Below are 144179 nucleotides of genomic sequence, written 5' to 3'. Positions count from 1 at the left end.
GAACGCGCTCCCGGCGGCGCGCACGTGCACTCCGACGGATGAAAAGTCGCGATTACTCCGCTGGGAGCCGAGGAGCCGGGCAGGTAGACGCCGCGTGGGAATCTTGCAGCACCGTCGATGTGCACCTTGGCCCAGGAGCAGCAGCGAGATTTTCTACGCGGCACCACACCGGCAACTCGCAACCACACCCTCCCCGCATTCCACGCACACCTTACACGTACGAGGAAGCTGCCCCGCTCACACCGCGGCCGTTTCGTCAGAATAGGTCAATTGCGTCACCGATGGAGAGTCCGATCAGGTGATATGTTGCGGGACGTCTGTATAAGCGTGTTAAGGGGTCGCGCTGCACGTGCTCTGAATACCCTTGGCCACGACCTCGTGTACACCTCGACTCGCACACCGCACTGAACTTGACGCACACACTCCTGCAGGCCCCTCATATCATTGTTCACGGATCTGCCCCCTGTTGGTTCCGCATTCCTAGCTCCCTCGGAAGACCTCGGAAGTGCGGTTTGCGCGTGCGGTCTCTGACACTCTCCGACCTCATGTGAAACACACCGCAAGCACAATGCTGCCCTCACCTGTTCACGAACACCTTTTGAATAACTTTTGGCACATTAATATAATGACTTTTCCAAGTTCCAAAGTTGCGCATCAAGTACTTCCAAGGTCAGAGTTCTGGGGTAAAGGGGGAAAGTGTAATGACCCCGTCACTCCGACCCGTAATAACACAAAATAAGGTAAATAAAGTATTGTACTTGTATGTACATTATAATACTCCCCCACCCCCCTCCGTCTATCCCGACCAAGCTCATAACGATGATGATGATGATTATTATTATTATTGTAACTCGCACGTTTATTTACCGTGTTATTTTTTGAATATTTATGACGTATGATAAAACGGCTCTTTCCGATTGGATGGATGTTATGACGTCATTTGCGTTTCGCGCGTACGAGTATCCGTTGGGTATTTATGATGGGAAATGGTTTATGTTTTGGTCCGGAGGAGAGATGTTGCGCCGCCCCCCCCCCCTCCCCCACCCCCCTGAGTGCCAAGCCCGGTTCGATTCCGACCAAACCTTAAATTGCCAATGTGGTGTTTCGCAGGTAACTCGTGATGGCATCGTTGAACTATTTGTAGAACTTTGTGAGTATTTTATGCTAAGATTGTGATTATCGGACGATGAAGTATTGATGATACAAGTATACAAGTACTCGATACAAGTACTGATGGATAAACAAAACAAGAAGACGTCATGCAGGGCACGATACTTACCCCCCCCTTCCCCCCCCCCAAAAAAAAATACACCCCCCACCCCAAAAAACGTTGTCATGGACACATCAAATTGTCCATTTCATTCATTTGAAATTGACGATCTTTGAAGCTTGGGTCAATTGCATTCAAACTGATGATTTTTCAGATGAAAATGGTTCTTTTTTTTGTTTACAAGATCGAGGCTCGTGTAAGAGCTAACATTAATCATACAAAGAACGGACACACAAAACATACAATAAAGGGAGCGGGAGACAAGATGAGGAGAGAGGGGGAAGCACACAAGTACAACAGCAGAGAACAGGGACATCGGTTTAGAAGATTTACCCTGAGTTGAACTTTGACATTTTGACCTCAAAAATTGTTGATTTCCCAATTCAGTGAATCACTATGCAATTGCTGTTTAATTTCCAAGTCAATCGGATGAAAATGGATGATTTTTCATATGGAAATAGATTATTTTGGAAGTTTGACCTTGAGTTGACCTTTGACTTTTGGACCTCAAAAATAGTTGGTTTCCCAATTTAGCGATGCACTATATAATTGCTGTTTAATTTTCAAGTTAATCGGATGAAAAATGACAATTTTAGAAATCTGACCTCAAGATGACCTTTAACCTTTACCCTCAAAATCAAGAGCTTTCTTCCTTATGACCAACTCCACCATCTGGTGAAGATTCGTGAAGATCGGTTTAAAATTGTGACCTGTAGGTGATTGACAGACAAACAAACAAACAAACAGACAGACAGACAGACAGAATAACGCTCAACACCAACCAATATACTTGAAAAATCCTCGATTTTGCAAGTAATGAAGTTTGGTGATAAAACTTGCAGATGTTCCAAGTCCGTGCAGGTACATATCCTCGATGGTTCCCACCTTCTCGTATGATCGTTGTGACCAAAAGGTTTTTGACCCGGGTCTTTCACGAACCGACTGGTCAGGCTTGACGTTCATCTGACTTTCAAATGACAGGGTAGGAGTTTGGAATTTGTTCAAGGTGCGTATGGTATTCCCATCAGGAATTTGATAACACTTGTTTTCTCAAGTCTTTACGAAAGACACCATTCCCGACATGCAGTCTTTATTGTTTACCAGATAATCTTGGCAGTACAGAGGTGCCCCGTTTAAATTCCATCCAAGTAGTCTAGTAGGAAGACTAGGTCCCCCTGCACCCCCCGGAGATATACTTCTAATCAGTGTTTCTAGATTGGAAGAAATGTGTAGAAAATGACTAGCTATGGCCCCAAGCTGAAAAAATGTCCCACATACCATTTTTATGCAAATTACTGCTGCCATTATCAAAAAAACGATTTTTGACATATCTCAGCCAATATTGCAGATAATTGAAAAATGAAGGTGTCTAGACCCATGTTTTGAAGGGCATAGATCATGATAGAACTATTCATAACATGATTACATGTGTCTATGGTATACTAGTATGCATATTAATGCTGTAATTACAAAATAATCAGTTTTACAAATGATAAGGATACGTTAATACTGCAGATAACTTAACATGGTACATAAGGGGTCTAAACCCAGGTATTTTCAAGGTTAAATGTCAACAAGATGCTCCTGAGTCTTGCATAGGGGCGGGACATTGGCAGTAACATTGGTACCACTCAACTTTTCTTCCCACCATTGACTTTGTATTGCGAGAGATTTTCACTTGCTTATTTAAAGGTTTCTCACCCAGCCCACGTAAAATCTACCAACTCCTGCTGTTAACTCCCAAACATATTTTTTTATGTTATCCAATCACAGTGCAGAAATGACAGACTAGAGATCCAAATTAGTGCTGCTATAGCTGCCATTTTACATTTCCATCCATGTAACATGCGCGCTCGCGCGCTCGTATCAATTGGTAATGTCGCGCGCTCGTATCAATTGGTAACGTTGATGTTATTGAATACCTCAGTTGAAAGTTCAGTCTTCCATTCCATCTGTGTGTTGTTCTTGGTATTCATCCTCCAATCTAGCCAGGTAAGATGCTAACTATAATGTTACTCACACTCTTGACTTCAGTTTCTGCATGAAATCATAAACAGGCAGAATAACAGCTGAGCCAGCTAGCACCATGTTAGCTAACGTTAAAGCTAGCCTCATCTATGTACAGTATGTTCCTAATGTCGGTGTAACTTAAACTTTTGTTAATGCCAAACATGAGACATATCTGTTGACTTCTGTATATGAATTGAACCAGAAAGAGGCACGACAGCTGAGCTAGCTACAGTAACGTAGCACAATGTTTCATTGGCCTAGATAGCTAACGTTAGTGTGGAAGAATTTAGATGTTTTAGCTATTAGCACTTTTGATGCCACTAAACATGGTTTAGTCAGCTAAAAAGTACCCTAGTGTAGAACATGACTCAGAACCTCTGTTACCTCACTGAAAACTCAGAGCCTCCTTTCACAGGCACTTTTAACATCATTCGTGATTTCTTATTTGTCATTTAACAGTGATGGTAGACATCGACAGCAAGCATGCCCAAAAGAAAACGGAGTGTAGAACCTGCAGCCCAAAGCTCTCCTCCTACATGCATCCTTCATGTACCATCCATGTCTGATCATGGGGATTTCACGCCCCTCCGTAAAATTAAAGGATCTGCTTCAGAAAAACTGCAACTGCTTCAAAAGATCCGGGATAGACGTCTCAACCAACCGCATGACTCCCCATGTCGTATGCAATCAGTATGTGATCAGATCCCGGCAACTCTTCCTGATGACCTAGAAAGAGTAGGATATCACAGCAAGTGTTATAAGCACTTTGTCCGCCACTTTCATCGTCTGGGAGATGATACTGTTGCGAATATGGAATTTGGCCTCCATATCCGCTTGTAAATATTTCCCTATTTTCTCCAATACTCCCCAACTTTCCCCGATCCCCCATTCCCTAGTCCCATTGCATGTAAATAACAATCAGTAGAGCCGACCTTCCCCTTATTCCCCCATTAAATGTCGTGCCCAGGTCCACCGCACCACACGTAGACAACTTTCGGACATCTTCCTAGTTATTCTTATTCTATGTCAGTTAAGGCCTCGTCTCCATTAATTATGACTCTTCGTTGCACCAGAATGTGATTATATGGCATCAGTAGTGAGTTTAGGACCTTTCCCATACCTCCTTCCATCTTCTTCCCCAACAATTACAACAACAACAGAGGAGATGGCGGCGGAGCGGGGGAGGATGCGTCCTCACACCGGCTCGATTAGCGCCATAGACCATGCGCTCCACGGGGTTACCACGAAGGGGCTCCTTGTCAGCTCCTCGTCAAGGGCGGAGCCTGGTAAACCCCCCCGCACGCACCCAATGAGAAGCAACGTGCCGATTCCACGAGGCGGAGCTAACGAGCCGAGGGCGTGTCACTCCCCGCCGGATATAGGCGGCCCCGCGCCGGATGTGACGAGAGATGCGCACCCAGCTTGGAGAAGGAAAGCCACCTGCGAGCGCTGAGTCAGATGCGCCCCCAGCTTGAGCAGACAAGACGCCATCCGAGCGCTGCGACCTCCCCGCATCTCTGGACCGGACCGAGTCGATTCTGACCTTTGAGCCCAGGTGCACCTGGAGCCATCGCTACCTGCCTTTCCTTGCCATCAATCCCCGTGTGAGTCAGCATTTTGTCCCGTTTATCTGTCGTCTGTTGGGGTTAATATAAGTGTGTTTAAGTGCCCACCTTCCTATGTTTCCCTCTTGTCCCTGTAATCTAAACCTTCCGCATTATTGTAATAACAACCTTTGAGAACCGTATCCCTGGTGTCGTGTCGTATTAATTCCAGCCGTGTGTCTTCTTTTTCCTTCATTGGTCTAGCATAGCGCGATTAGTCAACGTTCGGGCACAATCGGGTAACTTGTGCAGACGTGGTCATACCATAAAACCGCTCGGTAAATAACATCCAAGCCACGTCTGTAACAATACAGAACCAGGGCCATCAACCTCATCATGGCATCACTCTCCTCGTAAACCAGGAGGTTCTGCTGAACCCATCTTCCCGCCAGAGTGTATATTTTGTGAGAAAGTTGAGACCAAAGATGCTCATCGCAATACTGAGAGGCCTACAACCTTCCCATCCTTTAAAAACAAAGAAAATGCATGGGAGCAAATCGAAACACGGGCTGAGAAAATGGGTCTCTATCGACTCCATCGAAAGGTGAAAAACAAAGACCTCTTTGCATGTGAGGCCAAACACCATCCGTCATGTTTTAAAGCTTTCCGCACAGCATTCTACAACTATGAGCGTGCGATTCACAGAGCCGAAGCACCAAAGGAGCAGGCTTGCATGTCAGCCGCCCATGAAAAGGCATTCAACTCAGTACTGGAACACATTCAAACCCAGGTCATCCAGCAGAATAAAGTTCTACAGCTTTCTTCCTTGCGCTTGCTCTATGTCGAGGAACTGAAACTGAATGGATATGAGAACTCAAATTATCGGTCAGAGAAACTACTGAAACGCCTACAGAATGACCCAATCAAGGAGCATATCCACTTCACGAAGGTTGATCATGACAAATGTGATGTCATTTCTTTCTGGCTTGTGCACAGCTCAAACATAACAGTTTCCAATGCTCTCGCACGAGCATTCACACTCGGAAGCACAAACAAGAACCAAAATGTTGCCCTCCAACTTCGCCAGGGTATTCTACAGGCTTTCAGAGAGTGTAAAGACCAACCATGGCCACCAACAGCTGAAGACATGGAGCTCAATCCTGAAGACATCCTACCTCCAGACCTTGTCCGCTTTCTCAGCGTGCTAATGACTGGCAAGGAGGGCATCGAGACAGAAAAGGTGAAGCGTCTGGTCTTCTCCATTGGACAAGATCTGTGCCGTGCAGTGTCAGATGGAAAATGGAAGTTACCAAAGCACATTCTCCTCTGTGTGACTGTAAGGCACCTGTTCCGAAGCAAACAGCTCACCACAATACTACACAGGCTTGGACACTCTGAGAGCTACGATTTCGCCTTGGAGTTGGAAACTGCTCTCGCCAAGGTCCTGGATGAAGTCTCAACTTATCGTACACCACAAATTGTGACAGGAGAGGGCAACCTTGTATTCCACTGTGAGTGGGACAACTTGAATAAAACCACTACCAGTGTGCACGGCAGCAACATTGTAAACAGTGCTGGAGGAATCATGGTGCAGGAGGTCAAGCCCGGGTTCGAGAGCAGCAAGGACCGAATGCTACCTACCATCAATAGGTCACAACAGCGTAGCCTGAAGGTCGACACACCAAAAACTCTCCCACCCTTGCACTTTACTCGCGTTGGCCCGAAGTTCCCTGAAGGCTCATCATTCACACCGCCAGCAGAGAATGACACAGTCTATGCCACTACGATGCAAGAGTACTACATCTGGCTCTTCATCAGATACATCGGAAGCTGTGGCCTGCAGCCTGTGCCTGGGCTAGGGGGTTTCACCTCTGCAACTGGTTCTCCCCCACCCAGCAAATCAACAGTCGACTACTGCACGCCTATCCACCAACCGATCACAGACAACGCAGTTGTTCGTGAGCTACTGAAGCGTTCCGAGGCAGCAACTGCTGAGGTGGGTCAGAGATGGGTCCTGAATACATTTGATCTGGGTGTCTGCATGAAAGCCCTTCCCATCATCTGGCGCTGGCCAAATGAATTTGCTAGTCATGTAGTAACGATTGGACCCTTCCACACATCCATGAACTACATCGGGATGCTCACTGGACACAAGATGCGTGGTTCTGGATATGCAGAGATTCTCTTTGAGGCACAACTAGTAACAAGTGGATCTCTCAAAGGTGTTCTCAGTGGAAAGGCCTACGCAAAGTCCCTCTTTTGCCTCAAAACAGTGTGTGAGGCAATGGAGAGGCTGTTGATGGAGAGATTCACTGAGGAGGAGAACATCAAGGCAAGGTAAAATTGAAAGCCCTTCGTGAATGGCGATTCAATTTGTAATTTTTCCTGAAAAAAAGGTGATTACCTGTGATGTTTGTCTAGATCTGAAACTGGCAGTGACTGGTGATTGAAATGCGGTGCCTTTTTGTGTTTCAGGTCGAGGTACGTGAACTCCCCACGATCTACAGCAACCAGGAAGAGACTGATACCAGGGTGGTTCTGTACCTCCATCATGCTGCTACCATCGGATACAAGAACGCTGTAGTCAGAACACCGGACACAGACATCCTCCTGATCCTGCTCCACCATGCCCACAACATCAAGCTGACGGTGTACCTGGATACAGGGTCAGGGAAGCATCGCCAACTTGTCATCGTCTCTGAGCTGGCAGAATCCCTGGGAGAGGACTACTGTGCCACTCTCCTGGGGTACTATGTGTTCAGCGGAGAAGACTGCACCAGTGCCTTCAAAGGGAAGGGAAAAGTCGGGCCCTTGAAAAAGCTGGAGAAGAATCCCAGGTTTCACAGGGCATTCGGTGAACTGGGTGACAACTGGGATGCCAACCCTGAGGTGGAGAGGCAGTTAGAAAAATTCACCTGTGTGATGTACGGCCAGAGTCGCGAGTCATCAGTGGACATTGTCCGTGCCAAGCTGCTACGAAAAATGGTGGGAGAGGACAAGACCCTCACATCCAAGTCCAAGGTTGATCTGGCTCGCCTTCCTCCATGCCAGTCTGCCCTGAAGCCGCACATCCAGCGTGTGAACCACCGCGTAGCATTGTACAAAAGAGCCGATCAACCTATCATCGAAAAGCCAAAACCTTATGAGGAGCAAGGATGGATAAGGACTGATGAAGGACTGTTGAAACCAATGTGGTCCAGTGGTCCCATCCTACCAACCTCACTGGTGGATCTTCTGAACACAGGAGAGCACGAAGAGGAGGAGGAAGAGGAAGGAGAAGAAGAGTTTGACTCTGACGATTTCGATGAAAATGATGATGACTGACTCAGTGTAGAATCACTAATGCTAATGATGTTTATCTAAAACAAGCAAGAGAAGAGTGGTCACATTGAGTGCTAGGACTATTTTGACAGTTGTAATATTTAGAAAAATAAAACTTTGTGTTAACGTCTGTGTAGACGGACCTTAATATGAGTCTATTATTTCGTAAAACTGTGATTATTTTGTAAATAAAGCACTAATTAGCATACTAGTATACCATAGACACATGTAATCATGTTATGAATAGTTCTATCATGATCTATGCCCTTCAAAACATGGGTCTAGACACCTTCATTTTTCAATTATCTGCAATATTGGCTGAGATATGTCAAAAATCGTTTTTTTGATAATGGCAGCAGTAATTTGCATAAAAATGGTATGTGGGACATTTTTTCAGCTTGGGGCCATAGCTAGTCATTTTCTACACATTTTTTCCAATCTAGAAACACTGATTAGAAGTATATCTCCGGGGGGTGCAGGGTGACCTAGTCTTCCTACTAGACTAAAGGGACGGCATGCAATTAGTGATGCAACACCCATCGTGGGAAGCACATATCCGATAGTTTACAATAGACAACTTTTTTTAAATGGTGAGGTACTTGGTACAGATATTAATTCGATCATTAAAGACACATGGAAATGATGAGACAAAGGTGATAGAAAATCCCTGTTCTCTCCTGTTGTGCTTGTGTGCTTCCACCTCTCTCCCCCTCTTGTCACCCGCTCCCTTTATAATATGTTTTATGTGTCCGTTTATGTTTTTAGTGTTTACTGTGTTAGCTCTTACATGAGCCTTGACTTTGTATACAAATTTGAATTTAAATCCCTTGAGCTGTTTTCAAGTATCACATTTTCACCAGCCATGACAGGTTTCACATCGATCGGTGAAGCGGTTTCAGAGAAGGGATTTTTTTTTTTAATATCAGCTTTCAAGCTAATATGGCTGCCATACCACATGACATATGACCTTAAAAATGTACACTCTGCATATGTATGAGTAGGGGGATCATGTTTGTGAAGTTTCGTATTGATCGGATGAGGTTCGTTTTTGTATCCAAGATGGCTGCCAAACCACGTGACCTACGACATCATCATTTTCAAACTATATGCAACAATGGTGTTCGATGATACTTGTAAAATTTTGCATCGCTAGGGTGAGCAGTTTCAGATATATAATTATTTAATATTTTCTTTCAATCCAATATGGCTGCCACACCATGTGACCAATGATGTTTTTGTGATTATCATTTAATCACCATGCCTATTCAATGACACACGTAGTTTCGAGTCAATTGATTTGGTGGTTTGGGAGAAGATGTTTTTTTAAAGGTTTTAGGTTAAATCCAATATGGCTGCCAAACCATGTGACCTATGATGTCATAAATTTAATATTTCAATACAAATGGTTCATAGATTATGTGCATGCAATTTCAGATTTTTAGGATAAGGAATTTGATTAAAACATTTTTGGCTGGTATACCACTTCACCTATGATGTCATCATTAGCATGCTTTTGTTCCTCATTGGTAGTATTGACAATGTGTCAAGTTTCACATTTTTCCATTCAGCGGTTTCCGAGAAATATATTTTTAATTACTTGCTTTTAATCCAAGATGGCTGCCATAACCACATGACCTATGACGTCACAATAATCATAAAAGCATTCTGTATGGGTGCCACTCCTACCCTGAAAGTTTCGTCTCAATCAGACATATGGTTCCTGAGAAAAACGAGGTTTAGGCCGTACGTACGGACGGACGGACAATCCGAAAGCATAATGCCTCCGGCGACTTCGTAGGCGGCGGCATAAACATGTAGGGATGGAATCCCCCCAAAAAATCCCGGATGACGCGTGCTGAAAGGGAGTACAGTACTCAGTTTTCACTCTGGTTTCTTTCTTTCTTGGTTGTTTGTTTTCTTGTTTGTCCGGCCGATATCTCACCCATTCGTTGAGCTAGGAAGCTGAAATTTGGGCACAATAGTTAGCACGTGCTTTGGCAAAAAAAGTTATGTTTTATTTTTTTATTAATCAATTAATTGATTAATTAGTGAATTACTATCAATTTATTCAGTACTTATTTAATTCTTTTCTCATCTGGGCATTATCTCAGGCACCTTTTGAGTTAGGATGCTGATATTTGGACATGACAGTGACCAAGCGATTTGCCTGTAAAGGGTATTTTTGATTTATGGATTAATCAATTAATCGATTAATTATTTAATATTTTGATTAATTACCTGGTTAATTAATTTTCTAAAAAGTTGCAGATTCAGATGAAACGTTGGTATTAAAATGAATGTTACCATTATTATTTATTTATTTTAATTCATCAATTCATCAATCAATTTATTGCACACGGCTCCCTCCAAATTACATCTCCATGTGTTGGAAGGCGGCATCGCTGGCCTCCGAAGGCACCCCGACAATGTCGCCTGCTGGAGGACATGGTACTGTATTTGTTAATTTGGCATGGGGGCGGTGTACTTTGAACGTATCTCTACTTGTCTTAACTTATTTCCACTAAGTTACTTTAGCCAGAAATGCCAGTGAAGTGAGTGAAGTTAACTGCTAATTTAATGTGTTAACACATCTACAATGAGTTCATGTGTGTCAAATGGTAGTTAGAGTATGAGTATGAAATTGACTGCAATTGAAAAAATACCTCCAGACAGGTACACTATTTGATTGACTGTACTCTACAGAGCATTGGTGCTGCCAAAGCATTTTCTTGGCAATGGTTATACTGGGTGGTTTGCCATTACCTTTCCAGCGTTGCTTGTCCATCAGCGTTACGTTAAAGTGGTGCCCGGAACCATTTTACACTCTCGGTGTCAGGATTGCTGGTCTTACTTTCTGTCTTACTCAAACTAAGGCTATCGGGCTAGCTTCAATCTCTCTTCCTCGCAAACAAAACATCACAACTCATTTTCACTCCTCAGATTTACATACTCTCTCTTTTATTTCTCTTTCCTCACATTTATCAATGCAGTTATTGTCCCCGTCGCACAGCGGAGCGAAAGGGGGACTATGGTTTTCCCCTCCGTCCGTGTGTCCGTCCGTCCGTCCGTGCGTGCGTGCGTGCGTGCGTGTGTGCGTGCGGGCGTGCGTGTTTGCGTGCGGGCGTGCGTGCGTGCGGGCGTGCGTGCGTGCGTAAGCGAAGGACCGCATTCGAATTTGGTGTGCGGGTGCAACCCACGTCAAAATCCAAGATGGCCGCCGCCATGTATGTCTGATGCCATGTATGTCTGAACCTTGTGAGATGAATATCTTGACAAATAAGCGAAGTACCAACTTCTAATCTGGTGTGTGGGTGTATCTAGGCACAAGCAAGAAGGCTATTGAAAATTGGGTCGCCACGTCAAAATCCAAGATGGCCGCCGCCATGTATGTCTGATGCCATGTATGTCTGAACCTTGTGAGATGAATATCTTGACAAATAAGCGAAGTACCAACTTCTAATCTGGTGTGTGGGTGTATCTAGGCACAAGCAAGAAGGCTATTGAAAATTGGGTCGCCACGTCAAAATCCAAGATGGCCGCCGCCATGTATGTCTGAATCTTGTGAGGTGAATATCTTGAAAAATAAGCGAAGTAGTAACAAACTAACTTCTAATTTGGTGTGTGGGTGTATCTCGTCATAAGGAAGAAAGCTATTGAAAATTGGGTCGCCACGTCAAAATCCAAGATGGCCGCCACCATATATATGTCTGAACCTTGTGAGTGAAATATCTTGAAAAATAAGCGAAGTACCAACTTCTAATTAGGTGTGTGGGTGTGCCTCGGCATAAGGAAGAACGCTATTGGAAATTGGGTCGCCACGTCAAAATCCAAGATGGCCGCCACCATATATATGTCTGAACCTTGTGAGTGAAATATCTTGAAAAATAAGCGAAGTACCAACTTCTAATCTGGTGTGTGGGTTAGGGTGGTCCAAAAAACATCGATCTCTCCGATTTTGATGCTCTACTGGATTATTGTTAGAAATGGTCTAAAACATTCACCCACCAAATATTTTTGCTCAATTCCATCTAGAAACTCATACACACTTCAATTGAAATATGGCGTTTTTCACCAAATTTGGCTAAATGAGAACAATCCAATAGCAACCTAGGTGGAAAAAGTACATGCACTTTAGTACAAAAAGTACATGTACTAAGCCATTTTGTGGTTCATGACTTTTTGCATGTGCTTGCGCCTGTGAGTGTGAAATCATCATGGTCGAAACATGTTTGACAATGCTTGAAACATGTTTGAAACATGTTCATACATGTCTGACTCATGTTTCGACCATGAGGACTTCACAGGGGTATGCACCATCAATGACATTATTTAGGAAAAAAATATTTCTAAAGTCTTTGTAAGTCATTAAAATTGACCAAAATTACAAATTTATATGTTGAGTGTGTATGAGTTTATAGATGACTCAGATGCAAAATATTTTTTGGGTGAATGATTTAGACCATTTCTAACAATAATCCAATAGAGCATCAAAATCCAGATAAAAACGTGATTTTTTTGCATTTTTGGACCACCCTAGTGTGGGTGTATCTAGGCACAAGCAAGAAGGCTGTTTAAAATTGGGTCGTCACGTCAAATTCCAAGATGGCCGCCGCCATGTATGTCTGAACCTTGTGAGATGAATATCTTGAAAAATAAGCGAAGTACCAACTTCTAATCTGGTGTGTGGGTGTATCTAGGCATAAGGAAGACCGCTATTGTAAATTGGGTCGCCACGTCAAACTCCAAGATGGCCGCCACCATATATATGTCTGAACCTTGTGAGTGAAATATCTTTGAAAATAAGCATAGTACCAACTTCTAATCTGGTGTTTGGGTGTATCTAGGCACAAGGAAGAACGCTATTGAAAATTGGGTCGCCACGTCAAAATCCAAGATGGCCGCCTCCATGTATGTCTGAACCTTGTGAGCGAAATATCATATCATAGCATGTTTTCTGCGTCTTCCACTTTGTCAACTCACATCACTTCCCCGACGGGGGACCTAGGCGTAACGCTTGTTTTATTTAAGATCTGGCCTAGATGGGGACTACATAGTCCGAGACTGTAGCTTTCAACATAAAAAGAAAAAGAAAAAAGGAAGCATCACATACCATTTTTAAAATCTTTGGTATGACTTGGACAGGGTTTGAACCACAATAAAGAGAGTGATAATATACCCAAGAGAGAATATCACTTCCTTCCATTGGGATCTTTTTAATTGCTGCAGCCATTATTGTGCTAGGCAGGATGACATTTATCAACAAATCTGTGAATGAACAAATCAGCGATTTTGCAATCCCTCGCTGCAGTACTTTAACAATGTATTTTTCTGCCATGTTTCATTCCTATTTGTTACGAAAATATTTGAGAATAAAAAGTGTGGCCCATCATCAGCTCAGGATGGTGGGGGTCACCACTTATGATATGCTTATGATTTCACTCTATAGTAGTTTATAAGCATATCATTTTGTACAGATTTGAATGGACGGCCACTTTTTTCCTGTGCCATACATACATAGGGTACTACCGTACTCCATGATACTGGAAACAGCCCTGGGGGGAGGTTGGAGGGGATAGTTGGAGAAGTAGGACAAATCTATTTTTACATGGAAAGTGGGGGGTGGAGAGGTGGGGAACCCATAGGTAGATTGTTGTAAGAATCATATGGTCCGTGTGGTTCACATAGCGTAGATTTGCTCTTATAGGGAAATCTACATGGAAAACAAGGAAAATGTCAGAGCAAGTCATAGAATGTGATGCTCAGGAGGCAACGGATGTAGTGGTTCTTGAATTTGCACCATACTGCCTTCAACGCCCCTCGTTTGCACCGCTCGCTTGCACTTGTTCCGTTTTGCATGTCCCATCCGCCTTCCTCCCTGTGCTCCTTATAAATAAACTGTTTACAAAGGTAAGAAACGTTTTCCATCATTCTGCCTCCCGCTACGTGTTTTGCTTTTAGTTGGGTTTTGGCTTTTGATAGGGGTAACCCTTGGGGAACAGTAAGTTTTGATTATGAAACACAGTTTATTTAGGAACCTTTCAGCCATTCATGGGATCAAAATATCCTGGCGGCAAGGCATATCGCATTTACGAGTTTCCGGCATGACATTTGGTGTCAGAAGTGGGATATTAAGCCATTTAATTTCCCCAAGGAATTTAAAAAATCAAATTGGAGCACAATTGAGCGTTGAGAGATTTTATTCTCATAGCGAGCATGCAGGGAATGTGGACAAGATGGCGGTCGCCACATAATGTTGGATGGTGTGGAACATGCTCAGAGTAAAATCAAGGGTAGGGGGCGAGTGGGGAGGAGAATAGGCTAGGAATCTGCCTTGCACCTGATGCTGCTCAAATCCTCTCTCATACAGGTGTGAGTTGGGGTCAGGAGTTTAGCACAACGTTTACTCCAGATTTGGAATGAGAGACATAAAGAGGGAAAAATAGGGGCACTACCCCTTGGCACTCACCTGGTAGAATAAAGCAGTATACTACACTGACTAAAGGCATTTTAAACAGTATCACAATATATTAAACCAATTTCAATGGTTACTAGGAGATAGGGCAGCATGTAGAACCATACTAACGTAATCATAAGACTTTAAACAAACAAACAAACCAAAAAAATGCCTCTTTTGGGGGCAGTGTTTCCCAACTTTTTTTCGCTATGTGGCCCAACTGACTTTTGACCTGACATGCCATGGCCCAGTGGGGATTATAGCAATTTTTAGAAACCAAAGAAATGTCAATAAGAACCACAACTTAATTCAATTTAGACTTTTAGAGTATTTAATGGAATAATATTTCTCATTTGAACAATTTCTTTGTGAAATGAATTAATAGTCCGGCAGCGAAGCTAAATATAGCATAACAATTGTGCATTTTGTGAGGAAAGCACCAAATTTGGCACACTAGTAGACTATCATATTATGAAAAGATCTGGATATTGGGCCATCTCAGATTCAGAGATTTGATTTTTGCAAGATTTGCAGATTTTGCAGATTTGCAAGCTGAGATTGCAACGCCAGGGACGGCCGACTCCTTCCTGCGAGCTGCCCACGTCACCCGCACAAGAAGAGCTCATCAAATCACTGCAGTGGCACTGCACATCCTGCAACACCGTGCGTATGAACGCCACTGTATGACATATGCTGATGATGCAGAAGACCTGCCTGAGTTCGAAGACTGGTGTCACCAGAGAGGAGAAGACATTCCCAACTTTCAGTACTGGGCAATTGTGCTGGAACTAGAGATGTTGGTACTGGTCTACGTGCGTTCTCTGCGGCAGGCTTCATTCACGATGTACCTTGATGCCCTGACGGAACTGGTCCCATGGTTCCATGCCTTAGACCACACACACTGTGCCAGGTGGGTCCCTGTTCACCTGAGGGACATGGGTGCACTCCCAATGAAGCACCCAGATGTAGCCAGATAATTCAGGGCTGGCAACTTCACTGTACAGAAGACGAAGAAGGTGTTCTCTTCGATCCCAATCGAATCGAAATCTTGCAAAAATCAAACCTCTGAATCTGAGATGGCCCAATATCCAGATCTTTTCATAATATGATAGTCTACTAGTGTACCAAATTTGGTGCTTTCCTCACAAAATGCACAATTGTTATGCTAAGTTGCCCCACTATAATGCGAGTGAAGTAAAGCAAATTTATTTGTGACAAAGGGTCTTGAGAGAAATTTTTAGAACAGAACATCAAGAAAATCAATTGAAAAGGCAAACTAACACTTCAGACTTCAAGGCTTTTCCATAAAAAAACAAATATTTATTTTAAATTAAGAAATGAAACTCTATTAACACATTGCAATAATAACAAGGAAAATAAAAAATATTTGAAAACTCATCTCCAGGGTGCTTTGCTTGTGGGCTGTAACACAAAACATTGCAGTATCTGCCAATTGAAAAAAAAAACTCAAACCAGTTTAACCTAAAGCTACTTTAATGAGAGATGTTCTCCTGAATTTTCTGCCCCAGTTTCCAAATCCTAGGTTCTGTTGTAGAAAGCGCACATCTAAGATCTGCCTCACATTCAAGGCAGTTCCGAGCCTTTGTCTTCAGCTGCACCAACGTTGAGAAGCCTGATTCACAAAGATAAGTTGTTGCAAAGGGCAGGAGCTTCCGAAGGCATTCTTTTGCAATGTTGGGGTAGCTTCCCATCATTTTTGGCCAAAACTCAGAAATAGAGGAAGCTTCAAAGACATCTCTGCATCCAGAATCATTTTGAAATTCAATCAGTTCATCTTGCAGGTCATCCTGGATGTCACTGACTTTAACAAGAAAAGGATTCCTCATGAGCGCCAGTCCTTCTCTCCCAATCTCTGGAAAGTACTACAGATATTCTTCTCAGAGACAGCTGAGGTGTGTCACAACATCCTTTGCAACGCCAGGATCCAACGGCTCATTAATAGCGACTTCTGAAAGAGATTCGAACATGGCAAGGTTCCCTTCCTCAGCCTTTCGTTTCCAGTTTTCAAGCTACTGTATAAATGCACTGAGAGTGTCAATGAACTGAGTGATAGTTGTTCCCTTTCCTTACAGCTTTAGATTCAGTCTGTTCAGTTGATCAAAAATATCCACAAGGTATGCGAGGCGAAAGACCCACAGCTTTTCATGGAAGGAAGCTTCAAGTTTGTGCTTTTCTTGCATCTGTAGGAAACTCTGCATCTCTTCTCGGAGTTCAAACACTCGTGCCACAACATTTCCTTTTGATAGCCAACGCACCTTGGTGTAGTAAAGCAGGTTCTTATGCTTTGAATCCATTTCTGTGCACAATTTATTGAGCAGTCGGGAATTCAAAGCACTGCTTTTCACAACAACAAACAACAACATGCATTTTAAGGCCATTTTCCCTGCTAGAGCGGGGGTTAGCCTTGCGGTCCCCATGACAATCTTCTCCACCCTGCCCCATTTTCTGCATCTCCCCCCGTCAACCACCCTGCCCGCACCTCTTCCTCCACCATCTTTAGCCAAGTCCCTCTCGGTCTTCCCCATCCTCCACCTCCCTCCAAACTCACCTCCATCACTCTTCTCAACCAGCCACCCCCATCCCTCCTCAACACATGACCAAACCATCTCAACCTGCTTCTCTTCACAGCATCAACCACAGGCTCTATTCCCATCATCCCTCGCAATCCATCATTTGTCTTCCTCCCTCTCAACGACACTCCACACATCCACCGAACCACTCGCATCTCCACCCCCTCCAGCCCTCGCAGACGCTCCATGCCCACTACCCATGTCTCGCTCCCACAAATCATAACACGTCTCACACATGCAACACACACCCCTCCCTTCAGCCTCAACGACACCCCCCCCCCCCCCTCATCAGCACGGCACTCAGTTCCCGAAACTTCCTCCATGCACATCCCACTCCAGCAACCGCCGCCGAGTCTGATCCACCCTCTCCACCCAGCACGCGCCCAAGGCAGCAAAATGTTTTCACACCCTCCAGCCCCACGCCGTCTCCAAGACCCAGCCCAAAACCTCCTCCATCTGCAGCTCCCTCTGTGCACACCCTACATTTGAATGTAGCTGCCACAATGACCCTCTCAGACCACTACACTTTTGATGAACCCACTCAGCGCACCGAATGGAGCTCACTCTGCACACAGCAGATGGCCACTCCCCAGCTCACTCCACCCCACCACATGCTTTACCACTTGCCATCACCTTCGTCTTTCTGATATTCACCCTCAGACCCTTTGTCTGCATACATTCCCTCCACCCGTTCATCCTTTCCTTCAGTCCATCCATACCCTCCGCAATCAACACCAGATCATCTGCATACAACAACTCCCACAGTAAACCCTCCCCTACGTTCCGAGCCAGTAACTCCATCACAGCCACAAATAGCAGTGGACTTAGCACCGACCCCCGATGCACTCCCACCCCCACCCCAAACCCACCACCGCACCCATCCCTCGTCCCCACAGCTGCATGCGCTCTCCCGTACACCGCCATCACCACTCTGACCAGCCATTCCTCAACTCCCAAACCCCTCAATGCCCACGCCACCACTTCGCGCGGAACCCCATTGAATGCCCTCTCCAGACCAACAAACCCAAGAAACAACGTCCTCCTCCTCTCCATGCACTTCCCCCACAACCACCCCAAAATAAAAAGCGCGTCCGTCATTCCTCCCCCCGGCACAAACCCAAACTGCATCACGTCGATCCAACCAAGTTGTTAGGGTTGTTAGGGTTAGGGAACATCCTCCCACACGCCTCCCACGCCCCCACTACCTCTTTCTTTGCAGCCTTCCTGGCTGCCCTATAACTTTCATGCTCTGCCTCCTCTGCCCCCGTGCCCTTCGCCTTCTGCCACTCCTTGAACTTCTTCCTCTTCTCGTCAATCCTCCCTCCAACCCCATCATCCCACCACCATGTTCCCGAGTGCCTCGGTGGTCCTTTTGTCCATCCACACACCTCACCAACGGCTCCCAACAGACCATCCCTCACTGACATACAACCACTTTCAAGCTCAACCACATCATCCTCCACCCCACTCAGCCTCTCTTTCAATGCCTCCCCCACTGTCACCCCCCTCAACCTCCATACCCTCACCCTCGGTCCGCACTTCACCCGCCGAGCTCTCCTTGCACCCTTCACCCCTATGTCGCAGACAACCAAGTGGTGCCGTGAAACAGCCTCCTCCCCCGGGATCACCCCTGCGTCCCTGAGGTGCCCCCTATCTCGCCCACGCACCATCAGGTAGTCAACGGTTGTCGTCGACCCACCCAACGTGTATGTAACAAGCTTATTATCCTCTTTCTGGAACTGAGTATTACAAATCAACAAATCAGCTCCATCAGCAAACTCCAAAATCCTTTCACCTTCTCCATTTCTCACACCATATCCGTAACCCCCATGAACTCCCCCAAAACCGTCCACACTCCCCCCCCACATGTCCATCCAGGTCCCCCCCCACCCCCCCCACCACAACAACCTCCCCATCCCTCACACCCTCCATCAGCCTCTCCATCGCACACCAGAACCCGTCCTTCTCTCTATCGCTCCGACCAACCCGCGGAGCACATCCCGAGATGACGCTCACCAAGAGCCTCCCAAGAGCCTACGCTTTTCACTTAGTTCACAATTTTGATGACATGTTCAAGAACATCCTGAAGATGAGATGGAAGGGTTTTTGAAGCAAGAGCTTGCCGATGAATCAGACAACGAACAGAAATGATGCCTGGAGATAGATTTCGAACATGCACTTGGAAGCCACCTTTTGCTTCTGGCATAGCTGGGGCGCCATCGGTGCACACTCCACAGAGATTGTGCCAGTTCAGTTCCTCATGGTCAAAGAACTCTGTTACTTTTTCCATCACATCCACAGCTCTGGTATTTCTTTCGAGAGAATGGCAGAATAAGAATTCTTCCTTGATGGAATAACCCTTCACATACCGAACGAAGACAAGAAGCTGGGAACAGGATGAAACATCTGTGGATTCATCCAACTGAATTGAGAATAATCCAAATGCAGCGTCTTTGATTTCAGCAATCACCTGTTCTTTTATGTCGCTAGACAAGTCAGCAATCCTCCTTTGAACCGCATTATTTGACAGAGCAATTTTGTTGAACTTTTTTCAACTTCTTCTCCAAGCAGAATCCTAGCCATCTTCAGAGCACGTGGCTTGATCAGAGTCTCCGGCTGTGTGAGGTTTCTGCTGTTGCGCAATGAGGAGGTTGACGGCATAAGAAGCCTCCGTAAGACACTCGTTTTGCTGAAATAATGTTCCACTTTGAACCAAGCGCTGGCACTTCACGTTCTCTTCCATTCGCTTGAAGAAGTCCACATCCTTATGTGGATGAATCTTCTCCAAATGGAGCTTCAACTTCGATGGCCGCAAAGATTGATTTCCAAGAACTTTCTGGCACAGGACGCATTGTCCCTTTAATTCTCCACGATCATGTAAGGATGTAAATCCAAACTTTATGTATGGCTCATCATATCCTCGTTTTGTCATTTCAGAAGGGTTTCTGGAAAAAAAAAAAAATGAAAAATATAAAAAAACAAGACTAAAAAATATATGCGGGGAATAGTGGGTGGCTACGACTGGCCACCACCAACACACACAGAAAAAAACTCTTGTTTTCGGCCTTGTGCGTGAAAAGATTATATTATTTGGGCAAATATTGGGCAGTCTCTGTGGCCCACCTGGAAAACATGCTGTGGCCCACCAGTGGGCCATGGCCCAATGACAAGGAACCCATGCCCTAGGCCTAAGGCCTAGACCCCAATTTTTCTAATGCCGTGAACAAACTTTGGTAAATCGCGGGTGATGAAGGTTGTGGACAACTTTCATGGAAATTGTGTGTGTAGTTTCTGAGAAGAAAGCAAATACGTATTTTGGGAGGGTTAGGGGGTTCAAACCTGAGCCCACGTTGACCCCCAGTAGACTCCCTTAGACCCCCATTTTCTCATGCTCTGAACAAGCTTTGGTACATCACGGTGATGAAGATTGTGTTTAAGTTTCATCGAAATTGTGTGTGTTGTTTAAGAGAATAAAGCAAATATTAAAAAAAAATTGTGGGGGGAGGGGAGAGGTGGGAGGGGTAGGTAAAACCTGGACCCACTTTGACTCCCAGTAGACCTCCTTAGACCCCGATTATTTTACTGCATGAACAAACTTGAGTTGCAACATACCAAACATCATTTTAGCCAAGTTTGGTCACAATCCCATCAGCAGTTTCAGAGAACAGGTTGCAAGTGTTTATGGACTGACGGACAGTCTGACGGAATCACGGACTGACAGACTCACAGATTGACGGAATGATGGACGGACTCACGGACTCACGGAACTGACAGACTCATGGACTCACGGACTGACGGACAGATTGACAGACTCACGGACTGACGGACAGACTGACGGACTCACGGACTGATGGACTCACAGACTGACGGACAGACTGACGGACTCATGGACTGACGGACAGACTGACGGACTCACAGACTGGCAGATGGACTGACGGACTCGTGGACTGACGGACTCAGACTGATGGACAGACCCACAGACTGACTGATGGACTCACGGACTGACAGACAGACTGACGGACTCACAGACTGATGGACAGACTGATGGACTCGTGGACTGACGGACAAACTGATGGACAGACTGATGGACTCACGGACTGACTGACGGACTCATGGACGGACTCACGGACTGACGGACGGACTGATGGACTCACGGACTGATGGACAGACTGACGGACTCATGGACAGACTGACTGACTCACGGGCTGATGGACGGACAGACTGGCGGACTCACGGACAGACTGACAGACTCACGGACTGACGGACAGACTGATGGACTCACGGACTCGCAGACTGACGGACTCATGGACTGACGGACAGACTGACGGACTCACAGACTGATGGACGGACTCACGGATTGACGGACAGACTGACGGACTCACGGACTGATGGACTGACGGCGCGCCATCCTTTAAGCTCCCTGGAACCACGTTACAGGTGAGCTAATAAACAAGCTGGAAGAAAAATAGATGCGCATGGCGCGAAAATGAGGGGGAAAATGAAAGAAGATAAAGATGATTTGGGAGAGCAATTGAGAGAAATGAACAGAAACAACGAGGTTTTGTGGGCACAGATAAAAAGGGGAATTTCTGGTTGGTTTCGGGAGATAACGGGAAAGAAAATTCTACAGAGACATGTTTGGTAAATGACCTGGCAGGGGTTCTTCTGGCACTCGTTTAGACCCGGCAGGATTCTTCTAGCCCATGACAAACATGGTGCGAGCCGATGCCAGCTCTAGTGGACCTGCAAGCATCAGAGCCGAAGCCAGTGAGCCAGGTTTCTGAGTGTGCGACATGTGGTTCGGTGGGCAAACCTGCCCAGTGTGGGAGCGAGGTCCGACTTCCTGTGAGCGGGTCTGAACCTACGCCGGTGAGTGAGGGTACGCGCATCGAGGTGTGCGAGCTGGTATTGAGGGTCATACCGGGAACCGGGATGCTCGAAGGGGACCCTGTGGGGACAAATTGGCGCCCGGTGTCGTCGAATCGCTATGCCTGGTGTGTGCATTAGCGAACGCGAGGTGAGGGTTAAAAAAATACAGAAGAAGGAAAAGAGGCAGAGATATTAGAAAAAGACAGGACAATTTGGGACGGTGTCGGTTTGAGCCCCAATTGGTTTTAAAATGTTTTTTTTGTGGGGAAGTAGGAGTGGTGAATCATAAGAAGCTGGTGGCCCATGACAATTGGGAAAGGTTGGAAGAGCAGAAGATTGAAGACCAGAAGCAGCTACAGGGAGTGACAGCAAGGCCTGGTATTAATGGGGCTATTGCATGTAGCTATATTTGTAAACACAGAGCTAGGAATTTCAAATTTAAATGAGCTAGTACACCCGTTAACTACAGGAGGGGCAGAAAGGGTCATTCTTGTTCAGGGTACATAGATTACAGTCGATCTATGGTCGGGTCTCAAGAACATTGGGTGTGGTGTGTTCATTTACCAAGTTTCTTGTGTGAGATCGCTAAGTGGTTTAAGCATTCGAGCAAGCACTCCATTCAAAACCGTTAAGGAACGGCTAGCTTGGCAAGCGCTAGCTAGCTGCTTGGTAAATGAGCACAACCCGAGCTTCTCCCTTTCAGTTTCATGTGAAACAGAAGGAGCGAATTTCAAAAGTTCACTACGAAAAACGCCATGTTAGCGCCAGGAAGGGTCATGTTATTAACCCTACACTTATGGGGTACCAAGAGTACAGTAGATCTTCGCTCAGTTCTGTAAGTAAAACGTACCTCACGCATGTCAGGATTCTTACAAATTTCTTCATTTAGTGTTATAAACAGCATTAGCGACTGTTAAAAAAGCTAATCATACGTGTGTGTGGTTCATAATATGCATTAATGTTCATTAGGCTGGTTAATTTTTTTTTCCTGTTTATCATCGCCGCCGGCCCCATAAAAGTCGTCCGCCCCTAAAAAAAAAATTTCCTTTTTTTTGCTCGTGAAGTCAGTAAAATCCGTTCCCGCTCAGTGGAACAGGTTCGAATTTTGTATGTGCTCGCGTACTGTCTGAGCCAAGTTACAAGTGCTCGAACTTCGCCGATCTGCAGGAGACCAATGAGGCAAACGTCTTCAATAATGTCTACGCCAAAGCCAATCTCACGTGCAACGATGCGACAGAGAAGCCATACTACACGGCTGGCTATGAAGATGTGTGCTATTTATGTGGCTGTGTTGAGGAGCTGAGTACCACAGATGAGTCATATCCTATATGCAGTACCTGCAGTAAGAGTCGTACTGCCGAGAAGAGGCCCACTCGGAAGTTCAAGAAGTAGTTGGTATTCTGAAGGAGAACCCAAATATCATCGGCAAACGGGAGAGCCTCACGTGATAATTATTGCTGTGGATTTCTAGTAAAAAATTAAACGAGCGATACACTACATGTAGCAGTAGCTGCTGATAGATAGATACATCTATGAGTGCTATAATAGCAGTAGCTGCTGATAGTGAAGGAGCTGCGCTCCAACGCGAGTCGAAAGAAGTGACGCGACCAAAGACGGAATTCGTCCGAGTTGCTTTATTGAAACAAAACAGCTCAGGTATTCTGGCAAAAGCCCGTTTATCGGGCAGCAATATATATACACATTTATGTCGGGAAGTTTGCCCGGCAAAAGCTATACCGGGCATGCCCGGGTGTCAAGGGCGAGCCTTGGAAAGGCGAGTCTGGACCTGCCCGGGCGTGTTTGGCTGTGGCCTGGCAAGTCGAGGCTGGGCGTGCCCGGGCGCTCTGGACGAGCACTGGAAAGGCGAGAGCGGGCATGCCCGGACGCTCTGGGCGAGCCCTGGAAAGGCGATAGCGGGCATGCCCGGACGCTCTGGGCGAGCCCTGGAAAGGCGATAGCGGGCATGCCCGGACGCTCTGGGCGAGCCCTGGAAAGGCGAGAGCGGGCATGCCCGGGAAAGACGAGACCGGGCGTGCCCGGGAGGTTCGGGCGTGCCCGGGAACAGTGAGTCCGGGCATGCCCGGGAGAGGCGCGTCTGGCCGTGTTCTGGCCGGTGCAAGGCGATTGTGTGCATCCAGCGGTAACCGCTACACACGCCCCTCCAGAATCGACCTGCACCGGCAGGGTCAATTTAAGGGGGGTCCGGATGACCCGGCCGAAGCGACCCCTGGAGGGTCGTGGGGAGGGGTCCGACGTGGTGGTGGGTGGTCGAGCGGGGGGAACTGTGGACGGGGGGCGGCCTCACCGCGGAGGAAGGGCCAACCGTGGTGGTCGGTCGACGTCCATGTGCGCCGGTTTGAGGCGGTCCACAGAGATCCGGTCCGACCGGCCGCCAACGTCGACGACAAAGGGCTTGTCGCCCCGTCGCAGGACCCGGAAGGGCCCGTCGTACGGGGGCCGGAGTGGCCCCCGTTGCACGTCATGACGCACAAAGACGTACTCCGCTGTGCGAAGCGCCGGGGGGACGTAGGACTGGGGGCCACCGTGGCGGGACGTTGGCACGGGGGCAAATCGGCGGGTGGCCTCCTGGAGGTCCGAGCGCTGGTGTGCGGCGGACTAGGGACTGGTAGCGTCGGGCACGAACTCGCCCGGGATGCGGAGCGGCTGGCCGTAGACGAGCTCGGCGGCGGACGCCCGGAGGTCCTCCTTGGGGGCCGTGCGGAGGCCCAAAAGGACCCACGGCAGCCGGTCGGTCCAACCGTCGTCCTGAAGGCCGGCCATGAGTGCGGCCTTCATGGAGCGGTGAAACCGCTCGCACAACCTGTTGGCTTGGGGGTGGTAGGCCGTGGTGCGGTGCAGCGTGACCCCCAACGAGCGGGCGACCGCGCCCCAAAGTTCGGACGTGAACTGTGGGCCGCGGTCGGACGAGATGTCCGCCGGTGCGCCGAAGCGCGCGACCCAGGTGGCGATGAACGCCTGCGCCACGTCGGCGGTGGGGGTGGAGGTGAGGGGCACGGCCTCCGGCCACCTGGTGGTCCTGTCCACCATGGTGAGCAGGTGGGTGAACCCCCGCGATGGGGGCAGGGGACCCACCAGGTCCACGTGGACGTGGTCGAAATGCCGTGCAGGCACGGTGAAAGGTGCCAGCGGGGCCTGGGTGTGGCGGTGGACCTTGGCCCGCTGGCAGGCCGTGCAGGTGTTGGCCCAGTCGCGGACGTTCCGTCGAAGGCCGTGCCAGACGAAACGCGCCGACACCAGCTTCTGAGAAGCTTTCCAGCCCGGGTGAGAAAGGCCGTGGATGGAGGCGAAGATGCGGCGTTGCCAGGAAACGGGCACGATGGGGCGAGGCTGGCCCTGGGAGACGTCGCAGAGCAGGACGGTGCCCGCGAAGGGGATGTCGGCCAGGCGGAGGGCCGTGTCCGCCGCCTGGAGGGCCTGCACCGAGGTGTCGGTGGTCTGGTCGGCCGCCATGAGCGCGAAGTCCACGCCGAGGTGGACCGCGTTCGCGCTGGCCCGAGAAAGACAGTCGGCCACAGCGTTGTCTTTGCTGGCGACGTGCCGGATGTCCGTGGTGAATTCCGACACGGCGGAGAGGTGGCGCTGCTGGCGGGCCGACCACGGCTCCGTGACTTTGGCCATTGCGTAGACCAACGGCTTGTGGTCGACGAAAGCCGTGAACGGGCGGCCCTCCAGGAGGTGTCGGAAATGGCGAACGGCCAGGAATAGACCGAGCAGCTCGCTGTCGAACGTGCTGTATTTTAACTCGTTCGGCCGGAGGTGCCGGCTGAAAAAAGCGAGTGGCTGCCAAACCCCGTCCACCCATTGTTCATGGACGGCGCCCACCGCGTAGTTGGAGGCGTCCGTAGTGAGGGCGATGGGCGCGTTGAGCACCGGGTGAGCCAGCAGCATTGCTTTGGCGAGGGCCCGTTTTGCGCTCGCGAAGGCCGCGTCCATGGCCGCGGACCAAACGATGTCATGCTTGGCCGGCTTGCCCCGGAGGGCCTCGTAAAGGGGCCGCATGAGCTGAGCAGCGCGGGGCATGAATCGGTGATAAAAATTCACCATGCCGAGGAACTCTTGTAGGGCCTTGATGGAACGGGGACGCGGGAACGTGGTGATGGCCTCGACCTTGGCCGGCAGCGGCACCGCCCCGGTCTTGGTGATGCGGTGGCCCAAAAAGTCAACGGTCGTCGTGCCGAAGTGGCATTTGGCCGGGTTGACAATTAAGCCGTGCTCGCTGAGGCGACCGAACAGTGTTCGGAGGTGGAGGAGGTGCTCGGCGCGGGATGTGCTGGCGACGAGGATGTCGTCAAGATAGACGAAAAGAAATGGCAGGTCGCGCAGCACGCCGTCCATTAAGCGCTGGAACGCCTGGGCCGCATTCTTGAGGCCAAACGGCATCCTCAAAAATTCGAACAGGCCGAACGGCGTGATGACGGCCATCTTCGGGACGTCGGCCGCCCGGACAGGTACCTGGTGGTATCCCCGTATCAGGTCAATTTTGGAAAATATGACCCGTCCCGCCAAACGGGCGGAAAAGTCCTGGATGTGCGGGATCGGGTACCTGTCGGGGGTGGTAGCGTCGTTGAGGCGGCGGTAGTCGCCACACGGGCGCCATCCGCCCCCCGGCTTTGGCACGATGTGCAGTGGTGAGGCCCACGTGCTATTGGAGCGCCGCACGATGCCGAGGTGCTCCAACGCGTCAAACTCGGCCTTTGCCACGGCGAGCTTGGCCGGGTCGAGGCGGCGGGCCCTGGCGTAGACCGGCGGGCCCGTAGTGGGTATGTGGTGCTCGATCCCATGCTGTACTGCGACGGCCGAAAACGTCGGCCGTGTGAGGGCCGGGAATTCCGCGAGCAGGCGAGCGAACTCGTTCGCCGTCGGGAGGGCGCACGCCAGTTCGGTCGGTGCGGAGCTGCTCATCGTGCACGCCAGGGAGCTGAAGGTCTCGGCGTTGACAAGGCGACGACGTTTGACGTCGACCAGCAGCCCGTGCGCGCAGAGCAAGTCGGCGCCCAGCAAAGCCATGGGGACGCAGGCGGTCACAAAGGTCCACTGAAAGCACTGGCTGCCGAAGCAGAGGGTGACGTTGCGCGGGCCGAAAGTGCGTATGGCCGAGCCATTAGCAGCGACCAAAGAGGGGCCACAGACGGCGTCCCGCCTGTCCTGCTCGGAGGCGGGTATGACGCTCAGTTGGGCGCCGGTGTCACAAAGGAAACGCCGCCCGGACGCTTTGTCCCGAATAAAAAGCAAGTTGCCCGAGTGGCCGGCGCTCATGGCTGGGAATGAACGCCGGCCCGGCCATTTCCCGACTTGCCGAAAGTGCACGGGGGTCGGCACGTCCGTGCCTTGTGTCCGAACCTGGCGTGGTAATAACACCATGCCTGGTCAGGTGGAGGCCCCGGCCGTCGTGTCGGAAGCGGTCGGTGCGGCGTGGCGGCCGCCAGTTTCACCGGCAGTTCGGCCTCCAACCGCGCAGGGCGCTCGGGCGTCGCCTCGGACGGCGGCAGGCTCCAGGTAGCCGCGCCGATGTGTTGGCCCGCCGAGGAGATCTTATCGGCTTCCCTGGCGAGGGCGCGGGGATCGGTGATCGACGTGCCAGCCAGGGCGAGGCGTACCGGGTGAGGCAGCTGGCGAAGGAACAACTCGCGGAACAGAAAATCCGGAGAGTGCTCACCGAGCAACGAGAGAATATAGTCCATGCGCTCGGACGAGCGCGTGTCGCCGAGCTCGGGCAGGTCGAGCAGGTGCCGTGCGCGTGCCGCCGGTGAGAGGGCGAAAGCGCCGAGGAGGAGCGTCTTCAGCGCGTCATACTTGTCGGCAGCCGGCGGGTGCTTGAGGAGGCTCAGGGCGCGGGCCGCGGTGGCGGAACCGAGCGCTGCCACGACGTGGTGGAAGCGGGTGTCGTCCGCGGTGATGCCTCGTAGGGCGAACTGGGAGTCCGCCTGGGCGAACCAAACAGCCGCGTGAGCCTCCCAGAAGGTAGGCAGTTTAAGAGTCACTGCCGTGTCCATGTCGGTAGGTCACCAGTGAAGGAGCTGCGCTCCAACGCGAGTCAAAAGAAGTGACGCGACCAAAGACGGAATTCGTCCGAGTTGCTTTATTGAAACAAAACAGCTCAGGTATTCTGACAAAAGCCCGTTTATCGGGCAGCAATATATATACACATTTATGTCGGGAAGTTTGCCCGGCAAAAGCTATACCGGGCATGCCCGGGTGTCAAGGGCGAGCCTTGGAAAGGCGAGTCTGGACCTGCCCGGGCGTGTTTGGCTGCGGCCTGGCAAGTCGAGGCTGGGCGTGCCCGGGCGCTCTGGACGAGCACTGGAAAGGCGAGAGCGGGCATGCCCGGACGCTCTGGGCGAGCCCTGGAAAGGCGATAGCGGGCATGCCCGGACACTCTGGGCGAGCCCTGGAAAGGCGATAGCGGGCATGCCCGGATGCTCTGGGCGAGCCCTGGAAAGGCGATAGCGGGCATGCCCGGACGCTCTGGGCGAGCCCTGGAAAGGCGAGAGCGGGCATGCCCGGGAAAGACGAGACCGGGCGTGCCCGGGAGGTTCGGGCGTGCCCGGGAACAGTGAGTCCGGGCATGCCCGGGAGAGGCGCGTCTGGCCGTGTTCTGGCCGGTGCAAGGCGATTGTGTGCATCCAGCGGTAACCGCTACAATAGATAGATACATCGATGAGTGCTATAATAGCAGTAGCTGCTGATAGATAGATACATCGATGAGTGCTATAATAGCAGTAGCTGCTGATAGATAGATACATCTATGAGTGCTATAATAGCAGTAGCTGCTGATAGATAGATACATCTATGAGTGCTATAATAGCAGTAGCTGCTGATAGATAGATACATCTATGAGTGCTATAATAGCAGTAGCTGCTGATAGATAGATACATCTATGAGTGCTATAATAGCAGTAGCTGCTGATAGATAGATACATCTATGAGTGCTATAATAGCAGTAGCTGCTGATAGATAGATACATCTATGAGTGCTATAATAGCAGTAGCTGCTGATAGATAGATACATCTATGAGTGCTATAATAGCAGTAGCTGCTGATAGATAGATACATCTATGAGTGCTATAATAGCAGTAGCTGCTGATATATAGATACATCTATGAGTGCTGTAATAGCAGTAGCTGCTGATAGATAGATACATCTATGAGTGCTATAATAGCAGTAGCTGCTGAAAGATAGATACATCTATGAGTGCTATAATAGCAGTAGCTGCTGATAGATAGATACATCTATGAGTGCTATAATAGCAGTAGCTGCTGATAGATAGATACATCTATGAGTGCTATAATAGCAGTAGCTGCTGATAGATAGATACATCTATGAGTGCTATAATAGCAGTAGCTGCTGATAGATAGATACATCTATGAGTGCTATAATAGCAGTAGCTGCTGATAGATAGATACATCTATGAGTGCTACAATAGCAGTAGCTGCTGATATATAGATACATCTATGAGTGCTATAATAGCAGTAGCTGCTGATAGATAGATACATCTATGAGTGCTATAATAGCAGTAGCTGCTGATAGAAAGATACATCTATGAGTGCTACAATAGCAGTAGCTGCTGATATATAGATACATCTATGAGTGCTATAATAGCAGTAGCTGCTGATAGATAGATACATCTATGAGTGCTATAATAGCAGTAGCTGCTGATAGATAGATACATCTATGAGTGCTACAATAGCAGTAGCTGCTGATATATAGATACATCTATGAGTGCTATAATAGCAGTAGCTGCTGATAGATAGATACATCTATGAGTGCTATAATAGCAGTAGCTGCTGATAGAAAGATACATCTATGAGTGCTACAATAGCAGTAGCTGCTGATAGATAGATACATCTATGAGTGCTATAATAGCTGTAGCTGCTGATAGATAGATACATCTATGAGTGCTATAATAGCAGTAGCTGCTGATAGAAAGATACATCTATGAGTGCTACAATAGCAGTAGCTGCTGATATATAGATACATCTATGAGTGCTATAATAGCAGTAGCTGCTGATAGATAGATACATCTATGAGTGCTATAATAGCAGTAGCTGCTGATAGATAGATGTATAAATGCGACCCAGACATTCTTTTGATGTGGTTTATGTCCTCTTCCATGTCTGCCAAACTGCTCAATATGCATGTACCGGTACCATGAAGTGATATTTCGTGGCGAGGAATTCTAGTCAAATATGTATGAATGTGATGGCAATAGCTGCTGATAGATACATGTTTGGCAACCGGACATTATTCTTAAAAGCGGAAGTTTTGGTCCACCATTGTTATATGTATCAGCAAATATTAAAAGTAAACAGAACTCAATGTGACAGAGGTTTCTTTATTTTCTTTATTTGAATCATATCAGTGCGTACTTACGAAGGTTTACTAGTTTAGAAATCATAACATGATTCATCATGTCTGTCCGATCAAGTATATTTAAGAAAAAAATATATTGTGCGTTGAATAATCCATTAAAATTTCACTCTGAAAAAAAAACAAACAAAAAAAACTCTCCCTCCCGACCCACTTTTTTGAAAAAAGTGATGATAAACAGGAAAAATTTTTAACCAGCCTTACTTCTGGTGAAGGCCGTTGCTCCCACGCAAACGCCATGATAAGCTATTTATACACGTTGACTCGCCGGAAAAACCCCTTGAGGAGGTGTGATATTATTAGTATTAATATTGTTTTGTAATAACATTAATATTACGCTATTATCGTTAGTTTGGTTATTCGAAGCGGCCTTGGGAAAACGCCATGATAAAGCTAGCTTAATATGGATATACACCTCAACACGCAACCCATTGACGGCAGTGGTGGGGAAAACCCGCTCGGGGGAGAAAACCCCCTTGGGGAGGGGGCAAATGAATGCGCTACAACCTTCATTATGTAACCCTTGGTCATCCTGTCAAGTTTGGTTGAGAATGGATAAGTAACGACAGAATGTATTGGCGTCAAAATTTAAGCAGACAGACACAAATGGCGTATTTTAGTATGATTATAAAGAGGAGTTGGTCTTAGAGGGAGTCGGTCCCCGGGCTGCAGGATTCGGAATAGGTGGGGTTAATGGGACTGACCTCCTGGGAGACGCCCCATTGTGAAATTGGGTTGTGCCAGGCAGCTACAGTCATGTGAAAAAGTAAGTACACCCCATGTAAAGTTATGACTTTTTCAACATATTTAAACATACAGCTACTTGATCTTCATTTCAACAATATTGATAGATAAAGGTGAAAGAATATAACAAATATCATTCATATTTACATTTTGTAGTCCATTGTATATTTAAAAAAAACATAAATGCAAATTTCACATGTGGAAAAAGTAAGTACACCCCTACATTTATCACTACTTCAAATACCTAAAATTAGAATCATATGCACCAGCTCAGGTGCAAATGATTAGATCATTAGAACATCGTCAGAGAGGATCTTGGAGGAACCTGTCTTATTTAAACCTCAGACATTTAGTTTGGTTTGCTCTTTGTTGTTGAAGTGTGCGGCATCACCATGCCTAGATCAAAAGAGGTCTCTGAGGCCTTCAGAGAAGATGGTTATAGATGCCTACGAGTCTGGGAAGTGATTTTAAAAAATCTCCAAACAATTTGAAATCAATCATTCGACTGTCCAGAAGATTATCTACAAGTGGAGAAGCTTCCAAACAACTGCCAACTTGTTCAGGCCAGGCCGCCCCAGCAAGTTCAGCCCGAGAGCAGACCGCAAGATGCTGAAATAACTCTCTAAGAACCCCAGAATGTCATCACGGGACCTACAGGTAGCTCTTGCCACTGTTGATGTCAAAGTGCACGAGTCTACCATTAGAAAGAGGCTGCACGAATTTGATCTACATGGAAGGTGTGTGAGGAGGAAACCGTTGCTATCCAGAAAGAACATCAGGGCAAGACTAAAGTTTGCCAATGAACACCCAGGCAAAGACCAGCACTTCTGGAACAATGTGCTCTGGACAGATGAGTCAAAGGTAGAGCTATTTGGCCACAGTACCAGAAGACATGTTTGGCGAAAACCAAAGACAGCATTTGACCACAAGAACCTGATACCAACTGCAAAGCATGGTGGTGGAAATATTATGGTTTGGGGCAGCTTTGCTGCATCAGGGCCTGGGCAGCTCACCATCATAGAATCCACTATGAATTCTTCATTGTACCAGAGGGTGCTTGAGGATAATGTGAGGCCATCTGTCAGAGAGTTGAAGCTCAACCGAAGGTGGACCTTGCAACATGACAATGACCCTAAACATACCAGTATATCCACCAAGGAATGGCTGAAAAGAAAGAAATGGAGGGCTCTGGAATGGCCAAGTCAAAGCCCGGATCTAAATCCCATCGAGATGTTGTGGGGGGATTTGAAACGAGCTGTGCATGCAAGAAACCCCTCAAACATCGCACAGCTGAAAGAATTCTGCATGGAGGAGTGGGCAAAAATTTCTCCCAGTCGATGTCAGAGACTGGTAGACAGTCATAAGAAATGCCTACCTGAGGTTGTTTCTGTCCAAGGGGGCAATACCACCTATTAGACCCAAGGGTGTACTTACTTTTTCCACATGTGAAATTTGCATTCATGTTTATTTAAATTATACAATGGACTACAAAATGTAAATGTTTCATGATATTTGTTATATTATATCACCTTTATCTATCAATATTGTTGAAATGAAGATCAAATATCTGTATGTTGAAATATGTTGAAAAAGTCAAAGCTTTACATGGGGTGTACTTACTTTTTCACATGACTAGAGAGCTGGCCTGGCGACATGCGAATGTGGGGTTCAACCACAGGTGGTGTGGCACTAACCAGGCCCCACATGCTGCGACATTCCCAACACCACAGGAAGTCTTTTGGGATGGGGTGTGTACATCACTGTGTCATCCAAGTGAGTGCCTCAGGATCGTGGGGGTCACCAAATCCTAAACGGGGTTGAGACCTCAGGGGGTCCGAGATGGCTCCTCCTGGACACCTGTCATCATGCACCGTGAGGCCACTAGGGAATGTGTTTTGGGCCACGCCTTGGTGGCGGCACCACTGAGGGCTTGTAAAGGCCTGAGGAGGTGACTGTCTGGGCATGTAGCCGAGCAGCCTCTCTCGGAGATTCTGGAACAGCCAGCTTGAGGAGACCTGCCAAGCGGGCTGGTCTATGGACGTGGGTCGCAAGCTGCATGGACGGAGTTTGAAAACTGCCCACCAGACAACCACGGGAACATCTGTGGAAAGTTATGGACTGATTGTGAAAGGCCTGGAGCGGCCTGCATATCTTTCCACAGACAGTCCCCATGATTAATGGACTCTGAGTTTGGGAAGAGAGCCCTGGGTTTTAATTGGCATGGGCTAAATGAGAAGATTGACTGAAGCAGATGATTCTGGTATTGAACGGGCTCCCCAGTGATGAATTCGATTATTAAATTTACCTTTCCATACTGACACAACTCACCATGCTTTGCTTTTTGGGGATATGCAGGTGATTTGGGGAATTGGCAAAAGCTGGGGAGGGATCATTGCATGTAAGTCGTTTGGTGGGGAAGTTGTGTATATTCGTAGGTTGTTCAGGCTCTCAAGGAGAGCGAGCCATGGCATTCCAAGCCCCCCCCCCTGGTAATCCAGCAAGTGACTAGGAATTGGAAAACCCACCAGGAGGAGAGTCAGTATAGGTCACTAAGGAGTGGAAGACCCCTAGTGACCATGGAAGGCCAAGGAGTGCCAATTGGATGACCACCTCCAGTGGGTTGTGCAGCGATTGGAGCTGTTGTGGTGCTGGGGAGCGATGTAGGTGGAGAATGCCGGATTTCCCTCGAGATGGGACTTTGTTGTTGCGCTGCCGATACCACATACTGCTACATTCCCAACACTACATTTTAGGACCTCTCCACTGCCGAGTTGAGGCCACACCTGCAGGTAATTGTGATACCATGGCCTTGCAGGGAATTTAATGGTAATTGTTGTTGTGTGTAAGAGAATGCTCTGCTCAGTCCCGTGCAACTTGATACGTGCTATGGAAGGCAGGTAGCATATCAGGTCACTGAATTCAACCACCAGTTATTTTTGAGGTCACCAAAGGCCAAAGGTCAACAACTTAGGTGAAGTCTTAAAAATCCTCAATTTTCATCCAATTGATTTTAAATTTGAACAGGATTTGCATATCCGGCCACTTAATTCAACCACCAATTATTTTTGAGGTCTGAAGGTGAAAAGGTCAGCATAGGCCAAATTTCTAAAATCGTCAATTTTCATCTGATTGACTTGAAATTTGAAGATAATTTGCATACTTGATTATTGAATTCAACCACCAATAATTTTTTAGGTCAACATAGGCCAACTGTCAACAACTTATTTTCGGGATTTCGCAAGTTTCTTGTTTGTCCGCAAAAAACGTATGTGTATTAATTACATTTGATTCTTGATGACCCCTAAGAACCATTCAAAGCTTTACGCGATTGTATTCGACGACCCAGACTCATTAAGACCACAAAGACCTCTTCAAATTCTTAAGACCCACCCTTTAAGACCTTTTAGAGCCCGAACACCCTTTAAGATCCGTTGGAACCCTAAAACCCATTAAGATTAAAAAGACCCAGAGGACCCAAAAGACCCTGAAGACCAAAAATACTCAAAAGACCCTCAAAGACGCCGAAGACATAAAAGACCCAGATGATGCAAAAAAAACCTTAAAGACCCTGAAGACCCAAAATACCTCGAAGACCCAAAATACTCTGGAGACCCTTAAATACCCTCCCCAATGACCCAGAGGACACAGAGCCCCAAAGACCCCAATATTCCAAAAGACCCAGAGAACCCAAAAGACCCCGAGGACCTAAAAGACCCAGAGGACCAAAAAGACCCATAAGATCCCCAAGGACCCAAAAGACCCAGAGGACACAAAAGACCCCGAGGACCCAAAGGACAAAACCACACAAGTCCTGGCGAGGGTCTGCAACCTTTGATTGCTCTTTCTTGTTATTCTTTGTTTAAGCCCGGTGTTGGCTTAACAGTTAAGGTGGCTGGCTTAAGGCTTATGATCTCAGGGTCTTTAGTTTGAAACTCTGTCGTCCGTTGAAATGACACCAGGTGGGTTGACTCAGCGTGTCATCCTTCTGATGTCAGCGAAATTAGTACCAGCTTACTGGAAACAATGGGGCACTGCATCAGCGGCACAGCCACGCTTCCAGAAAATGATGCAACCAGCAGCTGTAAACAAAACAACAACATTACTTGTTTGATTGATAGCACTGCACTGAAAAATGGCTCCGTTAGTCCAGGAGTCAGAATCTGCTCAAAATGGTTTCGTGCAACACCCGCTACACAGTTGGTTTGTCACTTCCAGGTGATTGGGGAACATCTATAGAACAAATCCAGCCCTGGTGTACAGTTGAATTGTGGCAGCAACAATAAATGGCAGCCACTTTTCTATGATGGGGTTGGTGTCCGAGGCGTAAATCTGAGATTTTGAGGGATTTCATTTATTTATTTTTTCTCTTAGCCCCTACAGGCAAGATACATCCAATTTTGTTGTGAAAGTTTCATTCATGAGTATGAGACACCTATATGTGTATGTTATAAAATAGTTTTATATTTCGCATGTCATAGCTGTTCATATAATTATGCAAAAATAATATCGCCTAATTCGAGGAATTCCCGAAATTTCCAAATATTTTTGCTTTATTTTGCAAATATTTTTGCTTTCCAAATATACCGACAGAGGATACTGTCCGTGCTTGTGAACTGTTCATATGCTCCCTGTACACAACAGCTCAGGCAGCAGGTGACACGGCGGACGAAATCAGATATTGGATGTTCTGCCAGAAAAGGCAGAAGAGTGAATGCCGACCACCAACATCTGACAGTATTAGGCAACACATTTATCGAGCTAACTATCGGTCATTCATCTGGAAGAAGTCATTGCTCCCCAACCAAGCACTACCAAAGCCAGATGGTAATGGACGGAACATAGAAGATGGAACTCTCCAGCCCACCCTCATGGCCAAAGACCCTGCTCCACTGCTCCAGTTGGACGAGTTGAGCTGACCGCGTGCAAGTGTAAAGTGTCTGCATGTCAACGCAGCCACGTATGTGCCTGCAAGAACAATAACATGCCATGCACAGAAGCCTGCACTTGCATGGGAGGTGAACAATGCAAAAACCCAAACGAAGAACCTACCACAAGCTACGAAGAAGATGATGATGAGGAAGATTAATGATGACATTTTCGTGATTTTATACCACTTAGAGGATGATTCGGTAGCAAAATATGTGTTTATTTTAATAATACAACAAATAACAGTTATACGTTAACATTGTAATGTTCAGTGAATGACTATGGTTATGATACGCAGACAGATTTGACTTGGTGAGATATTTTTGCTGAGATTACTTGTGGACTTTTGGTCATAACAGGAGTGGGGTTGATGATTTAAGGGGAAATGAAATCTATATTTTTCTGACTTTACTTAAGGATTGTCCAATTTTGTTTCTTTAAAAGATCATAAAGATATATCATATTACAACCATAACCGCATTTGAACAACATAAAGATGAACATATGTCACCCACAGGGTGAACCGTATCTTGCCAAAATGTGAAAATTCCGTTTTTTCGTCATGACGTCATCAAATGACGTCATAGCGTCAAACTGTTTACAGATCTGGGAAGCACTCATCAAGGGCATTCATATGAGGTATTACTCGATATGGTACCTACGATTTCAAAATTTGACCTTGGGGTCAATAATTTTCGACCTCCAGCGCTAACCATGAAGGTCAAGGCCGATCGCCACCAAAAACTAATCAGCTGAGCGCCGGACCATATACTAGATTCCCATGAAGTTTGGAGACGATCCGATCAAAGTTACTCAAAAAATTAGTGTTTCGTCGACCTCCATGATTGACCACAAAGTGACCTTGACCTTTGACCTTGACCTTCAAAATTTTGTGTGCTGAAGGGTATCTCTATAGGACTCTGATATGCGAAGTTACAGGAGTTTCCAATAATAACTGTGGTCTACAGAGTGATCTAAACGTGAAAAAAAAATGATTAACCACAAACAAAAAAACAAAATAAAACATATGTCACCCACAGGGTGAACCGTATCTTGCCCCTGCATCTGTCTATTTTACCTTTTGGTCAAAATTGAATGACCTTCAAAATGACCTTGAAGGTCAAGGCCGATCGACACCAAAAACTAATCAGCTGAGCGCCATACCACACCCTATATACCCACCAAGTTTGGAGATCATAAGATCAAAGTTACTCAAAAAATAAGGGTTTCGTTGACCTCCATGATTGACCGCAAAGTGACCTTGACCTTTGACCTTGACCTTAATAATTTTGTGTGCTGAAGGGCATCTCTATAGGACTCTGATATGCGAAGTTACAGGAGTTTCCAATAATAACTGTGGTCTACAGAGTGATCTAAACGTGAAAAAAAATGATTAACCACAAACAAAAAAACAAAAAAACAAAAAAATGAACATATGTCACCCACAGGGTGAACCGTATCTTGCCAAAATGTGAACATGAGTGACTTGCTTCAGGTCACACTGAGGTGAACAGAACTGCTATCCACTAGAAGCGACTCTTTGAGGAATGTCTGCCCACGAGATATTCCGATGATAATCGTTCTAGAGAGTGACCTTGAAAAATACGTGTTTGCCTTATAACGTCACCAAATGACGTCATTTATATAGTCTAAAGCTTGACATTTATACGAAACACTCATCAACGGCCTCAATTTGAGGTACTACACGATATGTTTCCTAAAAGTTGAAAATTTTACCTTCGAGCTGATTTCGAGCTGATTCGACTAACAATACTCCAAACATAAGGGTTTAGTTGACCTCCATGATTGGCCGCAAAGTGACCTTAACCTTTGACCTTGACCTTCATAATTTTGTGTGCTAAAGGGTATCTCTAAAAGACTCTGATATGCGAACTTACAAGAGTTTCCAAAGGGAACTGTGCTCTACAGAGTGACCTAAACAATGCGAACTAAAGCAATACAATATACATGAAAAGTGCAGTTTTTTCGTCATAACGCCGTCAAATGACGTCACATTGTCAAACTAGTTATATGTTTGGAAAGCACTCAACAAGGGCTTCAATTTGAGGTACTACTCGATATGGTAACTGAAACTTGAAAATTTTACCTTTTGGTCAAAATTGAATGACCTTCAAAATGACCTTGAAGGTCAAGGCCGATCGACACCAAAAACTAATCAGCTGAGCGCCATACCACACCCTATATACCCACCAAGTTTGGAGATCATAAGATCAAAGTTACTCAAAAAATAAGGGTTTCGTTGACCTCCATGATTGACCGCAAAGTGACCTTGACCTTTGACCTTGACCTTAATAATTTCGTATGGTGAATAGTATGTCTTCATGACCAACGCACATGAAATATTGAAAGATTTTGATGAGAACTGAGGAAATAATTTTTTCATGAAAATTCCGTTTTTTCGTCATGACGTCATCAAATGACGTCATAGCGTCAAACTGTTTACAGATCTGGGAAGCACTCATCAAGGGCATTCATATGAGGTATTACTCGATATGGTACCTACGATTTCAAAATTTGACCTTGGGGTCAATAATTTTCGACCTCCAGCGCTAACCATGAAGGTCAAGGCCGATCGCCACCAAAAACTAATCAGCTGAGCGCCGGACCATATACTAGATTCCCATGAAGTTTGGAGACGATCCGATCAAAGTTACTCAAAAAATAAGGGTTTCGTCGACCTCCATGATTGACCACAAAGTGACCTTGACCTTTGACCTTGACCTTCAAAATGTTGTGTGCTGAAGGGTATCTCTATAGGACTCTGATATGCGAAGTTACAGGAGTTTCCAATAATAACTGTGGTCTACAGAGTGATCTAAACGTGCATGTTAATGCATGATCTAATTAAAAATGATTAACCACAAACAAACATACAAGCTGACTAATACATCTTGCAAAAACTTCGTTTTGGCAAGATAATGATATTGCATAATTACAGTCGAAAAGCAAAACCGACATATTTCAGCGAATTCGTGTGTTTTGGGTATAATAATACAAGGTATAATAATAATAATAAATTTAAATCATACTTGAACAGCATAACGAAAATCCCCTCATACTTCCCCCCTATCCTTTTAATTATAATGTTGAAGAATCCCTATTGGAAGAGCTGAAAAAACGAGAATACAAAAAAAAAAATCGTCAATTTCGAGCTTTACGCTACCCCTTAATAGCAAAGTGGCCGCCATTTATTGTCGCTGCCACAACTTAACTGGACACCAGGGCTGGATTTGTTCCGTAGATGTTCCCCAATCACCTGGAAGTGACAAACCAACTGTGTAGCGGGTGTTGCACGAAACTCATTTTCTAGGCCTCTCTTGAAAACTAGCTCCTGGACGACGTGGACGTATCGGCCTGCTCAACTTGTAACGTCTTCCTCCCGACGTTTTCAAGTCCAAATTTATTTATGTAACAAATTTAAAACGGCGGGTAAACCGAGTTTAACTTACACAAGTTAATTTAGCACAAGATTAAAAAAAAAACATCCTCGTTTAGTTAAACTTGTACAGGTAACTCAGGTTGAAATGACCACTTCCGACTTCCGTGTTTGCATGAAGAGGTGTCGAACAGCAGGTGTTTTGCCTTTTACATTAGCTCCCTGTCTTGGTGCGGCTTTGAGGAATCATTCCCCACATTTACCCAACGGGAAAAGTAAGGAAGACCGTACGAAATATTTCTGGTGTATCGTCAATCTCTGATAGAAGAACAAAGACGTGCTTGTGCTGTCTCATGAATTTATTTGTTCAAATTAAATGGATATCTTCACCTGCTTCGATAAATCAGGCAGTCCTTGTGCTTCTTCTTCTTCTTTTAAGTGTTTTCAGAGCCGTGAGGCTCTATACACGCCACGCGCTAGGACATAATTGTGCGAGCTAAATGACCCTATGGGGGATCCATAGAACTACAGTGTGTGGGTCTTCCACTCGCTTTAAAAAAAAAAACGTAGAACCGCATTGTAAAGTCGAAGATGTTTCTGGTTTAGATGACCAAAAATGACCCGCACATCAGATCAGACACACCAACCCCCGCCTCACTAATGATTTTAAATAGGAGCGACCTGGGTCCATCATATTGGCGGCATTCCTGAAACAAGTGGGGAAAATATTCGGGTTTCCTACACTGTGTAGACACAGTCCTTGTGCTGTTGAGATGTCAGCGTTTTATAAATAAGTTCGTGGAGGACAAAAAGGAGCACGTCTCAAACCGAACCAGCGTGCTCCGAGGAAGCGTCACGTTATCACGTGCACGGGACGTCACGAGTACGTCACGTGCATGAGAGGTCACGAATACGTCACATGGACGGGACGTCACGCGTACAAACTGGTGCTTCGCGTCACAAAGGAAAACTCTGGGAGGTTTGCCATTGGTTTCCCAGGAAAAGTGAATAACAGGAGTAAGTACGGTAATTTAGATGCATGTACAGTACTTCCTGGTCTATATAAACGTTCACAAAAGTCAAAGGGACCTTTGATACATTTCATATGTACTGTATATACCAGTACGGTATTCTCCATATATATATATATATATATATATATATATATGTATATATACTGTATATATATATATATATATATATATATATATATATAGCCTATATATGTATGTATGTATGTATATATATATATATATATATATATATATATATATATATTGTTGCGAATATGGAATTTGGCCTCCATATCCGCTTGTAAATATTCCCCTATTTTCTCCAATACTCCCCAACTTTCCCCGATCCCCCATTCCCTAGTCCCATTGCATGTAAATAACAATCAGTAGAGCCGACCTTCCCCTTCTTCCCCCATTAAATGTCGTGCCCAGGTCCACCGCACCACACGTAGACAACTTTCGGACATCTTCCTAGTTATTCTTAATCTATGTCAGTTAAGGCCTCGTTTCCATTAATTATGACTCTTCGTTGCACCAGAATGTGATTATATGGCATCAGTAGTGAGTTTAGGACCTTTCCCATACCTCCTCCCATCTTCTTCCCCAAACAACAACAATAACAACAACTACAACAACAATTACAACAACAACAGAGGAGATGGCGGCGGAGCGGGGGAGGATGCGTCCTCACACCGGCTCGATTAGCTCCAGACCATGCGCTCCACGGGGTTACCCCGAAGGGGCTGGCTGTCAGCTCCTCGTCAGGGGCGGAGCCAGTAACCCCCCCCGCACGCACCCAATGAGAAGCAACGTGCCGATTCCACGAGGCGGAGCTAACGAGCCGAGGGCGTGTCACTCCCCGCCGGATATACGCAGCCGCTTGCCGGACGTGACGTGAGATGCGCCCCCAGCTTGAGACGAGAAGACGCCACCTCGAGCGCTGAGAGACCTCCTGCATCTTTTGGGCCGCGCCATCCTGTCCCTGAGCACAAGGTGCACCTTGTGCTGGCCATCAAATACCCGCTTTCCTTGTCATCAATCCCCGTGTGAGTCAGTTTTTGTCCTGTTTCTCTGTGGTCTGTCGGGAATAATATAAGGTTGTGTCTAAGTGCCCACCTTCCTATGTTTCCCTCTTGTCCCTGTAATCTAACCTTCCGCCTTAATATAACCTCCTCCGGAGGTCTTGAGAACTGAACCCCTGGTGTCGTATTGTGTCATTATAACCCAGCCGGGTGTCTTCTCTTTCCTATTGAGCCAGCATAGCGCGGCTTCGTCGACGTTCGAGTACAATCGGGTAATTTGTGCGGACACGGCGGCCATTCCGCTCGGCCCACCTTAACATCAAAGTCGTGTCTGTAACAATTGGTGTCAGGAGTGGGATTCGGACCTGGGACTAAATTTGTTAGGCCCAAATTTTGGAACACCAATTGTGTTACAGTAACAATTGGTGTCGGGAGTGAGATTCGAGGCCCGACCAAATTTTGAAAAAAAAAAAAAACGAATAGAGGAAAAAAAAAAATTTGGTCAAAATTTGGAGCGGCCGAAATTTGTTTTGTTTTACGAAACTCGAATTTTGCAAGTCGCGCTATGGCGGATCAAGACGGCTGGGGTCCGGTAAAGGAGAGTGAGGTAGGGTCGATCCAGGACCAAATTGAGGGACAAGAGGAGAGCGAAGCAGTGAGGGCGGCAGGTTCGCAAAATAGCGTTGTCACGCACGAGGTGGCCACGGCGTCCACGCCCGCGACCGTGGCAGCGCCCCTGGTGGATCCGAACCTTTTTATGTTGCAAATGAGGGCCCTTATGGAACAAATGGGTGAGCAATTGGGAGACCAAATTAGAGGTTTGAAAAGCAGTATGGGACAAATGGGGAACCGGATGGATGCTCAGGGTGAGCGATTAGAGGGCCAAATGGGGGTAATGAGGGACGAAGCGAGGGGTACCAGTGAGGGGTTAGACAATAATTTTGAGGAGTTAGACAAGAAATTTGGGAGGTTAGACAATAATTTTGAGGAGTTAGACAAGAAATTTGGGAGGTTAGACAATAATTTTGAGGGGTTAGACAACGGGATAAAAGAGGTGAGAAATGGGTTAATGGGGGTAGAAAACAGAATGGCCGCTCAAGAGAATCAGATAGAGGGAGTGAAACATGGGTTAACGGGGGTAGAAAACAGAATGGCCGCTCAAGAGAATCAAATGGAAGGGATGCAAAAAGGGTTAGAGGGGTTAGAAAACACCATGGAAGGCAAATTGAGGGACATGAGGGACCAAGCGGAAAGGGAAGTTAACCAAATGGGGCAGCAGATAGAGGGGGTCAGAATGGGGGTAGAAACCAAACTGGATGCTCACAGGGAGGAAATGGAGCAGATGAGGGTGGCATCTGGGCAGGAGATGCAAGTGATGGGAGAGGAGATCAGAGGAGGAGTGAGTGAGGAGGTCGGAGGAGTGCGCGAGGAGGTGAGGCACTGTGAGGAGCACATGGAAAAGGAGGTGAGAAAGGCGACTGTAAAGTTACAAGGGGGCATAGAGGACCTGACGCAAGAGGTGGAGCAGCTGACGGTGGGACAGACGGAGTTAGTGGAGCAGGTTCAAAGGAACACTGCGGTATTAGGAGGTTTAAAAGCGACACAAAACGACATAAAAAACGACTTGATAGCGACGAAGAGGGAATGTCAGATGGTACGTGAGGGACTGACAACGAGGTTGGACGAGGTGATAGAGGTAATGGAGACGAAGGACCGGCAGGTGAGGACGCACCTGGAAACGGTCAAGGTAGCCTTGGAGGACGAGCTTGAGGAGACGTACCGGGGAATAAAAGAGGTGAAACACAAATTAGAAGAAGTGGAAGAAGGGATGAGTGAAATTAAGAAGCGACGGAGAGGGGATAAGAAAGAGATAAAAGAGGAGATAAAAGAATTGGTCCAAAGTCTGTGTTTGGATCGTGATGATGTGCTCATTAACCGGATGAGGGATTCGCAGGTGATGGAGGAGAAGCGAAGAGGAAGAGGACCCGGTGTAAGTGGTGACCAATATGGTCGTGCGTATGATGCGCCAGGGGATTTAAGAAGCTTGGGGATTGGTTTGGATCCGGGTGTTCGTGAAAGGCCGTTGGTGAGGTGTGTGACAGGTCTGGTGTGCGAAAGAGGAGGTGTGCGAGAAAGTCCGACTCTGGGGTGTGTGAGGAAAAAGTGTGTGCCAAGGAGTGAGGGTGTTGGCGAGAATGAGTCGGTCGTAGCGTGTGTGCGAGGGAGCACATGGAAGCGCGGTGTGGTGAGTGTTACAGAGGGTGTAACGGGAGAGTGTGCGCGAGAAAGGTGTGTGATGGACAGGTACATGAGGAAAGAGTGCGCTGTCAAAGGCAAGGAAGAATGCACACCTGTGGTGAGTGTTACAGAGGGTGTAACGGGAGAGTGTGCGCGAGAAAGGTGTGTGATGGACAGGTACATGAGGAAAGAGTGCGCTGTCAAAGGCAAGGAAGAATGCACACCTGTGGTGAGTGTTACAGAGGGTGTAACGGGAGAGTGTGCGCGAGAAAGGTGTGTGATGGACAGGTACATGAGGAAAGAGTGCGCTGTCAAGAGGAAGGGTGAGTGCGCTGTCAGGAATGGAGGTGAAAGTAGTGAGAGTGACATGGAGCGTGAGTTAGTTGTGACAGGTGAGCGAGGATGTACACCTGGGATGGAAGGATGCACACCTGGAATGGTAGAGCGTGAGTGGGAATGCACGCTGGAGTTGGTGGTGAGGCACGTGGTTGGGTGTGCGAATGAGAGCACACCTGTGATTGTCACAGAGGAGGTGACTGAGGAGGGGGCGCGAAGAGGTGTTTTGGTGAGGTGTGCGACCAACGAATGTGTGCCAAAGTGTTCGGTGGTCAGGTGTGTGACCAAGGCTGTGAGTGGAATGGGTGTACCGAGGTGTGTAAGGAACGGTACGAGGAGCAGGGAAACGGCTGGATGTGTGAGCAAGGAACGGGCTGCGGGGTGTAAGCGTCCAGGTGAAGCATCGACGTTAGACGGGTTAGAGGTTAGAGCGACTTTTAGCCGAAGCAGGCCCTCGGTGCGTGCCGGGCCTCGCTTTGAACGGCCGCGTCCAGGCTCCACTAGGCGGAGCTGGCAGCCCGATAGAAAGGGTCGTCATGGCGACCACTTTTTGGTGAGACGTGCCGGCAGGTCGAGATCGGGACATTGGATGGCTCCACGCCGAGGTGATGCATGGGATCTCGGCCCGGGTAAGCCCCCGTCCCTGCACCGAGTGCCGGACGCATCCAGCCGCTGGCACAAAACAACCAGCATCCATTGCTTGGCTTTACGAAGCCGGGCTTTGGACAGGGATTGGCGCACCGAGAGGTATTAGTGAGTAGACTGGGTGATGAGGTTAGTGTTTTGGACCCAAAATTAGAGAAAAACAAAATTTGATGATTGGCCAAGGATTGGCAGTAGTGATTGGCAGATGATGGGCAGTGATTGGCCAAATTTTTGATTTGTTGAAATTTGATGTGCAAAATTGGTAGTGAGAGACCCCCGATGTGGTGGGATGGCAAATCCACCATCCCTCACAGGGGGGGGCAAAGGAGCAATAGTTTATGGGGTGTATGGCAGTGAAAACTAGCCCGGGTGGGTTAGGTTATATTGATAGGGCCCTAGAAGATGACATTAGGTAACGTTAAGTTTAGTTAGTGACTGATACCTGTAGTGGGGACGCAGGTAGATTAGTGTGGATGATAATGACGTGGGAGCGCAATAGTTTAAAGGGACGACTGGGAAGCGCAAGTTTCAGAAGGGAGTAGTTAGCTGAGATGATGCCGTGTTTGTGAGAATGGAACAGGTGTGATTGCACAGGTGTGCAACTGGACAGGTGTGTGGAGCAGTGTATGAGTAATGAGTGTGTGGATCAGCGCGAATGCGCTTGGGGAGAGAAGGGTGCAGGTGGCACCAGGTGTGAGAGCACAGGTGTGCAGGTACAGGTGTGTGGAGAGAGTTGGAGTGAGTGGTACGGAGTGGTGTGCATGGTGCGAAGGTGTGGATGGGGGAAGAGTGGACCCCTTTCACGAGTACCCGGGGCGGGTAGTGTAAGTGTTAGGTAGAGGGTGCAGGTAAATTGTGGTTGGATATTGGCATTTGTGGTGCGGTTGCAGAATGGTGTTGTGAATGGGTGCATTAGTGTTGTGGAAATGGCTGGGCGTGTAGCCTGTTAGTGCGTGTAGTTGGTTGGGCACTCCACCACTGTGAGGATGTCGGCCAGGTGAGGCCGCAGGTGGGCTCTGGGAGCCGGTAGTTGTGAGTGGGTGCCTGAGGATCCCGGGTGTGGATCGGGCAGCCCAGTGCCAGAGAGGGCACGGAGTGGGGAGAGAGCCAGAGGGCCTTCCCCAGGTAGTTAGGTTAGGGTGAGGAGCAGGTAAGCTCGGAGGCAACTGCAGTGGTGGAGGTGTGCAGGTGGGTAGACCCACTGGGAGAGGTACACGCCGCAGCCCAGAAATTGTGCGAGGGCACCGGGAGATGAATCGGGGGAGTGAGACCCCAAATTGAAAAGCACCACAGGTTGGCCAATGGGAATTGGTTTTTAGAACCCATAGAGTAAGAGGGCCAATGGTTTGGCCGGAGAAAGACCCCGGGTAGTGTAAAGTTGTTAAAGTCATTTAGGAAATAGTTAGGATTGAAGAACCTGTCGCACCATACGCAGCCACTTACCTGTGGTGATGATGATGACTCCACACCTGTGTTTTCTTTGTTTTGTGCAGGAAATGAAATTGCTGTGGATTTGTGAGACGCATCACGACGTGGATGAGACATTGGGGTGATTCCATCTCTCCCTCCCTAGGAGGGACTGATGATGAGTTGGTAATGGCAAATTTTGATGTTGAGTTGAAAATGGCAAATTTTGATGAGAGTTGAAAGTGGCAAATTTGATTGGTTAGGAGGGAGAGAAGACGAATTTGGTTTATGGGAGGAACGGGGAAGACAGTAGGGATGTTTGTCGATTTGTAAAGTAGATGTTTATGGGTAGTGTTGTGTTTTGTGGATACAGTAAGGGGTAAGGGAGGGGCCATGTAGGTTACCTGGTGGGGGGGGGCGTACGATAGGAACGTACCTGTCTCACCTGGTTCCCATGTGCCCCCAGTGTGCATCATCTTGTATTGCGTGCACTTTTGCGCCCTTACCACCTTACTCACTTGTTTCTTCTTTTGTCTCCCACCTCCGAGGATCTGGCTTTGGGGTAGAGAGAGAGGAGAGAGAGGTGCTGGCTACGCAGTTGTGGGCCTGCACTTTCGCTGTTGGCTGCCTGGATCGATACACCATATGGACCGCAATGTTTGTGGCCACCCACAATGGACCGCAGCTCTTTTGCGGCCAAGCACCACCCGTGGAAGGACCTATGGGTCAACGTGGCACCTATGCCATAAAGGTGAACCACTGTTAATTAACACCAAGTGCACCACAAGAAGAGCAAGAGACACCTGCAGGGTTAGGGGTTGTCGAATTTATTTTTATTCCAATGAACAATGGTGACTGCACCGATTGGTGGTGGGGTGGTGCTTTTGATGCTGGGAAAGGGTGCTCTGCACGTTATTAAAGGCCGTCGGCCACAGAGCACTCGTGGGTTGGTGTATCGATGCTGGCAAGCGCGCTCTCTCTATGCATAACATCTGCATGTGTCCCTCCAAAAACAGGTCCTGGATCGTAGTGTAAATAGCAGCGTAGTCTTGTAAATAATGCTCCCTACCGGCTGTATGTTTAGTTTGCGAATTCTTTCCGGATTCGGTTATCCTGTGGGTGTGTTTCTGTGAGGAGAAGGGTGCAACGTCGCAGGGGGACATATTTACTCATTTGTGAATATCTGTAAAACTGTCGCACTCAGGGTAGAGTTAATAGTAGAGGGAACTACATTGCGTGCCACACTAAAGTAGGTAAAAATTTATCGGGTCGGGACGCCCCGAGGGTAGAGAAGGGTGCAATGTTGCGAATATGGAATTTGGCCTCCATATCCGCTTGTAAATATTCCCCTATTTTCTCCAATACTCCCCAACTTTCCCCGATCCCCCATTCCCTAGTCCCATTGCATGTAAATAACAATCAGTAGAGCCGACCTTCCCCTTCTTCCCCCATTAAATGTCGTGCCCAGGTCCACCGCACCACACGTAGACAACTTTCGGACATCTTCCTAGTTATTCTTAATCTATGTCAGTTAAGGCCTCGTTTCCATTAATTATGACTCTTCGTTGCACCAGAATGTGATTATATGGCATCAGTAGTGAGTTTAGGACCTTTCCCATACCTCCTCCCATCTTCTTCCCCAAACAACAACAATAACAACAACTACAACAACAATTACAACAACAACAGAGGAGATGGCGGCGGAGCGGGGGAGGATGCGTCCTCACACCGGCTCGATTAGCTCCAGACCATGCGCTCCACGGGGTTACCCCGAAGGGGCTGGCTGTCAGCTCCTCGTCAGGGGCGGAGCCAGTAACCCCCCCCGCACGCACCCAATGAGAAGCAACGTGCCGATTCCATGAGGCGGAGCTAACGAGCCGAGGGCGTGTCACTCCCCGCCGGATATACGCAGCCGCTTGCCGGACGTGACGTGAGATGCGCCCCCAGCTTGAGACGAGAAGACGCCACCTCGAGCGCTGAGAGACCTCCTGCATCTTTTGGGCCGCGCCATCCTGTCCCTGAGCACAAGGTGCACCTTGTGCTGGCCATCAAATACCCGCTTTCCTTGTCATCAATCCCCGTGTGAGTCAGTTTTTGTCCTGTTTCTCTGTGGTCTGTCGGGAATAATATAAGGTTGTGTCTAAGTGCCCACCTTCCTATGTTTCCCTCTTGTCCCTGTAATCTAACCTTCCGCCTTAATATAACCTCCTCCGGAGGTCTTGAGAACTGAACCCCTGGTGTCGTATTGTGTCATTATAACCCAGCCGGGTGTCTTCTCTTTCCTATTGAGCCAGCATAGCGCGGCTTCGTCGACGTTCGAGTACAATCGGGTAATTTGTGCGGACACGGCGGCCATTCCGCTCGGCCCACCTTAACATCAAAGTCGTGTCTGTAACAATATATATATATATATATATATATATATATATATGTATGTATGTATGTGTATATATATATATATATATATATATATATATATATATATATATATATATATACATATATATATATATATATATATATATATATATATATATATATATATGTATATATAGCCTATATATGTATGTATTTATGTATGTATGTCTATATCTATATATATATATATATATATATATATATACATATATATATATATATATATATATATATATATATATATATATATATATATATATATATAATTATATATATATATAATTATATATATATATATCATCGGAAGCAATTAAATAAGTAGCAGAAGTAGCTTCAAGACGGTCGATCTTTTATTTTCGACAAGCTTTTGACCAAACAGGTCTTCTTCACAGTCTTCCTCGATGTAAACGAAATAAATGACTGAAAATGACGGAATTAATGAAATAATGAATGAAAATGACTGAATGAATGAAATATTGAATGAAAATGACTTTCGTGGTCAAATTTTTAAAATATTCGACCACTTTCGAAAATGACTTTCAGTATTATATATATACTAGCAAAGGTACCCGGCGTTGCCTGGGTTCCAAATATGTAGAAAGTAAATGACGACTTATAGCAAGTTGTTATGTAGTTCATGTTGTATGTAATTATATGTACATAACATAAGAACTTGCTATATGTTGTCATTTAAGTTAAAAAAGAGTGAGTGAGTTGGTGATTTAGGTCCAAGTTCAATGCATTTAGGGACTATATCTCAGGACTACATCTCAGAATGGGCCACATTTGGTGGCTTCACAAATTTTTGCCGCTGCTGGGATTGGAACGCGGATCGTCTGCGTGGCAAGCAAGCACATGATCCACTGGGCCACCAGCGCTGCCTAGGTAAAATATTAACAGATGTGTTTTAGTCACCAAGAGCTCTGGGGCAGACAACATTTCTTGTTCTGCCAGTTGGCGCTCTGATGAAAAGATGTGTGCTTGCCCCAACACGTGAGCATGCAACGTAGAGTTGACCATGAGAGAAACATGGACTTGTCAGTTCAACTCCAGCAACCTTGAGAGACTGTCCCTGAGACTTGTTGATGGTCATAGCAAATGATAGTCTCACTGGAAACTGAAGGCACTTGAACTGAAATGGCATATCTGTTGGGATGATGGGAATCCATGGAATAAAAACATCCTCTCCCTTGGCACAACCAGTCATAATGGTGGCTTCGATCACATGGGGCATAAGAGTTTTGACAGCGAGTCTTGTACCGTTAGAGTTTTGGTGCATCCAAATTTCGTAGCAACATAATGGGGGCTCCCACTTTCAGTTGCAGATTGTGAGATGGAACGCCAGTGAGCGGAAGAGAGTTTAGAAACTCTGTTGGATAGTTGACAGCATCGCCAAGATCAACTAGTGTCAACTGACTTGTACCATGTGGATTGGTCTGGTAGCTGTTGAATGATGGTGGCATTAATATCCTACACAATGTCATTTTTGGGAGCAAGGATGGCATGTTCACAAAGCCACTCATGGTTTTTATAATTCTGTGAGAGGCTAGGATAAACCTTTAATAGTATTTCTTCAGACGTGTTGATGATTGTTCCACAATTTGGGTTTTTTTTTTTTTTTTTGCATCCTGAATCGAGGCTCGTGAAAGAGCTAACATTTATTTCACAAACAAATCAACCAGACAAACAAAATATATAAAAAGAGCGAGTGGAAGACAAGATGGGGAGAGAAGGGGAAGCACACAAACACAACATTTGAGATGCAGGGAGATGTTCTGGAGGGATAGGGCTTGGGGGGAGGAGGCGTGGGAAGGAAGGTGAGGGAGGGGGGGGGGGGGGGTGGGAGAAGTATAAAACACAAGGACACCAAGGACGTCCAGGACAGAAGTTGGTATTTCAAAAAAGTGGATTTGGGGTGAAATTAGCAGGGGTAGAAAAGGTCAAGGTTTTGCATGGGGGAAGATAAGAGATGGTGGTGAACAGCTGTTTTAAAGACCTGGAGGGTGGAGTGGGATTGAAGAGAGTGAGGGAGTTTGTCCAAGAGGTGGGAGAAAAGAGGAACGAAGGAGTGAAAGTGAGCAGAGAGTCTTGATTTTGGCAGTTTAACCATGAGGGTTGCAGGCAGATCTTGTGCGACCTGTAGGAATATTTGCGGGACAGAGCCCAGAGAGAGCTGGGGGGGCAAGGCCAGAGAGGAGTCGGTAGAAGACGGAAAGACCACCAACCTGCCTGCGGTGAGTGAGTGAAAGGCCCTTGGAGTTAGCTTCATCGCAGGAGATTCCAATGATTCTGAACGCTTTGGTTTCTTTGGTTTGGCTTTGGTTTGGCGTGAAGACGAGCTAGGTGTGAGGCAGGAGCACCAGCCCAGAGGGGAGAGCAGTATTCCATTGAGCTGCGGATGAAAGCCTTGTATGTGGTGAGAGCTCAGGTGTGCCAAGGAAGGACTTCGCACGACGGAGGATGCCCAGTCGGCGACTGCCTTTGGTGGCCAGATTTGAATTGTGGTTTTCCCAGGAAAGATCATGGCAGATAGTGAGACCCAAAAGCTTGAGTGACAGAACTTCTTGGAGAGGATTATTCAGAAAGTCGATGGGAGGGTTGTCCAGTCGGTCTTTTCGGAGAGACATCATAAGAGTGTGAGATTTGTCAGGATTGAAAGACATGTTCCACTTGTTTGCCCAGTCTGTGATTTTGTCCAGGTCTGCAGAGAGTGAGGAGGCTGCAGACTGCCGATCTGAGGGATGAGGAATGGAGCGACAGAGAGTAGAGTCATCAGCAAAGATATAGAGAGGATTTTCAAGAGAGTCAGAGAGATCATTGATGAAGACCAGAAAAAGCACAGGGCCCAGAACACTGCCTTGGGGAACTCCAGCCTGAACAGGAAGAGGAGATGAGAGAAACCCATTCAGGGCCACACGTTGACTCCGACTAGAGAGGAAGTCCGCCAGCCATGCGTGGAGATTTCCATGGATACCAAAGGAGGAGAGTTTGGTGAGCAGAGCGGGGTGCCAGACCGTATCGAAGGCACGTGATATGTCAAGGGAGACAGCTCTAATTTCCTGTTTGGTATTGAGGACCTCCATCCTTTGTTGAGAAAGCAGAAGCAGCATGTCCAGAGTAGAGTGACCAGGTCTGAAACCAAATTGATGATCAGAGATCAAGCCATTGGAGAAGAGGAAAGATTTCATATCTGAAGCAATGATGGAATCCATGACTTTGCTGATAATTGGGAGAAGGCTGATTGGTCTGTAGTTGCTAGGATCTGTTTTTGCACCTTTTTTGTGCAAAGCGGTGATGTTGGCTGATTTCCAAGCAGATGGCAGATGACCTTGAGCAAAAGAGAGTGTGAAGAGAACAGAGAGAGGGAGTGAAAGAGCGGAAGAACAGGATTTTAGGAGCCGTGGGCTGATGCCGTCAGGTCCAGTTGCAGAATGAGAGTCGAGGGTTGACAGAAACTTTTCCACCTTGTCAGGAGGAAAGGACACAGAGTCCAGGAGCAGCTGGGTACGACTGGGTACGGTGGGTACAGAGAGGGATGGGTTTGGGACACAATATTTAGAGGCAAACACAGAGTTGAGGCATTCAGCTTTTTCACATGCGGAGTCAGCCGTGTCGCCGTTTGAGGTGAGGGAGGGGATGGAGGGGGAACAAACACCAGAAACAGATTTGACCAGACGCCACCAGAATTTGGAAGAGGGAGACAGATAAGAGAGTTCAGTCTTGAGAACAGAGAGATATTGTTTCCTGGCTCTCCTGAGGGTGGACACACACTTGTTTCAGGCTTTGTGAAAGGAAATGAGATTCCTTCCGTTGGAATTGCTTTCCAGGAGACTAAAGCAAGTTGTTTCTGGGCAACAGCCTCACCACAAGATTCCGTGTACCATGGACGGGAGGAAGGGTATGACAACTGAACACGAGATGGGATAAATCTGTGCATGAGAGAGAGCAATTTACTTTGGAAGAATTCCCAGGATGAGTTGATGTCAGAGGCGGTAGAGATGGGAGACCAGTCCAGATGATTGATGGCTGCTTGAAGACCGTGCCAGTTGGCCTGAGTGAAATGCCAGACTCGTCAATGCTGAGGAGGCTCTCTGAGAATGGTCAGAGAGATGTCCAAAGTTGTGACATTTTGTGACATTGTGACATTGGGTATTGTGACATCTCCAGTCTCAGTGTCTACTGGTAGCTGACCATTGCCCAGTTGAAGCAAAACCTTTGGAAACTGGCCTGCTGAGACATCTCTATTAAGTGCAACTCTCATGTTGGTAGAAAGATGGAGTTTTTCCACTCGTCTCCAAATATAGGATTCTTTGAGGCATGATCTCAACTCATCAGCAGGTGTACCCTTTGGAATGACTGGTAGAGTTTGCCTGAAATCTCCAGAGAGCAAGAGTGTGACTCCACCCATGATTTTAGTGTTACCTCTGAGATCCTGTAAGGTGCGATCGAGAGCATCAAATGCAAGTCTGTGAGACATTGTGCACTCATCCCATACTATCAGCTTGGCCTGCTTTAGAACTTGTGCCTGTCCAGATCCTTTGCCAATATTGCACACAGGACTCTCATTGTGGGCCAGGTTGAGTGGCAGCTTAAAGGCAGAATGAGCAGTCCTGCCACCTGTGAGCAAAGTTGCAGCAATTCCAGATGAGGCCACTGCCATAGCAATCTGCTGTAGTGAACAAACTTGTGCCAAAATTAAGTTGATCAAAAACGTTTTGCCTGTTCCACCAGGGGCATCAAGGAAAACAATTCCACCCGAGTCAGATGTCAACAATTGTTTGATCCTTGTATAAGCTTCTTTTTGATCTGGAACCAAGCGTGGTTCATTTTGGTGGACATACTGTTGCAGCTGTTGAATGTCATAGGTGGTTGCCTGAAGCATCTCTCGACTGAGAGTTGCAGGTTCAGTTTGTACAGGAGCAGGCAGTCCACACTGTTGAAGATCCTTGCCAGCCATGGACTGTACAGTATTTTCAATGAGTACCAGTGCTTGGTTGTACATGGCAGAGGTAAACTGCAGGTTTGGGTTTTTTGACTCTTGTTGTGCTTGATACAGTATGTCTTCTGTCATGCTGTCCTGGTGATTATGCCAAAGTTGCTCAGGATTGGATGGTGAACAGGCACAAATAATGATAGCAAAGAGGCTCCTCATCTTGCTTGGAGAATGCGAGACTGCAGCCTCTGCAAACATTTTTATACTTACAGGCAATGTTTTTGAAGGCTCACAAACAAGGATTGCAAGAGATTGACAAAGACTGCAAAATGGCAGGCTAACTTGTCACCACTTCCTGTTAGGTTGTGACCTGTGATATCACAACCTGTTATACACAATGTCAAACTGGTCCAAAAATACCCACAAATGCATTCATGGGGGTAAAACTTAAAAAATAAATTCCCCCAATCCTGAAAAAAAAAACCCCCAAAATACACAAACAGGAACATGTATTTATTACCCTTCATTCAAAGCAAACATGAAAGATCATGGGTAAAACGTTTTTATAACAAAGTTATAGCGAAACAAAAATCATGCTTGGCCCGGGTCCAAAAAGACCCATGATGCATTCATGGTGGTAAAAATTTTAAAATACATTCTCCCCAACCCTGAGAAAAAAACCCCAAAACACTCACAAAGAAATATGTATTACCCTTTATTCAAAGCACGGATGAAAGTTCATGGGTAAAAATGTTTTTATAACAAAGTTATCGCAAAAACAAAATCATGCCCCCAGGCAATGTGATCGGATAAAAATTTAATAAATAAATTTTCCCCCAATCGTGAGCGAAAAAAAAAAAACACAAACACAGGGGCATGCACTACCCTTTATTGAAAGCATTTATGAAAGGTCATGCAAATATAAATTAATATAACAAAGTTATAGCGAAACAAAAATCATGCTTGGCCTGGGTCCAAAAATACCCACAAATGCATTAATGGGGGTAACATTTAAAAAATATTCTTCCTGACCCTGAAAAAAAAAAAAAACATAAAACACACAGGAATATGTATTACCCTTTATTTGAAGCATATATGAAAGATCATGGGTGTAAACATTTTTGTAACGAAGTTATCGCAAAAACAAAATTATGCCGGCCCAAAAAGACCCCCCAATGCATCCTAGGGTTAAAATGAGTGAGAAATGAAATATGTACATTTTACCAGGATAAATAAAAGATACACCCATTTTACCACACAGACATATACACACACACACACACACACACACACACACACACACACACACACACACACACACACACACACACACACACACACACACACACACTCACACACTATGGTGGATTCAGGTAACTCCCGGGAGTGTTTGTGATACATAATTTTATTTTTATTTTTTTTAATGGGTATATGGACACGTGTGTCAAGACTGCAAATGCCAACACGTGACATTGGTTATCCCTGCACAGAAAACAGGATCTCCCAGGAATCCTTTTTTTTCTCCCCCCATAGATTAGCCATTGCAGCAAAGATTGGTATTTCCGTCAGCGAAGCGACGGTCTTATATTCTAGCACATATTAAGCGTCATGCATTTCCAGCCAATGAAGGCTGCATGAAGCAACGAGAACAGCACTCGGTCGAGAGCATACCTCCGCCAAGCTGAACAGTTTATGTTTTGTAACCAACTGATGGGCCAGATCTGGATTCGGCCTGAACCAAAATCAAATAGATACATCCTTGTCACACACCCAACATGTCCACCAAGTTTTAGCTGAATCAGTCCACAACTTTTTGCGATATCGTGCTATATATCAAGTTGAGCCCCATCACTCAATGGTGAAGAGTCACGAAAAAAATGATATGATCAAGATCCGGAATTGAATCTTCAAAATGTAATCATTTCATCAAGGTCACATACCCAACCTCTCCACCAAATTTCGTCTGAATCCATCAACAACTTTTTGAGATATCCTGTTCATCGTAAACCCCGGTTGGGTGTCTGTCAAGGACGATTATATTTGATTTTGGTGAAGATCTGAATATGGATTCGGATATGAGAATTTTTTTTTTTTTAAAGTGATGCTTCACCATCGGGAGATAGGGCCAAGAGCGATACATAGCAGGATATCTCAAAAAGTTATGGATGGATTTGGACGAAATTGCTGTACAGGTTGTGTGTGTGACAAGGAAGAATCGATTCAATTGTGGTGAAGATCCGGACCCGGATCCAGCTAGTATAATATTTTTACGGCGTAGCTCATAGGGCAAAGCCGTCTAGAACAGTGTATGTCCATCTGTATGTATGTATGTATGTCCCCTCAAACGTATACCAATCAGAGCTGAGGATCTGGTCACATGACATGGTGATGTGTTAAGTCTTACGTTATTACGGCTTATGGCGGCTGACTCTCCACACACGACCATGTTGATTTATATGCCGTTCATGCCAAACATATCGTCAAACCTGTCATATATCACAAACGCCATGCTCTACCTTTTCGTTTTTCATTCAGTGTAGAACACAAACAAACCGATTGTTAAAATGACAATCAAATATCGAAAGCATCGGCGTTACGTCTCTTCCAACAAAACGGTACAGACCCAACCCTTGTGGGGTATAATCTAGATTACAGTAGATCTTCCCTCAGTTCTGTAAGTAAAACTTACCTCACGGATGTCTGGATTCCTCCAAATTTCTTTGTTTAATGTTAAAATCAGCATTCACTACTGTTTAATAAGCTAATCACATGTGTTTGTGGTTTATAATATTGGTGTGTGACTCCCCTTAGTTAATACCGGGAGAGTCACGGATAGCCAATAGCGAGCTTTTAACTCCGAAGGCGTTGCCCAAATGCGGATTTTATATATGCGGGGAAAGAAAGGGGAAGAGGAAGCTGAAGCTTACCTGTCGCGATCGCAGGCAGTCCCAACCTGCAAAAAGTAACTCAAGCCGAGGCGGATTTAAAATGTACAAAAATAAACAGGTTTATTAAAACGGATGCCGATAACAAGAAAACGCGACAGCAAATCAAATTCCTAAGCGGGACGTCCCTACACCAGACTTATAACACAGACACAGGATGAAAATAAACCGGAAAATAAAATACGTGTGGGTTATTGTGGCACTTAGCTCAACTCGCTCGGTGCGTCGTCAGCAATCGTCCAGGCCCAGCGCGCAGTCCCGACGTGGCTCTGGTGTTGGCAGGAAACCGCTCGTCGTTTGGCGCGCATGCACAAATTCAAGCCTCCGTTCTCCCCGCACGCCAAAGGACGGCGTCAGCACGAGCATCGAAGACCAGGGGTGAGCGAGAGGCAGGAACGTCGAGGGACAAGAGGAAGATGCGAGAGGCGAGGAAGGGCAAAATGAAGGTGTGAAGGGCAAAAGGCAAGAGCGCAAGCGCAAGAGCGTAAGAGAAGGCAAAAAGCAAGAGAAAATGTTGATCCTCGAGTTCTTTTAACGTCGGGTCGTGACGTCCTCAGCGCTTCTCCACCAATCAACGCGCCGCTTCTTGCTCGCCTCTGATGGCCTCGGTGGTCTTTGCCAATCGGCACTCTGCTTCCTCCTTGGCCTTCCTTCCGCCAATCAGTGGGTAGCTTCTTGCTCCGCCCAGGCCAATCACGGCTCCTTGGGGCGTGTCTTCGGCCTGCCTATCTTTCGTGGCGATGTAGCTGGTGTGTCCCAAATGGCTGTGCTCAGAACTGGCTTCTGGTTGGTTTTATGGTTATTATTTAGTGCAATTAATGAGCCTTTCTCACTAGTGTCTACGGTGCAGTGCCAAAAGAGCCAAAGGATAAATCACATCGGGTAAGACTTACAAGAGATAATTTATCCTTATCCACTAAGCTAGTTAACATGCCCCGCCCCCTCGTGGCGGGGACGAAGATACACCTTACTCCGACATTCGGCTAAACAGAAATTATTACATGGTGATGGTTCTTACCCGACATCCAGAGCATGATACCGACACACATCTACCTGACTCTACATATCACTACCCCACAAACATAACAATATTTTACAAGCCCAGCTACGCCGCTGTTAGACTTTCAGTCTTGTTTTCAAGTGATTCTTCATCATTGAGGGAATGGGCCAAAAACATGATATCTATGTTATAAAACAGCGTTGTCCGTCTGCCTGTCCATCTGTCCCCGGACTGCAAATCGTTTTGATTTTGGTGAAGATCCAAAACCAGATCCAGATAAGGGAATTTAAAAAAATTTCTTAAGTGATTCTTCATCATTGAGATAAAGGGATAAAAACAATAAACAGTATGGCATGTTATTTCAAAAAGTTGTGGACTAATTATGACAAAACTAGGTGGATGAGTTGGTTAGGTGACAAGAACAAGCTGATTAGATTTTGGTTCAGGTCCGGCTCCACATCTGACCTATCAGTGGGATACAAAACGTAAACGGTTCAGAACTGGTGGAGGTATACACTCCACCAAGTGTCTTTCTAGTTGATGAGATGTTCTTTTTATTTATTTCTTTTTTGGTGGCAATGAATAATCTTTGTAAATCTTTGTGAAAAACTGTGAAATGCAATGAAGAATCTTTGTAAACTGAAATACGTACTCTTATTGTAACCCTCCACCTCTTTAGGATAAACATGGCTGTGTGTAAAAGCCTTGGCTACATGAACTGGTGCAAGGGTGGCTTTTGCTTGCGGAATCTACGCCAGGGCCTTCTACCTTTCGTAGAAAAAGAGATGTTGACATTCCATAAACTTCTCAAGACTCAGCTTCGCCACACCCACAACCAGCATGTCTGCACGACCACTCCTAAGGGTGTATGGGACATGCGTGTTTAATATTTTGATTTTTTCTTTTAGGCTTTAAGCCAATGCTGAGAAACCAATAATTTTATGTCCAAGGAGAAAATTATAACCACGGATGTATCAACTTGGCATGACTTTGCATTCATGTATTTTACTATTGCTAAATGGAGGTTTTGAAGTAATTTAGTTAGACATCAAACAGAATCATTTGTACAGAATTTCCTTCAAAACATTTTTGGTGAAAAGACAAAAACTTCTTGTAACTGCTGTAACGTTCCTTTTTCCATTTTTGTTATTTAGTTTGATTCAGACTGTTCTACTTGTGACATGTGGAAAAATCTTATCATAAGAAATCACGAGAACCCCAGATCAATCCAATGGAATAACAGCAGACTTCCCTTGTTGACTGAAAATCCCTGGGAGGTTGCAAAGGTAATGACATGTAACAAGAGCTTCAACACTGCAGTTTGAATAAGAGTTCGAAAGCTCAATCACCGTCATATTTAAATTGTTTAATTTGAGATTTTTCAAAGTGTGTTTATCGATTATACCATTGTATATACAAACAGATGTGCTGAATATTCCTTTTAGCACAGCATTTTTGGTAATTTAGCTGCACGTTTTCTGATAATGTTTATGGAGATTAAAACAAGTTGCCCTTATCCAAACAAATTCGGCCAATCTTTAATCGGTGAATGTATCCTGGTGTTTGTTAGAGGAGTTCATCCTCCTCATGCCGTTAGGTGCAATAGACTGCAAATGCAGTTTCATTGTCGATGCCCGAGACAATCCTGCCAATGCACTAAGATTTCATTGGCCTTGAAATGAGTGAAACGGTACTCCAACGACATTTAAATGGAATTTAGCCTAGATAAATGTGCCAAGTGCACAATCGTGCAAAGTAAACCAACAAAAACGGACAACCTAAAACTCCACCTAAATACGACAACAAAGGAGCTAGAAAATGAAGCATCATACAAATACATAGGAATAGAAGAGGGCCACCAAATATGTCACAAAAAATGTGCCAAACAATTACCAAAGAATATCTGTGTAGAACGAGGCTGATCCAGAAAATATATCTCACCCCGATAAACAAAATCAAAGCCACAAACCAACTTGCATTACCAATATCCCAGTACAGCTGCAGAATAATAAAAACTGGCCACAAGTGGAAATCAATAAACTCGATTTTTAAGCAATGAAACCCCTCACTATTCACAAAATGTTCTACATAAACTACTGCATCGCGAGAATGTACCTGCCAAGACGAGAAGGAGGTAGCAGTCTCAACCAAGTACACAGAATGACAACTGGCGGATTAGCTGTGTACATGAAAAGTTCAACAGACTACCAGATTCAACTTATGTGTAAACATGAAGACAGCAAAGCAGAGAAGGTATCCCTAATCCACCTAAAAATAAAAATCCAAAGACTTGTGACAATAGAAGATATCACACATGAAACCAAAACATCAATGTATACAGTTCCAATGATTGCAAAAAAGACAAACTAATATTTAAAAAACATCAACATACAGTCACGTGAAAAAGTAAGTACACCCCATGTAAAGTTTTGACTTTTTCAACATATTTCAACATACAGATATTTGATCTTCATTTCAACAATATTGATAGATAAAGGTGATATAATATAACAAATGTCATGAAACATTTACATTTTGTAGTCCATTGTGTAATTTAAATAAACAAAAATGCAAATTTCGCATGTGGAAAAAGCAAGTACACCCTTGGGTCTAATAGGTGGTATTGCCCCCTTTGGCAGAAACAACCTCAAGCAGGCGTTTCTTATAACTGTCTACCAGTCTCTGACATCGACTGGAAGAAATTTTTGCTCTCTCCTCCATGCAGAATTCTTTCTGCTGTGCGATGTTTGAGGGGTTTCTTGCATGCACAGCTCGTTTCAAATCCCCCCACAACATCTCGATGGGATTTAGATCCGGGCTTTGATTTGGCCATTCCAGAACCCTCCATTTCTTTCTTTTCAACCATTCCTTGGTGGATTTACTGGTATGCTTAGGGTCATTGTCATGTTGCAAGGTCCACCTTCGGTTGAGCTTTAACTTTCCGACAGATGGCCTCACATTATCCTCAAGCACCCTCTGGTACAATGAAGAATTCGTAGTGGATTCTATGATGGTGAGCTGCCCAGGCCCTGATGCAGCAAAGCTGCCCCAAACCATAATATTTCCACCACCATACTTTACAGTTGGTATCAGGTTTTTGTGGTCAAATGCTGTCTTTGATTTTCACCAAACATGTCTTCTAGTACTGTGGCCAAATAGCTCTACCTTTGACTCATCTGTCCAGAGCACATTGTTCCAGAAGTGCTGGTCTTTGCCTTGGTGTTCATTGGCAAACTGTAGTCTTGCCCTGATGTTCTTTCTGGACAGCAAAGGTTTCCTCTTGGCACACCTCCCATGTAGATCAAATTTGTGCAGCCTCTTTCTAATGGTAGACTCGTGCACTTTGACATCAACAGTGGCAAGAGCTACCTGTAGGTCCCGTGATGACATTTTGGGGTTCTTAGAGACTTATTTTAGTATCTTGCGGTCTGCTCTCGAGGTGAACTTGCTGGGGCGGCCTGGCCTGAACAAGTTGGCAGTTGTTTGGAATCTTCTCCACTTGTAGATGATCTTCTGGACAGTCGAATGATTGATTTCAAATTGTTTGGAGATCTTTTTAAATCCCTTCCCAGACTCGTGGGCATCCATAACCTTCTTTCTGAAGGCCCCAGAGAGCTCTTTTGATCTCGGCATGGTGACGCCGCACACTTCAACAACAATGAGCAAACGAAACTAAATGTCTGAGGTTTAAATAAGACAGGTTCCTCCAAGGTCCTCTCTAACGATGTTCTAATCACTTGCACCTGAGCTGGTGCACCTGATTCTAATTTTAGGTATTTGAAGTAGTGATAAATGTAGGGGTGTACTTACTTTTTCCACATGTGAAATTTGCATTTATGTTTATTTAAATTATACAATGGACTACAAAATGTAAATGTTTCATGATATTTGTTGTATTATATCACCTTTATCTATCAATAATGTTGAAATGAAGATCAAATAGCTGTATGTTGAAATATGTTTAAAAAGTCAAAAGTTTACATGGGGTGTCCTTACTTTTTCACGTGACTATATATATTCCATATATATGATTCAAAAATAAATATTTTTCAATAAGCACAACTGTCTCACTTTTATTACACCACATATCTTACTTATCCTTATTCTAATCTTGTCCAAATTATCTTTAACAACAGTGTTTTAAAAGAGATATATATCTTGCAGTGTTGCAATTTAATTCAAGGAATATTTACCTATCTCAGTTCAAGTAGTATTTGTATACGAGGTCGAGGCTCTGTCATTTAATCGGTGAATATATCTGTTGTACCTTGCTTGAAGTCACAGCGTTTCTTCACCCCCCCCCCCCCCCACCCCCCAATCCTGTGTGTTTTTCTTATTATTATTCTCCTTCTTCATTGATATCCTTAAGAACGAGTCAACAACAATAAAAGCCACCCACAATGTCCTTATGATGCATGAAAGTGTATGCATTTACATGTACATGTGCACAAACCTCATCCCAGTTAACATCGTTTCGTTTTAACGTCTATAATAATTAGATACCAAAGCTTCAAAGAACGTCGTGATTATTTACCTAGAACTAGCTATTACGTTGTCGAGATAAATTTATTTACTACTAGCCAAAAGCACCCGGCATTGCCCCGGTTCTTTTTGAATGAATTTACTATTATAATTCAGCTTTTACTCACGGCCGCAGAAGATTGACTACTATAATTCAGCTCGGCTTTTAATTGCGAAATTGGCCCAGCCCGGCCGAGGCGGCCTCAACCGGCCTCGCCACCTAGCCTATAACCTTCCCGGGGCTTGTCCCGACATTTTTGGTTCTTTTTGAATGAATTTACTACTATAATTCAGCTTTTACTCGAGGCCGTAGAAGATTGACTACTATAATTCAGCTCAGCTTTTAATTGCGAAATGGGCCCAGCCCAGCTGAGGCGGCCTCGACCGGCCTCACCACCTAGCCTATAACCTTCCCGGGGCCCGTCCCGACATTTTTAGTTCTTTTTGAATGAATTTACTACTATAATTCAGCTTTTACTCACGGCCGTAGAAGATTGACTACTATAATTCAGCTCAGCTTTTAATTGTGAAATGGGCCCAGCCTGGCCGAGGCGGCCTCGACCGGCCTCGCCACCTAGCCTATAACCTTCCCGGGGCCCGTCCCGACATTTTCTGTTTCAGAGGTTTCCTCCTATCTTTCACCGTTCATGAGATTAGCGCGTGCAAACAAACAAACAAAAACTTTATTTTATATATATCGATAGATGAGAAAATTGATCCATTTAACGTCGTGGTTTTCAAGAACGTAACCACGATGTTAACCGAGGACCAAATGTATTGGTGAACTCCTCTCTTGGTGTTTAACACTATTGGGAGGTGAGGATTTGCCTCTGTATTTGTCAAAACCCATTTTACACTTCATATTCACGTCCTTTCAGTTGCTCTCTTCCTTTGATATTTTTTTTCAGATGTTTATGCCAAGAGGACAAAAATTCAAATTTGAGGCATCAGAAATTGATGTCGCAGCAATTTTAAACCTCCTTGCAAACTGCAAGCACTTTGGAAAGTTCATGGATCGGAAAAACATCCTAGAGGTAAGTTTTAAAACTTTTCTTTGTACATTCATTCTGATTACTGGAGAAAAGGGTGGGCAAATGGGGGAGGGGTGGAGGGAAGGCACAGTCGTGGCCAAAAATATTGGCACACTTGCACCTTTTTCAAATAATGCACTATTTCTTCAAGAAAATTGTTGAAATTTAAAAAAGATTTTCGTGTCCACATATGTATTTCTTTGGTTTGCAGTGAAACAAAACAAAAAAAGGTGGAAAAATTACTAAATCTTAGCTTATTCCACACAGAAATCCAAACATGGCCTGGACAATATTATTGGCACCTTTTAGAAGTTGTTAGAAATAATTAGATTTCAAGCAGGTGATTCTCCTTTACTTTGGAATTGAACTCACCTGTGGTGAGTTGCAGGTACCTGCAATATAAAAATCACTCATTCAACCAGTTTGAATAGAGAAAAGGAGTCATTCTGCTTTTTTTTGTCACTGTGTGTTTGTCGACGATGAGCATGGAGAAAAGATAGAAAACCAGAGAATTATCTGAGGAGGTCAGACACATGATTGTAGCCAAGCATGGTCAATCTCAAGGTGACAAGTCCTTCTCCAGAGACCTTGATGTTCCTGTGTCCACCGTACACAGTGTTATCAGGAAGTTTAAAGCCCAGGGCACTGTAGCCAACCTTGCTGGACGTGGCCACAAGAGAAAGCTTGATCGAAGATTGCAGCGAAGGATTGTTCAAATGGTGGAGAAAGCACCTCGATCAACTGCCAAACAGATTTAAGCTGACCTTCAGACACAAGGTACGATAGTTTCAACTCGCACCATCCGTCGCCAACTCGATGAAAGAGGATTCTATGGTGGGAGACCCAGGAGGACCCCACTGCTGATAAAGCCCGACTGGAGTTTGCCAAAACACACCTGAACAAGCCAAAATCCTTCTGTGAAAATGTCCTGTGGACAGATGAGAACAAATTAGAGCTTTTTGGTAAATCACATCATCTCTATGTTTACAGAAAACAAAATGAAGAGCCTTCATAGAAAATAACACCTTCACTACAGTCAAACATGGAGGAGGTTCAGTGATGTTTTGTGGTTGCTGTCTCTGGCACTGGGTACCTTGAGCGTATGCATGGCATCATGAAATCGGGAGATTACCAAGGCATTTTGGAGCGCAATGTTCAACAACGTGTCAGAAAGCTGGGCCTCTGTCAAAGGTCATGGGTCTTGCATCAGGACAATGACCCCATAGACACTTCAGAAAGCATCCAGGAATTGTTCAAGACAAAACGCTGGACACTCTGGAAGTGGCCAGAAATGACACCAGATCTAAATCCCATTGAACACCTGTGGGAAGATCTGAAAACAGCAGTTGGGAGAAGGCACCCTTCAAATCTGGGAAAACTGGAGCAATTTGCACAAGAAGAGTGGGTCAGCCTGCCAGTAGAGAGGTATAGGCCGCTCATTCATGGCTATAGGAAGCGCTTGACTGCAGTTATTTTGTCCAAGGGCTGTGCTACCAAATATTAAGACTCGGGTGTCAATAATTTTGTCAATGCCATTTCTTTTTATTTACTGATTTAAAAGGATGTTTTAAGTTATGAATCAAAAACAAAGGTTCAATAATATTAACAGTGAAATAAAGAATTGTGGAGACCAAATACTTTTGTCAATCTCAACTTATTTTTTGAGAAACTTGTGAGTTATTTGAAAAAAGTACAAGGGTGCCAATATTTTTGGCCACGACTGCAGGTGAGGATGGGAAGAAGGGAAGGGGTTTGGAAGGAGATAGCCTTCACAAGGGGAAGGAGAGTGAAAAGCGCCATATGGGAGATATTGCTGCAGGCACTGCTGAGGACCATGACCTAAAAGAGAGCGTGCAAGGGTTACTTGGATTTTCACAAGTATTATGACAGTACCTGTTCTCTCATAGCGGTTTCTGACAGTCAGTTTTTCCTTTCTTTAAAAAAAAAAATTGTACACACGATCGATGCTCGTGGAAGAGTTCGAACAGAATGCACTAGAAATAGACGTCCGTCCATCACGGTACTCTCCCAACTACTTTCTTAACGACCCCCTTGAAGAAGTTCTGTTACTCAAACGCTTTGGTTTCACGATCTGCCATGATCTTTCTTGGGCAAAACACATTTCAAAGTTACTCTCTGAAGCCGCCGACTGGGCATTCTCCATCGTGCAAAGTCCTTCCTTGGCACACTGGAACTCTTATCCACCTGCAAGGCCTTCTTCTGCAGCTTGATGGAATACTGCTCTGTGCTCTCCCCTTTGGGATTGAGCCTCTGCCTCACCTTGATCTTCTTGATGCCATGGAACGTAATGGCCTCAAAATCACTGTGATCTCCTACAAGGAAGCAGAGTTGTATAGGCCTGTTATTCGGATTGCAGACAGTTTGGTGGACTCTCTGTATTCTACCACATCCTTTCTGGTCTTGCACCCTCTTCCCTCTCTTGGCTCTGTCTCTCTTAGGTTTCTGCAGGGCCCAGGCAAAAAATATGCTTAAGTTGACAAAAACAATGTCATTTTGACTTGTTTTTGTATACCAAGTCGAGGCTCTTGTCAAAGATGCTAACACATATTACATATAATGAAGGGATCAGGAGACAAGGGGGGGGGGGAGAAGCACAAAAGTAGGGAACATCGGGAGATCTGTGGGAGGGAGAAGGCTGGGGCAAGGTACATGGGATAAACAAAATGGACACGACAAGGACTTTCAGGAAAGAAAACGGAATTTGAAGAGGTGGATTTGGGGTGCATTAACGGGAGTAGAAAAGATCAAAGTTTTGGATGGGGGAAGACAAGAGATGGTGGTGAACAGCTGTTTTGAAGACTTGGAGAGAGGAGTGGGATTGAAGAGAGTGTGAGTTTGTTCCAGAGATGGAAAAAAGGGGAATGAAAGAGTGAAGGTGAGCAGAGAGTCTTGATTTTGGCAGTTTAACCATAAGAGGGTTGCAGGCAGATCTTGTGCGACCTGAAGGAATATTAGGGGGACAGAGCACAGACAGAGCTGGGGGAGCTAGGCCGGAGAAGAGTCGGTAGAAGACAGAAAGACCACCAACCTGCCTGCGGTGAGCGAGTGAAAGGCCCTCGGAGTTAGCATCATCACGGGAGATTCCAATGATTCTGAAAGCTTTGGTTTCTACAGCGTGAAGCCAAGCTAGGTGTGAGGCAGGTGCACCAGCCCAGAGGGGAGAGCAGTACTCCATCATTAAGATTAAGACAGAGAGTAGTACTTAAGTTATATGTTAAGTTTTACTGAAGTTATTTAAATTTCTGTGCAGTAATTTTAAGTCGTTCTGCAGCAAATTAGTCCAATTTTGCACAAAAAACAAGTCACTGTGTAGTATTCCTAAGTGGCCGTTAAGTTGGTTCTGTAGTTTCACTTAAGCTGACCTAAGTACAGCCCCATGGTGAATTGGCGTTATACTTGTATTAGTGTTTTAAAAATAATGTTGTGCTCAAACTACACAAACGTTTATCGGCAATGACTAAAAGAATCAGTCAGAAAACAAGTGAATTCAGAATAAGTAGAAGAAGAAGAAAAAGAAGAAGAAGAAGAAGAAGAAGAAGAAGAAGAAGAGGAAGAAGACAAAGAGAAGAAATTCCTGCAAAAGAGAGGGTTTTTAAAATATATAGTATAGTTATTTAGACTCATGGAAGAGCATACTAACAGGGAGGAAAAGGGTCAGCAGATACAAAATGAGGCATATGGAAACCAGGACAAGAACGTATGTATGGATGGATGGATCACAGCACAAGATAAGGAATTGCAGGTGAAGGCGCAGTGCATAATATTCAGAGGAGCCCGTTTGCAGTAGTCTTTATCACGAAGTTCAAAGGCCTTGTTTACCTTGACAGTAGATCTTAACATACGATGATGCAACGAGAAAACTTACTGTTATAATAATGCATTTTCAGGTCATTAAAGTGAGGAACGAGCTCATGCATTCTTCTGACATGGAAATTTCACAAGAACAGCTAAGTCTGTTTGCTAACAAGATGCTGATCTTTCTGCATGACTTGAAGGATTTACCAAGTGTCCAAAAGGCTTCTGAAATCATTAAAAAGGTACGTGAAAAAATACGTGTGCATACGCGAGTAGATGGCCTTTGTGTTGTGGTGGTTGAACCAGACCATGTTAACAACAGCCTCAAATGGGCCAGTAACACCATTCAACATGTCATCATATTCTTCAAGGAGGGCACAAAACCTCGATCACATGTTAGGAGTGAACCTGTGGCAGGGTCGACGGAGGCAGTTGTAGAGTGTCATGAGGGTGAAGTGGATGTGTATTTGACCTGAGGGGAGATAGTCTTGGTATAACCTTCTGGGTACCCCTTGGTGTACTGGGGCATCAACACTAGCTGGAACTGCCACGGATCTGGAACTGCTCCTGTCGTTTGAGAGCCCGTGGTTCATTGGTTAAGTTCATTGGTTATATTAACTTGACGAAACGATAATTTTGAAACATGCGATATATTTTTTACCTCCGTCACAGAAAGTGGACGAAGGTTATGTTTTCACCCGTCTGCTTTTCTGTATACGAGCAAAAAAGTTATGGAGGATTCGGACGAAACTTAGTGGACAGTTTGGATGTGGGCCAAGGATGAATCGATTCGATTTTGGTGAAGATCCGGATCCCGATACGATAGTTTTTAATTTTGGTTTCATACAGATCCAGCCTATCAGTAGGATACAAACCGGAAACTGTTTAGTATGGCAGAGGTGTTATGCGCTCTATTGAGTGCTGTTCTAGTTGATGTTATGTTCTATCTCTGGTACGCACAAGGACTAATATTTTCACTCCTGGGCTCATGGTTTACCTGTGTAGATACAGAGTGGGACCTTGCATTTATTCATGGACCTTACAAGTATGGATCATGTTGATGGGGCAGATACACTTCTGAACATAGACATGGAACAGCAAGATCCTGATTTGGAACAGCTATTGCTGAAAGAACGAACCATGGAACTTTTTGCAACAATGGAAGAAGAGGGTTACAAACTCACACAGCAGGTAATGCCATTTGTCTTATCTTAGATATTTTTAAGAGGGAAGGGGGTGAGAAAAAAAAGAAAAACGTCATGGAGTTGTCTTACACTTCCTGAGAGATCCACAGGTAAAATACATCTTCATGGTCGCATATGCTTTCCGTGTTTAATTTCAAGGCTTCATGGTCAGACAAAAAGTTTCTTTGGTGTATTTATATGTACAGGTGTTGTTGTGTTTTTCAGGATTCCAGTGCTCTTCAATTGTTGTTGGATATTATAAATTCACAAGAGAAGCTTCAGACAGGACTTGCTGATGAACAAGCTCAGTTGAGAATCCTGAAGACAAGGTTTTTGGACAAAGGTCAGGATGAATCAGCAGATGCAGTCAAAACTGAACCAACCTATTCAAGTTGTCGTTGAGTGTTATGCACCGAAACCTATGAAAAGCCATTTTTTAATCACGTGATAATGTTGGTTTGTAATGGGGGGAGACGGGTTCCTTCATAGAGACAAGGTGTATGGGGTCTATATGCCATAATCACAATCCAACTTTTGTATCAAAGATTTTTTTCCCTCATGTGAAAACTTTTCGACCATTTGATTTATGCTTTGATCCAAATTCGGCATTCTTGAGCTACATGTTTAACTGGCCTCGACTAGTTTAGTATTTTTGTGTTTGCATGCGTCTAGCCAACAGGTAGGCCATGAGCAGGTCTAAGCTTTCGTTCACTTTCATTTCATTAAAAGGGTGAAACTTATCTTCGCTTGAATAAATTTCAGAAACATATTTTCTCATCAATATATAAAGTTCGAATCATGAATTTTGTTCAACACTAAGTAATTTCCGTTAATAATCAGCACTATTTTCTTATAGCGTAGCCGTCGCGGTGCAGTGAGTTGGTCGTGCAGCCTAGTAGCATTTACACCCAGCCAATCATCATCTAGTATTGTCACAACAAGCGTTATTTTTAACCAGCAATGGCGGGCTCCATGAAAGGGGTGAATTGCGATGATGTCTATAGAAAAGGCGTCAAAAATCGCCCCAACTGTGTGTCATGCACATATATGTTAAGAAACAAGATATTCGTACCTTGACACAGATTTGGTGGGATAAGTACCGTGAATATTTATTATAATTGGATGGTTGAGTTGTGTGTGTGTCGTTGGTTATCTTCACAATTTGGGTTTTTATCTCCTCCATAAGCAATCATTCAAAACAAGAACATAACGCTCACTTATGACTTGATGATGCCATCCAGCGTGAACATAGAAAACAAAGCATTGTGACCGGACACAGAACTCAGACACAAAAAGGAAAATACAGTGTTGTTGATTGAGATATCAGTACTTGGCGATTTTGGCCTAAATAATGCAGATATCAAGAAAATGACCAAATACCAAGACCTCAAGAATGAAGCGAAAGATCCTGGAAGCATTCACACACATACCTACACTCACACACACATCCACACACTCACACACAGGGTGTTTCAAAAAGAGTGATACAACTTTAAACGTTTATTTACAAAGAAACAGAAACCTCAGGAACGTGAACCAAACATTTTTTGAAAGCTTATGACATGGTATTTTCTATCACTGATTGTTATTGCAGTAAATCACTGCTTGAGTTAGTGAGAGCCCAAGGTCTGAAATTGGCATTTACACAAAATCCTTGTAATTGACGTTCTCGATGTGTGCCCCTCCGCGGTTCAGACAGGCATTGATCCTGACTCAACTCCAAAGTTCTGTCCAACCTTTCTGTAGGTCTCATGTGGCACTGCCTGGAAGTAGTCTGACACCTCCTGCTTCAGATCATCCAATGTGGCAGGGCGGTTGACGTAGACAGAGCGGTACTCAGGGCAACGAGGCAGTTTCTGAAGAGCTGCTGCAGGAAAGTGATCGTGTCACCTGCTGTATACCATGGTGCACCATCCTGCATATACCAGGTTATGCTGAGTTGGTTTGGGGTGACCTTTTGGGCTCGATCATTATGGAGATTCTGGAGCACGGCCTGGTAGCGCTCACTATTGATCCATCCTGCTGTTGTCATTCTCAAACCAGTAAGGGCCTAACATTTCCCATCTGGCATTGAATGTGCAGATGCATGTGACCTTAGGCCCTTTCGGGTACCTCTCAGTGATCTCCTCAGGTGGTTCTGCCCCCCAGGAAATTTTGTTGTGGTTGTTGATTTAGTCTCATACCACAGAGCCAACACTTTTGTATTCTGCTCCACTGTCAATGGCATAGTTGAGCTTCGGAGCTAGAAATCCCAGGGAACAAATACCACGATAACACCACCAAACCCTGAAACGGAAAACGGTATAGGTCAAAAAACAAAGAAATGGCAGGAAGTCAAAGTTGTATCAATCTTTTTGAAAAAAAACAAAAACACACACACACACACGTCATCCATCCAATTATAATAAGTATTCACGGTACTTATCCCACCGAATCTGTGTCAAGGTAGGAATATCTTGTTTCTTAACAGATGATATATGCATGACAGACAGTTGGGGCGATTCTTGACGCTCGCAATTCACCCCTTTTTATGGAGGCCGCCATTGCTCGATAAATATAGTGCTTGTTGTGACAATACTAGCTGATGATTGGCTGGGTGTAAATAATACTACGCTGGCGCGACCAAATCACTGCACCACGAGCAGCTACACTATAAGAAAATAGTGCTGATTATTAAAGGCAAATACTTAGTGTTGGACAAAATTCACGATTCAAACTTTTTATATTGATGAGAAAACATGTTTCTGAAAATTATTCAAGCGTAGATAAGTTGCACCCTTTTAAGGAAATGAAAACCGATTTCTAGCTGCTTTTTCCACCTGCTGCACTTGGCCTAAGTCTGCTTGATTGAGTATTGGGCATTATTTGGTCGAGGTGGATCTCTAGCCACTCACTGTTGTATAAAAGCTTTCTTAGTTGTATTTTTGTATTTACGAACAATCATTATTTGGTTTGTGTACTTGATGCATTGACAAGGCCTAGAATTTACACCTCAATCATTGATGTGATTCTACACTTCCTGTTCGGTCATTCACTTTCTTGTATCCACGTGTTGCCCCACCATCCCCACTGCAAGTTTGTTTCTCTTCAACACACTAAAACCTCACTTTCATTAGCCCATATTTTTGTTTTCAAATAAAACAAAATAAACAAGAAAGAGGAATCAGAGATTGCAGACCCTCGCCAGGACGTGTTTTTGTTGTGTATTTTATGTGGTGTTTATTAGCTGGTGTGCTTGTGTGGTTTATTGACGACGTAGATTTATGTTCAATCCAAAATGGCTGCTGAATCACGTAACCGATGACATCATCAATTTAATTCTCCCATATAATTTTTGTGTAGATAATGTTCAAGAAATTTCAAACTGATCGGATCAATTGTTCTACTTGTCCAATTAGGACATCATGATGAAGACACCGATGACATCATCATGAATATGTTCTTCCCCATTGGGAATACTTGACAATGAGACAAGTTTCAATTTTCTCCATGGAGCGGTTTCGGAGATATATTTCAGAGATATTTTCCAAGATTGCATCCGTTAAACCTTCGACGTCATAAGTATCATGAAAAAATTATACATGGAGGTTTGGGGTGATTGTGAATATTTCTTGGCAATTGGACCAACGGTTGCAGAGAAATGCATACTCACGTTCTGTGCGGACAGACAAAGAAGAAGACGTCATGCAGAGCACGATACTTGCAAATTCCACCCACAAAAAAGGTTGCCATTGATCCATTTCATAAAGATTAAAATTGATGATATTGATCAAAGCTCAGGTCAAGAGGATGAAAAGTGATGATTTTTCAGATGAAAATTGATGATTTTTGAAGTTTGACCTTGAGTTGACCTTTTGACCTCAAAAATAGTTGGTTCCCCAATTTAGTGACTCAATATACAAATGCTGTTCAATTTTCAAGTCAATCAGATGAAAAATGGAGATGTTAGAAATTTGACCTCCAGATGACCTTTGACCTCAAAATCAAGAGGCTTCTCAATTGTGACGACCTCTACAACTTGGTGAAGTTTCATGACGATCGGTTTGGAATTGTGACCTGTAGAGGAGTGACAAACAAACAGACAAACAAACAGACAGACAGAATAACAAACGCAACCACAACAAACGCAACCGACCAATATACTTGAAAAATCTTCGATTTAGTTTCGATTCGAAGAATAAATCGAATAAATCGATCCAGTTTCGAATAAATCGAAGAAAAATCTTCGATTTTGCAAGTAACAAACAAACGGACCCAAATGTAATACCCTCTCCCTCCTCTGGCAGGGTAATAAAAAAAAACCCACCGTTTAGAGGCCATTTTTCCCCGCAAAGCGAAATGATAAATTGCCTGATGATAGTGTACTTGCACTTCATACCAATATAAATCTGCCACAACTTTTAGAGAAAAAAGTGAAACGATATCTTTAAATTTCCAGATGTTTAATGAGAAGAAGTATGGCAAACTATTCCACTTAGTAACAATGAACAGCAGGTAACCTAGCTTCAATATGAAGCCATGGAAAAGAAAAATTCAGCACACGAGTTATGCAGGTCCTGTCATGCTAGGCTGGACAAATTATGCATTTCTTCACAATGACTACAGTTTACGTTGCTTTACAAAATAGCCACTATCTTTTTGTGAAGTAATGCAGAGCTTTCCACAGCTGTAATTTACATTGCTTTAAAAACAATACAGAAGCTGCTGGGAACATGCAAGTAAAGTAACATGTCTGCAATCAAATAATTCAAACCAAAACATATTCAAGGGTCATATTAAATAGAACGCATCCATAATGAGTAAAATGATATTGGCACAATGCTTTGCAAAGTATCACCTCCAAATCACAAGCAGGTATGGATCGAAATTGTTTAAACGCAAGTGAAGGAAGTAACTAATAAGTTTTGGTCAGCATGTGATTTGTCAACTTTTTCTTAAAAAACAAAAAATTGAGACAGATATTGAACTACAATACTGGAAGAGAATTGTCGGGAGTAAATGCAAGTATTAACTTCCACGCCCAATTTGCAGTAACAATGCAAACCATTAAGGTATTTTCATGAATATGATAGATGACATACTTCAATGGCAATTCCAGCATCAGCCAGTTGAATCATGATGAGGGGGTAGCTACATAAAATAGCATTTGTGACATTTCTTGGATTGGTGATCGAAAACCAGGAAACAGGAAACCAAATATCATTCAATCTATGATGAGCAAGAATGTTCCTTTTTCTTCTTCTTCTTCCTCTTGCTACTGCTGTGCTTCTTATGCTTTCTCTTGTTCTTCTTTGACTTGTCCTTGGCAGTTTGAATACATGTTGTCATTTTTAACATTTAGAAATCAAGTTTCGAAAGAACAATTACAAAATGACAACAATGAGTCATGAATATACCTCAAATATGCAGTACTCTGAAGGTAAGCACAAACGGTCAACTTTTAATGAATATGAACTTGGCGAAAACACGGATTTCAGTTCAGTACAACACATCACTCTCAGAGATAGACAGATCAAGCTCTCACTATGCTGGCAAAACTGTAAAGGGCCATAGTAGTGCTTTTCCCAAACAAAAATAACAAAAAGGAAAAGGTAATCCATGTTAAATAACGTAATCAGTGTTTTTGGATGATCCACACGCTGGTATCTCGGAAAGAATTTTAAATTTGCTCTGAATTCCTTGCGTCACCTCTAAACCCTAAAGTGTGTATAAGTTGTACGTGCTGCACGCGATTATTGCATGGGGCAATTATATCACATGGAACCTGGCAATCAGGTGTTGGCAAAAAAACCCCCCGAAAGGCACTTGGAATGAACGCTGGAACAGTCCTTCAATAATTACATTATAAAATCGACATGTTTGGATTTTTATGGTGGAAAATGTTTAGTCTTGTGTACATTTTGCAAATAATATCGCAAACATGAACAAATGAAGCCAAAAGTAAACAAATATTGAAATATTTGGCACAAATAATGAAACCATGCAACTTAAGATTAATTTAATAGTAACGGATCACGTTTGGCAATTAGTGATATCTTGCAATATTTGGGGTTAAGAATATAGCTTGTTCTTCTTTATAAGCATCATTAGAACAATAACCTTAACTTTTTTTTTAAATAAAAGCAAACCCCTTTAAAACGCTTACCTTTTCCTTCGCTTCACCACCTTGCTTTTTCTTCTTGGCTGGTTCCTGCAAGTTGTTTGTGTGTGTTAAAATGGTCATTGAACATAAAGGATAAACAGCCATGTCATTGCAATTTGTAATAACTAGGGCATGCCCGTACGTGGGTGCCCGTTCCTTGGCAAAAAAAAAAAAAAACGCTACCCGTACGCTCTACCCCGCCCGTACGCCCGTACGCCCGTAAACAAAAAAAACAACGCTCTTCGCTTCCGCCCTTCGCTCTGACTGAATTGGGAGAAATAATGCGCATAGGAAATCGAGAAATTATTATTTTCTCCGGAAGAAATCGAATTACGAACCGTAATGGCGCACGCGCTCGGCTCGCTCTCACATCGGCCACGCCTACGCAACAACGTGTTCTGTGATTGGCTGCCGGAAGTGAAGTCTTCACTGTCCGGAAGGTCGCAAATCGCAGTTACGATGAATCGCAAATTAGTTTTTATTAGTTTTAAAACATAGTTGAACGCCAACATAGTTTGCCAACGTGAAATAAATGAATACGCTCTCAAATGTGCCGTCCGAGGCAGAGTCTGTTCGCCACGTTCGGCACACGTGATAACTCGCTGCTCTCTGATTGGTTGAATCGTTTTTTGGACATAGCTCGGTAACTACTTGTCCGATTAATATGAAACCTTGAAAAGGCACATCCTCGGGTCCCCAGCAATATACCTGGCAAGTTTCAAGTATATCGGACCCGTGGTTGTCGAGAAACAGCGGTCACAGACAAACAGACAAACATACATACATACATACATACATACACACAGAGATTACTGGCATTATAGATAGACTAGGGCATGCCCGTACGTGGGTGCAATGCCCGTACGTGGGTACGTGGGTGCGAGTACGGTGACAATCCCCCCCCCTCTATTTACATGAAATGGTTTGGTCCATGAAATGGTTTGGTCCATTCGCAACGCCAAAGCGAACGGCGAACGGCTTGCGAGTACGGTGACAATCCCCCCCTCTATTTACATGAAATGGTTTGGTCCATTCGCAACGACCACAGAACCCCCCCCCCTCTATTTACATGAAATGGTTTGGTCCATTCGCAACGCCAAAGCGAACGGCGAACGGCTAAATCGCCATAGCTCGGTAACTACTTGTCCGATTAATTTCAAACCTTGAAAAGGCACATCCTCGGGTCCCCAGCAATATACCTGGCAAGTTTAAAGTATATCGGACCGGTAGTTGTCGAGAAACAGCGGTCACAGACATACAAACATACAAACAAACAAACAAACATACACACAGAGATTAGTGGAATTATAGATAGATGAATAGCAAGTTTCAAAAAAAAAAAAGAAAAAAAAAAAGCAAAGACCAAAAAGACAAGTCTTTTGGAACCTGAATTGGACTTCACAGGTCAAATTTAAATTTGAAGGACACGTTCCCAAATAACTCCACCAATATATACAATGAAATGTTTATTGTTTTCAAGAGAGAATACTGCTCTTCATTTAAGGAAGTCGTAGCTTAAAAGAAAAACCCGTCAGCCTTTTGGCCTAATACATCAAAACATATTTTTGGCTTCACTGGTTCCAGATCCAAGTACTGTACTTCCAAAATATCAAAAAAGTTGTGGAAGGATTCAGACTAAACTTGGTGGGCAGGTTGGGTGTGTGACACGGATTAATCGATTAAATTTTGGTGAAGATTTGGATTTGGATCCTGCCTATCAGAGGGATACAAAATAAACTATACAGTCTGGCAGAGGTATGTGCTCTCCTAGTGCCGTTGTAGTTTTATCTGCTGAGCTATCATTTCATAGTAGCAAACCCCACAAAGCAGCTATGCCTTCGTCCTTTATCATTCACAAATGCTGGCAATTCTTGCAAGTCATGTTCAAAGCTTCAACACAAGTTGCAGCATAGCAAATCTTGAGGGAAGCCAATTTTGCATTTTTGAACAAAGGCCACTTGAGTAAATGCCATTAGGATAGTCGAGCCTAAATTCAACACGGAAGTGTTTATAAAATACAACAATCAGAAAAACAAGACAGCAGGCACTACATTGTGCACAGAGTCCAGAATAAACAAACTCGATAGCCGAACTGGCGGAGTCTAATGCAATTCAGTCAAGTTCATGAATGTAGCAATTCATCCAAAGACAGATAATCTATATTATAAAAGGAGCCGTGTCTGTCTGTTTGTTTGTTGTGTTATAACTTGAGAACGGATTAACGGATTTCAATAAATCCAACTACGGTGGATTCGGGTAACTCCCGGGAGTGTTGTGATCAAATTTTTTTTTTAATGGGTACATGGCACACGTGTGTCAAAACTGCAAATACCAACACGTGACATTGGTTATCCCTGCACAGAGAGCAGGATCTCCCAGGAATCCTTTTTGTTTTCTTCCCCAAATAGATTAGCCATTGCAGCAAAGATTGGTATTTCTGTCAGCGAAGTGACGGGTCTTAAGTTCTAGTATGTATTACATTTGTCTTAATACGAGTAGTATTTAACATGCCATTTGGCTAATCAAAATTAAGCTCAACAAGAATTTATTTTCTAAATCCCAGCTAATAATCACAAGCCCAAGAGTAATAATAAATACATAAATAGACCACCCACCTCTCCATCGACCTTTTCACGTGGCTCAATCAAAAGGCTTTGCTTTGGTGAAGATTTCTCCAAATGTTTATGCTTTCGTTTCTTTTTCCCTTGCCTTGTCTCAGCCTGTAGGTGGAAAAACAAATGATGAGGGATTAAAGTACAAAACAGAATGCGACAGGCCATATTATTAGTAATCGCAAAATGATTCTCACTTCAAAGAAAACTTATTTTTAAGGATATGACAGAGCATGTTCATCTCTTTCAATGTCATCTAATTGCAGATGGAGGAGAGCACAATATATGAGGGGTGAAAGCCACCAATTTACAAGGTGCAAAGTTCTACGCATGCATACATTTCAGCCAATTTTAAAGGTGTGGTTGCTTTCACTCTTTAGGCTCGCCGTGAGGCTGAAGTTTGTGTTCCTTTTTAAAATTTCTACTGAAAGGATTGAATGTTCAGCAATAGACTGCACATCTGTAACTTGCTATACAGCCGATATCAACTAAGGATCTCAACCTAAGTGGAGGATCCATCTAAGGATCTGGCAGACTTCCTCTCTAGTCGTAGTCAACGTTTGGCCCTGAATGGGTTTCTCTCATCTCCTCTTCCTGTTCAGGCTGGAGTTCCCCAAGGCAGTGTTCTGGGCCCTGTGCTTTTTCTGGTCTTCATCAATGATCTCTCTGACTCTCTTGAAAATCCTCTCTATCTCTTTGCTGATGACTCCACTCTCTGCCGCTCCATTCCTCATCCCTCAGATCGGCAGTCTGCAGCCTCCTCACTCTCTGCAGACCTGGACAAAATCACAGACTGGGCAAACAAGTGGAACATGTCTTTCAATCCTGACAAATCTCACACTCTTACGATGTCTCTCCGAAAAGACCGAATGGACAACCCTCCCATCTACTTTCTGAATAATCCTCTCCAAGAAGTTCTGTCACTCAAGCTTTTGGGTCTCACTATCTGCCATGATCTTTCCTGGGAAAACCACATTCCAAGCTGGCCTCCAAAGCCAGTCGCTGACTGGGCATCCTCCGTCGTGCGAAGTCCTTCCTTGGCACACCTGAGCTCCTCACCACATACAAGGCTCTCATCCGCAGCTCAATGGAATACTGCTCTCCCCTCTGGGCTGGTGCTCCTGCCTCACACCTAGCTCGTCTTCACGCTGTTGAAACCAAAGCATTCAGAATCATTGGAATCTCCCGCGATGACGCTATCTCCGAAGGCCTCTCTCTTACTCACCGCAGGCAGGTTGGTGGTCTTTCCATCTTCTACCGACTCCTCTCCGGCCTTGCTCCCCCAGCTCTCTCTGGGCTCTGTCCCCCAAATATTCCTACAGGTCGCACAAGATCTGCCTGCAACCCTCTTATGGTTAAACTGCCAAAATCAAGACTCTCTGCTCACCTTCACTCCTTCATTCCTCTTTTCTCCCACCTCTGGAACAAACTCCCTCACTCTCTTCAATCCCACTCCTCCCTCCAGGTCTTTAAAACGGCTGTTCACCACCATCTCTTATCTTCCCCAATCCAAAACCTTGATCTTATCTACCCCCGCTAATTTCACCCCAAATCCACTTTTTGAGGTGCCAACTTCTTTCCTGGAAGTCCTTGGTGTCCTTGCGTTTTATACCTATCCTGCCCCCCCCCCCTCCCAGGCCCTCGCCCCCCCCACACATCTCCCGATGTCCCTGCTCTCAAATGTTGTGTTTGTGTGCTTCCTCCCCTTCTCTCCCCATCTTGTCGACCGCTCCCCTTTTTATATACTTTGTTTGCTTGTTTGTTTGATTTGTTTGTTTGATAAATGTTAGCTCTTTCACGAGCCTCGACTCTGTATACAAAAAAAAAAAAAAAAAAAAAATTAAAAAAAAAATTCTGCATCGAGACCCACACCCAACGAAGTTGGATAGAATGGCATGGGGTTGAATGAAAGGAAACGAAGACAAAAATATTTTTCCCCTCAATATATTGCTAAGGAGGAGTTTTTGGTTGGGGTATGGGTGTGGGGCAAGGTACAAAATACAGACAACTCTGTACCCATGCTTGAATTTTTACTTCATTAACTTTACGGAAACAAAGTCCTGCTTGCCAAGTAAAAGAGAAAACGCTTTGACTGATCACTTCAGTCATTCTGTTCAATTTAGCCTCGACAATGTGTGCTGACATTATACACAATGGCTCAACAGACAGTACCTGCAACATAAAACGAATATTTTATTTTTCTAATGAAAGGCAAGACTCAAAGTCGAGCAGAATGTGGATAACGGAAGAATGAGCAGCATGCAAGAATATCAGATTTTAAAAAAGGATAGGATGAAAAAGGCAAAACAAAGTATGCAGGGAAACAGGGTGAGAACAATGATAGTTCAATTGAACTGCATGAAACACTTTGCAAGTAAAAAGGAGACATCCAGTGGTAAGATTGTCGAGCATAACGAGCAGACGATGTACTCGAGCTGCAATATTGTGGACATAAGAAGCCTTGGAATAGGTTGGACTGAGCCAAATCAATGAGATTGAGAGACGCAGCCTCCATCAGTAGTTGGCCAAAGTGAATGGATCGGTAAGCTGAACAATATTTACCCTGCGCTTGCAAAGTGAAAAGCGGGGTTAAGCGATCACTCACGTACGTACGTATCTGCATTTTAAAAATTCATTTTCTCGGCAACCGTTGGTCCGATAGACAATAAATTATCACCCATAGTATCCGCCGACTCGTGTAGAATTTTTTTAGTGATAATTATGACGTAATAGGTCACGTGCTATGGGCGCCATCTTGGAAAAAACGAAAAGCTTTGGACCTCTATATCTCCGAAACCGCTCCATGGACAAAAGGAAACGTGGCACATTGTAAAGAACTCCATATGGGGAATAAGTGTTGTTCACAATGAAGTCATTAGTGCCTTCATTATGATGTCATAATTCCACATGTACAATGCTTAGTCCGATCAGTTTGAAATTTCTTGAGCGTGATATATGCAACAATTATATTGGAGAATGTAAATTTATGACGTCATTGATCACGTGGTCTGGCAGCCACATTTGATCAAAGAAAAAAACCCCTTAAAAACCAGAAGAGTTGGTTCGCACCAAGTCGACTGCATGGGGTAAGTAGTCTTTGAATAAATACCATCGAGTTAAACAAGAAAATGGAAAGGACATTATATGCAATGATATTTACATATTCCAGGAAGTTTGAATCTTAACGATCAGTAGAAAGTGGAGCAACTGCAGTTGCATGATATTTGTTTTGATCATTTTGTCATTTGTTTTCAGCCTGGTGTTGGCTTAGCGGTTAGGGTGCTGGCTTGGGATCCTAGGATCCTGGGTTCGAATCCCGGTCGATCGTTGAATTAACGCCAAGGGGGTTGACTCGGCCTGTCATCCATCCGAGGTCGGCAAATTGAGTACCAGTTTACTGGTAATTCCCTGTGTGTCGCAAGAGGCGACAAACAAGGTTGGCGGCAGGAAGGGCATCCGGCCATAAAACATCGCTTCAAAAAGGGGACCACGGTGCCCAAAAAAGGCCAACCCCTGCTCTGCGGGGAAAAATGGCCTATAAAGGTGGTTCAGAGCTGGGGAGTGTGGAATATTCAGTGAAAAGGTATTGTGGGATTGTCCAAGGATAAAATATAACTTGTACAAATATGAAACGAGGGGGCCCAGGACAGAGCCTTCAGAAACCCTGCAGAGAATGGGAGACTAGAAGTAGACGTGAACTACCACTTGTAATTGGTGATCAGATAAAAGGTAAGCAAATCAGTAAAGTAGGGGCCTTGAACACCCATAAAGGAAAGCTGGCTGAGAAGAACTGGGTGCAGGAAAAATGTAAAACTCTCAAAATGTCCAATATCATGGCTCTTATCTCCTCACTAGGATATAAGGGCATTGCTCTACTGCTCGTTCAGAAGTAGTATGTGAGTCGAGTCGTGAAGCAGCTGGGATGAAAATTATAATGACAAATAAAAATAAGGGATTTGGTAAAGAGGACCGTCTCCTTATTTTGGACGTGGAAGAACACCAAATAGTGATAACTTGAAGGATCACATGTTGTTGTCATTGTTGTTTCATATGCAGCCTGTAGCTGCTGGTTGCATCATTGCTGGGAGTGTGACTGTGCTGCTGATGCAGTGACCGTTTCCAGTAAGCTGGTACTCATTTTGCCGACCTCGGAAGGATGACAGGCTGAGTCAACCCACTTGGTGATATTTAACGGCACGACAGGGGCTCAAACTTGAGACACTAAGATCTTAAGCCAGCCACCTTAACCGTTAAGCCAACAACAGGCTTGAAGGATCACATTATGGATTTTAAAAAGATTGTGGTGATACATGTATTTGCTATTTTAAGCAAAAATGGGAAGATGACAATCAGCAGGAGATCTGGAAAATGGAACAGAAGAGGATGAAGCCACTTTGTTGGAACAATACACGTTTTGAGAAGATGGACACTGATCATGTAAGGAAAGTTGATTATTGTGCCACTCAAGTCTTGTGCCATTCCAGTTGTCACCTGGGAGCATCCGGCCACAAACAGTTCATCTTTGCATAACATTTGCCGCAAAGGCCTGGACTGCTTTGAATGTGGGGGACTTGCTATCGAGAGACAGTGGAGGCAAGAAAGGAAAACCTGCCAACATCCATCTCCGCAAGGACCAGTCTACACCTGTGATAGGTCCTGCATAGACGTGTGGATCCTGCAGTGGACTAAACAGCCATTGCACAATGCACAATGCTTAGTGAGCACACCCACAAGAAAGTTGCAGGAAAGGTAGAGACTGGACACAGCAGGTCGGACTTTATGAGAGAAAGATTTTGTGAAAAGAATATTCATAGCTTGAGACATGCAAAAATAGAGAGATGCAGGGTATGCAGTTTTGAGAGAAAAATTGAGAAAAACAAATAAGGCATTTTGCTTTGGCCAGTCAGCAACAAGTGTTAATGGATCGGGAATTACTGTAAATGAAAGGACAAATTGAATGAAGCTGTAAAAATGGATTCACAAGCATAGCAGTAGTAATCTACAGATTCTAGGCTGAAAACTATGTTTTATAAACAAAATGAAGGCTGCAAAGCAAATAATTAAGCAAAAAAAATATTCACCTCGTTCTCGGAGTCAGAAGAACTGCTAGAAGAATTAGAACTTGCATATGAGGAGGAGGAAGATGAAGAACGCTTGAACAAAACAGCAAAGTACTCTTCATTAGTTTATTGTACTGCCCAGCTCAGGAATGCAACTGCAAGCTCAATTTTGCTTCAACATCATCAATGACAAATTAAAACAAGTAGCACAACAAGAAACTCCACACACATCCAATAGCAGTCGTAAAATATTGTTATTTGGAAGGAGGAATGGGGTTGGATGAGTAGGGGGAGGGGGAGTCCAGAGTTAAAATGTGCTACAAATAACTTGTGTTAGAGTAGCTTGCATTTACACTTGTATTAGGTCTATCATAGGATGAATGGAATATGTGCACTGAGGGAGCAGTTACCATCTATCACAGAGCAAAATAGGGTAAGGTTGTATTGTGTAAAACCTCCTGTACAGGTGAAGCCGGGTGAAGTACATGTGGACACCAACGCACCAGAAAGACAATAGTTATAATGGAATGGAAACATCACGGGCCATTTAGCCATGGACAGCAGGCCACGGCAGTATAGTGATCTGTGGAGTCCTGGATAGGGGTGGGATGCTTTTGTGGTGGCCCCACAGATTGGCAAGGGGCGGCCAATAAGAGGTACCCACCATGCATGAAGGCGGTCTCAAGGGGAATATAAGCTGCATACAAGCATTTGAGGGACAGAGAGCTTTGGGTTCAAGACATATCATCTCTGTCTCTGTCTGTGTGTTGTGTCTGTGTCTGTGTGTGTGTGTGTGTGTGTTGTGTCTGTGCGTGTGGTTGACCCGTCGATACAATACAGTCCGTACAAAGGGTCGTCTATATGTTATGTCCATGGAAGAGAGGGGCAAATTGGGTCAGTAAGTATAGTGGGAGGCGGGGCAACGTATCTAAGGCTAATTTGTATGTTGTGTGTACGGATGTTATTCCACTACACAAATGGGTGGTGGGGCGGGGGCACACCCTGAATGCCCAAGTGATTGAGGCAAAAGTGCTGCCTGGAGTTTGTTCCCCACGTTTGTTTGTTTTTACTCCATTTTTTTTGGCAACTATCCCAATGGCTGGGGAAAAGAAAGAGTTTTCATGCACCGAATTGAATGGCACAAACAGATGGTGGAGGAGAGCAGCAAAATAACTCGTCTTTCTCAAGCATTCATGCACTTGTCTGATTGACACCAAGTGGTATAAACCTCAAATTGGTTCAACTGTACAAGCACCTGCACAGACTCCTTCTTAGAGCTGTGGAAAGGGCCAGGATTCCACACCCCTTCATATAGTGTGGCTGCCTAGGCCAAGAAACTAGTCCCTCCGGTCCTGGTGAAATTGGGGAGTGGGGGTATTGAGTAGTTGTCACACACCTGCAGTATGGGGAATATGGATTTACAGACTGCCCAACGAATGCGGCTTTGCGATCATAAAAGGTAAGGGGTACCATAAAATTACCATAAAAGGGGTAAGGGGTACCATAAAATTACCATTACCATAAAACGTAATGGGTTGGGAAACCATTGGCTTGTGGAACAAAGTGTGACACACCGAGTTGGCAGACAGCCAAACCAACACATTAATATGAGGCTATCATGCCCAAAAATCTGATATGACAAACACGCACAATTTCCTTTTACATGAATACATGAGTAAAAGGAAAAGTGATGGTGTGGCTCACTTGCAAAAAATGGTGGCTCGGATGGTAAAATAAGTCAAAAACAACTAAATCAGCTCAGGCAAAATGTTTCTTCATATTGGCTTCATATCTTTCATACTTTTTATACGATTAGCTCATTTCATGCACTTTTTATAACTCAAAAGTGGATAATTACACTTGGTTAATGCAGCTTCAGATGGTCAAATTAACCTACACTTTCACAGAGAAAACACACACAACACACACACACACAATACACACACACAACTAGGATCCAAAAGAAAAAAAACCCCATAGTACAGCTCAACATTGTAAGCATATCCACCATAATGTTTTTGACTCTCACCCTCTTTTTCCGGTCTTTGGACTTCTTCTAAAGAGAAAAGGCATGAATATAACTTTAGCCACAAAATAAAATTCAAGTTTTAAAGTTTTAAAGCCCAAATTACATGCACCTCCCCCAAATTAAATATTCCACCACCTCAACAAAAAACACCGCTCTACACCCCCTCCATCCCCCCAAAAAATAAAAAAAATAAAAACACTCACCTTCTTCCCCAATTTCTTTTCCCGGTTTTTATCAAGCTCCTTTTTCCACTTCTGTAACAGAAAACCCAATTTTTTGCACAACGTCTATCTTTTGTGTACAATATAAAATCATTAGAGAAGTCGTCCTTACATAAGGGATAAAACCACCTTTAGAGGCCATTTTTTCCCCGCAAGCGGGGGTTGGCCTTTTTCGGGAAATGTGGTTGTTGTTGTTTTTCGGTCCCCTTTTTGAAGCAATGTTTTACGGCCGGATGCCCTTCCTGACGCCAACCCTTTTTGCCGCCTTTAACGACAAGCAGGGAATTACCAGTGAACTGGTACTCAATTTGCCGACCTCAGAAGGATGACAGGCTGAGTCAACCCCCCTGGCGTTAATTCAGCGATCGACCGGGATTCGAACCCAGGATCCTAGGATCCTAAGCCGGCACCCTAGCCGCTAGCCCAACACCAGGGACTTACTTACAAACCTTACATAAGGGATAATTCCCCCATAATTGGATACACCTGAACCCCGGGGACAATCAATTAATTTTACCACCAAAAAAACTCCCCATGTACACCCCAAACATACAGGAATGCATGCAAGTTAAAACAAACAAACACACTCCTCAAATTGTAGTATGATATTTGTCTCTGCAGGCAATTGTTTCTTGACAAATAGAAGGAAGAAAATGGATGATATTAATGTGCAGTTTGAATATAAATAAATATTTCAAAAAATATTGATGATGTCATTCACAAAAAGTGAATAAAGTTCCCAGTATTCAAAAAATATTAATCAAATGCTGGTTTAAAACAAGTTTATTAAAAATCAAAACAAACCTCATTCATCCTCTCTTCAAACTCCGCCAAGGCCTTGGAACCTTTCTTCTTTTTCTCCAGTTGTTCTTTGACCTCATCCCTAAGATGATAAATCAAAGTAAAACAAAGTTAGGGCTCGATAACATCAATCTGAAAGGCTTTTGACACTTCAACATATTCAAAATTTGTATTGCATTTGCATTATGTTGACAACCAAAAAATTGTTTTGCCAAACTGTGACTGCTGACACGTAGTGATGCACACCATAAACCATACATGCAAATAGATATAGCGAGGCTTTCATCAGTGTAGTTAGCCCACACCCCACGCAGCAGAAGATGGGGTTTTGCAATCACTTCCGTGTGTCTGTGTGTCTGAGCCTAACGTTTTTACCATTTGAATTTTGTCATCAAATTTTCAACAAAGCAATGTTATGAGAAAATGGAGAAGACAAATTAATAATTTAGTCAAAAGGTCAAAGTTCAGCATAACAAAATCGTCAATTTTCATCCAATTGACCTGAAATTGTAATAATTTTCAAATTGGATCACTGAATTGGTTCACCTATCAAAAGTTTTTTTAATGTCAAAAGGTCAAAGGTTGCATAAAATCGTCAATTTTCATCCGAATGACTTGACTTGAATGACTTGAATTTTGAGCAGGGTTTGCATATTGGATCACTGAAGCCGATTGCTTTCGAGGTCAAAAGGTCAAGGTCACCTAAAAGTCAGTTTTTTATTTTATTTCATTTTTCAGCTGTTTCCATCATGTTTGGCATACGGAAGGAAAGCTTGGTGTTGGCTTGACGTTTAAGGTTGAGATCTCAGTGTCCTGTGTTATAGGTTAGTTTGCAACACTAACCTGTCATTCTGTTGAATTAACACCAGGTGGTTGACTCAGCCTGTCATCAATCCGTGGTCGGCAAAATGAGTACCAGCTTACTGGGAAGAATGATCCATTCGAGCATCCTGCATCAGAGTGGCAACCCATCCAGGAATGTGCCCAATAGCCTAGAAACTGCTTTGACAGCCCTATGCATCATAATGATGCAAAAAGGAGTGGTCATCATCATCATCATGAGCATACGGAATAAGTCTGAACACAAAGCGGATGTGGATGGGCTTTGCATTTTCAGATGCTTTCTAGTTTGTTATTTTGTTTCATTTTTACATGGGTAAGCTTCAGTGCCATTTCCTGTTATACTTAAAACCATGCATGCACACACAAGTCCAAAATGATGAATGGTGTTTGGGGAAATCTTTACTTGTACATATACATATTATTGGAAACAGAAGAAAAACCGAGTACAAGTTACACATGATACAATCATGTGTAAAAATGAAATACTGCACAGTACAGTCATGTGTTGATATATGACATTGTGATTGGTTGTCATGCAAGCAATCAGAACGTGCCACACTTGCAGAAGGACAAAAAGTACAGGCAGAGATATCATGTCGAGTGGTGAATGTGTGTTGACTACTATGTATCCTGAGAAGAAAACATCACATGACAAGTGCACAAAAATCAAAGTCTGAGCAGATTACAGTATTAGCAGATTTGATATGCATCCTTGATATGCATCAGGAATATATCATTTTTCACCGATCAGGGAGGCTTACCCTCGGCGATCGCCCCCGGCTCACCCTTGTGTCGATCGCCCCCGGCTCACCCTCGTGCGAACACAAGTGCAAAAAGTGGTTTTGCAACACCAACACAAGTGCAAAAAGTGGAATTCAATGCCAGCACAAGTGCGGAAAGTAATTCTGCAACACTAGCTCAAGTGCGGAAAGTGGTTTTCAACGCCAGCACAAGTAGGGAAAGTGGTTTTGCAACGCCAGCACAAGTGCGGAAAGTGGTTTTGCAACACTAACACAAGTGCTAAAAAGTGGTTTTCAACACCAGCAGAAGTGCGAAAAGTGGTTTTCAACACCAGCATAAGAGCAAAAGGTGATTTTAAACACTAACCCAAGTGCGAAAACTGGTTTTCAATGCCATTACCAGTGTGGAAAGTGGTTTTGCAACACTAACACAAGTGCGAAAAGTGGTTTTCACCACAAGCACGAGTGCGGAAAATGGTTTTGCAACACTAACTCAAGTGCAAAAAGTGGTTTTGCAACACTAACAAGTGCAAAAAGTGGTTTTGCATCACTAACACAAGTGCAAAAAGTGGTTTTGGAACACGAAACAAGTGCGAAAAGTGTTTTTCAACACTAACATGAGCGAAAAGAGGTTTTGCAACACAAGCTCAAGTGCGGAGAGTGGTTTTCAACGCCAGTACAAGTGCGAAAAGTGGTTTTGCAACACGAACACAAGTGCGAAAAGTGATTTTTAACACTAACATGAGGGCGAAAAGTGGTTTTGCAACACGAGCGCAGGTTCCATAAGTGGTTTTCAACACCAGTACGAGTGCGGAAAGTTGTTTTTGCAACAATAACACAAGTGCGAAAAGTGGTTTTCAACACCAACACAAGTACGGAAAGTGGTTTTCAACGTCAGTATGAGTGAGGAAAGTGGTTTTTGCAACAATAACACAGGTGCAAAAAGTGGTTTTCAACACCAACACTTGTGCGTAAAGTGGTTTTCAATGCTGGCACGAGTGCGAAAAGTGGTTTTGCAACACTAACCCAAATGCCAAAAGTGGTTTTCAACACGGCAGGAGTGCTGAAAGTGGTTTTCAACGGCAGCACGAGTGCGGAAAGTGGTTTTCAACGCCAGCATAAGTGTGGAAATTGGTTTTGCAACACTAACACAAGTGCGAAAACTGGTTTACAACACGAGCACGAGTGCGGAGAGTGGTTTTCAACACCAGCATAAGAGCAAAAAGTGGTATTCAATGCCAGCACAAGTGCAGAAAGTGGTTTTGCAACACTGACACAAGTGCGAAAAGAGGTTTTGCAACACTAACACAAGTGCGATAAGTGGTTTTCAACGCCAGTACGAGTGCGGAAAGTTGTTTTTGCAACAATAACACAAGTGCGGAAAATGGCGCTTGCAACACGAACACAAGTGCAACAACACAAGCACGGAAAGTGGTTTTCAACGCCAGCACAAGTGCGAAAAGTGGTTTTGAACACTAACAGGAGCGCGAAAAGTGGTTTTCAACACCAGCATAAGAGCAAAAAGTGCTTTTCAACACTAACCCAAGTGCGAAAACTGGTTTTCAATGCCATCACCAGTGTGGAAAGTGGTTTTGCAACAATAACACAAGTGCGAAAAGTGGTTTCGCAACATGAACACAAGTACGGAAAGTGGTTTTCAACGCCAGCACAAGTGCGGAAAGTGGTTTTGCAACACTAACACAAGTGCTAAAAGTGGTTTTGAACACTAACAGGAGCGCGATAAGTGGTTTTAAACACCAGCATAAGAGCAAAAAGTGCTTTTCAACACTAACCCAAGTGCGAAAACTGGTTTTCAATGCCATCACCTGTGCGAAAAGCAGTTTTCAACACAAGCACGAGTGCGAAGAGTGGTTTTCAACACTAACACAAGTGTGGCAAGTGGTTTTGCAACACTAGGACAAGTGCAAAAAGTGGTATTCAATGCCAGAACAAGTGTGGAAAATGGTTTTGCAACACACAAGTGTGAAAAGTGGTTTTCAACGCCAGTACGAGTGCGGAAGGTTGTTTTTGCAACAATAACACAAGTGCGAAAGGTGGTTTCGCAACACTAAAACAAGTGCGGAAAATGGTTTTGCAACACGAACACAAGTACGGAAAGTGGTTTTCAACGCCAGCACAAGTACTAAACGTGGTTTTGAACACTAACAGGAGCGCGAAAAGTGGTTTTCAATGCCATCACCAGTGTGGAAAGTGGTTTTGCAACACAAACACAAGTGCGAAAAGTGGTTTTCAACACGAGCACGAGTGCGGAAAGTGGTTTTCAACACGAACACAAGTGTAGCAAGTGGTTTTGCAACACCAAAACAAGTGCGACAAGTGGTTTTCAACGTCAGTACGAGTGAGGAAAGTGGTTTTTGCAACGATAACACAAGTGCAAAAAGTGGTTTTCAACACCAACACTTGTGCGTAAAGTGGTTTTCAATGCTGGCACGAGTGCGAAAAGTGGTTTTGCAATACTAACCCAAATGCGAAAAGTGGTTTTCAACACGGGCACGAGTGCTGAAAGTGGTTTTCAACACGAACACAAATGTGGCAAGTGGTTTTGCAACACTAGAACAAGTGCAAAAAGTGGTATTCAATGCCAGAACAAGTGTGGAAAATGGTTTTGCAACACTAACACAAGTGGGAAAAGTGGTTTTCAATGTCAGCACAAGTGCGGATAGTGGTTCTGAAAAACTAGCTCAAGTGCGGAGAGTGGTTTTCAACGCCAGCACAAGTGCGGAAAATGGTTTTACATCACTAACACAAGTGCAAAAAGTGGTTTTCAACATGAGCATGGGTGCGGAAAGTGGTTTTCAACACCAGCATAAGAGCAAAAAGTGGTATTCAATGCCAGTACACGTGCGGAAAGTTGTTTTTGTAACAATAACACAAGTGCGAAAAGTGGTTTCGCAACACTAACACAAGTGCGGAAAATCATTTTGCAACACGAACACAAGTAGGGAAAGTGGTTTTCAACGCCAGCACAAGTGCGAAAAGTGGTTTTGCAACACTAACACAAGTGCTAAAAGTGGTTTTGAACACTAACAGGAGCGCGCTAAGTGGTTTTCAACACCAGCATAAGAGCAAAAAGTGCTTTTCAACACTAACCCAAGTGCGAAAACTGGTTTTCATGCCATTACCAGTGTGGAAAGTGGTTTTGCAACACGAGCACGAGTGCGGAGAGTGGTTTTCAACACCAGCATTTAAGAGCAAAAAGTGGTATTCAATGCCAGCACAAGTGCAGAAAGTGGTTTTGCAACACTAACACAAGTGAAGGAAAATGGTTTTGCAACAACAACACAAGTGCAAAAAGTGGTTTTGCATCACTAACACAAGTGCAAAAAGTGGTTTTGGAACACTAACATAAGTGCGAAAAGTGTTTTTCAACACTAACATGAGGGCGAAAAGAGGTTTTGCAACACAAGCGCAGGTGCGACAAATGGTTTTCAACGCCAGTACGAGTGTGGAAAGTGGTTTTGCAACACGAGCACGAGTGCGGAGAGTGGTTTTCAACACCAGCATTTAAGAGCAAAAAGTGGTATTCAATGCCAGCACAAGTGCAGAAAGTGGTTTTGCAACACTAACACAAGTGAAGGAAAATGGTTTTGCAACAACAACACAAGTGCAAAAAGTGGTATTCAATGCCAGCACAAGTGCGGAAAGTCGTTCTGCAACACTAGCTCAAGTGCGGAAAGTGGTTTATCAACGCCAGTACAAGTGCGGAAAATGGTTTTGCAACACTAACACAAGTGTGGGAAGTGTTTTTTTTCAACATGAGCGCAAATGCAAAAAGTGGTTTTGCAGCACTAACACAAGTGCAAAAATTGGTTTTGCAATACTAACAAAAGTGCAAAAAGTGGTTTTCAACACCAGCACAAGTGCAAAAAGTGGTTTCAACACTAACATGAGGGGAAAAAGTCGTTTTGCAACACTAACACAAGTGCGAAAATTGGTTTTGCAAGACTAACACAAGTGCAAAAAGTGGTTTTCAACACTAGCACAAGTGCAAAAAGTCCTTTTCAACACTAACACAAGTGCAAAAAGTGGTTTTCAACACGAACCAAAGTGCGAAAAGTTGTTTTCAATTCCAGCACAAGTGCGGAAAGTGGTTTTCAACGCCAGCACAAGTGTGGAAAGTGGTTTTTGCAACACTAACAGAAGTGCAAAAGTGGTATTCAATGCCAGCACAAGTGCGGAAAGTAGTTCTGCAACACAAGCTCAAGTGCGGAAAGTGGTTTTGCAACACTAACACAAGTGCGAAAAGTGGTTTTGCAACACTAACACAAGTGCGAAAAGTGGTTTTGCAACACTAACACAAGTGCGATAAGTGGTTTTCAATGCCAGTACGAGTGTGGAAAATGGTTTTTGCAACAATAACACAAGTGCGAAAAGTGGTCTTGCAACACGAACACAACTGCGATAAGTGGTTTTCAACACCAACACTTGTGCGTAAAGTGGTTTTCAACGCCAGCACAAGTGCGGAAAGTGGTTTTGCAACACTACCACAAGTGTAGAACGTGGTTTTCAACACTAGCTCAAGTGCGGAGAGTGGTTTTCAATGCCAGCACAAGCGAGACAAGTGGTTTTGCAACACTAACACAAGTGCAAAAAGTGGTTTTCAACACCAGGAGAAGTGCGAAAAGTGGTTTTCAACGCCAGCACAAGTGCGAAGTGGTTTTCAACGCCAGCACAAGTGCGGAGAGTGGTTTTCAACACCAGCACAAGTGCGGAAAGTGGTTTTCAACGCCAGCACAAGTGCGGAAAGTGGTTTTCCAACACTAGCAGAAGCGGGTAAAGTGGATTTCAATGCCAGCACAAGTGTGGGAAGTGGTTCTGCAACACCAGCTCAAGTGCGGAAAGTGGTTTTCAACGCCAGCACAAGTGTGGAAAGTGGTTTTGCAACACTAACACAAGTGCGATAAGTGGTTTTCAACGCCAGTACGAGTGCGGAAAGTGGTTTTTGCAACAATAACACAAGAGCGAAAAGTGGTTTTGCAACACAGACACAAGTGCGAGTAGTGGTTTTCAACACCAGCACGAGTGCGGAAAGTGGTTTTCAACACCAAAACGTGTGCAAAAAGTGGTTTTCAACACTACCACGAGTGCGAAAAGTGCTTTTCAACACTGACAAAAGTGCGAAAAGTTGTTTTCAACACAAGCACAAGTGCGGAAAGTAGTTTTGCAACATTAGCACAAGTGTAGAACGTCGTTTTCAACACTAGCATGAGTGCGGAAAGTTGTTTTTGCAACAATAACACAAGTGCGAAAAGTGGTTTTCAACACGAGCACGAGTACGGAAAGAGGTTTTGAATGACAGCACAAGTGCGGAAAGTGGTTTTCAACACCAACACTTGTACGTAAAGTGGTTTTCAATGCTATCACGAGTGCAAAAAGTGGTTGAGCAATGCTAACCCAATTGCGAAAAGTGGTTTTCAACACTCGCATGAGTGCGCAAAGTGGTTTTCAATGCCAGCACAAGTGTGGAAAGTGGTTTTGCAACACTAACACAAGTGCAAGAAGTGGTTTTCAATGCCAGGACAAGTGCAAAAAGTGGTTTTCAAAGCCAGCACAAATGCGGAAAGTGGTTCTGCAACACCAGCTCAAGTGCGGAAAGTGGTTTTCAACGCCAGCACAAGTAGTTTTGCAACACTAACACAAGTTCAAAAAGTGGTACTCAATGACAGCACAAGTGCGAAAAGTGGTTTTGCAACACCAACACAAGTGCAAAAAGTGGTTTTCAATGCCAGCACAAGTGCGGAAAGTGGTTTTCAACGCCAGCACAAGTGTGGAAAGTGGTTTTGCAACACTAACACAAGTGCAATTTCGCCTAGGTCCCCCGTCGGTGAAGTGATGCGAGTTGACAAAGTGGAAGACGCAAGGCGGCCATCTTGGATTTTGACGTAGCGACCCAATTTTCAAGAGCGTTCTCCCTTATGCGTAGAGACACCCACACACCAGATTAGAAGTTAGTAGTTCGTTTATTTTTCCAAGATATTTCGCTCACAAGGTTCAGACATATATATGGTGGCGGACATACATGGCTTTCAATCATCTTTACATTTTCATCTCAAAACCACTTTTCGCACTTCTGCTAGTGTTGAAAACCACTTTTTGCACTTGTGTTAGTGTTGAAAACCACTCTTCGCACTCATGCTAGTGGTGAAAACCACTTTCGGCACTTGTGCTAATGTTGAAAACCACAATTCGCATTTGTCTTAGTGTTGCAAAACCAATTTCCACACTTGTGCAGGCATTGAAAACCACTTTCCGCACTTGAGCTGGTGTTGCAGAACCACTTTCCGCACTTGTGCTGGCATTGAAAACCACTTTTTGCACTTGTGTTAGTGTTGAAAACCACTCTTCGCACTCATGCTAGTGGTGAAAACCACTTTCGGCACTTGTGCTAATGTTGAAAACCACAATTCGCATTTGTCTTAGTGTTGCAAAACCAATTTCCACACTTGTGCAGGCATTGAAAACCACTTTCCGCACTTGAGCTGGTGTTGCAAAACCACTTTCCGCACCTGCGCTCGTGTTGAAAAACACTTTTTGCGCTTGTGTTAGTGTTAAAAAACACTTATCGCACTTGTGCTAGTGTTGCAAACCACTTTCCTCACTCATGCTAGTGTTGTAAACCATTATTCGCATTTGTGTTAGTGTTGCAAAAACCAATTTCCACACACATGCTGGCGTTGAAAACCACTTTCAGCACTCGTGCTCGTGTTGAAAACAACTTTTCGCATTTGGGTTAATGTTGCAAAACCATGGCCAGACGGAAGCCTCTCCTCAGTGAAAGACACATGAAAGCCCACAGAATCTTGTTTCTTACAGTCTGAGAGTCCTTTAGGTGCTTTTTTTGCAAACTCCAAGCGGGCTTTCATGTGTCTTTCACTAAGGAGAGGCTTCCGTCTGGACACTCTGCCATAAAGCCCAGATCGGTGGAGTGTTGCAGTGATGGTTGTCCTTCTGGAAGTTTCTCCCATCTCCACACAGGATCTCTGCAGCTCAGCCAAAGTGACCATCGGGTTATTGGTCACCTCTATTACCAAGGCCCTTCTCCCCGATTGCTCAGTTTGGCCGGGCGGCCAGCTCTAGGAAGAGTCCTGGTTATTCCAAACTCCTTCCATTTAAGAATTATGGAGGCCACTGTGCTCTTGGGAACCTTCAAAGCAGCAGAATTTTTTTTGTAGGCTTCCCCAAATCTGTGCCTCGACACAATCCTGTCTCTGAGCTCTACAGGCAGTTCCTTCGACCTCATGGCTTGGTTTTTGCTCTGATATGCATTTTCAGCTGTGAGACCTTATATAGGCAGGTGTGTGCCTTTCCAAATCATGTCCAATCAATTGAATTGACCACAGGTGGACTCCAATCAAGGCGCAGAAACATCTCAAAGATGATCAAGAGAAATGGGAGGCACCTGAGCTCAATTTCAAGTGTCATAGGAAAGGGTCTGAATACTTATGTAAATGTGATAGTTCAGTTTTTTATTTTTAATAAATTTGCAAAACTTTCTAAAATCCTGTTTTCTCTTTGTCATTATGGGATATTGAGTGCAGATTGATGAGGGAATAAATGAATTTAAACGATTTCAGCATAAGGCTGCAACATAACAACATGCATTTTAAAAGGCCATTTTCCCTGCTAGAGCGGGGGTTAGCCTTGCGGTCCCCATGACAATCTTCTCCATTTTGCCCTATTTTCTGCATCTCTCCTTGTTAACCCCCTTGCCCGCATTTCTTCTTCCACCATCTTTAGCCAAGTCTTTCTCGGTCTTCCCCGTCTTCTACTTCCTTCTACATTCATTTCCATCACTCTTCTCAACCAGTCACTTTCATCCTTCCTCAACACATGACCAAACCATCTCAACCTGTTCCTCTTCACAGCATCAATCACAGGCTCTATTCCCATCATCTTTCGCAATTCATCATTTGTCTTCCTCTCTCTCAACGATACTCCGCACATCCGTCGAACCATTCGCATTTCCACCCTTTCCAACCTTCGTTGCTGCTCTACGTTCATTACCCATGTCTCGCTCCCATAAATCATAACACTTCTCACACATGCAGCATACACCTTTCCCTTCAGCTTCAACGACACTCCCCTCATCATCAGCACGCCACTCAATTCCCGAAACTTTTTCCATGCACATCTCACTCGAGCAACCATTGCCGAGTCTGATCCACCTTCTCCATTCAGCATGTCTCCGAGGTAGCAAAATGTTTTCACACCTTCCAGCTTCACGCCGTCTCCAAGATCCAACTCAACATTTCCTCCATCTGCAGCTCCCTCTGTGCACACCTTACATTTGAATGTAGCTGCCACACTGGTTAATGACCCTCTCAGACCACTACATTTTTGATGAACCCACTCAGCGCACATTGTACACTGAATGGAGTTCACTCCGACACCCTTCCTACACACAGCACAGGGCCACTTCCCAGTTCTTTCCACCTCACCACATGCTTTACCACTTGCCATCACCTTCGTCTTTCCGATATCACCTTCAGACCTTTTGTCTCCATACATTCCTTCCACGTGTTCATCTTTTCCTTCAGTCCATCCATACTTTCCGCAATCAACACCAGATCATCTGCATACAACAACTCCCACGGTAAACCCTCCTTTACGTTCTGAGCCAGCACCTCCATCACAGCTACAAATAGTAGTGGACTTAGTACCGACCCCTGATGCACTCCCACCTTCACCTCAAACTCACCACTGTTCCCGTCCTTCGTCCTTACAGCTGTGCGCGCTCTTTTGTACATTGCCATCACTACTCTGATCAACCATTCCTCCACTCCTAACTTCCTCAATGCCCATGTCAATACTTTGCGTGGAACCCGATCGAATGCTTTCTCCAGATCAACAAACCCAAGAAACAACTTCTTCCTCTTCTCCATGTACTTCTCCTGCAACTGCCTCACAATGAAAAGCGCGTCTGTCGTTCCTCTTCCTGGCATAAATCCAAACTGCATTTCGTCAATCTTCACTTTCTTCCTTATCCTCCTCTCCAACACCCTTTCCAATACCTTCATTCCATGCTCCAATAACTTTATCGCTCGGTACGAGCCACACTCCAGAGGGTCACCTTTCCCCTTGTATAGAGGGACGAGGGTACTCAGTTCCCAATCCACTGGAATGCGGCCTTCTTTCACCACCAGATTACAGATCTCTGTCATTCTCTTCACACCCCAACGTCCTGCTGCCTTCAACATATCTCCCACAACTCCCGTCGGCCCTCCCGCTTTTCTACCCTTCATTGCTTTTATCGCTTCCTCAACTTCCTTCTCAGTTATCTTCTCTGCCGGTACTAAAACTGGGTTACTCTCGATGTTGCCATCCCATTCATTCTCTGTATTCAACAGCATTTCCATATATCTTTTCCATCTTCCTTTAATTCCAGCTGGGTCGACAACGATTTGTCCCACTTCATCCTTCAAGCAGCTCACCCCCATCACATCACACCTCTCTTTCGCTATCTGCTTTGCAATCCTGAATACTGCTTTCTGACCCTCTTCCGAATCCAAGCGTTCTCCGAACATTTTCCTACATGCCTCCTGCGCCTTTGCTACCTCTTTCTTTGCAGCCTTCCTGGCTGCCTTATAACTTTTATGCTCTGCTGTTTCTGCTCCCGTACCCTTCGCCTTTTGCCACTCCTTGAACTTCTTCCTCTTCTCGTCAATCCTCTTTCCAACTTCATCATCCCACCACCATGTTTCCGAGTGCCTCGGTGGTCCTTTTGTCCATCCACATACCTCACCAACGGCTCCCAACAGACTAGCTTTCATTGACATCCAACCACTTTCAAGCTCAACCACATCATCCTCGACCCTACTCAGCCTCTCTTTTAATGCCTCCCTTACTGTCACCTCTTTCAACCTAAATGTGTCACCTCAACCAAAAAGGCTGCAACATAACAAAATGTGAAAAAAGTGAAGAGGTCTGAATACTTTCTGAAGTGTGACACTGCACTGTATATAAATTGAAAGTGTGACATTACAAGAGTAAATGGGCATACCATGATGGTCGTGGCCTTTTCAGATAGTCCTGAATCGTTGTACCAGAAGCAGGCGGTGGTCCACGGGCACGAGCAGCTGCTATGGGATTTATCCATGCCTCAAAGAGTGACGACAATAAGGATGGATTGATTGTATGAAGAAGACATGACAAAGGAAGGAAGGACATGCATGATGGAAAAATATATGGATCAAATTAAAGGGAGTGAAAAAGAAAAGAGATGACAAAAAGGGGTGTGGGGAAAGTTGGGAGAGAAAAAGAAAGTGAGAGAGAGAGGGAGAAATACATAAGCAACAAGGAAAAAGGCATTCATTTCATTCACACTGAATTACAGTGATGTCTCTGAAGAAGAGGCAATTTGCTTGATTAAGCCGATCTCACAAACTCCATCCCACTGTGTTAAGATTTTATTTTTCAAGCTTAGGAATGAGCACCGCAAGAAACAAAATATTTGATGTTTGGCTCATTAGTGTGACCTGAATGTCATTTTTTTATAATGCAGCATAATAACTCAGGAAATGTAGACCAATAATGCCTAAATGGCTGCATGAGTCCAGATTTTACTGGCGACCCAATTCATCTGGATATACGAGCACATATACAGTCATGTGAAAAAGTAAGTACACTCCATGTAAAGTTTTGACTTTTTCAACATATTTCAACATATAGCTATTTGATCTTCATTTCAACAATATTGAGAGATAAAGGTGATATAATATAACAAATATCATGAAACATTTACATTTTGTAGTCCATTGTATAATTTAAATAAACATAAATGCAAATTTCGCATGTGGAAAAAGTAAGTACACCCTTGGCTCCAATAGGTGGTATTGCACCCTTTGGCAGAAACAACCTCAACTCGGCGTTTCTTATAACTGTCGACCACTGACATCGACTGGGAGAAATTTTTGCCCACTCCTCCAAGCAGAATTCTTTCAGCTGTGCGATGTTTGGGGGGTTTCTTGCATGCACAGCTCGTTTCAAATCCCCCCACAACATCTCGATGGGATGCAGATCCGGGCTTTGACTTGGCCATTCTAGAACCCTCCATTTCTTTCTTTTCAGCCATTCCTTGGTGGATTTACTGGTATGTTTAGGGTCATTGTCATGTTGCAAGGTCCACCTTTGGTTGAGCTTCAACTTTCCGACAGATGGCCTCACATTATCCTCAAGCACCCTCTGCTACAATGAAGAATTCATCGTGGATTCTATGATGGTGAGCTGCCCAGGCCCTGATGTAGCAAAGCTGCCCCAAACCATAATATTTCCACCACCATGCTTTACAGTTGGTATCAGGTTCTTGTGGTCAAATGCTGTCTTTGGTTTTCGCCAAACATGTCTTCTGGTACTGTGGCCAAATAGCTCTACCTTTGACTCATCTGTCCATAGCACACTGTTCCAGAAGTGCTGGTCTTTGCCTCGGTGTTCATTGGCAAACTTTAGTCTTGCCCTGATGTTCTTTCTGGACAGCAAAGGTTTCCTCCTGGCACACCTCCCATGTAGATCAAATTTGTGCAGCCTCTTTCTAATGGTAGACTCGTGCACTTTGACATCAACAGTGGCAAGAGCTACCTGTCGGTCCCGTGATGACATTCTGGGGTTCTTAGACTTCTTTCAGCATCTTGCGGTCTGCTCTCGGGTTGTGCTGGGGCGGCCTGGCCTGAACAAGTTGGCAGTTGTTTGGAATCTTCTCCACTTGTAGATGATATTCCGGACAGTCGAATGATTGATTTCAAATTGTTTGTAGATCTTTTTAAATCCCTTCCCAGACTCGTAGGCATCTATAACCTTCTTACTGAATGCCTTAGAGAGCTCTTTTGATCTCGAATTGGTGATGCCACACACTTCAACAACAAAGAGCAAACCAAACTAAATGTCTGAGGTTTAAATAAGACAGGTTCCTCCAAGATCTTCTCTAACGATGTTCTAATCATTTGCACCTGAGCTGGTGCACGTGATTGTAATTTTAGGTATTTGAAGTAGTGATAAATGTAGGGGTGTACTTACTTTTTCCAAATGCGAAATTTGCATTTATGTTTATTTGAATTATACAATGGAACTACAAAATGTAAATGTTTCATGATATTTGTTATATTATATCACCTTTATCTGTCAATATTGTTGAAATGAAGATCAAATAGCTGTATGTTGAAATATGTTGAAAAAGTCAAAACTTTACACGGGGTGTACTTACTTTTTCACGTGACTAAATGTATACATATATACAGTGTACTCCATAAGTATTGGAACAGTGAAGTGAAATTTCTTATTATTGCTAGATACTCCAAAAAAATGGATTTGAGATCAAAAGATGAATATGAGGCAAGTACAGATGGTCAGATTTTACGTCTACCTATTTTGATGCATATATGAGTATGTTTTACTGTTGTACAAGGTATTCCAAAACGACCCGGACAACTTTGGTTGTTTAAATATTTAGAACCACAAATGATGCAACACTCTTTCTCTCCCCCTAACCTCCATCACCCCGCTTCCGTGATGACCCTGGCCTGCTGCCTGTTCAATGAGGGGCACCGGGCTAGCTGGTGGAGAATCGAAACGGCTATCGGGTAGTAAGGGTGACACCACGGCATCCTATAAAGGTGCTTCAATCTCTCCGAGGGTCACTGTCGTGTCGGTCCAGTGGGCACCTCCTGGTTTCGGGCTGCCTTCATCCCCCATGGTAACTTAAATTTCAGCGCAAATCACACTCTGCAATTTTGCTTTTAGGTGCGATTTCTCACACCCCAGGCCTGAATCCCAAACTCCTAACACCAGTGTTATGGGTGTCGACATTCGGACCAGGGCCCAGATCCGAAATCCTGACTACCAGTGTTGTAGTCGCACGGTTCGCTCCAGGTACCTGGTTAAAATCCGGTGAGTCGCCTCAAAAACTTGACGATGTTTACATTAATTTTTGTTTTTTGGCAAATTTTTAATATTAGAAACACGATGGGAGCACGATACCCCTTTCCCTTACCATTCCCATGGGAGGGGGAGATGTCAGGGGGAATATTGTGGCAGGTTGTGACCAGAATACAGTCATTCTTGTTCTTTTCTCAATGTTGGCAACTATACAAGGAAACCAACACCTGCAGAATCCACACATGTTTGTGCTTTGAAATATTCAAAACTAGAACGGCACTCAGTGGAGAGCATACCTCCGCCTGGTGAATAGTTTACGTTTTGTATCCCACTGATGCGCCGAATCTGGATTTGGACCTGAACCAAAATCTAATCGGCTTGTTCTCGTCACCTACCCAACTCATCCACCAAGTTTATTCAAAACTCGTCCATAACTTTTAAAAATATCATATTGTTGCCGTTTTGTGGGTTTATAATAAAGGTTAATTTCCCCTCCTAGTTAGTTACACTACAACACGTAGCCTCGTTTAAAGCTCAGTTATTTATTAGTAAATGTAAGCGTAGACCTTTCCTGTGTTAGTTTTGCGTTGAGTAGGATAATGAGAATTAGGCGCCCTTACGATGCTTCAATGCTTTTGGTTTTGGCGCGAAATACCACGAGGCAGGCCTGAACAAGTCGACCAAGGCCGAAGGAAGGCGGAGGAGGAGCCAACGGTAAGCGCGAGCCGCCAATCAGGGCTCGAGAGGAGTGACTTACCACTGCGGCAAAAGGCGGGGTTTGGAACATTCGATTCGGGATAGGGCGGGGACATATAACCCTGTGCCCAGAGCCCCCGCGGCAGAATACGCGAGTCATCGGTTGAGTCAGAGAGCCAGAGCAGTTCGGGTGAGAAGAGTTACGAATCGGAGTTGTGAGAAAACGCGCGTGAGATTGCGTTGTGTCGAGTCATATCGGAGGAACTGAATAACTCCGTGTATACGAACTTGCCCTGCTTCCCGCGCTCTGCGCAGTATTAATCGCGCTGTAAAGACGACACGCGCCGGGTCACAGACGCACGTATTTCCTTCTGCCTGCCTTTGCCGATATACGTGCCATGAGAATTTTCCCGCCTGCCTGCCTTCGCCGGGATACGTTCTGTGACCGCCAGAGGGCCACGCCGGGTGAGCTGTTCCTGGAGCGACCGAAGCAGGCGCGTTAGGCGCGCGAACATTCTTCCCCCATCTCCCTGTGTGTGTAAGTGGGCCCATTGTCTTGGGAATAAGTAAGACTGCTTAAGTTCTGCCCTGTGTCTCTTCTTCTACCAAATCATTGTAAATAGGGTAAGTAAATCTGTTCTTCCTTCTGATTCGACCGTCTTGTGTTTTCCATCATTGACCTCGCATGGTACGAATTAGATCGCTCTGATCGGGTTCTATAAGAAAGGTAACAGCACGGGTCACGTGGTACGCCATCCACTCGGGCGTAGGCAATCACGCGTGGTTCGTGCGAGACTCGATCCCCGCTTCCGCTGCGGCGTGGGTACTCAAGGTACGTGCGAAATTGTCCCAAGACCCTTTTCCACGTCTGCCCGGAAGTGGCGACTCAGTCTTGCGGTTTCGAAGACCCAGAGAGAAAAAGGGGCTTAACCTCCACTTTTGTAAGGGAACGGGCTTCGGAAAACCGCAACAATATTATATGTCGCTTTTCACCCGATCTCTCAATGATGAAGAATCACTGAAAAATTAAATAATTCTTGTAGCCGATTCCATATTCAGATCTTCACTAAAATAAAAACGATTAGTCCTTTTCACACACACAACCTCTACACCAAGTTTCGTCCAAATCCGTCCATAACTTTTTGAGATATACTGCATTACTGCTATATGTTGGTTTTAGCCCTATCACTCGATGGTGAAGAATCACTTAAACAAGACCAAAAGTTTAACATCGGCGTAGCCGGGCCTGTAAAATATAATAAACCACAAACACATATTATTAACCTTTCAAACAGTCGCTAATGCTGTTTATAACATTAAACAAAGAAATTTGGAGGAATCTCGACATCCATGAGGTAAGTTTTACTTGCAGAACTGAGCGAAGATCTACTGTAATCTAGATTATACCCCACAAGGTTTGGAGATGTGCTCATTTACCAAGCAGCTAGCTAGCGCTTGCCAAGCCAGCCGTTCCTTAATGGTTTTGAATGGAATGCTTGCTCGAATGCTTAAACCACTTGGCGATCTCTCCACAAGAACCTTGGTAAATGAACACACCACACCCAATGTTCTTGAGACCCACCCATAGATCGACTGTAATCTATATACCCCAAAGATGAATGATCCTTTCTGCACTGCTGGAGTGAGCGGGTGAAAGCCTACTTGTAAATTAAAATGTCGTTTGGTGGAGCAGCCGTCGTAATGACATCATAGACAATGACATAACGGACACAAAACTGCCGCTTCTTTAATATGTAGAACATGATATATTTTAACTTCCAGGAAATTTGCAGTCACAACGAAGGGATTAGTGTTATGCTTAGATGAACTATAATACCAGTAGTCAGGTTCACTATGTTAAACAAATATAATTTCGTTCAAAATTTTGGTAGATTAGCAAAACTATACATTTTTGGAATATTCAGAGCATGAGGAATCCAAAAATTAATGTTTACATTTGCGTAGACACCTTTGCGAAAATGACACTCAGGACAGTGATGAAGATAGTCAGGTTCACTATGTTAACAAATATAATTTCTTTCAAAATTTTGGGATTAGCAAACCTGAACATTTTTGGAATCTTCAGAGCATGGAGAATCTGAAAATCAATGTTGGCATTTGCACAGACACCTGCATGGCCGCCATTTCGGATTTTGAAAATGGCCGCCATAAAATACATATTTTGCGCGATCTCGGCTTCTAGTCAACCTAGAGACTTAATTAAATATGCTAATCCTATGTTTTCTGGGTCAAGGAATCCAATAAAGGCCTCAAAATAGTGCTCAGGATTATAGAAAAGCAACAAACAAAGGTTATTGAAAACCATTGTCTTTATATTTGTGATATAACTGTATTACATAATACATGATATTGCAAGTCCTTTGAAGTTATAGGTTGTTATAGGAAGTTATAGGTAGTATCAGATTGAACTATAAGTCCTATACACAGGATCTACGAGGTCTATACCATTCAGGAATATGCTTTTACAGATCTTCATCACTGTCCTGAGTGTCATTTTCGCAAAGGTGTCTACGCAAATGTAAACATTAATTTTTGGATTCCTCATGCTCTGACTATTCCAAAAATGTATAGTTTTGCTAATCTACCAAAATTTTGAACGAAACAACATCGTGAACCTGACTACAGCCTAAAGCACCCGGCGTTGCCCGGGTTCTTTTTGAATGAATTTACTACTATAATTCAGCTTTTACTCGCGGCCGTAGAAGATCGACTACAATAATTCAGCTCAGCTTTTAATTGCAAAATGGACCCAGCCCGGCCGAGGCGGCCTCAACCGGCCTCGCCACCTCACCTATAACCTTCCCGGGGCCCGTCCCAACATTTAAAGTTCTTTTTGAATGAATTTACTACTATAATTCAGCTTTTACTCGCGGCCGTAGAAGATCGACTACAAAAATTCAGCTCAGCTTTTAATTATTGCGAAATGGGCCCAGCCTGGCCGAGGCGGCCTCGACACCTAGCCGATAACCTTCCCGGGGCCCGTCCCGACATTATTTGTATTAGAGGTTTTCTCCTATCTTTCACCGTTCAGGAGATTAGTGTGTGCAGACAAACAAACAAACAAACAAAAACTTTCTTTTATATATATATATACCCTAGCCGAAAGCACCCGGCATTGCCCGGGTTCTTTTCGAATGAATTTAGTACTACTAGCAACAGTACTCGCCCTATGGGCGGGGCTTCAATTGGGAAGCCGAAATGAAAAGGCAAAATATCAGAAATTGAAGGCAGAATTTTTTTATTTTAAACGATTCATAAAAACATCCGTCAAATTATATCACACGTAAATCATCAAAATCTAAACAGTATCTTTAGAATTTCAATAAAAGCCACATCACTGTTCATATCGGTAAATATTATTCCATCGTGTTTCAAATCGTGATATCAACTGCACGCTTTTCTTTAGGGAAAAGAATTGAATGATTTTGTACCTCTTCTTCAGCTTAGAACTTCAGGATAGACGACATTGCTGATAAAAGTTCCTTTTCTCGAATTGCACGAATATGTGAATTGTGATTGTGTTTCATTGCGATGTTTGTGCGGTGACGGGCGGTGTGTAAAAAGGGCAGGGACTTAATCAACGCGTGCTGATGACTCGCGCTTCCTGGGAATTCCTCGTTCGAGGGACACAGTCTCAAGTCCCAGTCCCCATCACGGATGGGGCTCAGGGGTTTACCCGAGCATGACGGCGAAGGGCAAGGTACATGCTGGCCTGTCCAGTGTAGCGCGTGTGCGGCCCCGGACATCGAAGGGCATTAAACGTTCATTAAACATTAAACGTTCATTAAAGGATTACGAAACGAAAAACATTACGAAATTATGTTCACATCATCACGTCAAACACTACCGTGAACACATACATCGTCACAACATAGTCACAATGAGAACATCGTCACAATGAACGTTATGCGAACGCGAATGTTATGCGGGAGACCAAACCTGAGAATGCTGGAGACCAAAGCTGAAATTGGGAAAACTAAATAGCCTATTTTACTCCCAGGGGTCCCAGGATTACCCACCCAAAATATCTTTCCAATCGGTTCAGCAGTTTTTACGGTACCTTCGAACAGACAGACGGACATTTGGTGAATTTAGTAAGATAATTCAGCTTTTACTCGTGGCTGTGGAAGATTGACTACTATAATTCAGCTCAGCTTTTAATTGCGAAATGGGCCCATCCTGGCTGAGGCAGCCTCGACCGGCCTCGCAACCTAGCCTATAACCTTTCCGGGGCCCGTCCCAACATTTTTAGGTCTTTTTGAATGAATTTACTACTATAATTCAGCTTTTACTCGTGGCCGTAGACGATTGACTACTAAAATTCAGCTCAGCTTTTAATTGCGAAATGGGCCCAGCCCGGCCGAGGTGGGCCTCGACACCTAGCCTATAACCTTCCCGGGGCCCATCCCGACATTTTTGGTTCTTTTTGAATGCATTTACTACTATAATTCAGCTTTTACTCGTGGCCATAGAAGATTGACTACTATAATTCAGCTCAGCTTTTAATTGCGAAATGGGCCCAGCCCAACTGAGGCCGCCTCGACCGGCCTCACCACCAAGCCTATAACCTTCCCGGGGCCCGTCCCGACATTTTTGGTTCTTTTTGAATGAATTTACTGCTATAATTCAGCTTTTACTCGCGGCCATAGATGATTGACTTCTATAATTCAGCTCAGCTTTTAATTGTGAAATGGGCCCAGCCCAACTGAGGCCGCCTCGACCGGCCTCACCACCAAGCCTATAACCTTCCTGGGGCCTGTCCCGACATTTTTGGTTTTGGAGGTTTCCTCCTATCTTTCACCATTCAGGAGATTAGCGTGTGCAGACAAACAAACAAACAAAAACTTTATTTTATATATATATACCAGCCGAAAGCACCCGGCGTTGCCCGGGTTCTTTTTGAATGAACTTACTACTATAATTCAGCTTATTGACTGTGGAAGATTGACAACTATAATTCAGCTCAGCTTTTAATTGCAAAATGGGCCCAGCCCAACTGAGGCCGCCTCGACCGGCCTCACCACCTAGCCTATAACCTTCCCGGGGCCTGTCCTGACATTTTTGGTTCTTTTTGAATGCATTTACTACTATAATTCAGCTTTTACTCGTGGCTGTAGAAGATTGATTACTAAAATTCAGCTCAGCTTTTAATTGCGAAATGGGCCCAGCCCGGCCGAGGTGGGCCTCGACCGGCCTCGCCAATAACCTTTCCGGGGCCCGTCCCGACATTTTTGTTTCTTTTTCAATGCATTTACTACTATAATTCAGCTTTTACTCGCGGCTGTAGAAGATTGACTACTATAATTCAGCTCAGCTTTTAATTGTGAAATGGGCCCAGTACGACCAAAGCGGCCTCGACCGGCCTCGCCACCTAGCCTATAACCTTCCCGGGGCCCGTCCCGACATTTTTTGTATTAGAGGTTTCCTCCTATCTTTCACCGTTCAGGAGATTATCTTGCGCAGACAAACAAACAAACAAACAAACAAAAACTTTATCTTATATATATAGAAGATAGATTAACGTTACGTTATCATCATTTCGAAAATGATATTACTATTAAAAAACCGAGGCGGAAGTAAAAAAAAACTTACTTCCTCGGTTATTAATATTAGTGCCGAACATCGCTAATCATTGATCATGAACCATACATGGCTTCAATCCATAAACCTTCCATTCACGACATTGGAATGAAAGTAATGTGGTTATATTTACTATATTATTCTTATTACTAGCGGGGTCACCCGTGGGAATCCCACGGGCATGGATGTGTGTGACATTTCGACATATTGAGTTAGATGCTGCACCTGCACATTCAGTTATATAAAATGGTTACTGGCAATTGATCACATCCACAAATGATGTAATCCACACAATTTATGTACTTTACATAACGTTAATAGGAATACATGCCCGTGTAGATGGGAAATACAGTTTGTTTGATATAAATCACAAATATCAGAAGAAAGTTTTTAAAATTTAGAACTATTCTCACTCAGAGTTAAACATCACCGTAATATTATGCGGTTGCTTCAACGTTTTCGGTGAATTATATGTCATCATTGTGAGATTTTTTTGGAATTTTTTTTTTGAAATGAGATTTTTATATTTAAAAAAACGGCCAGGAAATGCATCCAGTATCTCATCGTTGATCACAAATGTGGATTCATTCTTTGGACACAACACGGCTCGTTGTGCCAGCGCATCATAGTTTGAATGGATTTCGTTCAAATTACCGAAAACAGCCTCTGCTAAAGAAATGTTGTCTTCTACACAGATACGATCAGGCAGTCGTATTAAATCTGAGTCAGGAATTGTTTCCACAGTCCCATTTCCAACCGACAGTAACCATTTTGAGAATTCTTCGTCATCATTAGCTCTCATGTTTGATGTTAAGTTCAGCTGTTTGAACTTTGGCCACAACTTGCTACGCTTGATGCATGTGGCGATGATTGCTGCAGGTGCAGCGCGAGGTACAACGGGCAAAACCTGCCTGAAGTCCCCACCAAGAAGTAAGACCTTTCCACCAAAAGGAATGTTGTTGCTGGTTACATCCCGGAGACATCGATCAACAGCCGCTAAAGCATATGCTGGAGCCATAGGCGCTTCATCCCAAATGAATAGGTTGGCCTTCCTTAGAGCATCTGCATCTTTACTCGTAGGTGATATGTTGCATGTGGAGTTTTCCAAAATGGGCACTGGCAATTTAAATCGATGGTGCGATGTACGGTCCCCTGCTAGCAATGTTGCTGCAATGCCCGAGTACGCCATTGGAAGAACCAAACGACACTTGCCTCGCAAGATGTGCAGAAGCGTATTATAGAGAAAGGTCTTGCCACTTCCGCTCGGTCCATCAACGAAAAACAACCGGTTGCCTGTGTACTGGTCCCTACAATGAACCTCATCTACAAGGAGTAGGACCTCATCTACAATTTGGATTTGGTCATCATTTAGTAGTTGTCTGTTGTTTTCACCTTTTTCATGTTCATCTCCCGGTACATACTGATAATCATCGCTCGAAAGATCCTCAACAGTGTCTGGAGGTACTGGTAACTGAAATGCTTCCAAGGTCTGTCCATGTCTCAGGAGGAAGGACTGTATTTCTCGCAATGCCATGAAAATACTCTGTTCCAAGATATGGCCGCTGTGCACAAAATCTTCGCAAAGGTCGTTTTTATATTTTTCCCACAGTGCCGACGTGTCTGTTGGTGTGCAGAATATGCATAGGGTTGCAAAAAGAGATCTCAATTGTTGTGGCATGGCAAGGATAACTCCATCAGCTAAGGACCTGTCCCATTCTGTATCATCTTCTGTTAAATGTAATTTCCTGGCTGCATCCTTGTATGTTTCACAAACTGCTCCATCTACGGTTCTGAGATCTTCAAATGATGTTTTACCAGGGCAGTGCAGCAGGAGTACACGAAGATGAAAGCGCTCAATGTCCATAGGGCTTGCCGAAACCATGCGTCCGATAACCTTGTTGCCGCCCCGGCGTCGAAGTTTCCATGTCTTTCGTCCATCTTCAAATACGTAATATTTTGGAATGTCATGGTACAGATAACTTCGTGCCTCAGGGTCTCTCTGGTTTAACTGAAACCAAGCTGTAAGTGTTGTACCCCTATGTCGTACAATGGCTTCTTCCTCGTTACCATCCCTGAACACAACAGTCTGCAATTCAGGTAAGTGTACCGCAAGTCTGGTGATGGAATGGGACTGTTTGTGCATTTCAAATTCCATCAATCTCCATGCTGCCTCTGGGGCACTGACATGTCTGCAGTCCAAATAGGTCTTTATTTCGTCCACCTCCACTCTCCCGCGCTCTTGAATTTCGATGCTGGCACAGTCATGTCCCTTGTACACATATTTAAATAAGTACTTTATACTCTTTATGCTTGCGCAAACCTCAATGTTGATGTGTGCTCTGTACTTCTTCAGTAAATAAGCATTGAATGGGACCACAAATTGGCAATCAACATCGGTTCCATGAACGGTTATGGTGGGTCCATTTGGGGGACGCTTGTAAAGGGCATAGCCATCTATGCTCGCAAGTGTCTCTGCAGCATACGCTTTTGGAAAGCCTTTACTGCACACTCCATCTTTCACACAAATCGAATGGCGATTTAAAGTGCCACACGGACCATGTATCATGTGAGACTTCACCAAGGAATGGATCTCTGGTGACTCATTTGAATTAGGAATTTGTGCGGAAACAATTCTGTCAATGTCTTTGGCGGTACAAATTTTATGTTCTTGGCACAGCATGAGTAATATGTGGGCATGCGGTAGGCCATGCTTCTGATACTCGACGACGTAGAGAAATGCACGTACTTTGCCCAACACGTGCTTCTTCGTTATATCGTCGATTAACTCTTTTAATTTCAGATGAAACACGTGTGCCACTAAATCTGGTCTGCCTTCAGCTCGTTGGTGTTGTCCGATGTTTTCTTGTATCTCTGTCCATTTTGGATTACACGTGAACGTGATGAAAAGATCTGGTTTTCCGAATTTGCGAACAATGGCCATAGCATCTTGGTAGTTCTGCTGCATAGCTCTTGGACTCCCTGCAAAACTCGACGGCAAAATGACGATACGACCGATAGGACGTTGGTTATCAGCAGCAACGTTCTGGACGTGGTCCAGTAGTCCTCTGTATTCCATGGCTCTAAGGGTTTCCTGATTTTGTTTGAAGTATTGCAGTCGATTTGCTTCTGCCTTGCAATATCCGTCGACAACATACTGCTGGAAAAATTTCCCCGAAGAATGGATAGTGCTGAATTCATTTCGAATAGCCAGTCGGTAGGCATAGAATTCACGATGAGTTACCTTGTTTCGAACCGCAGTTTGTCGCTGGTGAGGCATGTTTATCATCCATCCAGGCTCGCCATGTGGAAAGAGAATGGGATATATCATGGGATCAATGTGAGAGGAAAGTGGAGAGAGATTGTGTAAGCCCTGGTCCTGCAAATGAACCTGGAAATCCCTGTTTGCAGGTGGTTCACCATCTTGTCCACAAACGAAGACAGCAGCAATTTCATCAGCAGTTGGTATGTTGTAACGTCTTTGGTCGTCTGCACACAGTCGACGAAAATGCATTTCCAAGGTAGAAGGGAGGCGATCTTCAAGGACAGCTTTCCTGATTTCTTCCTGTTCACGCTCGAACATAGTCTTGTAACATGTGACATAAGGATTAACGTCAGATAGTATGTTGTGCAGTTCTGCCATCAATTCTTGCAAACATCTGTGATTCTCAGGTCGATTCATACGTTCCTTTGTAGCTTGAGCTGTATCCAAAATAAATAATTGTGCAAATTGTGCTTGTTCATGTACATGTGATGGATGTAATGGACCACAGCGATGGTAAATTTGACCGTGGATTTTGAAACAGTACGGTCCATTTCCTGGAGGAGATGAGATCTGAGCACCCATTGATGCAAAAGCTAATGCCGAATTGTAATTCCGGATATTGTCTCGGAAGTTGCAACATTTTCCATCGTCACCCTGATAAAGTTGTTGCAGTCGAGCAGGTACGGCAAATAGTGGAGGCAATTTAACTTTTCCCTTGGAACAACACAGTGTAAATCCATCCCCTTGTACTGTTGATTCAGTTGTGAAATAGTGTGCAGAACAGTACACACATCGTGACGTCATTGGACCGCAATTATGCTCTTGAACAATATTATCGGATACTTCGGCCGGATTAATTATGGCTGCGGTTGTATATGTTTGCTGAGCACTCCAGCGTCTTTGTTGCTCAGCATGCCGTGCGAGTCTGTGTTGACGTTCATCGGCCGTCTCGTTCTCACACCTCATCGTTGTTGCAGCAGCATCCTGTGCGAGTCTGTGTTCATGTTCCTCGACTGTCTCGTTCTCCCTCCTCATCGTTGTTGCAGCAGCATCCTGTGCTAGTCTGTGTTCACGTTCCTCGACTGTCTCGTTCTCCCTCCTCATTGTTGTTGCAGCAGCATCCTGTGCGAGTCTGTGTTCGCGTTCCTCAACTGTCTCGTTGAGGTCTCATACGTCTTGTCTCATACGTTTTCTTGCTGCAACCTGTTCAAGTCTGCATTGACGTTCGTCGACGGACTCGTTCTCCCGTCTCATTCGTTTTCTTGCTGCATCCTGTTCAAGTCTGCATTGACGTTCGACGACGGACTCGTTCGCCCTTCTCATTCGTTTTCTTGCTGCATCCTGTTCAAGTCTGCGTTCTTCATCGACTGTGTCATTTATTTTGGAAATTGAAGTTTCCACGCAACGCATGAATTGTCACGATCGTCAAGAGGAAGTGTCTCGTCATCATCAAATGACAAATAAATTACATTGTGAAAATTAAGGATTTCAAATAAACCTATTTAAAGTGTATGCGCAAATAACTAATAAATAAAAAAACGAAGAAATATCTCTCGGTAATTTCTTGAACCATATTTTACTTTCGGCTAATCATGTTGAATGAAATAAAAACGAAGAAATATATGTCGTTTTGTGACGACTGTCATCAAAAGTAAAAGTAATATATCTTAACGGAAAAGAAAAAACGAATTTTAAATAGATGTCGACTGTTATTTTAGGCGGTGTATTTTCGTTTATCATCATGGCGCGATTTAAAAAAATATATCTCTGCATTTTCCTCTCCAATACCTCCTCACACACTGGTTGCACCAAATGTTACAGACGCGGTTTTGGATGTTAGTTTACCGAGCGGTTTGGTATGACCGCGTCTGCACAGTTTACCCGATTATACTCGAACGTTGGCCAAATCGCGCTATGCTAAATCAATTAAGGAAAGGACACAACGGCTGAGTTAGATGACACGACACCAGGGGTACAGTTCTCAAGACCTCCGGAGGAGGTTATAATATTTGTATGCAGAACGTTTAGATTACACTGACAAGAGGTACAGCACAGGAAGGTGGGCACTTAATCACGGTCTTATAGTAGCCCCGACAGACCACAGATAAACGGGACAAGACTGACTCACACAGGGATTGATGGCAAGGAAGGGCAGGTAGTCGATGGATAGCACAAGGTGCACCTTGGCTCAGGGACAGGATAAAGCGCGGTCCAAAAGATGCAGGGAGGTCTCTCAGCGCTCGGAGGTGGCGACGTCTCTTTCCAAGCTGGGGGCGCATCTCATTCAACTATGAGTTCCACACACCGGCCCATGTTTACATAACACACACACACACACACACACACACACACACACACACACACACACACACACACACACACACACACACACACACACACACATATATATTGTTGCGAATATGGAATTTGGCCTCCATATCCGCTTGTAAATATTCCCCTATTTTCTCCAATACTCCCCAACTTTCCCCGATCCCCCATTCCCTAGTCCCATTGCATGTAAATAACAATCAGTAGAGCCGACCTTCCCCTTATTCCCCCATTAAATGTCGTGCCCAGGTCCACCGCACCACAGGTAGACAACTTTCGGACATCTTCCTAGTTATTCTTATTCTATGTCAGTTAAGGCCTCGTCTCCATTAATTATGACTCTTCGTTGCACCAGAATGTGATTATATGGCATCAGTAGTGAGTTTAGGACCTTTCCCATACCTCCTCCCATCTTCTTCCCCAAACAACAATAACAACAACTACAACAACAATTACAACAACAACAGAGGGGATGGCGGCGGAGCGGGGGAGGATGCGTCCTCACACCGGCTCGATTAGCTCCAGACCATGCGCTCCACGGGGTTACCCCGAAGGGGCTGGCTGTCAGCTCCTCGTCAGGGGCGGAGCCAGTAACCCCCCCCGCACGCACCCAATGAGAAGCAACGTGCCGATTCCACGAGGCGGAGCTAACGAGCCGAGGGCGTGTCACTCCCCGCCGGATATACGCGGCCCCGCGCCGGATGTGACGTCAGATGCGCCTCAGCTTGGAGAAAGAACGTCGCCTTCCGAGCGCTGTGACCTCCCTGCATCTCTGGACCGGACCGAGTCGATTCTGCTTTGAGCCAAGAGTGCACCTTGAGCCATCGATACCCGCTGTCCTTTTCATCAACCCCCGTGTGAGTCAGCCTTGTCCCGTTTGTCTGTCGTCTGTCCGGGGTTAATATAAGAGTGTGTCTAAGTGCCTGTCTTTCTGTGATTATAACTCTAGCCCCTGTAATCTGACCTTTCCGTACGAATATAATCTCCTCCGGAGGTCTTGAGAACTGAACCCTTGGTGTCGTATTGTGTTATTGTAATCCAGCCGGGTGTCTTCTTTTTCTTATTGAGCCAGCGTAGCGCGACTTCGTCAACGTCGAGTATAGTCGGGTAATTTGTGCGGACACGACGGCCATTCCGCTCGGCCCACCTTAACATCAAAGTCGTGTCTGTAACAATTGGTGTCGAGGAGTGGAATTCGAACCCGGGACTAAATTTATTAGGCCCAAATTTTGGGAGGGAAAATCGATTCGGAGCGCGTACGGCGCTCGACAAAATCGATCCGGAGCGCAGGTACTGCGCTCGACGAAAGTATAACGGCGAAATTTCGAATTTGTTTTACGAAACTCGAATTTTGAAAGTCGCGCTATGGCGGATCAAGACGGCTGGGGTCCGGTAGGGGAGAGTGAAGCAGGGTCGGTCCAGGACCAAATTGAGGGACAAGAGGAGAGCGAAGCAGTGAGGGCGGCAGGTTCGCAAAATAGCGCCGTCACGCACGAAGTAGCGGGCGCGCAAAAAGGCGCCTCGCACGAGCGCGCGGTAGCCGAGCCGGCTGTATCAGCGGGCTTTAACATGCAGCCGTTTGACATGCAGCAGTTCATGGCACGGTTTAGCGAATACATGGCAGAGTCGAAGAGCGACAACGAAAAAAGAGCCAGGGAAATGGAGAAAATGGAAAACAGAATGGGGGAGCGACTAGGGAATCAAATCGGGGGGTTAGACAAGAAATTTGGGAAGTTAGACAATAATTTTGAGGAGTTAGACAAGAAATTTGGGAAGTTAGACAATAATTTTGAGGAGTTAGACAAGAAATTTGGGAAGTTAGACAATAATTTTGAGGAGTTAGACAAGAAATTTGGGAAGTTAGACAATAATTTTGAGGAGTTAGACAAGAAATTTGGGAAGTTAGACAATAATTTTGAGGGGTTAGACAACGGGATAAAAGAGGTGAGACATGGGTTAACGGGGGTGGAAAACAGAATGGCCGCTCAAGAGAATCAAATAGAGGGAGTGAAAACTGGGTTAGAGGGGTTAGAAAACAGTATGGAAGGCAAATTGAGGGACATGAGGGACCAAGCGGAAAGGGAAGTTAAACAAATGGAGCAGCAGATAGAGGGGGTCAGAATGGGGGTAGAAACCAAACTGGATGCTCACAGGGAGGAAATGGAGCAGATGAGGGTGGCATCTGGGCAGGAGATGCAAGTGATGGGAGAGGAGATCAGAAGAGGAGTGAGTGAGGAGGTCGGAGGAGTGCGCGAGGAGGTGAGGCACTGTAAGGAGCGCATGGAGAAAGAGGTGAGAAAGGGGACTGTAAAGTTACAAGGGGGCATAGAGGACCTGACGCAGGAGGTGGAGCAGCTGACGGTGGGACAGACGGAGTTAGTGGAGCAGGTTCAGAGGAACACTGCGGTATTAGGAGGTTTAAAGGCGACACAGAAAGAACTAAAAGATGACTTGATAGCGACAAAGAGGGAATGTCAGATGGTACGTGAGGGACTGACAACGAGGTTGGACGAAGTGATAGAGGTTATGGAGACGAAGGACCGGCAGGTGAGGACGCACATGGAAACGGTCAAGGTAGCCTTAGAGGATGAGCTTGAGGAGACGTACCGGGGAATAAAAGAGGTGAGGCACAAATTAGAAGAAGTGGAAGAAGGGGTGAGCGAAATTAAGAAGCGACGGAGAGGGGATAACAAGGAGATAAAAGAGGAGATAAAAGAATTGGTCCAAAGTCTGTGTTTGGATCGTGATGTGCTCATTAACCGGATGAGGGATTCGCAGGTGATGGAGGAGAAGCGAAGAGGAAGAGGACCCGGTGTAAGTGGTGACCAATATGGTCGTGCGTATGATGCGCCAGGGGATTTAAGGAGCTTGGGGGTCGAGATGGACCCGGGTGTTCGTGAGAGGCCGTGGGTGAAGTGTGCGACAGGTCTGGTGTGCGAAAGAGGAGGTGTGCAAGAAAGTCCGACTCTGGGGTGTGTGAGGAAAAAGTGTGTACCAAGGAGTGAGTGTGCAGGCGAGAGTGAGTCGGTCGTAGCGCGTGTGCGAGGGAGCACATGGAAGCGTGGTGTGGTGAGTGTTACAGAGGGTGTGACCGGAGAGTGTGCGCAAGAGTGTGCGCGAGAAAGGTGTGTGACGGCCAGGTGCATGAGGAAAGAGTGCGCTGTCAGAAGTAAGGAAGAGTGTCCACCTGTGGTGAGTGTTACAGAGGGTGTAACGGGAGAGTGTGCGCGAGAAAGGTGTGTGACCGACAGGTGCATGAGGAAAGAGTGCGCTGTCAGAAGTAAGGAAGAGTGTCCACCTGTGGTGAGTGTTACAGAGGGTGTAACGGGAGAGTGTGCGCGAGAAAGGTGTGTGACGGACAGGTGGATGGAGAAAGAGTGTGCTGTCAAGAGTAAGGGTGAGTGCGTTGTCACGAGTGGAGGTGAGAGTAGTGAGAGTAGTGAGAGTAGTGAGAGTGACAAGGAGCGTGAGTTAGTTGTGACAGGTGAGCGAGGATGTACACCTGGGATGGAAGGATGCACACCTGGAATGGTAGAGCGTGAGTGGGAATGCACGCTGGAATTAGTGGTGAGGCACGTGGTTGGGTGTGCGAATGAGAGCACACCTGTGATTGTCACAGAGGAGGTGACCGAGGAGGGGGCGCGAAGAGGTGTATTGGTGAGGTGTGCGAGCGACGAATGTGTGCCAAAGTGTTCGGTGGTCAGGTGTGTGACCAAGGCTGTGAGTGGAATGAGTGTACCTGGGTGTGTAAGGAAAGGTACGAGGAGCATGGGCACGGCTGGATGTGTGAGCAAGGAACGGGCTGCGGGGTGTAAGCGTCCAGGTGAAGCATCGACGTTACACGGGTTAGAGGTTAGAGCGACTTTTAGCCGAAGCAGGCCCTCGGTGCGTGCCGGGCCTCGCTTTGAACGGCCGCGTCCAGGCTCCACTAGGCGGAGCTGGCAGCCCGATAAAAAGGGTCGTCATGGCGACCACTTTTTGGTGAGACGTGCCGGCAGGTCGAGATCGGGGCATTGGATGGCTCCGTGCCGAGATGGTGCGTGGGATCTCGGCCCGGGTAAACCTCCTTCCCTGCACCGAATGCGGGACGCACCCAGCCGCTGGCACAAAACAACCAGCATCCATTGCTTGGCTTTACGAAGCCGGGCTTTGGACAGGGATTGGCGCACCGAGAGGTATTAGTGAGTCGACTGGGTGATGAGGTTAGTGTTTTGGACCCAAAATTAGAGAAAAACAAAATTTGATGATTGGCAAGGGATTGGCAGTAGTGATTGGCAGATGATGGGCAGTGATTGGCAAATTTTTAATTTGTTGAAATTTGATGTGCAAAATTGGTAGTGAGAGACCCCCGATGTGGTGGGATGGCAAATCCACCATCCCTCACAGGTGGGGGCAAAGGAGCACTAGATTATGGGGTGTATGGCAGTGAAAACTAGCCCGGGTGGGTTAGGATATGGTGTGTAGGGATCTAGCGAAGATTGACATTAGGTAATGTTAAGATTAGTTAGTGACTGATACCTGTAGTGGGGACGCAGGTAGATTAGTGTGGATTATAATGACGAGGGAGCGCAATAGTTAAAGGGACGACTGGGAAGCGCAAGTTTCAGAAGGGAGTAGTTAGCTGAGATGATGCCGTGTGTGTGAGAATTGAACAGGTGTGATTGCACAGGTGTGCAACTGGACAGGTGTGTGGAGCCGTGTATGAGTAGTGAGTGTGTGGATCAGCGCGAATGCGCTTGGGGAGAGAAGGGTGCAGGTGGCACCAGGTGTGAGAGCACAGGTGTGCAGGTACAGGTGTGTGGAGAGAGTTGGAGTGAGTGGTACGGAGTGGTGTGCATGGTGCGAAGGTGTGGATGGGGGAAGAGTGGACCCCTTTCACGAGCACCCGGGGCGGGTAGTGTAAGTGTTAGGTAGAGGGTGCAGGTAAATTGTGGATGGATATTGGCATTTGTGGTGCGGTTGCAGAATGGTGTTGTGAATGGGTGCATTAGTGTTGTGGAAATGGCTGGGCGTGTAGCCTGTTAGTGTGTGTAGTTGGTTGGGCACTCCACCACTGTGAGGATGTCGGCCAGGTGAGGCCGCAGGTGGGCTCTGGGAGCCGGTAGAGTTGTGGATGGGGCCCGAGGATCCGGAGGACGGACCCGGGTAGCCCAGTGCCAGAGAGGGCACCGAGTGGGGAGAGTGCCAGAGGGCCTGCCCCAGTTAGTTAGGTTAGGGTAAGGAGCAGGTAAGCTCGGAGGCAACTGCAGTGGTGGAGGTGTGCAGGTGGGTAGACCCACTGGGAGAGGTACACGTCGCAGCCCAGAAATTGTACGAGGGCACCGGGAGATGAATCGGGGGAGTGAGACCCCAAATTGAAGAGCACCACAGTTTGGCCAATGGGAATTGGTTTTTAGAACCCATAGTGTAAGAGGGCCAATGGTTTGGCCGGAGGAAGACCCCGGGTGGTGTAAAGTTGTTAAAGTCATTTAGGAAATAGTTAGGATTGATGAACCTGTCGCACCATACGCAGCCACTTGCCTGTGGTGATGATGATGACTCCACACCTGTGTTTTCTTTGTTTTGTGCAGGAAATGAGATTGCTGTGAGGATTTGTGAGACGCATCACGACGTGGATGAGACATTGGGGTGATTCCATCTCTCCCTCCCTAGGAGGGACTGATGATGAATTGGTAATGGCAAATTTTGATGTTGAGTTGAAAATGGCAAATTTTGATGAGAGTTGAAAATGGCAAATTTGATTGGTTAGGAGGGAGAGAAGACGAATTTGGTTTATGGGAGGAACGGGGAAGACAGTAGGGATGTTTGTTGATTTGTAAAGTAGATGTTTATGGGTAGTGTTGTGTTGTGTGGATACAGTAAGGGGTAAGGGAGGGGCCATGTAGGTTACCTGGTGGGGGGGGGGCGTACGATAGGAACGTACCTGTCTCACCTGGTTCCCATGTGCCCCCAGTGTGCATTACCTTACATTGCGTGCACTCTTGCGCCCTTACCACCTTACTCACTTGTCTGCTTCTTTTGTCTCCCACCTCCGAGGATCTGGCTTTGGGGTAGAGAGAGAGGAGAGAGAGGTGCTGGCTGCGCAGTTGTGGGCCTGCACTTTCGCTGTTTGCTGCCGGGATCGATACACCATATGGACCGCAATGTTTGTGGCCACCCACAATGGACCGCAGTTCGTTTGCGGCCAAGCACCACCCGGGGATGGACCTATGGGTCAACGTGGCACCTATGCCATACAGGTGAACCACTTTTAGTTAACACCAAGTGCACCACAAGAAGAGCAAGAGACACCTGCAGGGTTAGGGGTTGTCGCATTTATTTTTAATCATTGAACAATGGTGACTGCACCGATTGGTGGTGGGGTGGTGCTTTTGATGCTCGGGAAGGGTGCTCTGCACGTTATTAAAGGCCGTCGGCCACAGAGCACTCGTGGGTTGGTGTATCGATGCTGGCAAGCGCGCTCTCTCTATGCATAACATCTGCATGTGTTCCTCCAAAAACAGGTCCTGGATCGTAGTGTAAATAGCAGCATAGTCTTGTAAATAATGCTCCCTACCGGCTGTATGTTTAGTTTGAGAATTCTTTCCGGATTCGGTTATCCTGTGGGTGTGTTTCTGTGAGGAGAAGGGTGCAACGTCGCAGGGGGACATATTTACTCATTTGTGAATATCTGTAAAACTGTCGCACTCAGGGTAGAGTTAATAGTAGAGGGAACTACATTGCGTGCCACACTAAAGTAGGTAAAAATTTATCGGGTCGGGACGCCCCGAGGGTAGAGAAGGGTGCAATGTTGCGAATATGGAATTTGGCCTCCATATCCGCTTGTAAATATTCCCCTATTTTCTCCAATACTCCCCAACTTTCCCCGATCCCCCATTCCCTAGTCCCATTGCATGTAAATAACAATCAGTAGAGCCGACCTTCCCCTTATTCCCCCATTAAATGTCGTGCCCAGGTCCACCGCACCACAGGTAGACAACTTTCGGACATCTTCCTAGTTATTCTTATTCTATGTCAGTTAAGGCCTCGTCTCCATTAATTATGACTCTTCGTTGCACCAGAATGTGATTATATGGCATCAGTAGTGAGTTTAGGACCTTTCCCATACCTCCTCCCATCTTCTTCCCCAAACAACAATAACAACAACTACAACAACAATTACAACAACAACAGAGGGGATGGCGGCGGAGCGGGGGAGGATGCGTCCTCACACCGGCTCGATTAGCTCCAGACCATGCGCTCCACGGGGTTACCCCGAAGGGGCTGGCTGTCAGCTCCTCGTCAGGGGCGGAGCCAGTAACCCCCCCCGCACGCACCCAATGAGAAGCAACGTGCCGATTCCACGAGGCGGAGCTAACGAGCCGAGGGCGTGTCACTCCCCGCCGGATATACGCGGCCCCGCGCCGGATGTGACGTCAGATGCGCCTCAGCTTGGAGAAAGAACGTCGCCTTCCGAGCGCTGTGACCTCCCTGCATCTCTGGACCGGACCGAGTCGATTCTGCTTTGAGCCAAGAGTGCACCTTGAGCCATCGATACCCGCTGTCCTTTTCATCAACCCCCGTGTGAGTCAGCCTTGTCCCGTTTGTCTGTCGTCTGTCCGGGGTTAATATAAGAGTGTGTCTAAGTGCCTGTCTTTCTGTGATTATAACTCTAGCCCCTGTAATCTGACCTTTCCGTACGAATATAATCTCCTCCGGAGGTCTTGAGAACTGAACCCTTGGTGTCGTATTGTGTTATTGTAATCCAGCCGGGTGTCTTCTTTTTCTTATTGAGCCAGCGTAGCGCGACTTCGTCAACGTCGAGTATAGTCGGGTAATTTGTGCGGACACGACGGCCATTCCGCTCGGCCCACCTTAACATCAAAGTCGTGTCTGTAACAATATACACACACACACACACACAGACATATATATACACATACACATACAACAACATGCATTTTAAGGCCATTTTCCCTGCTAGAGTGTGGGTTAGCCTACATACACCTACACACACATATAGGCACGCATAGGCATGCACACACACACACACACACACACATGTGCGCGCGCACACACACACACACACACACACACACACACACACACACACACACACACACACACACACACACACACACACACACACACACACACACACACACACACACACACACACACACACACGTACACATGTCCCACATGTATATATCCCACATCCCACATGTATATATATATACATGTTTAAAGTGTACGAGCCCTTCCCCCCTCCCCCGCCCGGCAACACTGGGTACTTCTGCTGGTAACTAATAAAATAAAAACGAAGAAATATCTCTCGGTAATTTCATGAAACTCGGTGGAATTGGATGAAATTCGCTCGGTGAATTCACTCGGTTTATTCGGTTCGGCTCGGTTCACTCGGTTTAAAGAAAAAGCGATAATGTCGACATGTCGCCGTCTGTGTCATGCTGGGCGGTGTATGATACATGTTGGGCGGTTGTTGGCGGTTTGGCGGTGATATGGTGTATTTTAAAAAATATATCTCTGCATTTTCCCGCGTTGCTGACCGTTAACCATCAATAAAAATGAAATCAGATGGCGAGTTAGATTGGAGATAAAGGCGTGAGAGAGACTCAAACAAGGCCTTGAAGTTACAGGCGTTTGAGATTTCATTTCGTTCTATAAACGGAAACTTTCATCGGATTTTCTTCCCGTTTTTTTTCAACCGAGTCTAAAACTATGTTAGCGACTGCAAAAAATGAAATGATATATCGAATTAGAATTGAAATAAACCTGTGTGAGAGAAAAAGACAGCACGGGCCTAACTAAACAGGCCTCAAAGCTATTCGAGGAGGAGTGGGTGGAGCTACTCTGCAAACTGAGTAAGCCACACCCCCGGACAGACGTCCAACAGACAGACTGACAGAATCACCTACGCCTATTATAATATAGATTACGAAAACGATACACGACTGTATTAAGAAACCTCGGCTTAATTTGTCCGAAGCGGTCGGAAGATGAGTCGTAGCGCGTAAGGCCTATGCATATCGCATTGTTGGAAGAGACATAACGCCGATGCTTTCGATATTTGATGATCATTTTAACAATCGGTTTGTTTGTCTTTCACACTGAATGAAAAACGTAAAGGTAGAGCATGGCGATTGGCGATTGTGATATATGACATGTTCGACGATATTTTCGGCTGAACGGCATATAAATCAAAATGGTGGTATGTGGAGAGTCAGCCGCTGCACCACCGTAATGACATCAGACATAATCACATCACCCTGTCATGTGACCAGATTCTCAGCTCTGATTGGTATACGTTTGAGGGGACATACAGACATACAGTCACGTGAAAAAGTAAGTACACCCCATGTAAAGTTTTGACTTTTTCAACATATTTCAACATACAGCTTTTTGATCTTCATTTCAACAACATTGATAGATAAAGGTGATATAATATAAGAAATATCATCGAACATTTACATTTTGTAGTCCATTGTATAATTTAAATAAACATGAATGCAAATTTCGCATGTGGAAAAAGTAAGTACACCCCGACATGTATCGCTGCTTCAAATACCTAAAATTAGAATCAGGTGCACCAGCTCAGGTGCAAATGATTAGAACATCGTTAGAGAGGATCTTGGAGGAACCTGTCTTATTTAAACCTCAGACATTTAGTTTGGTTTGCTCTTTGTTGTTGAAGTGTGTGGAGTCACCATGCCTAGATCAAAAGAGCTCTCTGAGGCCTTCAGAAAGAAGGTTATAGATGCCTACGAGTCTGGGAAGGGATTTAAAAAGATCTCCAAACAATTTGAAATCAATAATCCGACTGTCCAGAGGGTCATCTACAAGTGGAGAAGATTCCAAACAACTGCAACTTGTTCAGGCCAGGCTGCCCCTGCAAGTTCAGTCTGAGAGCAGACCGCAAGATGCTGAAAGAAGTCTCTATGAACCCCAGAATGTCATCACGGGACCTACAGGTAGCTCTTGCCACTGTTGATGTCAAAGTGCACGAGTCTACCATTATAAAGAGGCTGTACAAATTTGATCTACATGGGAGGTGTGCCAGGAGGAAACCTTTGCTGTCCAGAAAGAACGTCAGGGCAAGACTAAAGTTTGCCAATGAACACCTAGGCAAAGACAAGCACTTCTGGAGCAATGTGCTCTGGACAGATGAGTCAAAGGTAGAGAGCTATTTGGCCACAGTACCAGAAGATATGTTTGGCGAAAACCAAAGACAGCATTTGACCACAAGAACCTGATACCAACTGTAAAGTGTGGTGGTGGAAATATTATGGTTTGGGGCAGCTTTGCTGCATCAGGGCCTGGGCAGCTCACCATCATAGAATCCACTATGAATTCTTCATTGTACCAGAGGGTGCTTGAGGATAATGTGAGGCCATCTGTCGGAAAGTTGAAGCTCAACCGAAGGTGGACCTTGCAACATGACAATGACCCTAAACATACCAGTAAATCCACCAAGGAATGGCTGAAAAGAAAGAAATGGAGGGTTCTGGAATGGCCAAGTCAAAGCCCGGATCTAAATCCCATCGAGATGTTGTGGGGGGATTTGTAATGAGCTGTGCATGCAAGAAACAGGGGTCGAAATTATCGACGGCATCGACGGCATAAGCCGGCGTGCCCAAGCTATTTGCCATGCTGCCCCCGAACTTTTCATGATCACTACGGCAGGGAGTTGCAGTGCCCTTTTTCTTCAGTTGCTGCTGTGCCCTTTTTGTCAATAAAGCATAATAATAGAGACCAAAGTATGAATAAAGTAATGATGAAAACAACAAACGGACTTCGTCGGATTTCGTTTTCTCAGTGCATGTCGGAACATTAGCGTAGTAAGCATATACATTGTCTAGGCTACCTCGTTTCCCGTTCTCTTACTGAATACAGAATGTTGCAGTCCTACTATCGTCCTTGGGTACGGGAAACGAGGTTCAAGGGCATCCCATCATTTCTATTGGCCCCGCCTTCGACCATTCGTCATCCAGCATCATCAATGAAACGCAAAGCATTATGGGCTACTATGAGCGCATAAATTACAGCGTGGCTATTATTGCCGATGTTTGCACACCCACGTCGTTGCCTACCAACCGCGCTGTATTAGCGGGGGTAATACTCATGGTTGGGACGGCCTTCCGATTGCTTCCGTCCCGACTATAGGTATGTTACAATCCCGCAAGGTCAGCGGTGGTGTACATCTGTGAGAGCCAGTGTTGAGGTTGCTGCTCTTGCCCTGAAGGCACAACTGGAAACTCCAGGCACTCATGTACAAAAGTTTGAGAGGGAAGTGCAGGAAGCCAACACTGACTCTGACACTGAGGATGGGGACAATCAGACCAAGAGGCTGAAGTACAGGGATCTAGAGCTTTATGGTCCTAGAGTACCATCTGTTGAGGAGTTTCAGGCTGGACCCTTGAAAACTGTAGTTGACAAAGTGATTGATTGTTTGGACAAGAGATTTAACGAGTTCTATGAGAATGAGGTCCTGATTTCGTTTGAGATGTTTGACCCCAGCAACATGCCAAAGGGCAAGGACACCCTTGCTGCTTTTATCGACGATAAAGTCGTAAACTTTTATCGCCGATAAAGTCGTAAATCGACGATAAAACTCAATCACAGAGTAATTCGACCCCTGAGGAGTGGGCAAGGACACCCTTGCTGTCTATGGCAATGCCAAAGTCACTTACCTTAGCAATCACTTTCAGCAAATCATTGAAAGAAATGGTTGTGATCCAAGTCAAATACAAAGAGAATGGCTGTCCTTGAAGCTTGACATCAGCAGAAATCATGGAGAGGAGTCCAATTTCCTAGGTCTATGGAAGACCATTCTGACAGAAAAGGGCCACAAATACCCTAATATACTTCATCTGGTGCAGATCTGCCTTGTGTGCCCAGTGGCCACATCATATGTAGAGAGGCAGTTCTCAGCAGTGAAGCGTATTCTTGGGGATTGGAGGCTAAAACTGGGGTTGGGTATGCAGGAACACCTTCTGCGCATCAGCACAGAAGGGCCCGATCCCGACGACTTTGATCCTACACGTAGCGTTGCCAGGTGGCATTCTATGAGTGCATTTGGACAGAGGCCTGATACTACACCCCTCTCCCCCAAGGGTGATTGAATTGTAATCATGTATACCTGACTCAAGACTGAGTCAGTATTGAGTAAAGATGATGTCTGATGATGATGATGAAAAAAGTTCAACTCTGTCAAACAAAAGTTAAACTTTGTTACATGGACATGATGACAATGCAGTTCTGACTGAGTTGAGTTGAGTTTTGAGAGAAATCAAATCTGAAACTGTCATTGAGATTCAAATTCTAAAAATACATTATTAAAAAGTTTAAGTTGATTTACTTGTTCTGTCAAACAAAGGTTAAACTTTGTTACATGGCCATGATGACAATGCAGTTCTGAGTTGAGTCGAGTTTTCTGAAACTGTTTATATTCTAAAAATACATTATTAAAAAGTTTAAGTTGATTTACTTGTTCTGTCAGTAACATTTCCCTGCCTGTTTAAGTTACCGCCACACTTTGCCTTTGTGCCCACAATAATAATTCTAGATTGCCTTGGTGCCCCCCAAACCCAAAATAAAATGCCTTGGTGCCCCAGAAAATTTGAAGTCATCAAAGGCAAACATTGCTGTGCCCTCCCGACAGAGTAATTCGACCCCTGAAGAAACCCCTCAAACATCGCACAGCTGAAAGAATTCTGCATGGAGGAGTGGGCAAAAATTTCTCCCAGTCGATGTCAGAGACTGGTACACAGTTATAAGAAACGCCTACTTGAGGTTGTTTCTGCAAAAGGGGGCAATACCACCTATGAGAGCCAAGGGTGTACTTACTTTTTCCACATGCGAAATTTACATTTATGTTTATTTAAATTATACAATGGACTACAAAATGTAAATGTTTCATGATATTTGTTATATTATGTCACCTTTATCTATCAATATTGTTGAAATGAAGATCAAATAGCTGTATGTTGAAATATGTTGAAAAAGTCAAAACTTTACATGGGGTGTACTTACTTTTTCACGTGACTGTACATACATACAGACAGACAAACACTGTTCTAGACGGCTCTGCCCAATGGGCTACTCCGTAAAAATTAAATAATTATCATATCCGAATCCATATTCAGATCTTTACCAAAATCGAATTGAATCGTCCTTGTCACATACCCAACCGGTCCACCAAGTTTCGTCCAAATTGGTCCACAACTTTTTGAGATATCCTGCTTTGTATTGTTTTTGGCCCGATCTACCAATCTTGAAGTATCACTTCAAAAATTATAGTAGCCGGATCCGAATCTTCACCAAAATCTAATCATTTCATCCTTGTCACACATGCTACCTCTCTGCCAAATTTTGACCGAATTCATCCCCAACTTTTTGAGATACCTTGTTCACAAACGGACAAACAGACAGACAGGATGAAAACATAACCTCCATCCACCTTTGGTGGCGGAGGTAATTATTACGATATAAATAAACAATAAACATTAGAACGACATTCGGGAGAGCATACCTCCGCCAGGCTGAACAGTTTACGTTTTGTATCCCCCTGATAGGTCGGATCTGGATTTGGACCTGCACCAAGCAATATCTAATTGGCTTGTTCTCATCACCTTACCAAATTATATATATATTGTCGCGCGACCGTCTTTGATTAATATCAGGCGGTCACGGAAGCCGATCGCAAAGGCCTTAGCCCCCCGAGGCGAAAACTCAATGGTGGATTCCAAAAACAATAGCTACACCAAAGCGTGCAGGATGGAGGGGGGGGCGCGAGACCCCTGGAGCCTTACCTGTTAAAATCAACCACACGGAAACTGCGTTCAGGTATATGTACAGAAAATAATATAAGGGTTTATTAAAGTAAAAAGGCAAGGACAGGAAAAGATGCGCCGATAATAAAATAAGGTAACTAAATTGGGATCCCACACACACCGGACTCAGAAACGAACAAAGGAGGATGAATTACGAAAGGAATTGTCTCGTCGTGGTGTAAAATGGTGCGTGCGGCCTTATCTGTCCCACGTCTTGTCCGCCATCCAACACGGCTCCGTTCAGCCCTGATACACCCACGAGGCCTCGCTCCAAGCTCCACAAGCGCCGATCGCACACACGAGGTCCCTCACTCCAAACTCCAAAGCACCGAGCATCGCTCCAAGCACCAGCACCGCTCCAAGCACCAGCACCGCTCCAAGCACCAGCACCGCTCCAAGCACCACGAGGTCCTACAGCAGGAAAAGCACCGCGCGCCCAACGCAGGCCAGCGGCTACAAGCGAGGCCAAGAAGCAAGCGAAATCCACTCGGGCCACGACTCAACTCGGGCTGCGCAAGACGAAGAAGAGTGCCTCATAGCGAGTCTCTCGAACCAACTCCGTCTCAAGACTCACTCGGCGCAAGACCCAATGCCAGACTCAACTCTCTCACTCACTCTACGAAAAGTCCTCCCACCCCTCGTATCACTCCGCGGCGGTGACGTCAGCCTTGGCGTGCCACCCAATCAGTGGCCTCCACCGAATCACAGGCCTGTGGTGTGGTCATAGCACGTGGCACTCGAGGTCGATAGGCCTGTCGGGGGTGTAAATGGCGGCGGGCATGCGGCGGTGTCCTGGCCTGGTTTCCTTCCTAAGTCATGTCAGGCGAGGGCGTTATTTAGTGTTGCACTAAAGGTCCTACCCGAATGTCTATGTAGTTGCGGTGCCAAAAGGGACAAAGGTTTGGCTGACCAGGTGAGACATACAAGGGCGCTACTCTTTAATCCCTAACTCTACTTAACACACGAACCTCCTGGTAGGTTCACAAGTATACATCTTAACCCGACAAACGCCTACACATACTAACTTAAAGGTACATAGTGGGTACATAGTTTTTTTTTTTTTTACATAGTTTTTTTGCTATCGCGACATCTCGAAGCATGTTACCTATTCAGATCTAGCTGCTCTACATATTGCTCTACCTCACCAGACATAACAATATATATATATATATATATATATATATATATATATATATATATACATATATATATATATATATATATATATATATATATATATGTATATATATATATGTATATACATGTATATATATATATATATATTGTTACGCAACTGTGATTAACACCACAGTTACGGATGGCCGATTTGCGAGACTTTAACTCCCGAGGCGAACACTCAATGGCGGACTCAAGTTCAACACAAACGCGCGGAATGGCGGGACACAGCGAAGGCTCCGCAGCCTTACCTATTAAAATCAAACACCCAGGAAAACTGCGTTCAGATATATATACAGAAAATAATATAAGGATTTATTAAATCAAAGCAAAGACAGTGAAAAAGCCGCGCCGGTAAATCTAATACCTCTAAATCGGGACGTCCCCACACGACTGACAGCAAACACGATACGAGGGAGGTTAATACGAAAATAACAAGTCACGTCGTGTACAGTGTACGCGGAGCCCGGGCTTATCTGTCTCCGTCGTCTTCTTGTGACACGGCCGCGCTCAGCCGCCACCAGGTCCTTCGCTCCAAGCTCCACGAGGCCCCGCTCCAAGCACCACGCGTCCGACGCGTGGCCAGCAGCTTCACACGAGGACGATCTCCACCAGGCCCGTGCACCAATGGTTCAACGTAGGGCTCGACTTGCTTTTGGGAGTGCTGGCAGCCAAGTGCCAACTGCCAACTGCAACGAACTGCGCCGAACTCCCTGTGCTCCGTGTGTCGCCGTCTATCGCCGTGTCCAACTCTTGTGCCAACTCTCTCTTGCCGTGTGTGTCCAACTGGTCTGTTCAGTGCCAACAACCCAACTTGCGTGTGTAACCAGAGCGACTGCCACGAACTCAACTGCGTGTGTAACCAGAGCGACTGCCACGAACTCAACTGCGTGTGTAACCAGAGCGACTGCCACGAACTCAACTCGACTGCACTGCCCGCGTCTGCTCAGAGAGACTCAACTCAACTGCACTGCCCGCGTCTGCTCAGAGAGACTCAACTTCTCTTCTGCCTCAAAAAGCCACGAAATGGCGTCCGACCGTCGCCTATATTGGTGGCCGATGACGTCACATTGGCGCACTCCTCAGCCAATCATAGCCTCCCAACTCGCCGGTCACGCCCTCTGCGGCATGCGACTCCTAACATCTCCCGTCCGCGACCCCCCGGTCCTGTGCAACACGTGCCAGGCGAGGTTGGTAGGCCTTTTGAGGTGCGAACGGCGGCGGCCAACCGTGGCGGTGTTTTTGGCCTGGTTTCCTGTCTATTTATTACGAAGTCAATGTCAGGGAAAGGGAATTATTTAATGTTGCGCTAAGGACCTAACTAATGTTTATGTGGTTTGCAGTGCCATAATGGACAAAGGTTTGACTACCAGGTGAGACTCACAGGGGCGTTACCTTTAATCCCTCACTATTTAACACTCGGACCTCCAGGTAGTTCCACAATCATACATCTTACCCCGACAAACGCCTAAACATCGAGAACTTATTACATGTAGAGTCCCTGTCACGACAGCCGAATACCTACCTATTCAGATCTACCTAGCTCTAGATATTGCTCTACCAAATTCATAACACAGCCCCCCCCTGGAACCGTAGCTCCTGCAAGGTTCACCGCAGGCGCTACCATTCCAGCCTTAACACTTACTGTCACACACTTAATTAACCTATGAAATAAATCAGGAGGGCTGTGGGAAGTGAGTCGGACTACCTACCTACACTTCCTTAACATGCTGAACCCCTTAACCATCATGCAAGTATGTACATTTTCTTCGTTGTTCCTGTGGAGGGAGGAAACAACAACACACAACACTAACTTAACCACAAAACTTAACCATCTTTCCAAAACTCAAAACTCTAACCTTTGTACATACCCCGGTCTACAGACCGCGTCCCCCGGTGGATGCCACAAGACACAACCTTACCTGCGGGGCCATCCCCAATGCATCCCCCCTAAATTTCCACGGCCCTGTCCAGATGTTACAGGTGAGTGACACGGCTCGGTGGATTTCGCCCACATTCATGCAACACAGACCCCTTAACCACTCATTCTCATTCCATAGGTCATCAAGGCATTTCAAAAATCAATAAAGCACTTATTTCAATACACCCCCTGCAGGACCATGGCATTGATGTCATTCACGTGTGTGTGCATTCCTCAACTAGGCAGCGGGGAGGTACCGCACAAAAAGATGGTGGGGGCGCATCAGGCTGTGGTGCCCGCAGTCCCAAAAACAAGTCAACCGACTTACAAGTTCATTGCCCCCCCCCCCTTTACCTCTTGGCCCCGTGACAGCCCAACAGCCCCTTTCCGCCGTTACCTCGCCGGTGAGGGTCTCCACACACACCAGGCTCCTTTGCCTCCTGCTTTCGCGCAGCAACACGGGTCACCGGGGGACTTCCTCACCCCGCGGCGCCCAACCAGACCCTCCACCGACGAGCTCCAATTTCCAGTTACCACCGGCTGCCAGGGGTAATTGCCGCAGAGGGGGGCCCGCAGGCATCGCTCCTCAGAGCTTGCTCTGTACCTGCGGACACACACACCTTCCCCACCCACAAGACCCCAAAACACACTTCCTCCCCCGCTGCCATTCAATTCTCCACACAACTCAGCACAATTCAGTACAATTCATAGATGGTGTAAAAGGTGTTACAAGGCTTGCCATGGCCTGCCAATGTGAAATCCCATTCACAGTTCGAATCATTGAATCCTTACACATTTCCATTAGCACATTTCCAAAAAGCACAATTATCGCCCCTCATTATCTCCAATAATCATCACTCACTCTCCAGGTTCCACTCTCACGACCACATCAAAACACCTAACCACAACACAAAAACATACGCCACCCACAAGACACTGTGTGGCTCCCATTCCATCCCCTCACCGGCCATGTCATCACTCTCACCCGCCTCCCAACTCCAATTTACATGTCCCCAATTTCCAAGCAAGTCCTGAAGCCTGGGACAGTACTCCTCAAAACACTCACCTCAAGTGCAGGTAGTTGCAGGTTGGTCAGGTTCAAGAGCGTCATCCACCCATACAATTCCCAAAATTTCTCATTGGGCCTACCAAATACTTCCAAATTTCTCTTTTGTCCCCACTACACTGGCAGGTATGTGGATCCGCATCCAACGGTGATCATCGCTACACTACTACCTGTGGCCACGACAGCTCTGCACCTCTACCGTGCAAGGGTCACCGGGACAAGGTGAGCAGTCAAAACGCCAACATGGCCCATGAGTGTCCATAAGGGTGCGACCCACCATCCATCCTTCGGCCCCCCTGCGAGGAACACAGCTGCACCAGCCCCAGCTGGCCAATGTGGTGAGCACTTGCTGCCACAACACACACTACCGCACACACAACCTCGGCCCTGGGGGGCACGGTCGCAGTGCGTGGCATCCCTACAGCCACGTCCCCTGCACCTCCCCTTCATCCCCCAGTCCGACTACAGAACTGCAGCCCCCCAGTGCTCACCCACATTTGACCACACCAAGGTCCAGTCAACAGCCATGCTCCACCAGGAGACTCACCCAGAAGACATGGTCCACACACCTCGGACATGCACAGCACCACGTTGACCCTCAGGCTACACAACTACATCCCCATAATCCCGCGTCCCAAATATCAGCACAGTTGCCCCCGCAACCAGTTGAAAGCTGTGTCTTGCTACCCTATTAATTTCATCACAGCCTCCAACACTTTGGTCTACACACCCGGATCAATAATGGCGTCACTGTACAGTGTCCACCATGACATTTCAAAATCCACCCTTAAATTTGCATCTAACCCACAGATTACCCATGCCAACCATTTATCACATTTCACTAACCTCACCAAAGAAGGATGCTTTGCCATACACATGCCAGCCGAGCATGGCCCATATGCTCGGCTCGTTACACATCTCCCGATTCACATCCCCATGGCTCTCTTCCCAACCCGAGAGTCCATAAATCATAACGGAGCATCTGTGGAAGGTCACTCACACCATCACGTTCCACAGATGCCCCCATGGTTGTCCGGCAGGCTATCTCCCTCCCTGTCCATTCGGTTTGACCCGCGTCCATAGACCAACACGGCATGGCAGGTCATCACATGCCAGTTGTCCCAAAGTCTCAGGGAGAGGGTGTCAGGTCGCATGCCCGGGTGATCACTACATCAGGCCCAAGCTGGCCATCTGCGGTGCCACCACCAAAGCGCGACCCACAACACCTCCCCCTAGTGGTCCTCAATATTTGCCATCCCAGGCTTGAGAAACCACCTCGGACCTCCCTGGAGGTCTTAACCCCCACCAGGGTCCGGTGACCCTGCCGGCCCGAGCCGCCAGCTCGGACGGCGCCCCGACGGACAAGGGACGCCACACTCCACCAGACCCCCCGTGGGACCCAGGTCGTACCTCAACACCCAAGGCTGGACCCCACGTCCAAATCTCGCCATCACAGCCCCCCAGCTGGCCGGCATACCCAAATTTTGAAAGGGGCAACTTTGGCCCGAGGCCATCCCCCATGACCTCTCCATGTCCAAATCCCGCAGCCCGGGGACCAATCCCCACCATGGCTGCTCCAAATCAAGTTCCCATTGTAATTTTATTTTAAATTTTCTTTTACCAATTTTCATTCCCACTGCCAAACCGCAGCTGCAGGGAACAACCTCTACCACCGGTTGTTCTGCCCCTCCCTGCAGTTGATCCAAATTCCCTACAGGGACCAAATCTCCAGAAGCTCTATCTCCCGATCCTCCAAGATCCAAATCCAGCCCGGAGCCAACACACTCCCCCAACTGGTTGTCCAATTTTGGAGCCTCTGTTTCCAAATAGCAGTGCTCAGTGAGCGTCCCCTCGGTCATTCCAACCACCTCCTCGGACCAACTCACCTCATCACCCAGGCTCCTTTGGGCCTGAACAAGCTCTACCTCCATGGGACTGTCACAGGTCTCCAGCCGCTGTATCAAATCATCCTCATTACAAATCATTCCTGGCCCCGCCAAGCTTTGATCAATATCCCCAATAAATACCTGGTCCGGCTCCATTGCACGGACCCCCAAAAACTCTACCCCCTCTTGCTCCGCACCACCGCCCTGGTGCTGCACAATTCCAAATTCATCCCCCGGTTGGGGTGTTGTGACATCCACACGGTCCCGATAAACAACCAGGCCAGGATGTGGGAAACATTCCCCTTTCACTCCATTAATTTGGTCACTCATGTCCTTCGGTCCTTCCCTCCATTCCTTCCCCCACGACTCCATTCTATTTACCAGCCCGTCAATTTTATCATTTTGAGCATCCATTAATTCCTTGAAAAATTTCATTAAAGCCTGGTAGTCTCTCGGGGCCGTCCCATTTGTTCCCGACTCCCCGGTAGGGGAGGGGCATAAGTTGGTGCTCGGGACGAGGGAAGCTCCAAGGCTCACCTCTGCATCAATTTCCCCTATTTCCGGCTCACTCCCAACGCTGACGGAGGCCTCGCTGCGTACTTCCATTTCGTCGACCTCCGACATCCGCTTTTCGGAAGGTCGTTCCCCGCGCGCGTATTTATTTTAATAATTCCTGAAACACAATTTAAATTTGACGAAGACGCGATATCGCGCTCCGTTTGCCCAATTGATTATCAAATTTCTCCGCCTCAACTATAAAAATTTTGCGTTCGAACGTCGGACGCAATGTACGCCCGACCGTGTCGATGTCGCCCCGCGGACAAAAAAATTTGTCCGACCGTGTCGATGTCTCGCCGCGGACAAAAAAATTTGTCCGACGGGTTCAAATCCCACTCCTGACACCACTTGTTACGCAACTGTGATTAACACCACAGTTACGGATGGCCGATTTGCGAGACTTTAACTCCCGAGGCGAACACTCAATGGCGGACTCAAGTTCAACACAAACGCGCGGAATGGCGGGACACAGCGAAGGCTCCGCAGCCTTACCTATTAAAATCAAACACCCAGGAAAACTGCGTTCAGATATATATACAGAAAATAATATAAGGATTTATTAAATCAAAGCAAAGACAGTGAAAAAGCCGCGCCGGTAAATCTAATACCTCTAAATCGGGACGTCCCCACACGACTGACAGCAAACACGATACGAGGGAGGTTAATACGAAAATAACAAGTCACGTCGTGTACAGTGTACGCGGAGCCCGGGCTTATCTGTCTCCGTCGTCTTCTTGTGACACGGCCGCGCTCAGCCGCCACCAGGTCCTTCGCTCCAAGCTCCACGAGGCCCCGCTCCAAGCACCACGCGTCCGACGCGTGGCCAGCAGCTTCACACGAGGACGATCTCCACCAGGCCCGTGCACCAATGGTTCAACGTAGGGCTCGACTTGCTTTTGGGAGTGCTGGCAGCCAAGTGCCAACTGCCAACTGCAACGAACTGCGCCGAACTCCCTGTGCTCCGTGTGTCGCCGTCTATCGCCGTGTCCAACTCTTGTGCCAACTCTCTCTTGCCGTGTGTGTCCAACTGGTCTGTTCAGTGCCAACAACCCAACTTGCGTGTGTAACCAGAGCGACTGCCACGAACTCAACTGCGTGTGTAACCAGAGCGACTGCCACGAACTCAACTGCGTGTGTAACCAGAGCGACTGCCACGAACTCAACTCGACTGCACTGCCCGCGTCTGCTCAGAGAGACTCAACTCAACTGCACTGCCCGCGTCTGCTCAGAGAGACTCAACTTCTCTTCTGCCTCAAAAAGCCACGAAATGGCGTCCGACCGTCGCCTATATTGGTGGCCGATGACGTCACATTGGCACACTCCTCAGCCAATCATAGCCTCCCAACTCGCCGGTCACGCCCTCTGCGGCATGCGACTCCTAACATCTCCCGTCCGCGACCCCCCGGTCCTGTGCAACACGTGCCAGGCGAGGTTGGTAGGCCTTTTGAGGTGCGAACGGCGGCGGCCAACCGTGGCGGTGTTTTTGGCCTGGTTTCCTGTCTATTTATTACGAAGTCAATGTCAGGGAAAGGGAATTATTTAATGTTGCGCTAAGGACCTAACTAATGTTTATGTGGTTTGCAGTGCCATAATGGACAAAGGTTTGACTACCAGGTGAGACTCACAGGGGCGTTACCTTTAATCCCTCACTATTTAACACTCGGACCTCCAGGTAGTTCCACAATCATACATCTTACCCCGACAAACGCCTAAACATCGAGAACTTATTACATGTAGAGTCCCTGTCACGACAGCCGAATACCTACCTATTCAGATCTACCTAGCTCTAGATATTGCTCTACCAAATTCATAACAATATATATATATCTATATATATATCTATATATATATATATATATATATATATATATATATATATATATATATATATATATATATATATAATAATAGGCGTAGGTGATCCATCTGTCTGGGGGTGTGGCTTAGTCCGTTTGCAGAGTAGCTCACCCATAGCTCCACCCATTCTTGGAGAGGCTTCATGTAAACAAATATCCACCATTTTATTACCTCGAATGGCTTTGAGGCCTGTTTAGTTGGGCCCATGCTGTCTTTCTCTCTCACAGAGGTTTATTTCAATTCTAATTCGATATATCATTTCATTTCTAACAGTCGCTAACATAGTGTTAGACTCAGTTGGAAAAAAACGGGAAGAGAATCCCATGAAAGTTTCCGTTTATAGAACGAAATGATTTCTCTAAGGCCTGCAAACGAAAGCCCATTCATTGAGAGTCACCCTCACGATTTTATCTCGAATTCACCATCTGATTTAATTTTTATCGATGGTTTTAGACTCGGTGTCAGAAATAATTGAGAATATTCACGCACACATGGGAAATTGCCGAGATATATTTATAAAAATCGCGCCACGATGATTCACGAAAATACACCACCTAAAATAACATTTGGGGAAAATGTCGACATATATTAAAAATTCGCTTTTTATTTTCCGTTAAGATATATTACTTTTACATTTTATGAGAGTCGGCACAAAAACGACCTATTTATCTTTGTTCTTTCTTATTTCATTCAACATTATTATCCGGAAGAAAAATATGTTTCAGGAAATTACCGAGAGATATTTCTTCGTTTTTTTTTTATTAGTTATGTGCGCATACACTTTAAATAGGTTTATTTGAAATCTTTAATTTTCACAATGTAATTTACTTGCCATTTGTCATTTGATAATTACGAGACACTTCCTCTTGAGGATCGTGACAATTCATGCATTGCGTGGAAACTTCCATTTCCAAAATAAATGCGACGGTCGATGAAGAACGCAGACTTGAATAGGATGTAGCAAGAAAACGAATCAGACGGGCGAACGAGTTCGTCGATGAACATCAATGCAGACTTGAACAGGATGTAGCAAGAAGCGCACAGAGACCGCACGAGACGGGAGAACCGCACAGGATGCTGCTGCAACAACGATGAGGAGGGTTGGAGAGGAGCGAGGGGTTTGGAGAGTGAGGTGCTAGGGGTTGGAGAGTGAGGGGCGAGGGGTTGGAGAGCGAGGAGCGAGGGGTTGGAGAGCGAGGAGCGAGGGGTTGGAGAGCGAGGAGCGAGGGGTTGGAGAGCGAGGAGCTAGGGGTTGGAGAGCGAGGAGCTAGGGGTTGGAGAATGAGGAGCAAGGAGTTGGAGAGTGAGGGCCGATTGGAGCGGAGAGTGAGCACCGATTGGAGCGGAGAGTGAGGAGCGATTGGAGCGGAGAGGAGTGTGAGGAGGTATTGGAGAGGAGTGTGAGGAGGTATTGGAGAGGAGTGTGAGGAGGTATTGGAGAGGAGTGTGAGGAGGTATTGGAGAGGAGTGTGAGGAGGTATTGGAGAGGAGTGTGAGGAGGTAATGGAGAGGAGTGTGGGGAGGTATTGGAGAGGAGTGTGATGAGGTATTGGAGAGGAGTGTGAGGAGGTATTGGAGAGGAGTGTGAGGAGGTATTGGAGAGGTGTGTGATGAGGTGTTGGAGAGGAGTGAGAGGAGGTATTGGAGAGGAGTGTGAGGAGGTGTTGGAGAGGAGTGTGAGGAGGTGTTGGAGAGGAGTGTGAGGGGGTGTTGGAGAGGAGTGTGAGGAGGTATTGGAGAGGAGTGTGAGGAGGTATTGGAGAGGTGTGTGAGGAGGTATTGGAGAGGTGTGTGAGGAGGTGTTGGAGAGGAGTGAGAGGAGGTATTGGAGAGGAGTGTGAGGAGGTGTTGGAGAGGAGTGTGAGGAGGTGTGTGAGGAGGTGTTGGAGAGGTGTGTGAGGAGGTGTTGGAGAGGAGTGAGAGGAGGTATTGGAGAGGAGTGTGAGGAGGTGTTGGAGAGGAGTGTGAGGAGGTGTTGGAGAGGAGTGTGAGGGGGTGTTGGAGAGGAGTGTGAGGAGGTATTGGAGAGGAGTGTGAGGAGGTGTTGGAGAGGAGTGTGAGGTGTTGGAGAGGAGCGAGGGGTTGGAGAGTGAGGAGCGATTGGAGAGGCGAGTGGGGAGCGATTGGAGAGGCGAGTGAGGCGCGATTGGAGGGGAGTATGAGGAATTGAAGACGAGTGTGAGGGATTTGAGAGGAGTGTGAGGGATTGGAGAGGAGTGTGAGGGATTGGAGAGGAGTGTGAGGGATTGGAGAGGAGTGTGAGGGATTGGTTAGGAGTGTGAGGGATTGGAGAGGAGTGTGAGGGATTGGAGAGGAGTGTGAGGGATTGGAGAGGAGTGTGAGGGATTGGAGAGGAGTGTGAGGGATTGGATAGGAGTGTGAGGGATTGGATAGGAGTGCGAGGGATTGTAGAGGAGTGAGGGATTGGAGAGGAGTGTGAGGGATTGGAGAGGAGTGTGAGGGATTGGAGAGGAGTGTGAGGGATTGGAGAGGAGTGTGAATGATTGGAGAGGAGTGTGAATGGTTGGAGAGGAGTGTGAGGGGTTGGAGAGGAGAGGAGTATGAGGGGTTGGAGAGGCGTGTGAGGGGTTGGACAGGAGTGTGAGGGATTGGAGAGGAGTGTGAGGGATTGGAGAGGAGTGTGAGGGATTGGAGAGGAGTGTGAGGAGGTGTTGGAGAGGCACGAGGGGTTGGAGAGGAGCGAGGAGTTGGAGAGTGAGGAGCGATTGGAGAGGCGAGTGAGGAGCGATTGGAGAGGAGAGTGAGGAGCGATTGGAGAGGAGAGTGAGGCGCAATTGGAGGGGAGTATGAGGGATTTGAGAGGAGTGTGAGGGATTTGAGAGGAGTGTGAAGGATTGGAGAGGAGTGTGAGGGATTGGAGAGGAGTGTGAGGGGTTGGAGAGGAGTGTGAGGGATTGGAGAGGAGTGTGAATGGTTGGAGAGGAATGTGACGGGTTGGAGAGGAGTGTGAGGGGTTGTAGAGGAGTGTGAGGGGTTGTAGAGGAGTGTGAGTGTTATGTCTTGGTGGTCCTGCGTCCATGCATGCATCCGCCCATGAACAATTGTCCTATAGGGTATTTATGCGCCATTTCTGATCGCCATCTTTTTATCAATCAGATGATAGGCAATCTGCAAACAGTATGATATACAGTCACGTGAAAAAGTAAGTACACCCCATGTAAAGTTTTGACTTTTTCAACATATTTCAACATACAGCTATTTGATCTTCATTTCAACAATATTGATAGATAAAGGTGATATAATATAACAAATATCATGAAACATTTACATTTTGTAGTCCCTGGTGTTGGGCTAGCGGCGAGGGTACCGGCTTAGGATCCTAGGATCCTGGGTTCGAATCCCGGTCGATCGCTGAATTAACGCCAGGGGGGTTGACTCAGCCTGTCATCCTTCCGAGGTCGGCTAATTGAGTACCAGTTCACTGGTAATTCCCTGTTTGCGTTAAAAGGCGACAAACAGGGATGGCGGCAGGAAGGGCATCCGGCCGTAAAACATTGCTTCAAAAAGGGGACCAAAAAACAACAACAACCACGGTGCCCGAAAAAGGCCAACCCCCGCTTTGCGGGGGAAAATGGCCTCTAAAGGTGGTTTTTTATTTACATTTTGTAGTCCATTGTATAATTTAAATAAACATAAATGCAAATTTCGCATGTGGAAAAAGTAAGTACACCCTTGGTTCTAATAGGTGGTATTTCCCCCTTTGGCAGAAACAACCTCAAGTCTGCGTTTCTTATAACTGTCTACCAGTCTCTGACATCGACTGGGAGAAATTTGTGCCCACTCCTCCATGCAAAATTCTTTCAGCTGTGCCATGTTTGAGGGGTTTCTTGCATGCACAGCTCGTTTCAAATCCCCCCACAACATCTCGATGGGATTTAGATCCGGGCTTTGCTTTGGCCAGTCCAGAACACTCCATTTCTTTATTTTCAGCCATTCCTTGGTGGATTTACTGGTATGCTTAGGGTCATTGTCATGTTGCAACTCAACCTTCGGTTGAGCTTCAACTTTCCGACAGATGGCCTCACATTATCTTCAAGCACCCTCTGTTACAATGAAGAATTCATAGTGGATTCTATGATGGTGAGATGCCCAGGCCCTGATGCAGCAAAGCTGCCCCAAACCATAATATTTCCACCACCATGCTTTACAGTTGGTATCAGGTTCTTGTGGTCAAATGCTGTCTTTGGTTTTCGCCAAACATGTCTTCTGGTACTGTGGCCAAATAGCTCTACCTTTGACTCATCTGTCCAGAGCACATTGTTCCAGAAGTGCTGGTCTTTGCCTCGGTGTTCATTGGCAAACTTTAGTCTTGCCCTGATGTTCTTTCAAGGACAGCAAATGTTTCCTCCTGGCACACCTCACATGTAGATCAAATTTGTGCAGCCTCTTTCTAATGGTAGACTCGTGCATTTTGACATCAACAGTGGCAAGAGCTACCTGTAGGTCCCGTGATGACATTCTGGGGTTCTTGGAGACTTCTTTCAGCATCTTGTGGTCTGCTCTCGGGCTGAACTTGCTGGGGCGGCCTGGCCTGAAAAAGTTGGCAGTTGTTTGGAATCTTCTCCACTTGTAGATGATCTTCCGGACAGTCGAATGATTGATTTCAAATTGTTTGGATATCTTTTTTAATACCTTCCCAGACTCGTAGGCATCTATAACCTTCTTCCTGAAGGCCTCAGAGAGCTCTTTTGATCTAGGCATGGTGACGCCGCACACTTCAACAACAAAGAGCAAACCAAACTAAATGTCTGAGGTTTAAATAAGACAGGTTCCTCCAAGATCCTCTGTAACGATGTTCTAATCATTTGCACCTGAGTTGGTGCACCTGATTCTAATTTTAGGTATTTGAAGTAGTGATAAATGTAGGGGTGTACTTACTTTTTCCACATGTGAAATTTGCATTTATGTTTATTTAAATTATACAATGGACTACAAAATGTAAATGTTTCATGATATTTGTTATATTATATCACCTTTACCTGGATCAATATTGTTGAAATGAAGATCAAATAGCTGTATGTTGAAATATGTTGAAAAAGTCAAAACTTTACATAGGGTGTACTTACTTTTTCACGTGACTGTAGTTTATTAAGGCGAGGATAGATGGTCCAGTTTCAATCTACATTCAAACAAAATCTCTTCCTCCATCTTCTTCTTCACTTATAATGGTGAGTTTCATGCAATGCCGTTTCTCCTGTTTAGATTCAGAAAAAAACTTGCTGTCAATACTTTTTCTTTGAACATTTCCATTTTATTTCCCGGTGTCTACCCCGGTTTAGAATAGGTACACTGGTACACCGTATCCCTGCGCATCGTAAGAGGCGACTAAGGGTTGGCGTCAGGAAGGGCATCCGGCCATAAAAACATTGCCTCAAACAGGGAACCATGATTGTCATGGGGCCCGCAAGGCTAACCCCTGTTCTAGCGGGGAAAAATGGCTTTAAAACGATTATTCAATATTCATTAATTTCCATTTTATTCATATGAGAGTAATATATTGCCCAATCAAACAGTATTTTTGATTATACACCACATTTTGAAGCATCACATGGCAGGTCACTCTACTTGCAACACAGGTGAGAAATGGATATGAATAAAACCAGCTGATATTTCAATAATTTATTCTCACGATTTTTAAAGGGTGAAAGTAAATGTTTACTTGCGAAAATCAAAGATTTTTCAAGCTTATTGGTTGGTCTTGTGCGTTATTCTGTCTGTCTGTCAGTCGCCTACAGGTCACAATTTTCAACTGATTTCATGAAACTTCACCTAATGGTAGAGTTGGTCATAAATAAGAGGCCTATTGTTTTTGTGGTCAATAGGTCAACATAGGCCAAAGGTCACCAACTTTGTCAAGTTTCTAAAATCCTCAATTTGCATCCGATTGACTTGTAATTTGAAGAGGATTTGTATGTCAGTTACTGAATTCAACCACCAACTATTTTTGAGGTCAGCATATGCCAAAAGGTCAACACAGGCCAAATTTCTAAAATCCTCAATTTTCATCCGATTACTGCAACTTGAAATTTGAAGAGGCTTTGCATATCTGGTTACTGAATTAAACCACCAACTATTTTTGAGGTCAACATAGGCCAAAAGGTCAACATAGGCCAAAAGGTCAACATAGGCCAGATTTCTAAAATCCTCAATTTTCATCCGATTACTGCAACTTGAGATTTTAAGAGGATTTGCATACCAGGTCACTGAATTCAACCACCAATTATTTTTGAGGTCATCATAGGCCAACAACTTGTTTAATGGGTTTCGCAAGTATCATGCTATGCACGACATATTTCTAGTTGTTTATATTGATCTGTCAGTTGGACCTGTCGGTCTAGATACCATCTATTTACATCTATTTATTGCGTAAGCAAAAATGGCAGAATTCCCCTCTTCTCCTCTGCACTGTATTCAGTAAACGTGAGGTGTGGCGGACTGTTGCGATACATGCTATGACAATTCATATTTCAGTGCCAACTTTGCAATACATTTTCTTTGCTATCCTCCACCCCTCCCTCTTCCTCCACTCGCCTCTCTTCTTCCCCCCCCCCCCCCCTCCGTACCACCTTCAACTCCACCCCTCCTAATATTCTCTTTAGCGACCGAGTTGCGTGGCAACGTTGGGTACCTTTGCTCGTCATTCAAAAAATTGTCGGGTCCGGATCCAATTCTTCACCAAAATCTTATCATGTCGTCCCTGTCACATGCGCTACCTCTCCGGCCACTCTCGGTGGCGAAGGTAATAACTCCGACGATCGTGGTACAACCACGCGATGTACTGTACATTGAAAATTAAATAAATAAATCAAACATTTTAAAATCCATCGCCGTGGCGACAAGTACACCGGGATGCTCCATTAAAACATTTAGGTTTTTTGAAATTCTGACTTCTCATGACGTAATAATAACACACGTATGTATATAAATCTTCCTATACATACAACTCGTAAATGCACTCCCTTTAAAACAGCAGTGTATAAAAATTAAAATGGTTATAATGACCAACAAATGAAGTGTCATATCAAGCACATGCATGATACTGATACTGATAGAGTATCATACAATCACAGATCAAACTGTACTTAACGCAGAATAGTAAAACCTTCAATATACGATTTATAAACAAGGTCCAAAGACGCGTCACACGAAGCAATTCTTCACAACTTACGACTCTCGTGTCTCTTTTCCCCATAATCTTCAAGCAAGATCGGGACAATCCGACACAAGGAGGCCGCGGGTTACAGTAGACCGGAAGAATCCCTCAAAAAAAAAAATGCGAGCAAGACCTGCGGATGTCACTAACATAAAACAACGAGCGTGACCGTGAGAAAAGATTTAATAACCTCAAGGATAACAGAACATCTGAAAAAAACGAAATTGTTGTTTAAGGGGATGTATTCCTTCGATTCTTTTTTTTTTCTTTCATAACGACATGGTAGCGCTTCTTCTTCGAAATGGCACAAATACTAGAACTACAAGGCTCAAGATAGCCCACTAACTATTAATTGAGAAACTGCATCGGTCATGTACGCTGTACAGTAAGTTTCGTTCTGTAACCTTCACCTATTTACTTCCGGAGAAGCGATCCATTTATAATGTACAAAAAATTGGCGGTACCGTACTGGAAATGTATGATCTTCCTGAATCAGTTCAGTCCAGTTTAAAGTTGTTCACAAATGATACGAAATTATATAGAGTGGTGAACAGGGATGCAGATGCAGTAGCATCCAGAATGATATTGATGAGGCCATGAAATGGTCAAGGCACTGGCAGATTCGATTTTGGTGAAGATCTGAATATGGATTCGGATATGAGAGTTATTTAATTTTTTTAAGTGATTCTTCAACATTGGGAGATAGGGCCAAAAGGATACATAGCAGGATTTCTCAAAAAGCTGTGGATGGATTTGGACGAAACTTGATGGACCAGTTGGGTGTCTGACAAGGACGATTCGATTCGATTTTGGTGAAGATCGGAATATGGATTCAGATATGAGAATTATTTAATTTTTAAAGCAATTATTTGAAGGAGCTGGGGCTCCCACGTCGATCGGAAGAATGGACGCGACAAAAAGCTGGAATTCATCCGAGTTGCTTTAATCAAACCAAACACTCAGGCACTCTGAAAAGCCCGTTTATCGGGCAGCAATATATATACATATTATCCCGGAGCGTTTGCCCAGGAAAGGCGAGAGGGGACGTGGCCCAGCGTCCTGGCTGCGGCCTGGCAAGTTGAGGGCGAGCCTGCCCGGGCGTCCTGGACGAGCCCGGCATGGTGATCGCTCCGCGTCCTTGATAGGTGCAAGGCGATTGTGAAAACCCAGCGGTAGCCGCTACACACGTCCCCCCAGAATCGACTTGCACCGGCAGGGTCAATTTGAGGGGGGTCCTGATGACCCGGCCGAAGCGACCCCTGGCGGGTCGTGGGAGGGGGTCCGGTGTGGTGGTGGGCGGTCGAGTGGGGGGCACCGTGGACGGGGGGCGGCCTCGCCGCGGCGGAAGGGCCACCCGTGGTGGGTGGTCGACGTCCACGTGCGCCGGCTTGAGGCGGTCCACCGCAATCCGGTCCGACCTGCCGCCGATGTCGATGACGAACGACTTGTCGTCCCGTCGCAGCACCCGGAAGGGCCCGTCGTACGGCGGCCGGAGTGGCCCCCGATGTGCGTCGTGATGCACAAAAACATACTCCGCTGTGCGAAGTGCTGGGGGGACGTAGGACTGGGGGTCACCGTGGTGGGATGTTGGCACGGGGGCAAACCGTCGGGCGGCCTCCTGGAGGTCCGAGCGCTGGTGAGCTGCGGACCAGGGACTGGTAGCGTCGGGCACGAATTCGCCCGGGACGCGTAGCGCCTGGCCATAGACAGGCTCGGCGGTGGATGCCTGGAGGTCCTCCTTGGGGGCCGTGCGGAGGCCCAAAAGGACCCACGGCAGCCGGTCGGCCCAACCGCCGTCTTGAAGGCCGGCCATGAGCGCGGCCTTCATGGAGCGGTGGAATCGCTCGCACAACCCGTTTGCTTGGGGGTGGTAGGCCGTAGTACGGTGGAGCTTGACCCCCAGGTTGCGGGCGACCGCGCCCCACAGCTCGGAGGTGAACTGTGGTCCGCGGTCTGACGAGATGTCCGCCGGTGCGCCGAAGCGGGCGACCCAGGTGGCGATGAAAGCCTGCGCCACGTCGGCGGTGGTGGTGGAGACGAGGGGAACGGCCTCCGGCCACCTGGTGGTCCTGTCCACCATGGTGAGCAGGTGTGTGAACCCCCGTGACGGGGGGAGGGGGCCCACCAGATCCACGTTGACGTGGTCGAAACGTCGTTCGGGCACGGTGAAAGGTGCCAGCGGGGCCTGGGTGTGTCGGTGGACCTTGGCCCGTTGGCAGGCCGTGCAGGTGCTGGTCCAATCGCGGACGTCCCGACGAAGGCCGTGCCAGACGAATCGCGCCGACACCAGCTTCTGGGAAGCTTTCCGGCCCGGGTGGGAAAGGCCGTGGAGGGAGGCGAAGATGCGGCGTTGCCAGGTGACGGGCACGATGGGGCGAGGCTGGCCTTGGGAGACGTCGCAGAGCAGGACAGTGTCCGCGAAGGGGATGTCGGCCAGGCGGAGGCCCGTGTCCGCCGCCCGGAGGGCTTGCACCGTGGTGTCGGTGGTTTGGTCCGCCGACATAAGCGCAAAGTCCACGCCCAGGTGGACCGCGTTCGCGCTGGCCCGGGAAAGACAGTCGGCCACGGCGTTGTTTTTGCCGGCGACGTGCCGGATGTCCGTGGTAAACTCCGACACGGCGGAGAGGTGGCGCTGTTGGCGGGCCGACCACGGCTCCGTGACCTTGGCCATGGCGTAAACCAACGGCTTGTGGTCGACGAACGCCGTGAAAGGTCGGCCCTCCAGGAGGTGGCGGAAATGGCGGACCGCCAGGTGTAGACCGAGGAGCTCCCGGTCAAACGTACTGTATTTGAGCTCGTTCGGCCGGAGCTGCCGGCTGAAAAAAGCGAGTGGCTGCCAAACCCCGTTCACCCATTGCTCATGTACGGCGCCCACCGCGTAGTCAGAGGCATCCGTGGTGAGGGCGATGGGAGCGTTGAGCACCGGGTGAGCGAGCAGTGTTGCGTCGGCGAGGGCCCGCTTTGAGCTTTGGAAGGCCGCATCCATTGCTGCGGACCAGGCGATGTCGTGCTTGGCCGGCTTGCCCCGGAGGGCTTCGTAGAGGGGCCGCATGAGTTGAGCAGCGCGGGGCACGAAGCGGTGATAAAAATTCACCATTCCCAGGAATTCCTGCAGGGCCTTTATGGTGCGGGGACGCGGGAACGTGGTGATGGCCTCGACCTTGGTTGGCAGCGGCACGGCCCCGTTCTTGGTGATGTGGTGGCCCAAAAAATCAACGGCCGTCGTGCCGAAGTGGCATTTGGCCGGGTTGACGATGAGGCCGTGCTCGCTGAGGCGCCCGAACAGTGTTCGGAGGTGGAGGAGGTGCTCGGCCCGGGACGTGCTGGCGACGAGGATGTCGTCCAGGTAAACGAAAAGGAACGGCAGGTCACGCAGCACGCCGTCCATCAAGCGCTGGAACGCCTGAGCCGCGTTCTTGAGACCAAACGGCATCCGCAAGAATTCGAATAAGCCGAACGGCGTGATGA

General features: G+C 45.7%; 4 protein-coding genes across 10 annotated transcripts in view; 2 read left to right on the top strand and 2 right to left on the bottom strand.

Moving 5' to 3' along the window:
• Positions 1-544, bottom strand: part of MCTP1 (multiple C2 and transmembrane domain containing 1) — a 264386-nt gene extending 263842 nt beyond the window's left edge. For 2 of the 5 annotated variants that reach the window (XM_068122489.2, XM_068122491.2), the window contains exon 1: positions 1-502. This exon is cut by the window's left edge and continues 164 nt beyond it. The gene's annotated coding sequence lies outside the window, so the exon portion shown is untranslated. The other 3 variants (XM_068122490.2, XM_068122492.2, XM_078781836.1) reach the window with 3 other exon arrangements.
• Positions 545-6316: 5772 nt separating this feature from the next.
• LOC144892810 (uncharacterized) lies at positions 6317-9622 on the top strand. The gene is made up of 2 exons (XM_078781136.1): positions 6317-7161; positions 7300-9622. Exons 1-2 carry the CDS (start codon positions 6410-6412, stop codon positions 7406-7408), a joined length of 861 nt encoding a protein of 286 aa, XP_078637262.1. The 5' UTR covers positions 6317-6409; the 3' UTR covers positions 7409-9622.
• Positions 9623-39676: 30054 nt separating this feature from the next.
• C7HXorf38 (chromosome 7 CXorf38 homolog) lies at positions 39677-71196 on the top strand. Its single transcript, XM_068122497.2, has 7 exons — positions 39677-39787; positions 58149-58335; positions 58624-58755; positions 62899-63024; positions 66930-67079; positions 67843-68028; positions 68247-71196. Exons 2-7 carry the CDS (start codon positions 58156-58158, stop codon positions 68421-68423), a joined length of 951 nt encoding a protein of 316 aa, XP_067978598.2. The 5' UTR covers positions 39677-39787; positions 58149-58155; the 3' UTR covers positions 68424-71196.
• A 1250-nt stretch (positions 71197-72446) lies between these two features.
• On the bottom strand, positions 72447-141032 carry FAM133B (family with sequence similarity 133 member B). Of its 3 annotated transcripts, none has more exons than XM_068122484.2 (10): positions 140727-141006; positions 111045-111183; positions 96491-96566; positions 84890-84968; positions 84068-84118; positions 83865-83891; positions 81857-81928; positions 76779-76883; positions 74167-74211; positions 72447-73322 (listed from the first exon to the last, which is right to left on the bottom strand). In XM_068122484.2, the coding sequence occupies exons 1-10, from the start codon at positions 140748-140750 to the stop codon at positions 73230-73232; spliced, it is 711 nt and encodes a 236-aa protein (XP_067978585.2). In that variant the 5' UTR covers positions 140751-141006; the 3' UTR covers positions 72447-73229. The 3 variants fall into 3 exon arrangements, with proteins under 3 accessions (XP_067978585.2, XP_078637950.1, XP_067978587.2); XM_078781824.1 differs by having other exon boundaries at positions 83865-83888; XM_068122486.2 differs by lacking the exon at positions 111045-111183 and having other exon boundaries at positions 96491-96588; positions 140727-141032.
• Positions 141033-144179: the final 3147 nt, after the last annotated feature.

The sequence above is a fragment of the Myxine glutinosa genome, chromosome 7 (genome assembly GCF_964187855.1).
Source record: "Myxine glutinosa chromosome 7, kmMyxGlut1.1, whole genome shotgun sequence".
Taxonomy (NCBI): domain Eukaryota; kingdom Metazoa; phylum Chordata; class Myxini; order Myxiniformes; family Myxinidae; genus Myxine; species Myxine glutinosa.
This window is presented reverse-complemented; position numbering and strand designations above follow the sequence as displayed.

Coding starts and splice junctions, on each gene's coding strand:
- C7HXorf38 (XM_068122497.2), top strand. CDS start 58,156: ATGGCTGTGTGTAAAAGCCTTGGCTACATGAACTGGTGCAAGGGTGGC. Junction 67,080..67,842: donor CTTCTGAAATCATTAAAAAG/GTACGTGAAAAA, acceptor TTACCTGTGTAG/ATACAGAGTGGGACCTTGCA. Junction 68,029..68,246: donor GTTACAAACTCACACAGCAG/GTAATGCCATTT, acceptor TGTGTTTTTCAG/GATTCCAGTGCTCTTCAATT.
- LOC144892810 (XM_078781136.1), top strand. CDS start 6,410: ATGGTGCAGGAGGTCAAGCCCGGGTTCGAGAGCAGCAAGGACCGAATG. Junction 7,162..7,299: donor GAGGAGAACATCAAGGCAAG/GTAAAATTGAAA, acceptor TTTGTGTTTCAG/GTCGAGGTACGTGAACTCCC.
- FAM133B (XM_068122484.2), bottom strand. CDS start 140,750: ATGGGGAAAAGAGACACGAGAGTC. Junction 96,567..111,044: donor TCCTTGCCATCAATCCCTGT/GTGAGTCAGTCT, acceptor ATCCCATAGCAG/CTGCTCGTGCCCGTGGACCA. Junction 83,892..84,067: donor AAAAGAAATTGGGGAAGAAG/GTGAGTGTTTTT, acceptor TTTTCTCTTTAG/AAGAAGTCCAAAGACCGGAA.